Source organism: Pithys albifrons, chromosome 26 (assembly GCF_047495875.1).
Source record: "Pithys albifrons albifrons isolate INPA30051 chromosome 26, PitAlb_v1, whole genome shotgun sequence".
NCBI classification, from domain to species: domain Eukaryota; kingdom Metazoa; phylum Chordata; class Aves; order Passeriformes; family Thamnophilidae; genus Pithys; species Pithys albifrons.
Genome location: NC_092483.1, coordinates 1,754,113 through 1,898,291, shown reverse-complemented (window position 1 = coordinate 1,898,291; position 144,179 = coordinate 1,754,113). Strand labels below are relative to the sequence as shown.

Genomic DNA, 144,179 nt, shown 5'->3' with positions numbered 1-144,179 from the left:
CTAGTCAGGGGTGCATTTACAAACCCGATTCCCCCTTGGGCTCCTTGCATGGGGACTTCCCTTAAGGGATACAGTTCTGAGTCCTGTTCTCTCTCTCGTTCCTGTCTAGTTACACTCCGTGTTCTTGGGGGTCTTGGAGCTTTCTCCTCCAAATCCTGCCCCCCCTCCGCCCCAGGGTTATATGGTGGAGGATTAAACAAATTCCCATTCTCCATATATTCCACGGCCCTCCGGTATCCACCCACCGGCTCTGGGCAGTCTGACCAGTTGGGCTGTACCTATTTCTGAGGCGGGATCTAAGGGAGTGTATCGCCTCATTGCCAGTCTAAGCCTGTCTAAATAATCTGTAGGTGATTCCCCTGTTTCTTGTCTAATTTGATACAAGGCAGCCCAGTTTATTGCCTTAGGTATTGCATTCCTTAAACCTTCTGCAATTATTTCCCGATATTGCTTTAACATTGCATAGTCCCCTGGGTCATTCACGTCCCATCCTGGGTTTTCTCTGGAAAAGATGTCCTGCAGATGTCCTCGTAAGGACCTCGCATGTGTCCTGGCCGCATTTAACACCAAGTCCTTTTCAGTGGGAGTAAACGCATTCAACAGAAGGTCTATATCTTCCCAATCAATGTCCTGGTTCCTAGCTATTAATTCAAATCTCTGTGCTATACTTTCTGGCTCTTCTCTGAAGCTTTTTACAGCCTCTTTCCATCTATCTAAATCTCCTGATGAGAAGGGTACCTTTATCCTTCCTTGTTCTCCTTTAAGGTTTATTACTTGTCTGAGGGGTGCTACAGATACTACTCGGGACTGAGTGTCTGTCTTCTTTCTTGATTTTCCTTTACCTCTTTGTTTCGTTGACCTGGTTTGGTATGAGTGGCTGGTACCTCCTTCTGATTCTTCACTATCAGTACTGCTTCCAGATGAACTAGACACCATTACTCTTTTTGGAGTTCTATACTCTATACTATCCTGCCTTAGTATTATCTTCGGTGCTGCCGTGCCCTCTTCCGGATTCTCAGTTTCCTTCTTTCTTGTTTTCCTTTGAGTTTTGCCTTCTTTATTGTGTTTCTTCGGCTCTCTCGGGGCTACGGAACTTTCCATTATGCTTTCGGTTTCTGCTTTGTCTTGTGGTCTTTTCGTTTCTGGAGTTTTTGGTATTGCCCTGGTTTCTGCAGCTTTAGCAGTCTCTTTTCTATCCTTTCCCCGTGCCGTATCGCTCACTGTGTCACCCTCCCTGCTTTCTTGCTTTCTCACCGTCTCTGGCGTTGCGGGAGCACTCTTTGTTGTCCTTGTTTTTGTGGCAGCCTCAAATATTTGAAACCTTTCTATCAGGTCTGTTATGTCCATAAGGCTTTCCTTTTCACTATCACTGTCTTGTCTTTTTCTATACTTAAGACATTGTTTTCCGATACTGCAAGCATCGCAACAGCGTTCTTTGACCCTAGACTTTTTCTGGTCTTTTTCTAGTGCTAACACGAAAGGGTCTTGAGGTGGGATATTTATTCCACAATCTCTCTGCCATTCTGGTTTATCTCTCAATGTGAAAAACGTATCACAGTATGTAACCTCATCCCACTTTTCTAGTCTGCGGAGAAACAAAAGGAGCTGCAGCATTGTATTATAGTTCAGGGTACCTTCAGGGGGCCACTTTTCCCCTTCATCTAAGGTATACAATGGCCACCAGTCTTGACAATATTTTAACAGTTTCTTTTTACTCAAGTTCCCACCTGGGACCCCCCCCAATTCTTTCCAGTGTTTCAGAATGCACCCTAGGGGGGGGGTTAAGTTTATTTCTTTGCCTTCCTTACTTGGTTGGCTGCCCATTATTATTGCTTATACAACTCCACTTTCACCAGATCAATCGCTTCGTTCGTCTCTGGCCGGACCTCTCGCGAGGGACACAGAAACGCAGATCAGAACTCCGCACTCGCTTCGCAGTCAGACTGCGTCTCATTCACACACTTTTGCACTTCTCACTCATTTAATATAAAAACAAAACTTTAAGGCTGTTGAAGCAGGCGTGTTACCAGGAAAGGTCACAAGGTGCCGCTGTTGACCGCCGAACTTCCAGGTGGCTTCCCGAGGGTTTGTTCCTAAATCACAACAAATCTGGAAATATTTGCAAGAAAACTAAAAGTCGGGTTTGTTTACAGAAAAATTCCACCCACTTCACTGTTGGCAGAGCTTGCTCCGAGAAGCAATGCTCACACCGTATATATGATACTCCTGGTAAATGATTCTTGTCCAAGATCAAACCACTGCAGAAATTACATCTAGCAACTATGAAAAGGGAACAGTCACAAATTGGGCAAATCTTTATCAAAGGTTCAGAGGAGCAAACTCCTTCCACAGTCAGCTTTTCAGCACCTTTTCCCATATATAGACAGTTCACAGTTTCGTAAATGTGTTTCTGATCAGAAATTAGCAGCAAATTGGAGGTAGTTTGAAATGCATACAGTCAATAGCAACATACAATGACAAAACTTTACACACCTTGGCCACTATCCTGTTTTAGTTGGACTTTAACCCACATTCGTGAGGGGACTCTAACCCCTATGGGGGACTCTAACCCCCTTCAGGACTCAGATCCTGGGGACTCTAACCCCTAGGTCTGGGAGCGTCCTCCGCGTCCTGTTTTTAATTTAGACAATGTATATGCAATTGATAAATACCTTGTAATTCTTCAGGAGGTCCTTGTCCACCGGTGTATGAAGCCAAGGGGTCGGGGAGACTGCCGACTGAAATCTCGGTCGTGGGGCCCCTCAGCGTCCCGGGCCCCCCGGATTTCAGCACGGGTGGAGAAGTCTTCTCCTGGCTGGCTCACCAAATTATGATGCCAAAAGGCAGAATAAACTGTTTAGAGACAGAGTTTTAGTCCATAAACAGCAAGGTATTTATTGGTGCAACGTTGGGGAACTCTCCGATTAGCATCGGACAAAGAGCTCCAAAGTCAGTCGTGCAGGGCTACAGTATTTATACAGTTTCTGTGAGAGATTACAAAATTTTAACATAAATATTCATTACATTCCAATACTAAATTATAATATTGCAACACTTGATTATAATATTCATAGTAGGTGGAGAGTAGGTGGAGTTGCTCTTTTTGAGGAATATTATGGTGGGAGATCCTGTTACTTCATCTGGCAGGGGTCGTTTTATGCTCCTCTTCCTCGGTGAACTTTTCAACTTGGCTTGGTTTTTGCTGATTCTGGGGATGATTCTTGCCAAACATGGTACTTTGAGTTTCTTATCTTCTTTCTCCGGATTAGCTTGTTCTGTGATTTTTTTAGGTATGCATATTTTGCCCTATTTTGGATGGACCTTGAGCCTTATCTCCTTGGATATTCCCTTGAATGTTAGGTATTTTCTACAAACCCTTTAGTTCCCAGTTTTACTCTGCTTCAATGCGATGCACCTGCTTGTTTTCTGAGGCCTGTTCGACCAGGTCCTGGGCCTGACAAGCTTCTGGAGTCAGTTGCCATGGAGACAGCAAAGTAGAATCCCCCCACATTAATGGGCTAGCTGTGCAGTAAGGACATATCCAGTTAGCGTGAACATCCTTTTGCAATGATACAGCTTCAGTTTGCACAGTTTGGGTAAGCACTTTCATGCCCACGTATTTCCACAGGGTTTGCCACTGTACCTTCTCTGGGGCAATTTGTAATCCATAGCATGCAAGAGCAGACTGCAGTGCAGGCCACAAAATGTAAAACAGCTGCAGATCAGGACTACCAATCAAAATGTCATTCAGATTATGGTAGCAATACACTTGAGGATGTTAGTTCTGTACCAGTGTCCTGGGTTGAGCTGGCAAAACGCCAACTGTCCAGGACAGGGTGAAAAGTGTTCCTCCTCCCCCCAACCAGCTAAGGGGAAAAGAAGAGGGAGAGAGGGAAAAAAAACTTCCAAAACCAGGTTTATGCTGAAACTAACTACATGTATTTATACAGAGAAGAGAAAATTAAGAGGATACTACAATATAACACACACTTACACAAGTTATGTATAACAAGAAATAACTTCCCACTCCCCAATTAATACAAAGCAAAGTCTATTACACTAGATCTGTAAGTACTCTAAGAGACACATAGCAAGAAACAGAAAGAATAACAACAAAAATGTTCTACTTCCCTGAATGCAAACAAAATGCAAGCAGAGGCAACAGAAGCAGGGCCTAGCATAGTAGAGGAGCTGCTAGATGTCTTCCTCTTAATGCAACCATGATGGAACTAACCAAGCCACTCCCACACACCGGATTTTACCCCCTTTGAGATGATGTAGTATGGTATGGAATACAATATTATTGTCTGGAAGAAGTCAGCTGTTAGCTAGCTCAGCCCAGCTTAAATCAGCTGAGAATCCTAGGCCTAGCTGAACTTTAAAACCTAAATTTAGGCCCACCTGGCTAAACCCATAACAACCAGTGACAAGGCTTGAGCAATATACCACTGGCATTTCACTGGGCTGCTTTTCATGCCCTATGGTAACATTATCCATTGGTAACACTGTTATGGCATGGCATTGTTTGTTGAAAGCAGTGAAAAAGCAAAGTTACACCAATCATCTTCATGCAGAGGTGTCATGTGAAAGGGAGAAGGGAGACAGAAAGTCAAAGATTTCTAGTCTTAACTGTATTAATATAAAGTTAATAGCTATAAGCATCCTCGGGATAATCAAAACTTTATGAGCCCATTACTGCCTATCAAAACCAGCATAGAACACAGGCTGGAAAGATTTTTGACTCCCTATGAAGACCTCACTTAAGCCAAAGAGAACTCGTCAGCTACATAAGCACCTCCAGAAAAATTAGAGCCTTATGAAACCAACACTGCCTAACCACACGGTCAGCACACAGGTTGGAAGGACTTCTAACTTCTGCTATTGAGGCAACACTTAATAGCAAAAAAAAAGAAAAGAACTTTCCTCACGATAGCTCCCGAAATAACATTTATTAATACAGGTACGTGACAATGACTATATGGGTTACTTTGTCGGTGATAACATTTAGCTGCAGGATTGTACAAAATACCCCAAAAGACACCGGCACAACACACATTTTACAGGTCACCCCAGCAGTATACCACTCCCATGAGAAACTTAACTAACAGAGGATTACTAAACAGATACACAACAGTTTAACACCACATGTAAACACACTCAGTAACACAAAAGAAAAGCAACAGGAAAAATATAGCCGCTTCCCATTAATACACATACACCCAGTGAGCTATAGCAAATTATAATAAGTAAGCCCCTCCCCGCCCCCCCTCAAGCTTCTCCTCTTGGTCCCTGAGGGCTTAGCAGCACAGCATTGTCTGACAGAATGACTTGGCTTTTCACAGGGAAATACAAATTACAACTCTCGCAGCTGGAGGCAATGCCCTGGGTCTTTGTAGGCAAAACTTTTGCTGTTATCTGTCCCATGGTATGCACTGTGGTTCTGACTTTGAACAAGCCTCTACTAGCAACAAAGCTTGCAGATCAAGGTTTTTACTCTGTGCTAACACTGACTGATGAAAACAAGCTTATAATCGCAAAGACTGCATTGAATAATCCCAACAAGCCGAGGCACCCCCGCTCCAAAGCAGCGATCATCCTGAGGTAGTTCTAAATTAGTCAGAGTGCTTTCAGTAGCGAGATGCTGCCAAGTAGACTCAAACCACATTTGCATGGGCATTAAAACAGACCGTGCCAAGCGTCGGCAGTTTTAAGGAGTAAGATTGGTATTAAAACCCTAGGAATCAGAAAATGCACATACAGGAGACAAAAGTCTGTGTTGCATACAGACAACCCTTAGTTCTTTTACAATTCCCACTGGAAAAAAAATTTCCCTTTTGTCAACAATGTGATGCTTTCTCCCCGAAACCCGGGAAGGCTGGAAAACAGGCATATCTCCCCCAAACAGCAATTTAGGGCAGCTAAGTCACTCTGTGCCCTCGCTTGTTCTGTGAATTCCCTGCAGAGTTCACAAGGGTTAGAGGCTGTGATTGCATCAGGAACAGGCTGCAAAGAAAACAATTCCTGCGATGGAGGTTATAAAAGCCACTGTCCGTGAATGTCCAAATCATGCTCGCGTCATCAAAAAAGATCAAAGAAAGGAGGTTTTACTGAAGCAGTGGGGTCATCCTGCAGTGGTAACAAAAACAAGATCCAGTACCTGCCAATAGGCCTCAGAATCTGCCCGCAGTTCCAAAACCCTCTCTCAACTCAAAAATCCTTCTTTTCCTCCACAGAAAATGATTCCCCCAAAGGGCGAAGGATGGTATTGGCTATGTAATTATCAAGCATGCAAAATTTTGCCCTTTGATAAAGATCAGGCTTGTGCTCTCGGAGCTATAATCCCACATATAATGATATCTGATCAAACTGTAAAGCAAAATGAACGAATAGAAACCGATATAAAAAGAGTGAAGAGATTCATCAGCCCTCTTGTGGAAGGTTGTACAACTTTCCACAGTATAGTCAGGGCTCTTATTCATTCTCTAGGGGTATTTCAATTGGAAAAGGCAATCATTAATATTTCGGCTGTTGTTGAACATATTGAAAATAGAACCTTAGATGCAATCAGGGTCTTGCAAGAAGAAGTCCGTAGTTTGTTTCATGTGGTTTTACAAAACTGAATGGCTCTCAATATTTTACTGGCCTCACAAGGAGGCGTGTGCAAAATCATTAATGCCAGTTGTTGTTCTTACGTAGATCAAAGTGGAAGGATTAATAAGGACGTAACAGGGTGGGTTCTACAGTTGCTGGAAAAGTGAGGCTGAGCACCGTAGAGAGTTCAGAAAACAGTATCTTTATTAACAGGAGTGACCGAATAGCAGGAACCCAAAGAGAAGGGAGAGAGAAGGAGGGAGACTAAAGCACTAAGCCCAAACATGTAAGCACCCCAGTCACCAGAGTTACTCACATAAGGTTGTCTTACCAACTCAGAACACTCTCCCAAAGGCAGAGGCTACATCTTCTAAGCACTGGCAGACAGCAGGCATCCCTGCTGTCTTTTTGGGGAAAGAACCACCAACGTCAAGAGCACAAGCCCTCTCACCTGGAGACGTCTGCCTGGGGGGATGAGGCCACCACCCCCCAGGAAGAGGTCGCAGGCCCTGCTGCTCACTCTCGCTCTCTCTTTCTTTCTCTCACTCTCTTCCTCCTTGCTCCCCTCCCCCATCAGCTCTCCTCCCAAGGCTGTCCAACCAATAGGAGAGACTTAAGTAATTTTAGTTTATGCAAAGTCTTCAAGGGTGAAGCTTTCACTCTATCAGCTTTTGTTCCCAAGAACTTGGCAGGAAAAAGGAAAAATCTTTTCACAGGTAGCAATGGCAAAAACACAGACCAAAATGTCAACAGTTTTAATTCCCAACACAAAGGATTTAGATGAAATCTGGAAACAAACTCAGGTTTTACACAAGGTGACTCTTGATGATAAATCCTGGGACCTTGAAGGCATATTAAATACACTTACTTCATGGTTGCCAAACTGGATCTGATTAAAATGGCTGTTCATATTGATTCTAGTCATGAACAGTATCAGTATAATAGATCACTGTACTAATCAATGCTGACATCGCCATACACCTCTATGGTGTTGGGCTTGAATAAATTAAATTGTAGAGACTAGATAAGAGACAAGTTTTAGGTTATGTTAATTATGTTTATCAATAATATTATACATAATAGGTAGTTGTACGATTTGATTGCTGCGGGGGTCTGTAGTAAAAAACTTAATCCACTTGCTAGAAAATACTACTTTATTAACAACTAAATAAACTACAAGTAAACTCAGAGGCCTAAAAATTTCCAGAAGCCTCAGGGGCTCAGGCAGGCCAAGCCACAAGCAACAAGCAGCTTGCAGCCCACAACAAGCAACAGCAGCAACTCCCCTTAACGGAAGGCTTAACATTTTATAGTCTTTTTCTCTGTCCATGCTCACATATATCACTTTTAATTGGCTAAAAGTCTTTGTTCATGCGTCTTCAGTCAAGTCCTGATAGGTGGCTGATATCTCTCTCTTTGCTGGCAGTTTTCAAGCTTATACTGGCAATTCTCGAAGCACATCTTGTTATTTTTTGCAGGTGTTCTTCCTCCATTCTGGTTATCCATGCCATAATTGAATCCACTCAAGGCTAAAACTCAAGCTGCCTGCAGCCCAGGTTTCATTTTCAGATTGCTACATAATTTTTTATGATATAGAGTTAAATAAGTTAAGTAGTAGAGTGTTGGAAGAAATTTAAACTTAGAAGTTTTTGTGCACAACCCTGGCCATGAAGAGGGAAACGGGGCCCCTGTATCCTTGAGCCTGCTTCAAGAAGAGCAGTAAACAATAGAAAGAATGCAGGTAAACACATTGATACAGAAGGGCATAGTTTTGAGAAAAGTACCAATCCAGCTGGTAGCATGCCCTAGTCATTGACCAATGATATTCCTGTACTATTCGTGGACTCAGAGAATATGCGATATGTGTGTGTGTAATGTAAACAATAAATCAGAACACTGATCATATTTCTATGGAGGTTACATCGTGATTCTCGCGCCAGAACCTGGGGAGCTCAAAATATCGACATTTTTTACTTTAGTAGAGACTGGACAAAATAGAAGTTTTGTCAAGCCTCTAAATAGAGGAAATGATGCCTATGGATTTTAGTGTGTTTCTGTAGATTTTTAGAATCATATCAGTTACATGGATTCTCCTAGGCTGTTTACATCTTAAGTTAGTTACTAAAGCTCTTTCTCACAGATTCGTGAACTTTCTCATGCCATGCTAAGGCCATGGTGTTTGTGAGAAGCCACCTGTAGATAGCATGAAGACAAAACAAAAAGGCCTAGAGGTTCTGGAACTTCTCCAAGGGGCAGTTCTGAAGACCCGTATGGGTGGGGCACAGAGGGAAATGAGAATCATGGTTGGTTATAGATATCTCATATGTTAATTGCTAGAGAGGTTATAAAATTGTAACATCCCTGGTCACATGTGTGCAGACCTTGTGGTGTGCACCTAGCAGCTTCTAATAAAGGTAACCTATCTATCTTTCTCCATTAAACTGTTTTTGAGTGTCTATTTTCACAGGAATTTAGGCAATAAACCCATGAACAAACAAGGTTGGTAGTGTGTGATTATCAAATACCTTCATCTGGTCATCATCAGTAGGAATAGGTACCCTTTTTGGAAGAATTTGTAATGGGAAGCTAGAACTTGTTTTTTGCTTAGGAAGCCTTTCCTGCTGCAAAGTGTCTCTCTCAGGAGGGTTAGACAGGTTTTTTCCTTTGCCTTCTGCATTCCAGAGAAAGTTGCAGAGAAGGTTGTGAGTGAACACACTCTTTCTGGTATGCAGGACAGATAACATTTGCAGACATGTAGAAGGCCTCCTCTGCCAGAGAGGGCGGGGGAGGACAGAAAGAAGATAAAAGGCCCTGGAAGACAACAGGAACTGCCTTTTTGCTGGGGTCCGGTGCTGCCGTGCAGCACTGTGAAGATTTGTGAGTGTCCTAGTTGATGCCAAAAGGGTTTTTGTTCTGATTTTCACATTTTGTAGATTTTAGGAACACAGTAGTTGTAGATTTTTAGAGGGTTAATATTTCTAACAGTTTAAGTTTAATGCCTTTCTATCACTACCCCTGTCCCAGAACAGGGAGCTCAAATTCCTTTAGTTAATTAATCTTGTTTAGACTCCTTTCCAAGGTAAAGAGCTGAAGGATATCAGAAGGCCTACAGAATGAAACATAAACATAAGTCAGAGTGACCCAAAAGCCAAAACTGGATGAGCTCCAAGAGATCTTTGTGTGCCTGAGGAAGAAGAGCTGATGAAGACAGAGGGTCCTGACGACCCCAGACCCAATTCCAGGGGGTTGGACCAGGGGTGGGACTGGGGCTGGACTGAGAAATGTGTAAAGCAATGATTGGAGGGATCTTATTATAAAAGCCATAGAAATAAGAACTAAGACACATGCATGTCATCCTGTATTCCTGTGGGCTGCAGGCCTGTGATATTAAAGGACCTTTACTTTTTATCTTACCCTACACTAACGTGGCTCGAAGTCCTGTTTTTGGGGGGAAGGGTCATTCACGGCATCAGTTTGGCGAGCGAAAGGTGGAATCAGAGAATCCAGCACCCTGGCACCACGAGGGGCTCCAGAGCAAGAAGTTTCATCCTGCGGGAATTCTCTACTGCCGGCACATTTTGGAGGATTCCTTCAGTGACCTTTGAAACTCCTAACAACTGGGTGAGATAAAAGGAGCAGTTCCTTTGGGTATTTTTGCTAGCAAACTAAGGGAAAGTTTTTCCCTGGAACTGGGAATACGTTGGGCTGGGAGGTATAGCTGATCTGGCCAGTCAGTTTCTCAGCCTGGTGGGCAAAAGGGTGTTTTGCCTGGGTGAGGGACGGTTTGGTCCCTTGTTGCTTCGGGAAGGGCAAAGCAGAGTGCTCAGGGGTTTCATGTTAGCTGAATGCAGCTGGAAAGGAGAGGAATATCTCTCTGGGATTACATCACTCTGTCTTAGCCTGAAGCGGTAACATAGCACTTGGAGGAGTGAGCTTGCTTGGTATTCCTGAGGCCAGCAGTTCAAATCTGGGTGCTGAAAAGTTTTTTTCCCTTGCCTGTAACTTGTCAGCATGGGTTGTATGCAATCCATGGAAGAGGAGACTCCAGTGGAGTCCCCTCTAGCTTTGGTTTTGCAGAAATGGAAGCATCTAACAAGCCCTGAAACATCTTTGAGAAGGCAAGTGTTACGAAAAGAGAAACGGTGGGAAAAGATCAAATATACAGAGCAGGGAGGCACCGGTAGCTTTCCTGAGGTTGCTCTGGCAAGCATAGTTACTGATAAGGCAGCCCTGAAAAGGGGGGCCAAAAGGAATGTTGCAGAGAGCAGCGTGGGGCGGGAAGCAGCAGGCTCATTTCCCTCTTCCCATCAGTCGGCCCGAGCTGTACAGGGGGAGGCACCACCCTCCCTCCCCCCTTTCCCCACCTCTGGTGTTTCCAGCTATGCAGAGGCAGAGACAAGCGAGGGAAGAGCGGCAGACACTGCCGTTGCTCGGCAGCCAGCTTGTCCGGTACAGAAGAACAGGGAGACCAAAGCAGTGGATAACACCAGGATTGTAGAGAACAGTCTCCTTCCTGCCTTCCCTCCCCCTGTTCATAGCTGTGTGACAGAGCAGTCAGTTTCGTGTTTTAATGAAGCAGTAGTTTGCATCTTGTCTGTTGTTGAAAAAGAGGATTTGTATCAGCACCTCTGTAGTGAAGAAAGAAAAGCAAAGATAAGCTGGAGCCAGCCTGGTGAAAAGGCTAAGGCAAAGCTGAGTTTCTGGGATGGAGCGGCTGTCTCTGAGCTCAGGGAGCTGGGCTGGGAGAAGCCAAGACAAGCGTGGCTGTGGCACAGCTGCATAGATTCAAGGCTAGTCTTAGCCTGGGAGATTAACAAAAACAATAATCTCAACTTTCTAACTTACTTTTCTTTTAAAGACCATGAAAGGTCTGTGTTCCCAAAGGGAGAGAGAGGGAATGTTTCCGTTCCCTTGAGAAAGAAAGTACCTTTGCCACCTCCTGAGGAGGCAAAGAGGAAGGTGTTTTCTCTGGGTTCCCCTATCGGAGAGGGAGCAGGGAGAGTTGCCATAGAGACCCCCTGTAAACAAATGAGTAACCAGAAGTCCAGCAGCTCCTGGGAAGGAGAAAACTCCGGAAACGGGCCGGGACCCCCAGAGCCCCCCAGGAGGCTGTCCCGGCGGATACAGGGATGCACTGAGGTTGTCCCGCAGGTGCGGGGATACACTGAGGCTGCTCCCGGGGACGCTGAGACAAGCGCATATGCAGCGCAAGCAGAACCCCCTGGAGAAGCAAAGCTTGGCATAATAGTTGTCTCAGGACAGCCAGGAGCAGGTTCCACCAGAGCCGTGAAATTGACCTCTGCCAGCATCGCTCCACCTGGAGTGGCGAGCAGAGCCAGCAGAGAGGGGCCAGGCACAGCAGGGTTGGCCTTGGACATCGGCAGAGCCAGCAGCTGTGAGAGTGCCTGCAGAAGGGCGGTAGCCAAGCACGCAGATAGAGCGAGTGCGGGGAAGGCAGCACACACATTCCCGGGACCGGGAGATGAACAAGCAGGGCTTGCTGGCCAGGCAAACGCAGCTTTTCCTTGGACAGCTAGAGCAGCAAAAGGTCCTGAGGGTACCAGCGGAAAAAAGGTGCTTGTAACTGAGAGTCAGCTGCAGCAAGAGCGGGGTCAGTCTCGCTCGGCCATTGGCTGCAACTCCGTGCTGGGCTCTCCCGCTGCTGAGAACAGAGCGGGCACTGGCTTTGCTGACCCTTCAGCAGCTGCGGTGGCAGAAAGGAGGGCGAAGGGGGCTTTAGCAGAGACCGCAGGGAAAAGCGGGAAGGGGGAGCCAGCACCGTCCCTTCCTCTATCTCTCGCCGATGCCGTTCTTGACCATGCAAAGGCAGGGACAGGCGACTTGCCCAGCTCTGCCCCTCTCCGGCAGCCAGTGTGTGCTGTGCAGAGAGGCAGGGTGGAGAGAGCCGCTTCTGACACCAAGAATGCAAAAGGCACAGGAGCAGAGAGACATGGTCTCCTTCCTGCTTTCCCTTCCCTTGTTCATGGTGGAGAGAGAGAAAAATCAGTGCTAGTTTGCCTTTTGTCTGCGGTTGGAGAGGAGGCTTTGTGTCATCTTTATAATGGAGAGTTAAGAGCAAAGCTGAGCCAAAGTGGACCCGGAGGGAGGAAGGCATCTTCATCTTTGCCTCCTCCTGGGAAAGCAAGGAAAGGAAAGTTTTCCTTGTGCTCCCTCACTAGAGATAGAGCAGAGAATGTTGCTATTGAAACTCCTTGTAAACAAAGCATGAGTAGCTTTTGGGGAAGAAAAGGACTAGAACACTGTCCAGGACCCCCGATCCCGGGCAGTTCCACCCCCAGGGCCGTAGAACTAACTCCTGTCAGCGTTGCTTCCCTTGGAGCAGCGAGTGAAGCCGGCAAAGGGCCAGGTGGGCGGCACTGCACGGCAGACCCAGAGCCGGGGGCAACACCGGCAGCGGCTCCGGATGCCACGGTTTCCAATGCAACAGAGGCCAGCCCAAGGGCCATCAGGGACGGGACCGTTCCCTTAAGAGCCAGCATGGCCCCGACAAAAAGGACCAAAGAAGCTGTGCTCAAAGCCAGTGCTACAGCAATAGCAGAGGCCAGCATAGACCCAGGGTCAATACCTACAGCTGAGACCTTGCCCAGACTGACAGCAGGAGGGCCGTGGGCGACCCTTTCCTTTCTATCCCTGTCGCTAACAATCCCTACCTGCTTCGGCGAGCAAGCAGAGAATTTAAACACCTTGTCCTGGAATACAGGACTCCCCAGCAAGCAGGCAAGCAGCCTGATCATCTCAACTGCCTTGCCCAAGTGTGCAAAATTTCTAATTGCAGGAAAAGGGGGGGCGAGTTCCTCTACCCCCAAGAGCATTTCCAGCATTTTCCCTCTACCCCTGCCACCAAGACCGAAAAGGGGGGAGCAAAAGAGTGATAGTGTCACTGTGTTACAAGCTGCCTGAATAAACTCAGTTCTTTCCAACTGAGATGAATGTTAAAGCACCAATTTAAGTTTAAAGAATCTCTATCTTAAGCTTAAAGATTCTGTCTGTGTTTGCAATTTTCTCCTTTCCAATTTTAGAGAAGCTTCAACACCTGATACACCGAGACAGATTGGCAAAGCAAAACCACAGCTTTCTGGGGTAGTCTCTGTGTTCTGAGTTTGCTCTGAGCTGCTCCAGCTTGTAGCATGTCTGTCTCAGCATAGCTCTGAGGCTGCTAAAAACTAGGACCAGTATCATACTGGTGCAAAATCAATCAATAGTTGCCACCTATGTATTTTTGTCTTTATTGTGAACTAACCATCTGCTATTAGAATATGATTATTTGCAGACAACCAAGAAGTCTGTCACCACCAGACCTGAAGGACATGCCTCTCAAGAATCCAATCTGAGAGCAAAGTTGATGAAAACATCATTTTGCAAGCATTGTGTAGAACAACTGTGTCTTCTCTTTAATTGCTGTTACATGTAAGAAAAATTTCTCTAAACCTGGTTTGAAAGTTCTACACGAAGGTTGTATGGTTGTAACTTCAAATTTGTTTATTTTGAGTTTGTCTCTAACGTCTTATCATCTAGTGTCTGTTACAGTGTGTGAAGCACTGAGCCTCGCAAAAGAGAAGCGAAACAAGTTCTGTGTGTCCTGTGTTACAAGACAAGAAAGCAAGCAGCTAGTCACAACGGTGCAGCTGAAGAATTAAAAAAACTGATTTCGTAGACTGTCTCATGAACATTGAGTTACATCTATGCCTGCAATTTTTGAAATGAACTGGTAACATCCTAGCTGAATAGCTTGTTTAAGCCATCTAAGTGATGCTTGTACCCTATTTTAGCCTAATTAAATGAATTTCAATCTTGTTCTGAAAACTTTTTCATGCTCTTATGTCTCTTGGATTTCTTTCAGCAAAACGATCTTTTAGAAACCTGCATTATGGCTCACAATATGTGAAGATGCCATTGTTATTTAACATGATAACATAAACATATACAATTTAGCAGTGAAAATGCTTTTATACACGGAGGCAAGAAGCTCCTGCACAGCTACTCCGTGAGGTGGAGAGGACTGACTGTGGTCAAGGCAGGCTGTGGCAGGATGGTCTGACCTCGATAGGGCCTGAAATACACTCAGAGGATGCAAGCACTCTGTGAGGAGCAATTAGTAGTGCCAAGATGATGTTTGGTGTTGCAGAAACTCCAGACACAGCTTGGTAGTGGAAAGCTCCTGATGGGCCCATGCATTTGTGGCTAGCAGTCAACCCCTTCATGTTATAAAAGCTGAATCTGCTTTTTGTATTGTCAAAATGCAAGAATTCTGAAATTCGAGATTCCTTTAAAATTGCCTGGGATTTGCAAAATTGCACACTCCCAAAACTCAAATTAGCAAAATTTGTGAAGAGATACGAGAGACATAAGACATCTTACATACCCAAGCCTTGCCTATAGCTAAGGCAGAGAAACAACTGTTTCATTGATTCCTCATATTCACATAAGAAAAGTTAGTTTGCAAAATTATTAAATGGTCTAGATTTCCTTTTACTTTGCAGAAACTCCAGAAGCCCATGAAATTGGACATTCCTGTTCCAGACTGAGAACTGTTGAAAGATGGGACACTGACATCTGCATGCTGACTAGAGAGAGTCATCTCAAGTACTGTCAACTAATTACACCACAGTGAAAGACAGAACTGTACCCCTGTGATACAGACTCCAGGACCACTTCAAAGATTAACAACCTGATGTCATCCTAAAAGACAAAATAGACTGCTTTCTTTGCATAGCAAGTTTCCTGGACTTACTGCAGGACAGAAGTCCTCTGCCCCTAGAACAAGGGCAACAGAGACTATTACTTTTTTAAATTACTTTTTGCATGCATTGTATGCATTGCTACTAACCATGAATTAGGTTAAGAACTAAAATTTGTAATTGCATTTGGCTTTAGCCAAAACACCAAAAAATTGCTAAATTTGCATTATGAATTTAGCTGAAATTTAAAATCAAAAATTGCATGTGACCCTTGTCACATATCCAAAATCCTTCAAAAAACTGACTGCTGTATTTGTATTCAAATACCAGCAATTGAAGATAGAAAACAATTGGCCCTAATTGGCATTTTGATGAGTGAAACAAACTTTGGAAAGTCCTATGAAATTCCAGAGACCTGGAGATTCCATCTCTAAAAGTAAGTCAATAGAAAAACACTGTCATTGAAATTATCCAAAATGAGATCTCAGATGCTATTGCAACTTCAGAAAAGTCCAGAGTTTGTCTCATGTAGTACTACAAATCAAGTAACTCCTGCAAAGTTTCCACAAACCAACTTCATGGTTACTGAACCTAACCAACTCTTTAGTTATGTTTATCATTAGTGTTTTGCATTATAGCTAGCTGTAAGATTTAATACTATAATTTTTGTTTATCTTTTAGTGTAATGCTAAGTTTAAGTAGTAGAATCCAGACAAAATTTTTGAGTTTTGTCTGTTTCTAAAGGGGGGACTTGATGCCGAAAGGGTTTTTGTTCTGATTTTCACATTTTGTAGATTTTAGGAACACAGTAGTTGTAGATTTTTAGAGGGTTAATATTTCTAACAGTTTAAGTTTAATGCCTTTCTATCACTACCCCTGTCCCAGAACAGGGAGCTCAAATTCCTTTAGTTAATTAATCTTGTTTAGACTCCTTTCCAAGGTAAAGAGCTGAAGGATATCAGAAGGCCTACAGAATGAAACATAAACATAGGTCAGAGTGACCCAAAAGCCAGAATTGGATGAACTCCAAGAGACCTTTGTGTGCCTGAGGAAGAAGAGCTGATGAAGACAGAGGGTCCTGACGACCCCAGACCCAATTCCAGGGGGTTGGACCAGGGGTGGGACTGGGGCTGGACTGAGAAATGTGAAAAGCAATGATTGGAAGGATCTTATTATAAAAGCCATAGAAACAAGAACTAAGACACATGCATGTCATCCTGTATTCCTGTGGGCTGCAGGCCTGTGATATTAAAGGACCTTTACTTTTTATCTTACCCTACACTAACGTGGCTCGAAGTCCTGTTTTTTGGGGGGAAGGGTCATTCACGGCATCATAGTTCAGTAGCCGGGACCAGTTTATCATTGTATGGGTGTGACCAAAGCTGTGTATTCAAAACCCTTTATGTCATTTCTGATGAACTGTTAACAGTGGACCATTTGCAGCAGCTGCCAAGGGCACACCAGATCCCTCAGACTGCAAGCTGGGTGTTAAAGAAGCCTGTGAGATAAGAGCTGGGATAACTCCCCTCCAGGAAGTTGTTAGCACCTTCACACCCAGCCTGAGGGATCATGTCTGCTAATGGGCCATCAACGATTCCAAAAATACCCCATGACTCCCAGAGTCAGATCATACATTGTGGAACTCCCCGCCCTGGGGGAGGTACTGGGCATTTCCACCTGAACCAGAGTGTCGCAGGTTTGGCCTAGCTTCTTACCAAACCTGGACTGCCCTCTCCCTCCCCCTTGCGTCCCTGTAGCAAAGGAAAAAAAAACTGAAAAAAAGCTGAAAAGAGAAGAACTCAAAGAAACTGAACTGAATTAAAAAGGAATTATATTTTCCTGACATTTGCAAACACATATATACAATGTGTACACACCACGTGGGACCCCACCCCCAGGGAAAAGGGAAAAAGGGGAAAAAAACCAAACCAAGCAACTTGTTAACCAGAAAAGAGGAAGAAACAAAACCAAACCTAAATAAATGAAACAGACAAATGCAATTAAAGGGGAATAAGCATGAAATGATCTCACCCACGTCCCAGGCCAGGAACAGAACAGACCATCCAGGCTTCTCCCACACCCAGCTCCCCGGAAGAAAGAAAACTAAACTCCTCCTCTGTTACATGGAAAACACGTGTGGAATACTTGTGATGTCTGCTTCCTTAGTTACACCTAGTTACTGAGGAAGCCATGGGTCAAAACCATTACATTCTCCACCCCTTATTCCACACTGGTCTTTCCACGCAATCCTTGTATTCTTGCATTCGCTTATATCCCGCGCATATATACATATATATATAGTCCATATGCGGTCCTCTGAGGCAGATGTCTTGTCATCAAGGATCAACACCAGCATCAATTCAGCTTGGGTCCTCCGACTTTTGGTTAAAGTCACAGTTCCAAGTTCAGTACTGGTTCACAGATAGGGCTGCCTTATCGTTGGACATCATGGGATACCAGCATCAGCTTTGTCCGAGTCTATCTCATCCGGTGTCTGGTTTCCTCAAGGCACAACTCAAAGCACATAATTAGTTTTTCCCCAAGGCTAGATTGCCTTGGGGCACACACTGGATTTCGCCATCCTTTCTCATTACCCACCAGGTGTTTCCGAACCCTTGGGCAAAAACAATCCCACGAAAGGGTTTGTCTTGGCCAGAGGGAGGAGTAATCCAAACAGATTTCCCTAGCATGCCTCTTAGGTGAACTGCTGGAACTTTGTCTCCATATACCGTGTGGAGGGATTCTGCTTGGGCACGACCAGCTCAATTGATGGAGCCTCTAGTATTAACCAACCAGGTGGCCTTGGCTAAATGCTTATCCCAGTTTTTGAAAGTTCCTCCACCCAGTGCCTTCAGGGTTGTTTTTAATAGTCCATTGTGTAACCGTGGGAGACGGGTTTTTGGACTTGAGAGACGACTTCACGGAAGTTAGCAGCAACAGGCCACTTTATTCATACGCACACACACTAATATACATCTTTAAGACTGTAACCTTCTGCAGGTGCTGACACTTTGGCACTGATTATTGGCTAACAATGTTGTTTATATTACGAAGCTTCTCATAATTGGCTGACCATGCACATCTGCTGAGAAAGTCGGCAGCAGCCATTTCTGATTTCATTAATTAGTTCTTAAGGCTACAGCACTAATTTACATAGGCAGTTGAGCATATGGCTTGCTTTCTAGGTGAAATACCATATAAAATTCCAACACCATTGCACCTTTCAACTTTTCCAGCAGCAGGTGCATGATATGGAATGTGATATACCCATTCGATACCATGCTCCCGTGCCCAGGTGGCCACTAGATTGTTCTTGAAATGAGTCCCATTAGCTGACTCAATGCGATCTGGAGTGCCATGCCTCCACAGGACCTGCTTCTCAAGGCCCAAGATAGTATTGCGGGCCGTTGCATGTGGTACCGAATATGTCTCCAACCACCCAGTGGTTGCTTCAACCATGGTAAGCACATAGCGCTTACCTTGGCTAGTCTGTGGCAGTGTGATGTAGTCAGCCTGCCAGGCCTCTCCGTATTTATACTTGTCCCAACGTCCACCATACCAGAGGGGCTTCAACCTTTTTGCCTGCTTAATGGCAGCACAGGTTTCACAATCGTGGATAACCTGGGAAATAATGTCCATGGTTACATCCACCCCTCAGTCCCGTGCCCATTTATAGGTTGCATCTCGGCCTTGATGGCCTGAAGCATCATGGGTCCATCGAGCTAGGAACAATTCTCCTTTTTGCTGCCAATCTAGGTCTACTTGTGACATCTTGATCTGTGCAGCTCGGTCTGCCTGTCTGTTATTATCTTGTTCCTCATTAGCTTGACCTTTGGGCATGTGGGCATCCACATGGTGGACTCTCACATTCAATTTCTTTACTCTGGCAGAAATGTCTTGCCAGAGATCTGCCGCCCAGATGGGTTTCCCTCTATGCCTCCAATTCATTTTCTTCCACCGGTTTAGCCATCCCCATAGACCATTCGCTATCATCCATGAGTCGGTGTACAAGTAGAGCTTTGGCCATCCTTCTCTTTCTGCAATGTCTAGGGCCAATTGGACAGCTTTGAGTTCTGCAAATTGGCTCGATTCGCCTTTCCCCTCGGTGGCTTCTGCCACCCATCGGGTGGGACTCCACACAGCTGCTTTCCACTTACGGCTCCTCCCTACGATACGGCAAGAACCATCAGTGAAAAGGGCATAGCGCGTCTCTCTATCTGGCAGCTGCTTATATGGTGGAGCTTCTTCAGCTCGACTCACTGACTCTTCCTCTTCTTCATCTGCCAGGCCAATTGGTTATGATTTCTAGAATTCCAGGGCGATTCGAGCTCCCAAGTGGAACACGTTGTGTAATCAAAGCAATCCACTTGCTCCACGTGGCATCGGTGGCATGGTGTGTAGAGGGCACTTTCCCTTTAAACATCAGCTTAACACCATTAGTCGAGGTGCCAGGAAAAGCTGTGCTTCAGTACCAATTACCTCTGAGGCTGCTCATATGCCTTCATATGCCGCTAGGATTTCCTTCTCCATAGGGGTGTAATTGGCCTCAGAGCCTTTGTAGCTTTGGCTCCAGAAACCAAGTGGTTGCCCTCGTGTTTCGCCAGGCACCTTTTGCCAGAGGCTCCAGGAGGGACCTTTATCCCCAGCTGTAGAGTAAAGTACATTCTTTACATCTGGTCCTGTTCTGACAGGTCCCAGAGCCACGGCATGTGCAATTTCCTGCTTGATCTGCTTGAAAGCCTGTTGTTGTTCAGGACCCCATTGGAAACTGTTCTTTTTACGGGTCACAAAATAGAGAGGGCTCACGATCTGGCTGTACTCTGGGATGTGCATTCGCCAGAAGCCTATGGCTCCCAGAAAAGCTTGAGTCTCTTTCTTGTTAGTCGGTGGAGCCATTGCTACAATCTTATTGATGACGTCGGTTGGAATCTGGCGACGTCCATCTTGCCATTTTACCCCTAGGAACTGAATCTCTCTGGCAGGTCCTTTCACCTTGCTCTTTTTGATGGCAAAACCAGCTTTGAGGAGAATCTGTTGCCCTTTTTCAAAGACTTCTTCTGCTGTATTTCCCCATACAATGACATCATTGATATACTGGATGTGTTCTGGGGCCTCACCCTTCTCCAATGTGGCCTGGATCAGCCCATGACAAATGGTTGGACTGTGTTTCCACCCCTGGGGCAGTCGGTTCCAGGTGTACTGCACGCCCCTCCAGGTGAAAGCAAACTGCGGCCTGCACTCTGTTGCCAAGGGAATGGAGAAGAATGCATTAGTAATGTCAATAGTAGCATACCACTTTGCTGCTTTGGACTCCAGCTCATACTGGAGCTCCAACATATCTGGCACAGCAGCACTCAACGGTGGCGTAACTTCATTCAAGCCACGATAGTCCACAGTCAGTCTCCACTCTCCATCTGATTTACGTATAGGCCAGATAGGGCTATTGAAGGGTGAGTGTGTTCTGCTGACCACCCCTTGACTCTCCAGCTTCCTGATCATCTTGTGGATGGGAATCACAGCATCTCGGTTCGTACGATACTGTTGCCTATGTACAGTTGTAGTGGCCATCGGTACTTCTTGATCTTTGACTCACAGTAATCCCACAGCAGAAGGGTCTTCTGAGAGGCCAGGAAGAGCACACAACTGTTTGGACTTCTCTCCAATCACTGTGGCTACACCAAAAGCCCATTGGTACCCCTTTGGGTCCTTGAAGTATCCCCTTTTTAAATAGTCCATGCCAAGAATGCAAGGGGCTTCTGGCCCTGTCACAATGGAATGCTTTTCCCATTGGTCTCCTGTCAAACTCATGTCGGCCTCTACCACTGATAAGTCTTGAGACCCTCCGGTTACTCCAGAGATAGAAACAGTCTCTGTACTCTCATATTCCGATGGCATTAATGTACATTGGGCACCAGTATCTACCAAAGCTCGGTATTTCTGAGGATCCGATGTACCAGGCCATCGAACCCACACAGCCCAATAAACCCGATTGTCATCCTGGTCCTTCTCCTCCTCCTGGCAGGAGGCAGGGCCCCTCTATTGTTGCTCCTGGTCAGAGTATTCTCCATCTGTCTTGAGTGATGTTCTGTCAGAGGCTCCTCCATCGGAGTTGAGGGAGTTGCTTCTTTTTTGTCTCGGAGATCGATGTTTCTTTTCCGGGGTCTTTGCCTCAACTATGTGGACAGCTTTCTTACCAGCAAATTTCTGTTTTAATTCTTGCAATCGGGCTTCAAGTTTAGAGGTGGGTTCACCGTGCCATTTCTTCATGTTTTCCCCTAGTTTACGTAGAACAGTCCACAAGACACTACGCTCACTCTGTGTCTTACTCCTGGGGCTTCCACTTTTCCCACGTGCCGCATGAGGTGACCGAGAACGAGAACGGGAACGAGAACTAGAACGAGACCCTTCTTTGCGACCCTTATTATCGTTGCTTTTAGGGTCTTCTTCGTACTCAGAGCGTTCAGTACTTCTCTCTACCCCTTCCTCACTGTAGATGGGACAACGCCAGAGTTTGGAGAGGTCTCCCACGGTTTCCGATATTCTCCGTATCCATTGACACATTTTATCCACTTCTACCTCTTTCGCGCTTGGAGTATATCCGGATATCATACCAAACATGTAGGGTGTAGGGGCACCTTTCATCACCTTATCCCACATTGACCGTGTGCATATAACCTGCTCTGGGACGAAGATGTCATAATAATCTGGATCAGAATATATGATCTCCAGCATGGCCAATTCCCGGAGATACTGGATGCCTTCTTCTGGGGTGTTCCACTTTCTTGGAGCACTCATCAGATGCTCCTTCAGTGGGTATCTTTCCCTCACAGCACGGAGGATTCGGATCCAGAGACTGCATGCCGTCTCCTCCTTTCCCATTTCCTGTTCTATTTCACGATCTCGGGCCAGAGATCCCAATTGTTGTGCTTCGTGTCCCTCCAGGATATGACTTCTAGCCCCACTGTCCCAACATCGCACCAGCCAAGTGAGGATTCGTTCATCCGGCATCCGACTGTAATCCCTTCGTATATCCCGAATCTCCTTTGGGGTCAGTGATCGTGTAATTTCACTTTCCCTCATTATTTCCTGTCCATCTCTCCCACGTATAATTCTCTCCACCTGTGTTTTCACTCTTCCGCTCTTCCATGGAACATCTCTCACCTCCTTTCTGGCCCTCTCACTTGACGGTGGGGACTGTTCACGCCCTGAGGACGAGCTTCGATGCTGTCCACTCCGGGGAAGTGGGCTTCTAAGTCGTCCACGCCGCGGAGAGGGACTTCTACCTTGTTCAAGCCGTGGGGAGAGACTCCTAGCTCGTTCACGCCGTGGAGGGAGTGTATAATCTTTAAGATGCTGGGACAAGGGCCTTCCCCAATCATCTATTCCCACAAATGTGGCTCTGGTGTGGAGAGATGGACTCACACCTTCAAGGGAGGGTTGCGTCTGGAGAGGTGGAGATGGTTCTTCCTCAGGCTGATGGATACGTGTTGACCTCCTCGTTTCCTCTTCTGGGAACTTGCGTCTGTGTCCAGAGTACAACTCCTCGAGTGCCGCCTCTCTGCTCTCTTTTAGGCGCTCCGCCAGTCCCGTTGGGTGTGCCTCATCTCCTGTGACCACTCCTTCCTCTCTAGCAGTTGCTCCTTCATCTGCTTCTTCTTCTTCCTCTTCTTCTTCTTCACGTTCCACTTGCGGGGGTGGCTCTGTAAGTTTAATGGTCTCCTTCGTCCACGCCTTTTTCTTCTTTACTGGGGCAACAGTGATCCTCGGTGTTGTGGCTTGAGTTTGAGTTTCCACAGAGTGAACAAGAGCTGTGTCGGTTTCAGGTTGTGTCTGAGTCTCAGTAACAACAGTGGTCTCATGCTGCGTTTGGACTCCGTCTCCAGTGGATAGGACAGGAACATCACTAGTTGTAGTAAGGACAGCATCGTCTTCCTGGTTTGTAGTTTGAGTCCCAGTTTCAGAGGCAGCATTATCTTCCTGCTGTATTTGGGCTTCGTCTCCAGTGGATGGGACAGGGGCATCATGGGTCCTGGACGGTATATTTTCACTTCCTGTTTTGGCCTCAACCCTTTGGGAGTGGCCCATGGCCAATTGATAAGCACTAGCCAGGCCCCAACACAAAACGGTGACTCGCGTATACGGGTCCTCGTAGGCAAAACACCCTTCTAATAAATGGCGGGCCAGCTCACCAGGCTCACACACTTGTTCTGGCGTGAGCTTGCAATTAATGGGAAGTGCCAAACGCCTTAGCGCTATACCGAAATCCAGCCAGGCCCCATCCCACCCAGGGACTGGCCTGTCTGAAGCCCCTTCCAAAGTTCCAGCAAGTCCCCTCAAGGCATGGCCTTTCTTAGATCTCAAACAGGAAAAGCAACAAGACACCACCATTCCTCAGGTTCTAAACAACAGTTTCATTATTTCCATAAATACTAATGCTGTCACAACACAATTAAAATAATAACTGGAACTGATTGTCACAATAGGAATCCCCTTTAACAGGCTTTTAATGTCACATTTTAACAGGCCTTTAAGGTCACATTGTAACAGGCCTTTAATGTCACCATTTAGTAGAGATTCACATGCGTGACATTCAACATCTGGACCTGGACGCTTCCTTATTGGCATTCCCAAAACGGGAACCAGTATTGCCAGCATTAGTATGTCAAAGGGCAGAATGACTCTTAAGAGGAGGCCTTTCACCATAAGGGGCCATGGTGCTATGCCACCTTCGAGGTCATGGTTAGAGCGACCTCTTCTGGTACCTCTCAGGTAGTTGCTCAAATACGTGGACACCACTCTATTCATTATTTACTTTGTCCTGACTACTCTGTTCCCAAACAGAGACCTTATTTATATCAACAAGGAACTCTTGGCTGCCTTCCCGGTCTTTGTTTTGTAAACACGACTTCAGTTGGCAGTTCTCCTGGACACTGTTCTATAAACAATAGATTATTTACACAACAAACCAAGGTCGTATATCCCAGCGGTGCCTCCAATTAATGTCGCAGGTTTGGCCTAGCTTCTTACCAAACCTGGACTGCCCTCTCCCTCCCCCTTGCGTCCCCGTAGCAAAGGAAAAAAAAAAACTGAAAAAAAACTGAAAAGAGAAGAACTCAAAAGAAACTGAACTGAATTAAAAAGGAATTATATTTTCCTGACATTTGCAAACACATATATACAATGTGTACACACCACGTGGGACCCCACCCCCAGGGAAAAGGGAGAAGGGAAAAAGGGGAAAAAAACCAAACCAAGCAACTTGTTAACCAGAAAAGAGGAAGAAACAAAACCAAACCTAAATAAATGAAACAGACAAATGCAATTAAAGGGGAATAAGCATGAAATGATCTCACCCACGTCCCAGGCCAGGAACAGAACAGACCATCCAGGCTTCTCCCACACCCAGCTCCCCGGAAGAAAGAAAACTAAACTCTTCCTCTGTCATGTGGAAAACACGTGTGGAATACTTGTGATGTCTGCTTCCTTAGTTACACCTAGTTACTGAGGAAGCCATGGGTCAAAACCATTACACAGAGGGTATATAATCTTGGGGTTTGGGGACTTCTGGTATCATTCGTCAGATCCAGAGGAGGACCAGAACCTTGACAGGTCTGCGACCATTACTCTTGACCAGACTGTGACCATCATCTGCACCAACAGGTTTTACACTTCCTTTTACTTTGGACTCAGAGGAACCATGCTGGGGGGTGTCTCAGCACAGGGGCTAATGAACACCATTCTGTTTGTGGCCCAGGGTGCTGGGTTATACTTATGGGGTTTGTGTGTTAAAACCAATTTCTCTTTGTGTCATTGCATTTATTGTAATATTGTTATTTATTTGTAACTCCGACTTATAATCTCTTTTGTGTTGGATTCACTTATCCTGCCGGTTTACCTTTAAACCAGCACATCTTTTAGTGCCCAACATAGGGCACAAGAGAGAAGTCAGAATTACAATTTCATTTTAACAATTTGTGTATTTGGATACAGAAACTCCCTGATCACCATGTTGCTTGATCACGTGTATGTTGTATCAGAGCCTGTTCATATTTTGACATATGGGGAACTATTTTCCTATTTTGATGCTCTCTTTAAGACCAGGGAGAAGATCAAAATTGCTTTATTGATACACTATATTTATGTTGTCATAACATCATAAGCAGTGAGTTTCATTGTGAATGTATATTCAGTCTTGGTGCCTGTCCTGGTTTGGGTTGCTACCTCTGGGGCCTCATTAAAAATAGATCCCAGGCTGTGGAGGGAACAGGAGGGAATGGTTATTTCAACCCTTTCGCCTCCTTCTCCCCCTTCAGACCTGCTACAAGAGTCTTTAAGAATACTGAATTTCCTTTTCATGTTAAGAACAGCATAATCTTCTTGTTAGTGTTGCTTTGTATCCTTGTAATGTATACACCATGCTTAGGGTTACAGCAGGGCCTTCTAGGGAGATTGTCTGGAGGCCTGCCCTGGGAGTGGATAATTTTGAGTGGCACAGGAAGTAGGAGGACATGGGCCACTACTTTGAGAGTTTCTCTCCTCCAATGATGTGGAAATTCACCCCTGAACAATGGCATGACCCTGTTAGAATAATAAGCCATATGAAAGGGAAATTCTCTGGCAGCTCCAAAGATGTGCAGCTAAGAGCAACCTGCTGGGCCCTGGCCACTGCCTACTGAACACAGGTAAGGTACAGCACCTTCAGGAGGAGGAGAAAAGGAGCAAATCCACAGGCACCATGTCCACCCAAACCACAGCTGAGCCAGAGAGAAAGGGAAACAAATCAACCAGCACCGTGTCCACACAAACTGTTGAGGAGCCAGAAGGACAACCAAAACTGATAGCAGTTCCCCCCGTCCAGAAAAGAAAATCAAAGACTAAATCAGTTTGTATAGTGAATGACAAGGAAAAGGCAGGACCTTCACATCCAGTAGAAGAAACGGAGTCAAAAATAATCACCCGGTCCTCATCGCTGGGCAAGCTGCGTGAGCTCTGGAGAGAGTTCACAAGACAGGCAAATGAGTCCATCTTGACCTGGCTGCTCCGAATCTGAGACACCACAGCCAATGATACAATTCTAGATGGGAGTGAAGCAGGGCAGCTGGGATCCCTGTCTCGAGATGTGGTCATTGATCAGGGAATTGGAAAGAGGCAGGAAACTCAGCCTCTGGCGGTGACTATTGTCAAGCGTGAAGGAGACATATCTTTGTAAGGAGGACCTCCATGTACAGCAAGGACAGTGGAACACGATGGAACAAGGTATCTGGTGCTAAAGGGAATTAGCCATACTGGAGGTAACCTTTTCAGAGGACAAGAGATTCCCTAAAAGTCCGGATGGTGTACAGTGCACATCCCAGATGTGGTTAAAATTTGCACGGCTTGGGCCAGAAATGTATTCGCGCTATGTAGAAACATTGCAGTGGAGAGAGGGAAAGGACAAGGTGGGTGTGCTGGTCAGCAAACTCAGGATTTATGAAGACACTGTCACTGCCCCATTACGAGCCCATGTCTCATCTGTGGAAACAAAACTGGCTGAACATGTCCGAAGCCTGGAAGAAAACATTGAAGAGGGCCACCAGAAGCTAAGAGAGGAAATTAAGGAAGGAATCTTCCATATCTCGCCAAGACAAACAAGAGTCTGCCATCAGAAGCAGGCGTCCCCCAGCTAAGGAGAAAGGGTACACTCCACGTGACAATTTATGGTTTTACCTCCATGAGCAAGGAGAAGATATGAAGCAGTGGGATGGAAAACCCACCTCATCCTTAGCAGCATGGGGACATGAATTGAAAAGAGGCACAACTACCACAAGAAATTCTTCAAGGTTAAATGCTGCCCTGGTCTCTTGTGGGCGAGACTCCAGATGGCAAAGAGTGATGATGTCATGTCCGATCCTCTTGAAGGGACCTCCAGGTCATATTTAAAAGAAGAGTGCAGTGAGTACCATGAAAAGAACTAGGGGGGCTCTGCCTCTAGCCAGGTAGAGAAGAGGGACAATCGGGTTTATTGGACTGTGTGGATTCGGTGACCTGGCACATCAGACCCACAGAGATACAAGGCTTTAGTTGACACTGGCACACAATGTATTTTGATGTCATCGAGATACATAGGGGCTGAATCCATCTCTATTTCTGGGGTGACAGGGGGATCCCAACAGCTGACTGTACTGGAAGCTGAAGTCAGCTTGACTGGAAAGGAATGGCATCCCCCATCGTGACTGGTTGTCCTAGTTCAGCAGGAGGGACCAGTTAACACTGTGTGGGGGTGATCAAAGCTGTGTATTCTACCCCCTCTATTCATTCCCCAAGGACAATGGACCATTAGCAGTAGCTGCCCAGGGAGTCATTATCACCTTCACACCCAGCCTGAGGGGGCGTTGCTGCTAATGGGCCATCAACAGTTCAACAATACCCCTTGGCTCCCCAAGTTAATCACCCATTGTGTGAATCCCCGCCCAGGGGGAGGGACTGGGTGCTCCCTGAGGGTACATAAGTGGTAGGTAAGAAGACTTCGCAAACTTCTCGTCAGATCCAGAGAAGCAGCAGGACCTCGACAGGAGGAGATCACCGCTCTTGACCAGACTCCAGCCCTCGCCTGCACCAACAGGTGTTTTTTACTTCCTTTTGCTTTGGACTTGGGGAAACTACACGGGTCTCAGCACAAGGGCAAACAAACCCCCTTGGGTTTGTGCCCCAGGACACTGGGTTATACTGCTGGGTTTTGTGAGTTGAAAGCTATCTCCCTTTGTGTCAGTGTATTTACTGTAATATTATTAAATTTTAGCTCTGACTTATAATCTCTCTCGTGGTGAGTTCATTTCCCCTGCTGGTTCGCCTTTAAACCAGCACACTGGTCCAGAGGGCCCGTGTATCTTTGGCACAGATTACCTGAGGAGTGGGTATTTCAAAAACCCAAAAGGAATTTGTTGGGCTTTTGGCATAACCACTGTGGAGACAGAGGAAATCAGGCAGTTGAACACCTTGCCTGGCCTTTCAGAGATCCCTTCTGCTGTGGGACTGCTGAAGGTTGAAGAATATTAATACATTAGTAACAAAAGGAGGGGCAAGGAAAACCTCCATTCTATGCTGGACTTGGAGGGAAATATAGTTAACAAAGATGAGGAGAAGGCTGAGGTACTTAACACCTACTTTGCCTCAGTTTTTAGCAGTAAGACAGGTGGTCCTCAGGACAACTGGCCTCTGGAGCTGGTAGACAGAGAGAGGGAGCTGAATAGTCCCCCTGTATGCCAGGAGGATATAGTTACTGACTTACTGAGCCAGCTGGATCCTAACAAGTCTATTGGACCAGATGGGATCCATCCCAGGGTGATGAGGAAGCTGGCAGAAGAGCTTGCCAAACCACTCTCCATCATCTTCCAACAGTCCTGGCTCTCTGGGGAGGTCCCAGATGATTGGAAATTGGTGGATGTCACCCTAATCCACAGAAAGGGCTGCAAGGCTGTCCCTGGCAACTACAGGCCTGTCAGCCTGACCTTGGTGCCTGGCAGGGTTATGGAGCAGATCATCCTGAGTGCAATCACACAGCACCTTCAGGATGGACAAGGGATTAGACCCAGCAAGCATGGGTTTAGGAGGGGCAGGTCCTGTCTGACCAACCTGATCTCTTTTTACTATCAGGTGACCCACCTGGTGGATGAGGGGAAGGCTGTGGATGTGGTCTATCTAGACTTCAGCAAGGTCTTTGACACTGTCTCCCATATTATAATCCTGGAAAAGCTGGTAGACCATGGCTTGGACAAGTGTAACCTCTGCTGGGTTAGGAGCTGGCTGGAAAGCCGGGCCCAGAGAGTGCTGGTGAACGGAGCTGCATCCATCTGGCGGGCGGTCACTGGTGGTGTTCCCCAGGGGTCTGTGTTGGGTCCAGTCCTGTTTAACATCTTTATTGATGATTATGGATGAGGAGATTGATACCATCAGCAGCAAATTTGCTGATGACACCAAGTTGGGAGGGAGTGTCAACCTGCTGGAAGGTAGGAGGGCTCTGCAGAGGGATCTGGATAGACTTGAGAGATGGGCTGATTCCACTGGGATGAAGTTCAACAAGGCCAAGTGCCTGGTCCTATACTTTTGCCACAACAACCCTATGCAGTGCTACAGGCTGGGCACAGAGTGGCTGGAGAGCAGCCAGGCAGAAAGGGACCTTGGGGTACTAATTAACAGGAAGCTCAACATGGCTTGTATCAAAAATAGCGTGGCCAGCAGGACCAGGGAAGTGATCCTTCCCCTGTACTCTGCATTGGTGAGGCCACACCTTGAGTACTGTGTTCAGTTCTGGGCCCCTCAGTTCAGGAAAGATATTGAGGTGCTGGAGTGGGTCCAGAGAAGAGCAACAAGGCTGGCGAAGAGACTGGAGCATAAGTCCTATGGGGAAAGGCTGAGGGAGCTGGAGTTGTTTAGTCTGGAGAAGAGAAGGCTCAGAGGTGACCTCATCACTGTCTATAACTACCTGAAGGGAAGTTCTAGCCAGGTGGGGGTTGGTCTCTTCTCCCAGGCAGTCAGCAATAGGACAAGGGGACACGGGCTCAAGCTCTGCCAGGGGAAATTTAAGTTGGATATCATAAAAAAATTCTTTACAGAGAGAGTAATCAGGCATTGGAATGGCCTGCCCAGAGAGGGGGCCAATTCACCATCCCTGGAGGTTTTTAAACTTAGATTGGACATGGCACTGAGTGCCATGATCTAGTAAACGGACTGGAGTGGGATCAAGTGTTGGACTTGATGATCTCGGAGGTCTTTTCCAACCCAAAAGATTCTATGAAAAATTGGTACCAATGACCACAGAAACAGTACACTGTCAGCAATACCGCACTGACCAAGACTCTGTGACTCCCATACACAGGATGATTCGTGATTTGGAGAGCCAAGGCGTGGTCAGCAAGACTCACTCACCCTTTCATAGCCCCATTTGGCCAGTGCATAAGTCCAGTGGAGAGTGGAAGCTGATGGTGGATTACTGTGGCCTCAGTGAAGTCACAGCCTCACTGAGTGCTGTGCTAGACATGCTGGAGCTTCAGTATGATCTGGAGTCCAAGGCAGCCAAGTGGTATGCCGCCATCGACATTGCCAGTGCCTTTTTCCCTTTTCCTTTGGCAGCAGAATTCAGGCCACAGTTCGCTTTCACCTGGAGGGGTGTCCTGGTTGGAGGGGAAAAACCAAAATGTTTACCCACAAGCAGGGGAGGGGGCCTTCTCCACAATAATCACGCCACTCTTTAGCAAATTTAAGGAAAGGAATTTTAATACAAGAAGGATAACTATTCTTAACTGCTATAAATATACATATATATATATCTATATATGTAGGTATAGGTATAACTATAAACAGACCAGAGCAAACCACTTCCCCAACACCACAGAGGGAAAAACCAAACAAAACAACAACCCCCCAACAACAACAACCCCTCACAACAACAAGTTTCCTTCGGGAGAAGAGTTATACTTATGGCAGTATCAGTATCACAGCCCAGCTGGCTGTGGAGTGAGTTTCCAGTCCCTCTCCAGCGAGACAGACGAGTGGTGAGCTCTCAGATGAACTCTGTCTCTTCCCCCTGTGTTCCCTGTCCAAGCAGCAGAAACACAAGCGGCCAGAAGCAGTCCGGGGCAAGCAGCAGCGAGCGAGTGGCCAGAAGCAGTCCCGGGGCAGGCAGGCAGCAGCGAGCGGCCAGAAGCAGTCCCGGGGCAGGCAGCAGCAACGAATCGGCTTCTCCTCAACCCCGCACACACACCCAACTCGCAGCCGTGTGTAGTCCCCAAGAACAGAAAAGACAAAACCTACCCCCACCCAAGTGATCAGCAGTTAAATACATTTTTTGTTAACTACTGGCATGGGCAGTTAGTGGCAGGGGAGAGAATTTACATAATATTTCTAAACTACAACATTATCCACCCCTAAATTCTCTTCCATGCCAATACTCTACATCAAACTTAAATTTTCTTTCAAATATTTAAATGTTTACAAATACAGCAATATGAGTCGTTTACCCAGAGATAAGTTCCCCTTGAGGTACACATCATGTCTCTCCATCTTCCTGCATCACCCACCAGGTGGAACCAGATCCTTGAGCAAAGACAACCCCACAAATGGGTTTGCCTTTGCCTGAGGCAGGGTTAATCCAGACTGTTTTCCCTAGCATACCTCTCAGTTTTATTACAGGGACTTTATCTCCATCTACTGTGTGAAGGGGTTCTGATTGGGCAGGACCGGCTTGATTGACAGAGCCTCTAGCGTTGACTAGCCATTTAGCCTTTGCTAAGTGTTGATCCCAGTGTTTGAAAGTCCCTCCACCCAATGGCTTCAAAGTGGTTTTCAACAGTCCATTACACTGCTCAACTTTCCTGGCAGCTGGTGCATGGTAGGGTGTTGGAATTTCATATGGTATTTCACCTAAAAAGCAAGCCATATGCTGAACTGCCTATGTTAATTAGTGCTGTAGCCTTAAGAACTAATTAATGAAATCAGAAATGGCTGCTGCCGACTTTCTCAGCAGATGTGCATGGTCAGCCAATTATGAGGGGTTTTGTAATGTAAACAGCATTGTTAGCCAATAATCAGTGCCAAAGTGTCATCACCTGCGGAAGGTTACAGTCTTAAAGATGTATATAAGTGTGTGTACGTATGAATAAAGTGGCCTGTTGCTGCTAACTCCTGTGGAGTCGTCTCTCAGGTCCAAAAACCCGTCTCCCACGGTTACAACTGGCGCCCGAAACAGGATGAAAGCCGTTCGCAAAATCTGGCCGGACCAGATGTGCGATTCCAGTCCGCAAAATCTGAAGAATCCAGACGTGTGGACTCTGTCCCGCAGAATCTGGTTAGTTGGACGTGCAGGGCGCTGACCCACAGAATCCAGCCCCGGCTGGACGTGTGAGTGCCCTTGAAAGAGGAAGAAGTTTGGGAGAAAAGGTCGTCGCCGTCAAAGGGCTGGCCAGCACCCTGGACGTGCGGTAAGCTGTAAACTCGCATAATGGAGAACGAAGCAGCTCAAAAGTTATTTTTAGAATTCCTCGCTATGCGAGAACCTGCCGTGCCCGTAAATAAGCTCTTACTTCTGCTTATGTGGGCTGAAAAAGCAGGACTCTTTAAATTGCCCTCACAACTCTTTGATATAACGGAATGGCAAGAATTAGGCGTTAAGCTTTGGAACAAAGCCATTGACGGGGGCAAAGAACTGAAAATTTTAGGGCCAGCCTGGCGAGAAGTCTTAAACCACCTTAAGCAGTACCAGGCAAAACAGAAGATAGCCATGGTGGCTCAGCATGTGGTAGATAAAGATCAAGACTGCCGCGGGCAATCTACGCTTTTTCAGACGGTCCCTGTAGCTCCTGGCGTAGAAGTGCCAGTCCTTCAGAATGTCAGTGAGGTGCAGGAAGCTGCAACGGCTGCCGATACCTCGCATTCCGCTGCGTCTACTGCCGAGGCTAGGGAACCTGGCTGCCGTCCGAAAGCACCAAGGGCGACGCCGCTCCCGCCTGACGGCTCCAGCGACTCTGGCTCCGTTGATGACACCGACCGCGAACACCGAGATCGGGGCTCTCAAATTCCCTCTGCTCCGCGCCATCGCCCCCCGTCGTGGGCTCCACCACCCCCACTCTACGCCGATGCTACAGATAACATAGAAACCCGTAACTGGGGAAAAGACATGGTCGTAGAGTCAGGAGGGGGGTTACTACTGCATCCTAGGGATGGGGGGAATTGGTCTGGTATAATAAGAGATGCTTTGCTGGAGGGTGATTGGGCGGCAGTAAGAGCCCTAGAGTCTCATTGTGGCTTTCCTTTATTGCAAACTACCAACGCGCAGGGCCAGGCGGTAGGGACTCACAAACCGTTTGATTGGAAGCTGTTACAACAGCTCCGGTCTACGGTTTCTCAATACCAGCTGCATAGCGAACCGGTGAAGCAAATGCTGGGGTATGCCTTTAGCGCAGAGCTTTTGTGTCCAAATGACTGCATGGCCTTGGCGAAACTGCTATGCACACCATCTCAATATGTGCACTGGAGAAAGTTATGGGAGGAAGAGTGTAGAAAGGTGGTTAATACCCCAAGGCCGCAAGGGCATGCATTGCATGGGATACAGCTTGATATGCTAATGGGGCAAGGTTCTTACGCAGCAACTCTCAGGCAGCTCCAGTTTCCTACTGAATTCCATAGAGCTTCTGCAGAAGCTGCCAGTAGGGCATTGCTACGCGTCCCAACAGAGAAAAAAGGACCGAATTGGGGAAACGTGCATCAGAGTGATCGGGAGACTTGTGAGGATTTTATTGATCGCTTAGTAGGAGCGTTAGAAGCAGACGCTGATTTGCAAGAAAATGTGAGGGAAAAATTGTTAAAAACTTTAGCCTTTGAATATGCAAACAGCAAAACTAGATTGCTCTTAAGCACGTTGCCTAAAGAAGCCTCAGTACCGGATATGCTAGAACGAGTCTCCAGAGCCCAAGCGCAGCAGCAAAGTGTATTTTTAGCTGAAGCTGTGGGGGCAGCGGTAAAAGAGCAGAACAAGGCTATTGCTGACATTCTTGACCACAGCCGGCAACCGCGGGAAAAGAAGCAGTGCAGGGGAAACCTCCTCGCCTGCCCAGCACAGCTGGAGTGGCATGGACAGAGTGGCAGAGCTGCTTCCCTGAGCATGCTAGCTGCAGCGGGGGGGGGGGGGCGGCGAAGGTGCCACGAGGCGACACCAGCAGGACCAGAGCAGACAACAGGTACAGTGGGTGCCACCTCCCGTGCCCTTCGCAGCGCAGTCAGGAGGGGTGCAGGGCAGGCGGAGGCGCAGTGTGGCGAGCCCCTGCCAAAGCCAAGAAGCAAGGACTGGGTGCGGCGCGAGCCGACATGGAGCAGCGCAGGGTGAGCAGCGGTGGTGCTTTGTTCTGCCTACACAGATGCGTGGCGAGCTGCCATCGCGGGAACTGCATGGCCGCGGCCACGAGCAGTGGCGGAGCTCCAGGGTCACCCAGCCCGCAAAGCTCTGTGGGGCTGGAGCAGGCAGCAAGGGTGGCGCTGCCTTGCCCAGCAGCTCCCCTTCCGCTGAAGCCGCTGTGCCGTGGAGTGACCAGAACAGCAGTCGTGGGGAGCCCAAAACTTACTGGGACAGCATGACAGCTGCAGGAGTCACCGCTGAAGCATCCAGAGAGCAAAAATTCATCTATTGTGTCCCTCGCCCAATGGCTGCTGCTGGTTGATATGTGGGACTGTTTTTGTTTTTTCCCTGTTCTTCCCTTTTTATTCAAAAGACATCCCAAAGGTTACTAGCTTGAATTAAGAAAAAACGACACAATGTCACTAGAAGTTTTATTTCTTCATAAACTGTTCCTTCTGTGAGGACAGAAGTCAGATCCGGGCTATAAACTTACTGTGCTAAGTTTCAAGGTCTAATTTTCTTTCTAATAAGTGCAGGTACCATAAGAGTTATTACAAGGCATGTCTATGGGTTTAAATAGTTTTGGAATGTTTGAAATGTGATTTAAAATCCATCAATAACCCCTTTATAATTGTTTTCCCTGTTAGAAAGAGTTATTGTTAATTTGGAATGATCATACGATGTAAATTTTAACAACCCTACTTTCTATACACTTTTAAATTGTACAAGACTATTCCGAAATTAGTAGAAGCTGGACCAGTTGATAAAAGTGCAAAAACTTTTTCGTAAGGTTGTAAGCCTGAATGACACTAGTTTACAAAAGCTGCAAGAAAACTTTTTGAAGGTGCTGAAAAGCAAAATAAGTGAAAAACAGAGCTAAGTGTATCAAACCATCACCATAATGCCTTCTTTTATTTAAAAATTGGTGGTGGGGCTGCGTGGGACATATGAAAATGTAACTGCCCCCTACCACAGGGCTTAAAAGGACACGTGTAACCGTTAATAAATTATTTGCTTATGTCCTCTGACTGAGCGGGTCCGTGTAGGTCACTGTCACACCTTCACACCCAGCCTGAGTGGTCATGTCTGCTAATGGGCCATCAAGGATTCCAAAAATATCCCATGACTCACAGACTAAATCACCCATTGTGAAACTCCTCGCCCTGGAGAAGGTACTGGGCATTCCCACCTGAACCTAAGCATATATTATCTTGGGGTTTGGGGGCTTCTGGTACCATTTGTCAGATCCAGAGGAGGACCAGAACCTTGACAGTACTGCGACCACTACTTTTGACCAGACTGTGACCATCATCTGCACCAACAGGTTTGCCTTTCCTTTCACTTTGGACTCAGGGGGACCACATGGCACTCAGCACAGGGGCTAATGAACACCATTCTGTTCGTGCCCCAGGGTGCTGGGTTATACATTTTGGTTTTGTGGGTTAAAACCAATTTTTCCTGTATCATTGTATTTATTGTAGTCTTTTTATTAAATTGTAATTCTGACTTGTAATCTCTTTTGATCTGGGTTTATTTCTCCTGCCAATTTACCTTTAAACCAGCACATTTATTGTTTCCAAAATCCCTGGGCAATTGGGGTTTACTATCCAAGCTTGCTGTGTGACCGGCATGACCTACTTGCTCCAAGTAGCATCAGATGATGTGTAGAAGGGACCTTCCCTTTGAACATCCAGCCCAACACTGGCAGTCGAGGTTCCAGGAGAAGCTGTGCTTTGGTGCCAATCACTTCTGAAGCAGCTTAAACCCCTTCATAAGCTGCCACTATCTCCTTTTCAGTGTGGGCGTAACAGACCTCAGATCCTTTGTATGCCTGACTCCAGAACCCCAGGAGCCATCCTCGAGTCTCTCCGGGTACTTTGTGCCAGAGACTCCAGGAAGGACCATTCTCCCCAGCTGCGGTGTAGAGCACATTTTTCACATCTTGTCCTGTCCTGACTGGTCCAAGGACTACTGCATGAACAATCTCCTGTTTGATTTGTTCAATAGCATGTTGTTGTTCAGAACCCCACTTGAAATCATTCTTCTTCTGGGTCACATGATAGAGAGAGCTTACAATCTGACTGTAATCTGGAGTATGCATCCTCCAAAAGCCCATGGCACCTAGGAAAGTTTGTGCTTCCTTTTTGCTGGTTGGTGGTGACATAGCTGCTATTTTGTTGACAACATCCATCTTGCCGTTTTACTCCTAAAAACTGAATTTCCTGAGCAGGTCCCTTGACCTTGCTTTGTTTAATGGTAAACCAGTCTTCAGAAGGATTTGGATTATCTTCTCCCCTTTCTCAAAAACATTTGTCTGCTGCATTGCTCCACATGATGATGTCATCAACGTATTGCAAGTGTCCTTGAGCCTCACCCTTTTCCAGTGCAATCTGTATCAGTCCATGGCAAATGGTGGCAGTGTGTTTCCACCCCTGGGGCAGTCAGTTCCAGGTGTACTGGATGCCCCTCCAGGTGAAAGCAAACTGTGGCCTGCACTCTGCTGCTAAAGGAATAGAGGAAAATGCATTAGCAATGTTGATGGTGGCACCACTTTGCTGCCTGGGACTCCAGTTCATATTGAAGTTCCAGCATGTTCAGCAAAGCAGCACTCAGGGGTGATGTGACTTTGTTCAGGCCACAATAGTCTACTGTCAGTCTCTGCTCTCCATTGGACTTACACACTGGCCATATAGGACTATTAAAGGAAGAGCGAGTCTTGCTGACCACTCCTTGGCTCTCCAGTTCATGAATCATCTCATGGATGTGAGTCATGGAGTCTCAGTTGGTGCAGTATTGTTGACGGTGTACTGTTGTGGTAGTGATCAGTACCAATTGTTCTTCAATCCTCAGCAGTCCTGCAGCAGAAGGGTCCTCTGACAGACCAGTCAAGGTGTTCATGTGTCTAATTTCTTCTGTCTCCATAGCAGCTATCCCAAAAGCCCAGCAATGCCCTTCTGCGGCCTTGAAATACCCTCTCCTGAGGTAATCTATGCCAAGGATGCACGGGGCCCCAGGCCAGTCGCAATGGGGGTTTTTTGCGATTCGTTCCCGGTCAGGCTCACTTCAGTTTCCAGTACAGTGTAAATCAAAATATACACAGGTATCCCCCCAAAGAACAGTAAGCAGTGGAAAGAATTCAAAAGGTTTAGTTCAGAGGTGAGAATGCAGAAAATTCATTGATCCTAACGGCGCTTGTACAAGCAGCACTCGACCTCAGAGCAAAGGCAAAAAGGTGAGGCTTTTGTTTGTTCCTTGGCTTTATCATTGCTTCCCCTCCCTCTCGGCTCCCCACTGGCTGCTAAGGCCTTGCAGCACATCCATGAGTGTTTATCTCTCTTGTGCATGCAGAGAAACATCCCAAAACTGTGTCTGGGAAAGATGCCTCATTCCAGGCAGGAAAGCTTCCTTAGTAAAAACTAACTGCCTCCTGGGTAGCAATATCTTCCAGAAAACAGCTATTTACCCACACAACAGTCAGCCGTTGGGATCCCCCTGTCACTCCAGAAATAGAGATGGATTCTGCCCCTACATATCTTGATGGCATCAGGGTACATTGTGTGCCAGTGTCAACTAAAGCCTTATACTCTTGTGGGTCTGATGTGCCAGGCTATCGAATCCACACAGTCCAATAGATCTGATTGTCCCTTTCCTCCACCTGGCTGGAGGCAGGGCCCCTCTAGTTCTGGTCATGGTACTCATTGTTCACTTCTTGTAAATATGAACTGGAGGTCTGTTCAAGAGGATCAGAAGTAACATCAGCCCTTCTATTCTCTCTGAGGACTTGCCCACTGGAAACTGGAGTTGCATTTATCTTTGAAAAATTTTCTGTGGTGGTTGTCCTTCTCAGCTCATACCCATGCTTCTAGAGTAGAGGTGGGTTGTTCATCCCACTTCCTCATGTCCTCTCTATGGTCATTCAAGTAAAACCACGGGTTTCATTATGGTGTGTACCTTCTCTCTTGAGCAGAAGACGCTTGATCCCAATAGCAGAGACTCTGGTCCATACTGGCAGAGCATAGGACATTTCATTTCTAGTTCGCTCGAGTCTTTCAAATCTGTCCACAGTCTTGGACAGTGTTTCCACTGACAAGGTGCAGGTTGGTAGGGAGGAAAAAAGATGATTTCCATATTGCCAGAGTTCGGTGGTCACCTGAAGCACTGTTTGTTCTCCTTCTTTCATTGACATCAATGCCAATGAGCTGGCATACTATGATGGCATGCTCCGTACAAATTTCTGCCACATGGATTGTGTGCACCGGGCCTCATCTGGATCTACAGGGGGCTGCTTCTTATTTGAATCCCTATAGATTACCTCCAGCACATCTAATTCTCTCAGGTATTGGATACCTTTCTCCATGGAGTTCCACCTTCTTGGGCACACTATTAGGTCAACCTTGAGAGAATACCTTTCCCTCACATTTGACAGCAGTCACCTCCAGAGGCTGAGGATTTCTGTCTTCTTCCCAATGTCCTTGTCAATGCCCACATCCTGGGACAGGGATCACAGTTGCTTGGCTTCACTACCATCTAATTTCGTATCATGGGCCATGATATCCCAGCATCGGAGCAGCCAGGTCACCAAGGGCTAACCTGGATGACAGCTGAAATATTTTTGCATATCTCGCAGCTCACCCGGGGATAGGGATTAGGTGATTATAGAATCATAGAATTGATTGGGTTGGAAAAGACCTCCAAGATCATCGAGTCCAACCCTTGGTCCAACTCTAGTCCATTTACTAGATCATGGCACTCAGCGCCACGTCCAATCTGCGTTTAAAAATCTCTAGGGATGGTGAATCCACCACCTCTCTGGGCAGCCCATTCCAATGCCTGATTACTCTCTCTGTAAAAAATTTTTTTCTGATATCCAACTTAAATTTCCCCTGGCAGTGCTTAAGCCCGTGCCCCCTTGTCCTATTGCTGAGTGCCTGGGAGAAGAGACTAGCCCCCACCTGGCTATAACTTCCCTTCAGGTAGTTATAGACAGTGATGAGGTCACCTCTGAGCCTCCTCTTCTCCAGGCTAAACAACCCCAGCTCCCTCAGCCTCTCCCCATAGGGCTTGTGCTCCAGTCCCTTCACCAGCCTTGTTGCTCTTCTCTGGACTCGCTCCAGCACCTCAATATCCTTTCTGAACTGAGGGGCCCAGAACTGAACACAATACTCAAGGTGTGACCTCACCAACACAGAGTACAGGGGAAGGATTACTTCCCTGGTCCTGCTGGCCACGCTATTTTTGATACAGGACAGGATCCCATTGGCCTTCTTGGCCACCTGGGCACACTGTTGGCTCATGTTGCGCTTCCTGTCAATTAGTACCCCCAGGTCCCTTTCCGCCTGGCTGCTTTCCAGCCACTCTGTGCCCAGCCTGTAGCGCTGCAGGGGGTTGTTGTGGCCAAAGTGCAGGACCTGGCACTTGGCCTTAATGAAATTTATCCCATTGGAATGAGCCCATCTCTCAAGTCTATCCAGATCCTTCTGCAGAGCCCTCCTGCCTTGCAGCAGGTCGACACTCCCTCCCAACTTGGTGTCATCAGCAAATTTGCTGATGATGGACTCAATCCCCTCATCTAAATCATCAATAAAGATGTTAAACAGGACTGGACCCAACACAGACCCCTGGGGAACATCAGTAGTGACCGGCCGCCAGCTGGATGCAGCTCCATTCACCAGCACTATCTGGGCCCTACCCTCCAGCCAGCTCCTAATCCAGGAGAGGGTACACTTGTCCAGGTCATGGACTGCCAGCTTTTCCAGGAGTATATTATGGGAGACAGTGTCAAAGGCCTTGCTGAAGTCCAGATAGACCACATCCACAGCCTTCCCCTCATCCCCCAGGTGGGTCACCTGATCGTAAAAAGAGATCAGGTTGGTCAGACAGGACCTGCCCCTCCTAGACCCATGCTGTCTGGGTCTAATCCCTTGTCCACCCTGAAGGTGCTGTGTGATTGCACTCAGGATGAACTGCTCCATAACCCTGCCAGGCACAGAGGTCAGGCTGACAGGCCTGTAGTTGCCAGGGTCCTGCTTGCAGCCCTTTTTGTGGATTGGGGTGACATTGGCCAACCTCCAATCATCTGGGACCTCCCCAGAGAGCCAGGACTGTTGGAAGATGATGGAGAGTGGTTTGGCAAGCTCTTCTGCCAGCTTCCTCATCACCCTGGGATGGATCCCATCTGGTCCCATAGACTTGTTACGATCCAGCTGGCTCAGTAAGTCAGTAACTATATCCTCCTGGAATACAGGAGGGCTATTCAGGTCCCTCTCCCTTTCTACCAGCTCCAGAGGGCAGTTGTCTTGAGGGCCACCTGTCTTACTGGTGAAAACTGAGGCAAAGTAGGTGTTAAGTACCTCAGCCTTCTCCTCATCTTCCTTAACTATATTTCCCTCCAAGTCCAACGGAGAATGGAGGTTTTCCTTGCCCCTCCTTTTGTTATTAATGTATTTATAAAAGGACTTTTTGTTGTCCCTAACTGAAATAGCCAAATTTACTTCAAATTCCACTTTCCTTTCCCTAATTTTTTTCCTGCATGACCCAGCTCTATCTGTAAATTCTTCGTAAGTAGCCAGCCCTTTTTTCCATAGTCTGTAAACTTTCTTTTTATCCCTGATTTCTTGCAGAATCTCCCTATTTAACCAAGCTGGGTGTCTTCCCCTCCGGCTGGCCTTTCGGCACACTGGGACAGCCTGTTGCTGTGCATTCAAAATCTCCCTCTTAAAACATGTCCATCCCTCCTGGACCCCCTTGCCTTTAAGGGTTGTTTCCCAGGGTATGCTCTGAATCAGTTCTTTGAATAGGCCAAAATCTGCTCTCTGGAAGTCCAAGGTAGAGGTTTTAATGGTGGCTCTCCTTACATCCCTGAGGACTGAAAATTCTATTATTTCATGGTCACTATGCCCCAGGCGGCCTCCAACCACTACATCATCTACCAGCCCCTCTCTGTTTGTAAACAGTAGGTCTAGCAGGGCCTTCCCCCTGGTAGGCTCATTTACCAGTTGATGAAGGAAATTGTCCTCTATACACTCCAGGAACCTCCTTGACTGCCTCTTCTCTGCAGTATGAAGCTCCCAGCAGATATCTGGCAGGTTAAAGTCACCCACAAGAACAAGGGCTGGAGATTTTGAGACATCCGCCAGCTGCTTGTAGAATAATTCATCCCCTTCATCATCCTGGTTGGGCGGTCTGTAACAGACACCCACAAGGGTGTCAGCCTTGTTGGCCTTGCCCCTGATTCTGGCCCACAGGGACTCAACCTTGTCACTGCTGACCTCAACTTCAACAGAGTCAAGAGACTCTCTACCATATAAAGCCACCCCTCCACCTCTCCTTCCCTGCCTGTCCTTTCTGAAGAGCTTGTAGCCCCCCATAGCAGCACTCCAGTCATGTGATTCATCCCATCACGTTTCTGTGACAGCAACTATGTCATAGTTTTCCTGCTGCACTATGGCCTCCAGCTCCTCTTGTTTGTTTCCCATACTGCGTGCATTGGTGTACATGCACTTCAGCTGGGCCATTGATTTCATTCTCAACTCGGGCTCTATGCCCTTAGGCTTATCTCTGGAGAGCCCAGTTGCCGCCCCTTCCCCCTTCAAACCTAGTTTAAAGCCCTCCTAACTAACCCTGCCAACTTATGGGCTACGGTTCTTTTGCCCTTCCTAGATAAATGAAGCCCATCTGCTTTGACGAGACTGGGCAACACAGAGTTTGCGCCATGATCAAAAAACCCAAAATTTTGACGATAGCACCATCCCCTAAGCCACCTATTGGTAAGCTGGGCTTTCCTAAACCTCTCCTCATTCATCCCGGCTAGCACAGGAACTGAGGCAATTACTACCTGTGCTCCTGTCCCATGAAGTGATTGGGTCATTGCCTTGAAATCTTTTTTAATTACCCTGGTACTCCTTTTATTAATGTCATCACTTCCAACCTGGACAACCAACAGCGGGTAATAGTCTGAGGGTTGGATAAGCTTAGGAAGTCTTTTGGTAATATCCCTCACCCTGGCCCCAGGAAGGCAGTAAACTTCCCTGTGGGATGGGTCTGGCCGACATAGAGTGCCCTCAGTTCCCCTCACAAGGGAGTCACTGATTACAACAACCCTTCTCTTTTTCCTCTTACCTGTAGTTGTAACCTGTCCGGTAGACTGGGGCCCTGCCTCTTCCTCCTCTTGTGAGGTCTCTAATTCCTCTTTGTCCCTTAGTATGTGAACTGATGTGATCTTGGATTTCTTCTTCTGTATAGGGACAACTGCTACCGGCACAAGTTGTTCCTCTGGTCAGCTGCAGTTTGAGTTGCCACAGTGCCTGATAGTCTGCTTTCCTTCTCCTCCTCCCCCTTAGGGTGCTGTCTAGTGATGAGCAGTGTCTGGTAAATACTAGCCAGGGCCGAACACACTGCAATAAGTTGCTACTCTCTGGAGTTTCTACAGTATTCTCCTTGCTAATATTCTGTCACTTTATCAGGGTCCTCTAGTTATTATGGGGTGAATTTCCAAATCATTGGAGCAGAGAATTTCCCCAGAAACTGGCCCATTCTCTCCCACATTCCATGCCACTCTTGATTATCCACCCTCAGGGCAGATATCTGAAGACCTTCCTAGAAATCTGTCTTGACTCTAAACAGGGTGTAGATTGCACCGAGGAGACATAACAGACATAGCAACAAGAACATGCTTTCCTTAACATCCAAAGGGAATTAAAAATTCTCAAAAGGTGTTGTAACAAGCCTGAAGGGGGAAAAAGGGGTGAAAGGCTGGGGAAAATCATTCTCCTCTGTTCCCCCCATAGGCTGGGTATGATTATTATTGAATTCTCACAGGTAGTACCCAAGGCCAGGGCAGGAGAGCAATACTGAACACACATCCCAAATGACCCTCATTGCCCTTGATGTTATCATGTCATAAACTGATATCACACAGTACAGGAACAAAGCAATTCTGATCCCTCTCCCTGCTCTGAAAATGATCCCTGTGAGGAGTACATAAGGGAATATACACAGGGGTAGGTACCACACTCACATGAACAGACTAAGCAACATTTTGACCAGTGGCTTTGTACCTAAAACAGCAAATGCTTATGTGAGAAAAATTCTCTATTTATTAAATTTTTACAATGATAACAGAGTTTGTGAAACAAAAAAAGACAATCAGAAAGGTTTACTTACAACACATGTTGTGGTGCCCTGGCTAAAATCCAATCCCCAAAGCACACCCAAAAATTCAATTTTCCCCCTCTTAAAGGCTACCAAATCTCACTCCGTTCACGTCACCAAAAGGGTGTTCCCTCGCCTCCGATTGGTTTTGTTATGTCAAGAGGTGGGGTTTAGATTAAAATGGAAGCCTCTATGGCTGCCACGTGGTGGTGGGGTTTACTTCATTTACATTTATTTCGCAATACCTAGTTCCCATTCCCATGTTTCCCTAGTACCTGCCCAGACATGTACAGGAACCTTACAACTTCATGGTATGCCTACAGATTAGTAAATAAAAAGAGAAAAACCTTTAAAAATGCATGCATTTCCCTGTTTTTGTTAGTAACTTTTGATTAATTCTTCTGCTTGGAAAAAAACCCCGTTTATTTATTTCTCACAATCCCCCCTTTTTCTTTTTATTAATGGTGTTTTTACGAGCATGACACATTAAATTTTTTTTCATTCTTCTGGGCTTGTTCCCATTTAGCTAATAGTTCAGTATGTTGTCTATGTTTTCTATCTTCTTGGAGCATTCCTGTAGAGAGAGGTTTGGCCCTGACCCTCCATTTGCACAACACACTGTCTAAGAGCTGACAGGCTGGCAAGGTCACTGTGTCGTTGAGACAGCCTGAGAGCCAGGTAAACAACTTCAGACCCAAGGTAAAGATAGACTAGGTGACGCCAAGGGAGAGCTGCTTGGTGCGTGATCGCTGGCTCCCAGCCAATGAGAGCAGACCACCGCTGCGTGACCAGAGACCTTCAGCCTATCCAAAGTTGTTGTTGTGCTTGTGTTCACTCCAAAACCCTATATAAGTTGTTTACCCCCGAATAAAGTGGGAACGTTCCTGATGTTAACCTTAGCGTACGGCTCTGATCTCTATGAGAATACGCAGGTGTGACTGGAAGTCCAAAACCCGGTGTTCCGTGCAGGGTGGGCCGGCAAAGGCTCAAAGACCTCTCTCACAACGCACCTTCCCCAACAAATGGTGGAGAATCACGGGGCAGGTCCCGGCAGAGCATGAGGGTCGGAAGTCACTTGCAGCATCCCAGAGGAGACTGACCCAGAACGGGAGCTGAGTTTTGGTAACGCTGGGCGCGAAACGGGACCGCGAGCGGGCGTGAGACGGGACCGCGCCGGAGCGGAGACGTAACAGCTGGAGGGGCAAGATAGGGGACCGAAGACAGAGTGTCTTGAGTCTGGAAAGAGGAGTCGTGACCCTCTCCCTGTCGCCGGGCCGAAGGGGCCCTTTTAATCAGAAAGATGGACAGAGGAAAAAGGACCAGGACTAAAAACTCCTGAGTCGGGTAGGAAAAGTTTCAATTTTCCCCTCTGTCCTGGCCGGTCGCTAGAGAAAACGACCGGGAGATCACTGGTTCGTCGTGAGCGACTGGACCCGGTATCATTAATATGCGCAAAAATGGAGCTTGGATATGCTACAGCACAGAGCCTCTTAATTAATATTACTGCGAAACGAGGCGAAATGGCAAATGAAAAATCCCTCCACAGCCCGATAGCTTGGGCTCGGGAGCAGGGCTTTTTTACGACTCCATCTGTGCTGTTTGACTGGGTTAAGTGGCATGAGTTAGGAGAACTTATGTGGAAAAATCATATACAGGGCAAGGACAAAGAAACATCTCCATTATGTGGTACCTGGAAAAGGTTCATGACGCTTTAAAAGAACTCAGGGCAGAAGCCAGGTTTGCCGCCGCAGTGGTGGGACTGCTTGGACAAGGAGCAGGGTCAGTTTCTCCCTCCGCACTGCCGCTTGAGCTAGTCCCATCGGGGGATGAGCCCCGCTCTCCGAGAAATGTCTGCATGGGGTTTGCAGAGGGTAGTTTCGCTGTGGGAGGCATGGCAGCACGGCCACGGCTAGCCGTGAGTGATCTTTTGTTAAGTTCTGAGCCTGGAAAAGCAGGGAAGGCGCCGCCGTCCCCCGGGACCGTGCCGCCGCTGTGCGAGCCGCCACCGCCGCCGTGCGGGATTGTGCTGCCGCCGCCGCTCCCCAGGATCGTGCCGCTGCCGCCAGGGACCGGGAGCATGCCACCGGGGACTGGAGCTGGGCCGTCGCTGATCGGGGCCGCGCCGCCAAGCGGAGCCGTGCGCGTGTTTTGCCACGGGACCGGAGCGAACCGTGCCGCGCCAGAACAAAGCCTGCACACGCCGCCGGGGACCGCGCTGCCGCTGCTACTGCCGCTGCCGCCGAGCAGAACCGCGTGCGTTGCGGAGTCGAACCATGCCGCGCCAGAACAAAGAGATTCCCTGCTGCCGGCCGGAAGCAGACTGCTGGAAAACCCGGAAGCGGCGAACAGTTTTCCTGCAAAAGGGAGCGGACCCGGGTGTCACTCAGATGTGGTTCTCACGCCTCCTCCAGTTCCCACGGTGTTTTCCATGCCCACTGCAGCGTCTCTAGCTGAAACACAAACAAACGCCACGGCTTGCAGAGACGGAATGCTGCTTCTTAAAGGGATAGACGACTTAACATCAGACCAGTGGATTAACATGGGAAGAAATGCCATTCTCGGTAGTAAATGGCCCGATACAAGGTCTCTAGTATGCCCAATAATCAGAGACATCAACAGAGCTCGCCAGTATGAACCCCAACAGTGGAAAGTAATGCAACAAGCTAAAAAGACCCTACAGGAAGAAGGGTTAAAAATGGAAACAGGCAGAGCGATCCTTGACTGGCTTCATACAGCATAGACCAACTGCCCAAATGACTGTAAAGGTATTGCAAGGTATTTGCTATCTCCTTCTCAGTTGATCATATGGGAAAAAGAGTGGAAAAGGCTTGCGCAGGTGGAGGCTGCCAGACCTCGTCTGGCCAATGACCCCCTCCATGGGCTAACACCAGAAATCCTGGTAGGAGATCATGCATTTGCAGATGTGCAAATGCAGGTGCAATACCCAATGGAAGTTCATTACATCACGGCACGATTAGCTAGACAAGCCTATTATGCAGTGCGTGAGGCCATCCCGTCACCCTCCTTTACTGCAGTGAAGCAAGAAGAATCAGAACCGTACCAACAGTTTGTGGACAGGCTGTACCAGGCCATAGCTTCACATGCCGGACTAGGAGTTCACAAGAAGAGGTCCATGTTCCACCTGTTAGCATTTGAGAACGCTAACCAGAGGACCAGGTCCGTGTTGGCCACACTTCCAAGATCAGCTGACATCTTGGAAATGCTTGAGGTGGCAGCCAGAGTAAACCAGCACAGCCACACTCAGGCTGTAGCAAGAGCTTTTGCTGCCATTGTCAGGCCAGCTCGAAAGCGCCTTGCTGCTATGGCACATCAGGTGGTCAAATCCAGGACTTGTCTCAGTGTATTCCTTGCTTGTATGTTTTGCCTTGTTGCTGTTGTTACTGGATGGTGTGTAGATCAAAAAATGTGGGTGGTGTCTGCCCGGCAGGCAAATCCGGAAAGGTTTTGCTCAGGTAACATCGCCAATGAATCCAACAGAGTATGCCTTATAGGAATGCCTTACTATAACAGCAAAGATTTCATTCCTTATGGTATTGAGGAGGCAAAGATGTCTATTAGTTCAGTTCAGTTCTGGGCCCCTCAGTTCAGAAAGGATATTGAGATGCTGGAGCGGGTCCAGAGAAGAGCAACAAGGCTGGTGAAGGGACTGGAGCACAAGCCCTATGGGGAGAGGCTGAGGGAGCTGGGGTTGTTTAGCCTGGAGAAGAGGAGGCTCAGAGGTGACCTCATCACTGTCTATAACTACCTGAAGGGAAGTTATAGCCAGGTGGGGGCTGGTCTCTTCTCCCAGGCACTCAGCAATAGAACAAGAGGGCACGGGCTTAAGCTCTGCCAGGGGAAATTTAAGTTGGATATCAGAAAAAAATTTTTTACAGAGAGAGTAATCAGGCATTGGAATGGGCTGCCCGGAGAGGTGGTGGATTCACCATCCCTAGAGATTTTTAAACACAGATTGGACGTGGCGCTGGGTGCCATGATCTAGTAAATGAACTAGAGTTGGACCAAGGGTTGGACTCGATGATCTTGGAGGTCTTTTCCAACCCAATCGATTCTATGATTCTATGATTCTATGATTAAGGCAATATGAGGTAAAGATCAATTAAAGTGTGCGGGAACAGGTAGAAACCATCCCTGCTGTGCTAACCACACAAGTGCTTGTATAGGGGAAGCCACTGCAAGGGTCATGTGGCAGTTAAATACCTCAACAGAGAGGGAACCCCAGGAGCTAATGTTAGTGGGGTCACTCCCCGGAAATGAGTCATGTGTTGAGTTTCACCCTGTCCATTCTAGTGTGACAGAATGGTCAAAGGAACACTGGTCACAGCAATATTTCCCTGTAGGAAGCACAGATGTTACTCCTCTCACAATAAGAGTTACACTAATAACAGCTGGTGTTGGAATGTTGTTGGGTCAAAGGTTACAGGCTACCCAGAAACAAGATTGGTTCACACGAAAGGCAACCAAAGAAGAGCATTACCCCCTGAATATTTTCTGATTTGTGGTGACCGAGCTTGGCGTGGTATACCTGCCCAGGTGAGAGGTGGACCATGCTATTTAGGTAAGCTGACCAAGTACACACAATCAATGCAAGGTCATGTTTGGTGGCATAAAGATTTTAACCCTCAGCTAAAAAGCTCAGATCAGCAGCTTTCAAAGGCTTGCCGTAATCAGGCTGACAATAACGCAATAATACATTGGAGCGCTACAGCTAACTTGCTCACATCGGGTTTTGCCCCAGTTGGCGTAGACAGAGCATTACGCTTGGTGCAGAAACTGAATTGCTGGGTACAAGAACAACTGAATATCATTACGAGAACGCTTGCTGACACTTTGGCAAATGCTAACAGTATGCAGCAAGCAGTGCTTCAAAACTGAGCAGCACTCAATTTCTTGTTAATGATTCATGGTTACAGCTGTGATGAATTTGAGGGACTATGTCACACAGAATTGACCAAGCATTCCAAGAATATCCGTGATAAGATCCAAATGTTGAAAAACAATCCTGACAGAGTGATTACTAACATTTTTCCTCTAGAAGAGTGGGTTTCTCCCTTGAGCCTAACCAGTTGGCAAAATGCCTTGTTGGAACAGGGAGCCCTAATTCTGACTGTTACTATAATTTGTTTAATTGCTCTTGTTAGTACAAGTTTGCTGATATGATCTTTTTATTAGCTGTCTTTAGCTCCAACCAAATGGGAACAGTTTAATTTGCCGGTACCTTTAGCCTGGTAATGACTTTCTTTCACACCTTAAAGAGCATTGAGAGAGTGCTCTCCAGGCCGTGATTCCTTTCATTAGGTCAACCAAGTTGCAAAACAGATCCAGAGGCACAAGAGTGTCTGGACATCTGTCAGGAAACACTGGTACTTTCAGCTGGGTGGTGACAAAGGGTTTGAGCAGTCTTAGGTTCATTGCACTGTCAAGCTGCCCAGTGGGGGTGCAGAGGTGTATGGACACTTGCTCTCCCTACATGCAGTGTTAGCCATGTTTAGCCTCCGTGGATTTCCTTTGTAAATTAAAACTCAGTTTCCAGACAGCATTACAATTTTGCTGTTATTTGCAGCAACAGAGATTTTAACGTTCCGTGAAAGTGACTGAACTGTCGCAGACCTCCGGTGGGACCCCACACGCACCAATATGATGAACCCAGGCAGAAATCCAATTTTATTCAAATTTCCAACACATTTATACTCGAATAACCACGCCCTGTGCGCAACTCATAGGTTAAGGCTGCTGTTATTATTCTGACTCCAATCCTGATAGGGGAAAGGGCAAAAGCCCTCCCAGGGGGCTGTGCCAGGTCTGGTTGTTGTTTTTCTCTAAGTTTGTTCTTGTTCTGGGTGAGTCCCTCGTCACGTGGTCTTTCAGCACAGCCCGGCCCCGGCATCTCCCCCTCTCCTTTCTAAAACAAAGTAGGCACAAATAACATAATACACAAAACACAAAACAACACAGTAATAACTTGTTTTAACAATAAAATCAACCAAGGTCTAAGGCCTGGGCTCAAATCTTATGAATTGATTATGGATGATTATCCACTGAAAATTTGAAAAATGGGAAAAATTTTGAAAGATCTTAGATTTAGCCAATTCAAGACATAACGGGGCATTCTGCGGGTTACACATTCCTACCTCCCCCTCTCTTTTCAAAACAGACCTTTGGAAGAGGGTACAGTAACCTTTGTAAACTGACACAAACCAATACATGACCAAGACATGTAGGCTTGGGATTTACAAACATACAACCAGTGCAAAACAAGAAACTTTTCTCTCATGCGTGAGGTTGTGGTCTTTTCTTTGTGCAGTGGTCACCACACAGACCACTGTAAACAAAGCACAGACTCCTTGACAATGTCCATTTTGTGCAAAGCGTCCATGAATCCAGAGTGACTTCACTTAGCAAAGAAGCAGGTTCAGTCCAGCTGAGCTAATTCTCCTTATGCAATATTTCAAGGTCAATTCTCAAAACTTCCGTGTGGCCATCACAGAGTTTATTGAGAGTAGCCTTGAGTCTCAGTCACTTTAGACACTCCTGGTACTGCAGTAGTGCTGTCTGGAAACAAGTGTTAATTCACAGAGATAATTCACAGAGGCTAAACATAACTAACACTGAAAGAGAGTAAGTACTGATGATCTTACGCTCTCCAGAAAATGTTCTGCAGCTGAGGGGGGCAGGTGTCCTTACCCCTGCAGCCTGCTGGGCAACTTGGCAGTGCAATAAGCTTAAAACTGCTCAAACCCATTTCTTATCACTTAGCTGAAAATTAACAGGATTTACCTGACAAACTTTCAGACACCTTCGTGCCTTTAGGATTTGTTTGCAACTTGGAGATACAGACTAAACAACATGCCAACTTGATCTGGACTGTTCTCGTCTGATTGGACAGTCAACAACAAGTCCTAAAAACAAGAGCAATCATAATAACAACCAGAATAAATACTCCCTGTACCAGCACAGCCTCTTGCCAACTAATTAGGCTCAGGGAATGAACCCATTTTTCTAAAGGAGAAATGTTAACAGTTAGCTTGTCAAAATTATTTTTCACCACTTGTATTTTATCATGGACTTCTTTGGAGTGTGTGATTAATTCTGTGTAACATATCCCTTCAAACTTATCACATCTGTAACCATGAATCATTAGCAAGAATTTTAGGGTCTCTCTATTTTGCAATACTGCTTGTTGTATACTATAAGCATCTATTGAGAGATTAATAAGCACCTTTATAATGATGTTAAATTGTTCTTGCACCCAGCAATTCAGCATCCGTACCAAATGTAATGCTCTGTTTACACCAATTGGAGCAAAACCTGCTGCTATCAAGTTACCTGTATCACCCCAGTGTTCTATGTCGTTTTCGTTAGCTTGAGGACCAAAAGCTTTATACTACCAAACATGCTTTTGCATTGACTGTGTAAATTTGGTCAGCTTACCCAAATAGCATGGGCCACCTCTCACTTAGGTAGGTATTCCAGGCCACGCTCTATTACCACAGATCAAGAAATATCCAAAAGGCAATGCTCTTCTCTGGTTGCCTTTGGTGTGAACCAGTCTCGTTTCTGGGTAACCTGTATCCTGTGAACCAACAACACTCCAGCACCAGCTGCCATTCGTGTAACTCTTATTATGAGGAGTGACATCTGTTTTTCCTATAGGGAAATATTGCTGTGACCAATGATTTTTTGACCATTCTGATACACTAGAATAGGCAGGTTGAAACTCAACACAAGATTCATTTCCGGGGAGTGATTCCACCAACCTTAGCTCCTGGGGATCCCTCTCTAAGGAGGTATTCAATTGCCATATGATATTTGCCATGGTTTCCCCAATACCAGAGCAGGAATGTTTTTTGACTGTTTTTGCACACTTCAATTGATTTTTAATAGACACTTTTGCTTCCTCAATACCAAAAGAAATAAAATCTTTGATGTTATAATAAGGCACTCCTATAAGGCACACTCTGTTTGGTTCTCCTGCTCTAACGATGTTACCTGAGCAGAAACTTTCTAAATCTGCCTGTTGAGAGAACATTATCCACACATTTTGGTTAGCAACAGCAACAAGATAAGACACAAAGGCAAGAAATATACTTAGACACCTTCTGGATTTAACCACCTTTTCTACCATGGTGGCAAGATGCTTTCCAGCGGGCTTGACAATAGCTGTGAAAGCTTCTGCCACAGCCTGAGTTTGGCTGCGCTGGTTGACTCTGCCAGCCATCTCAAGCATTTCTGAAATGGTCCTTTGGTTGGCATTCTCAAATGCCAACAGGTGGAACATGAACTTCTCGTGGTTTTCCAGTCCTGCATGTGAGGTTATAGCTTGATGCAGCCTGTCCACAAAGTGTTGATATGGTTCTGTCTCTCCTTGCTTCAGTGCGGTGAAAGAAGGTAACGGAGTAGCCTCAGGCACTGCATCTTGCCTGGCCGATTGTGCCGTGATGTAATGTACTTCTGATGTTAAGCTGCCTGTCCCTTTAAGAAGCAGCACTTCCTCGCTGCAAACTGCCGTTGGAGTGGCTGGAGTGGGTGTGGAGATCACCGTGGGAACCACGTTTGAGTGACAGCTGGGTCCGCCCCCGGCTCGAGCTGCAGCTTCCGGTCTTGTCGGCTCGGTCGGCGCGGGGGGGGGGGGGGGGGCCGTCTCGGCCGATGGTGAGGGCTCCGGGTACCACGCATGCGCTTCAGCTCCCTCTTGCGGCGCAGTACTAGATGCGCGCACAAGTTCTTTGTTTGGGAGCCGGGTCTTGGCCGCGTGGCTTCCCGACCACGTGGTCTCTTTGTTCTCCCGGCCATGCGGCTCACTCCGAAAAAACGGCAAACAATTCTCCCACCGCTTTTTCGGTCCCAATCGGCTTCAGTCCTGCCGGGTTGTTTCCCGCGGCAGTTTCTAGCGGTAACGGAGCGGCTCCTGTCCTGCGGGGCGGCGGGGAGCGCGGCGGCGCTGCCTCAGCCCCGAGGTACTCGCAGGGCAGCAGCGGCGCCAAGGGGAGACGCACAGGGGGAAAACCGCTCCACGGGGGAAGATCTTGTCCCCCTTCCCTCATCTCTCTCTTGGCTGGGGGCTTTCGATCCTCACAAGCTGCCAGAGCTGCTCTGACTCCCGTGTCCCCGTGATATCGAGACAGCATCCCTCTAACAGTTCTATACACTGGAGCAAGCGTCTTGCCTCGCTGGATGCATTTTGCACAAAGTCCTAAATGTCCATGCCAATTTTGTCCCATATTTCCATGCAATATGCATGACTGGCATCTCTCAAATGCCCCCAGCGGACGCACCATTGCAGAAGGTGTTCTAATTCCGCTTGATTTATTTCCAGCTCTGTAATATAAGCTAACCTTCTAAGGCTATTCAGCATAGTCTGCTTTTCACTGATACAGTGTTTCTCCATCCTGTTTGACTTTTTATCCTCTGACTCACCTGGGTCATATTCCGTGGCCACGTACACGCTTTTTGGCGTCCAGCTTTTCTGCTGCCAAACAGGACCTGGTTTACCCGCAACTGGCTTCTATGTCCCCAAACATCACGTTAGGGGTCACGAATTGTCGCTGACCTCCAGTGGGACCCCATACGCACCAATATGATGAACCCAGGCAGAAATCCAATTTTATTCAAATTTCCAACACATTTATACCCGAATAACCACGCCCCGTGCGCAACTCATAGGTTAAGGCTGCTGTTATTATTCTGACTCCAATCCTGATAGGGGAAAGGGCAAAAGACCTCCCAGGTGGCTGTGCCAGGTCTGGTTGTTGCTTTTCTCTAAGTTTGTTCTTGTTCTGGGTGAGTCCCTCGTCACGTGGTCTTTCAGCACAGCCCGGCTCCGGCACTGAACTACCAAGAGTGACTGAAGTGACTGAGACTCAAGGCTTCTCTCAGTAAACTCTACGATGGCCAGGTAGAGTTTGAGAATTGAACTTGAAAAGTTGCAAGGGGAATTAGCTCAAATGGACTGGAGCTGCCTCTTTGCTAAGTGAAGTTACTCTGCACGCATTATGGACATTGCCAGAGAGCCTCTGCTTAGCTTGGTCTCCCCGGCACAAGGACAGTGGTTTGTGCGGTGATGACTGTATGAAAGACCATAAACTCACGCGTGAAAAAAGTTTCTTGTTCATGTGCACAAAAAGTTGCAACTGTTGTAACTGTAAGTTGTCGTTGATAGGCAAGCCTTACATGCCTCAGTTTGTGTGTTGATAACATTAGCAATCTCACTTACTCCACCTGGTTAAAGAGGTACTGTACTATGAGGCTTTAGTGATGCCTTCAGTTTGTGATGTTTGTACTTGTTACTTAACAAATGTTACTGTACCTTGTTCAAAAGATTTTGTACCTTGAGGGCTTAGTAAGGCGATAACGTTACCAACAGTGGTTTGTGAGGTGTGTTGTGCACAAGAAAAGCAGGGGATTTGTAGGGAGAGGTTTGGCCCTGACCCTCCATTTGCACAACACACTGTCTAAGAGCTGACAGGCTGGCAAGGTCACTGTGTCGTTGAGACAGCCTGAGAGCCAGGTAAACAACTTCAGACCCGAGGTAAAGATAGACTAGGTGACGCCAAGGGAGAGCTGCTTGGTGCGTGATCGCTGGCTTCCAGCCAATGAGAGCAGACCACCGCTGCGTGACCAGAGACCTTCAGCCTATCCAAAGTTGTTGTTGTGCTCGTGTTCACTCCAAAACCCTATATAAGTTGTTTACCCCCAAATAAAGTGGGAATGTTCCTGATGTTAACCTTAGCGTATGGCTCTGATCTCTATGAGAATACACACGTGCGACTGGAAGTCCAAAACCCGGGGTCGCGTCAGGGGTGAGCTGGCAAGGACACGGAAAATCCTCTCGCAACAATGCAGCTTGTTTTCCCCAACACATTCCCATTCGAGTAACAGTTTTTTCCTTTTTTATGTTCTTTGTTTTCTTTGGAGCAGAATGCAGGACCACGATCTTTTGAGCTCTTGGGTTTCCTGTTGTGACAGCCTTTAGATCCATGGGCATGGCAGCTAGTTGCATTCCTTGTACAACACTGGAAATTAATCTTATTAGACAAGGTAAAAATAAAAGCTCGATGATGACCCACAAAAGGATTGGCACATGGGTTACTTTTTTGATGTTAGAGGCTATATTTTTAATGGCTTTTTTGTTATTGTTTACTTGTAAGCAGCAATCTGAAGTGTTAAAATCCTTATAAACCCCTCCTTCCTCAGCTAAGAGATAGTTTAAGGCTAATCTGTTTTGATATATGGCTGCTTGGCTTTGTGATTGCTGTTGGGCTATTAATTCTAGCCCTCATGCAGTGTGATTGGTGATTATTTCAATTATGGCTTGTAGCCGTATTATCTGGTTTAACAGGTAAATAGGTGTGAGATAGTCCCAACTCTCATTTTGTGCCCATGTTGCTGGACTATAAGTTTCAATGATTCTCTCAGGGGGCCACTCATCTTCTCTCCACTTTTGGGTTTCCTCAATTTGGACATGGCTCTTTTTTCTCTTAAGATTGTTGCTTAAAGGTGATAGTGTCTTTGTATTGGACCGAATTTTTATTTTTAAAGGAGGATTCTTTTTCTGACTGTTTGGTTTGAGTTGGGATGCCATCTCATCAGAACAAATTCTCTTTGGCCCGTGTCGGGCAGGGTAATATGTATGGCATTCCTCGACCGTGAAGGTCACTAGCTGCAGTACGATTAAGGCAAATAGAGGTCCAGCATAGCATAAACTTCCACTCCCCATGCCTATTGGGTTGCGGCCAACAGCAGGGTTAGTAGCTCCTCTTTGCGGCAAGTTTAGAGGCTAACCTGGTCTTGCCCTCTATTCCTCTGTACTGTCTAGATCAAGGAACTGGCTGATTTTTCCTTTACTATGAGTAATTTTTTCTGCTAGTCGGATATACCACCAACATTTACCACACATTCATTACCTCAGTTTCTGAATATAAGGTTAGCAGTTACGAAGACACGATTTACACTTCGCTTTTTCAGCTGCGGCTCCATCCAAGCACTGAGATTTCAGCTTCTTTTGCAAGGAGGTTCTTCTCAACAGCTATTCTTCTCCCATGACTGTAAAAGAATTTTACTTTTCAGTTAATTTAAGCTTTGGATATTATCTTTGGCATTTCTACTTAAGAGCTATATGAGAGGGTTTTACTTTGATTTTGTGGGTCCACCCTTATAGGGCTCTTTTTATTTTGGTTTTAGAGGCTTTTTTTAAATTAAAACCCAATACTTGGAATAACTATTGCGTATTTTTATCTTTAGACTTACTATTGGGGGAACAATTCCTGCTGTTTAAGATTTTTAACTACTGTTGTAGTATACCCTCTGAGGTACTTGTTAATTAATTCTAGAGTTGGAGATGGTGCATTTCCGAGGCACATGAGATATGACAGTTCTCAATAGCATCTCATAGGGCGATATACTTAGGTCCTTTCTGGGGGCTATCCTAATCTGGAAAGGTGCTAGAAGCAAGCACCTTGTCCAATGTTTATTTCCCCTTCTTCTGAGGGTTGTTCTCTCTCATGGTTGCCTGCTTCTTTTATTGCTGTCCACAGTATTTTCTCTTTTTATTTTTACTTTTCTTCATTTCTTCGTACATACACTTTTTGAGCTTCTTTTAACAATACATTCAATTCCTTTTCATACCATTCCTCTATTTTCTCTAATTTCTTTTTAATATCGGGCCAAGAATGTGTTACCAAACAGACTTTTATTAATTGCTGCCCTGCGGGATCATCTAACTGAACTCCCGAGTACTGCTGCATGTTCTTTTTCAATCTTTTTAACCACTCGGTTGGGGATTCATCTTTGGTCTGCCTCTCATCAAAAGCTTTAGTAGCATTTTGTCCCCGAGGCGCTGCATCTCTAATTCCTTTAATAATGCAGCTACGGTAATCTATCATATTTTGCCTTCCTACATCTGTATTTTGATTCCAGTCTGGGTGGGCTACTGGCATTTTTTGTTCACCATGTTGCCCATTTACCCCTTGTGGATGTTCTCCGTCCCAGACACAAATCCCAGCAGTTCTAATCATTTCCCATTCTTCTGTTGAGAATAAGTTTTTTATTATGGATTGCATTTCATCCCATGTAAATATTTCAGCCCCTAGAAATCGATCAAATTGTTCTGCTAACCCTAATGGGTCTTCTAGTAATTTTTTCATTTCTTTTTGATATTTGCGTACCTCGGCGCTAGTCAGAGGAGCATTTACGTACCCTACGCCTCCTTGCATTGGAACTTCCCTGAGGGGGTAGATCTTATCAGGCATTTCTTCTTCTTTTGCTTTCCTTGTCCTTCCCTGTGTTTCAGGAGGACTTGATGGGAGGGTTGCAGCCAGAGCTTGTGCCCCTGCTTCTCCATTCTCCCCAGGGTTATAGGGAGGAGGGTTCTCTGAGAGAACTTATGATGGATTTCATCTTGGAACTTTCTTTTTCTTTTTATTATTTCCTTCACTGTTTGTTATGGATACTGGAAATAATTTTATAGCTCCTACCCAGCAAGCAGCATATTCATTTTCTTCTGGGTTAAATGGTTCTTTTTTATACACATACTCTTGTAATGCTTGACACTTCCAACTTTCAAATGTTCCAAATTTAGGCCAAAAAATTTAATTTAGTTTTATTGGTTTTTTATCCACTCATACACACAATATTGAAGTATTTTAGCTTTATTTTTAGTCCATTTTGTTTTTTCCCAATTACTCAACATTTCTCCTCAGGGGCTGTCAAGAGGTATATTGGGGATTTTCTCTGCTTTTCTTTTCTGCTTCTTGTCTTTAGTTTCTTTACTTGTTCTCCCACCCATTATGGCAATGGTCAATTATACTTTTTATAAGCGGTATTTATGCAAGAAATAGGAGGTCTTGTTACAGCCCCCTGTCTGGGGACCAAAGGTGTCCTTTGTTACCGCCCCCCTGGCTGGGGACCAAAGGTGTTACCGCCCTCCTGCCTGGGGACCAAAGGTATCCTTTGTTACCGCCCCCCTGCCTGGGGACCAAATGTGTCCTTTGTTACCGCCCCTCCTGCCTGGGGACCAAAGACTCGCCCCTGTTGCCACCCCCAACTGGGAAGCAGAGACTCGCCCCTGTTGCTGCCCCCAACCGGGAACCAAGGACCCGCCCCTGTTGCCGCCCCCAACCAGGAACCAGAGACTTGACCCTGTTGCCGCCCCCAACCGTGAACCAGAGACTCGCCCCTGTTGCCACTGTTCGGGGGAGAAGGGGAGAATCTAGGAAGGAAATAAAAAGAAAAGAGAGGAAAAAGAGAAAGAAAAATTAAAAAGGAAAGAAAAAAAGACCAAAACAAACAAACAAACAAAAAAAAAGAAAACCGGCGGGTGGGGGACAAAGTGGGGAGGGAAAAGTATCTGTCCCTACAAAGGGGTCAAGAGGTTTTGTAGGGAAGTAGGGGGAAGTTTGGAGGGAGGTGGGAGAAAATCGGGGGTTGGAGGAAGGCGGGGAGGAGTTTGGAAGGAGGCAGGAAGGAGGCGGGCAAAAGGCGAGGGTTGGAGGAAGGCGGGGAGGAGTTTGGAGCAGGGGAGGAATGCCTAATTCTGTGTTGCGCAACACTCAGATCACACACCCTGCATCTCTGGGCATGCAGCCGGTCCGACCCGTTTCGGAAAACTCAAACCTAACTTGCGCTACGTGCTCTGAAACCCCGTGTCGCTGCTCCCCTAGTCACCAAACTGCCGGGGCAGCCGCTGTTGGCTGTCCCTTCTCGCCACGTGTTTGGCTACGTGCGCAATTGCAAATTTAAACTGGGAGCCACTGTGAATTCAACCCCCTCGCCCCGCGCAGGCACCGCCGCCGTGCCGCCGCTGCCTAGCACGACCACACGCACCGCGCTAATTTAAACCGGCACTGCCGCCCTAATTTAAACCGGCACTGACACCGCGCTGTCGCGGGAAGGCTCAAAACCAAAGCGCAACACACGCCCCGGCACCGCGCCGCCGGAAGGCTCAACCCACCACGTGGGGAACCACGTGTGCATCTCCCCCCCACACACACTGTGCCACGGTTGGAAGGCTCAAAACCAAAGCGCAACACGCGCCCCGGCGCCGCGCTGGCAGAAGGCTCAACCCGTTTCCCCCCGCTAAAATCCTTTAAAAATAGCACCTTTTTCTTACTGATTTTGTGCACAGCACTGATTGTTGCCGTGGTTCCTTTCTTTTTGCAGCTCTTTCTTCTAGCTATTTTTAATTGCTCACACTCTGTTCCCAAATTCTGAGGGAGAACCACCCCTCTGGGCCGCCAAAACAGAGGCGGACTGTGCCTTCCAGGGGCAGCGGAGCCCCCTCACATGGTCAGTGGACAGTTATCCCGGACAAGCCGCCAAAATTGTGAGAAAAATTCTCTATTTATTAAATTTTTACAATGGTAACAGAGTTCGTGGCACAAAAAATAGACAGTCAGAAAGGTTTACTTACAACACGTGTTGTGGTGCCCTGGCTAAAATCCAGTCCCCAAAGCACACCCAAAAATTCAATTTTCCCCCTCTTAAAGGCTACCAAATCCCACCCCATTCACGTCACCGAGAGGGTGTTCCCTCGCCTCCAATTGGTTATGTTATTTCAAGAGGTGGGGTTTAGATTAAAATGGAAGACTCAGTGGCTGCCACATGGTGGGGGGTTTTACTTCATTTACATTTGTTTCGCAATACCTTGTTCCCGTTCGCATGTTTCCCTGGTACCTGCCCAGACACGTACAGGAACCTTACAACTTCACGGTACGCCTACAGATTAGTAAATAAAAAGAGAAAAACCTTGAAAAATGCATGCATTTCCCTGTTTTTGTTAGTAACTTTTGATTAATTCTTCTGCTTTGAAAGAACCTGTTTATTTATTTCTCACACTTAGATCAAATTTGTTTCCAACCTGCTGTGTGCAGGTCTGTTATCTCAACCCTTTGTGCCCCACATTGGACACCAATTAAGGCTGCTGTGGTTTAGGAATGGCACTCCTCAATTTAGTGCCCTCCGTATTGCGGACGGGTCCAATGGAGATCGCAACACACCAATGTGGTGTTCAGGCAAATCCCAACTTTATTCAAATTAGACAACATTTATAACCTGAGATGACCACGCCCTGGGTATAGCACATCTGACTCCAATAGGCTAAGGTTAGGAACACGTACTTTTAAGGTAAAGTCTGAGCCTTCTTCCGGGTGAGGCGAGGGCTTGTTGTTGTTTGCCTCTGAGGGAGGTGTCACGTGGTTCCTCTGGACCCACCGGAGTTAAGTGGTCGGCAACATCTCCCCCTCTTGTTTCTGATGCCGAAAGGGTTTTTGTAATTTTTCAATTTTCATATTTTGTAGATTTTAGGAACACAGTAGATGTAATGCTGTAGATTTTAGTGAATTAATATTTAGCAGCTTTCAGCATAAAGTCCTTCTATCTCTACCCCTGCTCCAGAACAGGCAGCTAAGATCTGCCAGCTATTTAGTCTCTTCCTCAAGGTACCAGATTAAAGCATATCAGAAGAGAACATAAACATGAAGCAGTGTGACCCGAAGCCCTGGAGAGCGTCCAAAGAACCTTTGTGTGCTGAAGAAGAGGAGGTGGAGGAAGACAGAGGGTCCCAACAACCCCAGCCCCAATTCAACAGGGGTGGGAACTGGGAGGGGACAGAGGTGGAACTGGACATGTGGACAGTAGTGATTAGATAGGTTATATTATAAAAACTATAGAACTTAAAGCTTGCTGGCACGCGCGTCTATGTATTCCTGGATGAGCGGGGTTGCTCATTAAAGTGCCTGCCCATTATCTTATCTCCTACAAAACTTGGCTCGGAGTCTTTTTTACAGACTTTTACGGCAACATTTCAAAGAACAAAACAAAAATACAAACAACATAATACACATAAAAATTTTAAGTCTTAGCTCCTTAGCTACTTATCCAATGGTGAAATTGCTACCATTAGGAAACTCAAAGGCTGAAAAATTGCTCAGATTTTCTGAAAAATGAGAAAACATTTTGAAAGATCTTAGATTGTGCCAATTCAAAACTTAACAGGACAACAGGCTTTCATACACATGCCTGTTTCCCCCTCTCTTTTCAAAACAGACCTTTGGAAGAGGGTACAGTAACCTTTGTAAACTGACACAAACCAATGCATGATCAAGACATAGGCTTGGGATTTACAAACTTACAACCAGTACAAAACAAGAAAGCTTTTTCTCACATGTGAGGTTGCGGTCTTTTTGTGCAGTCATCACCACACAAACCACTGTAAACAAAACGCAAACTCCTTAACAATGTCTATTTTGTGCAAAGTGTCCAAGAGTGCGGAGTGACTTCACTTAGCAAAGAAGCAAGTTCAGTCCAGCTGAACTAAGTCTTCTTATGCAATATTTCAAGGTCAATTCTCAAAACTTCTGTGTGGCCATCACAGAGTCTGAGAGAGACGCTTTGATTCTCAGTAACTTTAAACACTCATGGTACTGCAGTAAACAAATGTGAATTCACAGAGAAAATTCAGAGAGGCTAAACATCACCAACACTGAAAGAGATCTTACCCTCTCCAGAAAATGTTCTGCAGCTGAGGGGGGCAGGTGTCCTTACCCCTGTAGCTCTGCTGTGCAGCTTGGCAGTGCAATAAGAAACTTTCAGAAACTTTTGTGCTTTTAGGATTTGTTTGTAACTTGGAGATACAGGCTAAACAACATGCTCTTGAACTGGACTATTCTTGTTTGATTGGACAGTCAACAACTAGTTCTACAAATAAGAGCAATCAAACAAATCATGATAACAATCAGAATTAATACTCCTTGTATCAGCACTGCTTCTTGCCAACTGATTAGACTCAGGGAATGAACCCATTTCTCTAAAGAAGAAATGTTTCACTTAGCTTGTCAAGATTTTTTTTCACCACTTGTATTTTATCATGGACTTCTTTGGAGTGTTTGCTTAATTCTGTGTAACATATCCCTTCAAACTCATCACATTGGTAACCATGAATCATTAGCAAGAATTTTAGGGCTTCTCTATTTTGTAATACTGCTTGTTGTATTTTATCAGCATCTGTTGAAAAAATCATCAAGCATTTTGGCAATGATGTTTAGTTGTTCTTGTATCCAGTAGTTTAGCATTCGTACCAAACATAATGCTATGTTTACACCAACTGGGGCAAACACTGATGCTGGCAAATTACTTGTATCACTTCAATGTTCTATGGTGTTTTCATTAGCTTGAGGACTAAAATCTTTAGACCACCAGACATGCTCTTGCATTGACTGTGTAAATTTGGTCAGCTTGCCTAAATAGCACGGGCCACCTCTCACTTGAGTAGGTATCCCAGGCCATGCTCTATTACCACAAATCAAGAAATATCCAGGAGGCAATGCTCTTCTTTGGTTGCCTTTGGTGTGAACCAATCTCGTTTCTGGGTAACCTGTATTTTGTGAACCAATATACCAACAACAACTGCTATTGGTATAACTCTTATTATGAGGAGTGACAGCTGTACTTTCTACAGGAAAATATTGCTGTGACCAGTGTTTCTTTGACCATTCTGATACACTAGAATGCACAGGTTGAAATTCAACACATGACTCATTTCCAGGGAGTGATCCCACTAACTTTAGCTCTTGGGGATCCCTCTCCAAGGAAGTATTCAATTGCCATGCGATATCTGCTATGGTTTCTCCAATACCACAGCAGGACACTTTTGCTTCCTCAATACCAAAAGGAATGAAATCTTTGATGTTATAATAAGGTATTCCTATAAGGCACACTCTGTTTGGTTCTCCTGTAACCATGTTACCTGAGCAGAAATTTTCTAAATTTTCCTGTTGAGAAAACATTATCCATACATTTTGATTAGTAACAGCAACAAGACACAAAGGCAAGAAATATACTTAGACACTTTCTGGATTTAACCACCTTTTCTACCATGGTGGCAAGATGCTTTCCATCTGGCTTGACAATAGCTGTGAAAGCTTCTGCCAGAGCCTGAGTTTGACTGCGCTGGTTAACTCTGTCAGTCATCTCAAGCATTTCTGAAATGGTCTTTTGTTTGGCATTCTCAAGTGCCATCAGGTGGGACATGAATTTCTTCTCGTGGTTTTCCAGTCCTGCAGTTTGATGCAGCTTGTCTACTAAGTGTTGATTTGGTTCTGTCTTTTCTTGCTTCACTGCGGTGAAAGGTGTAGCTTCAGGCACTGCATCTTGCCTGGCTGATTGTGCTGTGATGGAATGTGCTTGTGATGTGAAGCTGCCTGTCTCTTTAAGAAATGGCACTTCGCTGCAAGCTGCTGTTACAGTAGCTGGAGTGGCTCTATTGGCAGCATCTTCTGGCACCTGTAGGGGATACAACTCAAAAAAAGCATTATTTTCAGATCGGGGGGTTACCTCACTCCCCAAAACTTTTGGTTCCCCTTTAATTACACTTTGAACTCCTTCTCCCCCCACACTGACTCTCACAGCCAGCATGTCCTCTGCTGTCTGCGGTCGGTACTCGGCGCAGGCAGTGGGCGTTGCTACCAGCATGAGAGCTGGTGGGTGTTGCGTGGGAACTGCGTTTGATTGACAGCTGGATCTGCCCCCGGCTTGAATCTCGTCCCGCCGGTCCCTGTTTTGGTCGGCTGTGGGGGTCACGCGGCCGACGCATGCGCCTTGATAGACGTGCAATAGGGAGAGGGGTTGGGAAGTCCTGGAGCCACGCCACTGAATGTGCACGCAGCTTCTTTGTTTGGCTCAGCCGCGTGGTGACTTTTCGCCGGCTTTGCGATCACGTGGTCTCTTTGTTTTCCTGGCTACGCGGCAGTTTCCAGCCGCAATGGAGCGGCTCCGGTGTACCCACGGGGCAGCAGGGAGCATGGCGGCACGGTTCCAGCCCCGAGGTACGTGCAGGGCATTGCCGGCGGCGGTGGCGGCGGCGCTGAGGGATGTACAGGAGGAAAGCCATTCCACGGGGCTTGTCCCCTTTCCCTCATCTCTCTTTCGGCTGAGGGCACCCCCCCTCACGTTTTCTCGGACCCAGGATATAATAAAAAGTCACTCACGCTTTGGGATGGCTGGATGTTTTCTGTGGCGTGTCTCGTGGATATGCTCTGGTTCCAAGGTGACTGCTGTGGTCCTACAGCGGCCGGTGGCACAGGCAGGTAAAAAGTCGGCTTTGGGCTCATTTGCTGTGCATAGGCTGTTTCTTGGTAGTTATAGGGTGATGGTGTGTTCATCAGCGAAGCATAGGGGAACGGTGGATACTGCGGGGAGTATCCGCTCTACGGATGAAAACTTTCTCCCCATATTTGTGTTGGCTGGAGGCTTTTGTAAGCTCCAGTGGCTTCTATACTACTGTGAAGCTGATACAGCATCATTCTGACTGCTTTATATATTGGGGCTACTTCTAAGGCATCTATTGAAGCATTTTGGATTGCTTCCCACAGATTTGCTCCTATCTTTTCCTACGTGTCCATACGATATGCATAGCTTGCATCAGTTAAGTGTCTATTATTCTGACACCAAAATAAAAGCTTTTCCAGCGCTGGCTTATCTATTTTATGTCCTGTAATATGGGCTATATTCTCGAAGCTGTCGAGCAGCTTGGGTTTCTTTACTGATTCTGAATTTCTCATGCTTTTTTTTTTCTTTTCCCCTAACTCACCGGTCAGGGTCTCGAAGCTTTCATCCAGTGGTACGTTGTCTTCAATGCTGTAGCTTTTTAAGCTGCCACCAACTCTTGGTCAGTTTACCGCGATGCTCACTTCTTCCGTGGTCCATGTTTCGTGGCCACGCTTCCAGCAGCTCTCGGCTGCTTACAAAAAAGCTCAAAGGCAAAAAAGGGAGCTCAAGGCTCAGCAACTCTCTCAGGAGTTGCTGCTCACAAGTGCGTGAAATTCGGCACACTGGCAACTCTCAGGGGTCGCCTCTAAGTTTCTGGATCTGTCCACAGCTAGCTTCTATGTCCCCAAACATCACATCAGGGGTCACCAAATATTGCGGATGGGTCCAATGGAGATCGCAACACACCAATGTGGTGTTCAGGCAAATCCCAACTTTATTCAAATTAGACAACATTTATAACCTGAGATGACCACGCCCTGGGTATAGCACATCTTACTCCAATAGGCTAAGGTTAGGAACATGTACTTTTAAGGTAAAGTCCGAGCCTTCTTCCGGGTGAGGTGAGGGCTTGTTGTTGTTTACCTCTGAGGGAGGTGTCACGTGGTTCCTCTGGACCCACCCGAAGTAAGGTGGTCAGCAACACCTCCCCTCACTGAGACTCTCCGAAACCAGATGCCACCTGCTTGCTCCATCCCCCTTCCCCTCCCCCTTTCTCTCTGGAGATGGAGTTGAGAATTGGAGGCACAAAAAGGTGAAAATTATGGGTTGAGATAAGAACAACTTACTGGAAACATCAATGAAATAAGAAAACAAACAGTAGCAGCAACAATGTTAATTAAAAAAGGTATAGGGCAAAGAAACAATTTACATGGAAAACCTGCAACAAATACCGACTGGCTCTGTTCTACCACACCATGGTTTCTCCCAATAAGTGAGAGAAAGAGTCCTTTTCCCCCACCCCTGGCAATAATGTAAGATGGTATAGAACAACATTAGGGTCTTGGCCACACCCACTCAGCACAATGCACTGCAGCCCAGAACTCCTGGGTTCAAGGAATCTGGTGGGCTCAGCCTCCCCAACATCTGGGACTATAGGTGTGCACCACCATGCCTGGATACTGTAAAAAAATTAACTCTGTCCTGGCTGGAACTCGGACATATGACCACTTCTCTGCCTGCCAATGTGTCTCAGAGTGCTTAGTGTAGTGCTGTTGCAATAATAGATAGGATTGCTTTTGTGTTTAGGTGGCTGACATCCCACTCAGGGACATTGCCATAGGGACCAGTGCTCCAGTTCAACTGAAGCCAAAGATATAAGGAAGTGCTGGCTTGTTTGGAAAGATATTCTCTCTTGGGGACAGCTTGATCAAATGCCTCTTATTGAACTAAATTACTTCTGACTACCATTGGCACCTGCTTTCTCAGTTTAGAAATATTGGCCTATTTTTAAAAAATCATCCCAAAATGGTGTAGGGTCCTCTGGAGGTCTTGTCTCTCTCCCCTGCTCAAATAGGATGAAGCAGAGCAGGTTGCTCAGACTAGCAGGTCTCCAGGATCCATAGTCCAAGTGCTGGTCAAAGGTCTTGGACAGGCCTGCCATGGTGCTTTGAGGCATATGGATGTCTACTGGAGTCTCTTTTTGGAGGGCCCAATGTGCAGAGACAGCAGCACCATCATGCTGATGCAGAGTACAGGTGTCATGGCTGGGCACTCCCCTGTGGCCTGCTGGGCAGAGGTATTAGAGGGTCCCAGTGCTGCGTCACCCTGCAGTGCTTGGTCCCTCTCCGCAAGTCCTCTTCTCCCAGTGGCAGGGCCAGTGTTGGTGGGCCTCCAGCATAGGTGATAGCGCTGCTGCAGGGATCTGCTGCACTCCCGCTCTTTGGCTGCAGATCTCTGCTGGCAGGTGGATGAGTCAATCCCATACTCCTGGTAGTCATCATCCACCTTCACTGTGTGTAGGATGCAGTCGAAAGGCCACTGTCAGAGCAGACATGCAGCTCTCATGGCGGCCCACTGCTGGATGCAGCTGAAGCTTAAGCAGTGGCAGCAGGTGTTGATATCCACATTGCCCAGGAAACTAAAAAGTTGTTAATCAAACCATTACAATTGGCTTGTTTGGGTTGCAGAAAAAACTTATGTTCAAAAGGCACCTAGGACAAGGACTCTCAGCTGGGGAGGCCACCTTCTTTTGTTTTCATTACTTCAGACTTGGTCTATGCATGGTGCAATACTTGATGGCTCCTAGACTACTTGCCAGGTGATCACTTTTCTTCTACTTGTCTGCCATGGTTCAATGCATCTGTGGCTCACACTTTCTAGCATAGTCCTTAAGGTCAAGGGAAGATGAGTATCTGGGACATGCAAAAGTTCTCTGTTAGGTCTTTCTTGGTCACTGAAGTTAACATTAAATATAGCTCTTCTGTTCTAGTGTAAATGGTTGTGGGGGATCAAGGGTTTAGATAGCAGCCATGAGATACATATGTATGGATTCAAGCAAGGCAGGCATAGTGCAGGCAAATCAAAACAAGCTATTCCTCCATATAAACTAATTGACAGGAAGCTCAACATGAGCCAACAGTGTGCCCAGGTGGCCAAGAAGGCCAATGGGATCCTGTCCTGTATCAAAAATAGCGTGGCCATCAGGACCAGGGAAGTGATCCTTCCCCTGTACTCTGCATTGGTGAGGCCACACCTTGAGTACTGTGTTCAGTTCTGGGCCCCTCAGTTCAGAAAGGATATTGAGGTGCTGGAGCGAGTCCAGAGAAGAGCAACAAGGCTGGTGAAGGGACTGGAGCACAAGCCCTATGGGGAGAGGCTGAGGGAGCTGGGATTGTTTAGCCTGGAGAAGAGGAGGCTCAGAGGTGACCTCATCACTGTCTATAACTACCTGAAGGGAAGTTCTAGCCAGGTGGGGGCTGGTCTCTTCTCCCAGGCACTCAGCAATAGGACAAGGGGGCACAGGCTTAAGCTCTGCCAGGGGAAATTTAAGTTGGATATCAGAAAAAAATTCTTTCCAGAGAGAGTAATCAGGCATTGGAATGGGCTGCCCAGAGAGGTGGTGGATTCACCATCCCTAGAGATTTTTAAACGCAGATTGGACATGGCGCTGAGTGCCATGATCTAGTAAATGGACTAGGGTTTGACCAAGGGTTGGACTCGATGATCTTGGAGGTCTTTTCCAACCCAATCAATTCTATGATTCTATTCTATGATTCTATGATTACTGCTTCTTATACATGTTCAGTTTTTAGCTCACTGCAAATAATTGCATTATTCCAACTGATTCTGAAAGGAGTTTTTGAGTAAGCTTTTTAGGAACTGTGGTGAAAAAATAGTGTGTTGTAGTTTTGAATGATAATGTAAATTCTCTCCCTCCCACTACAGAACAAAGGAATAGCCCCACCACTCTGAATTCCGAGTTGATGACCTGAGTTAACGCTTGGGGGCAGGGGAGGGAGAAAGGGGGACTTTTTCGCGGGACTGGGGACGAGGCCATCAGTGGAGCTGAGCTGCTCTGGTTTTTCTTTTTTTTTCTTTTTTCCTGTTTTATTTTTTGGCCATCTTCGACCTTCGCTCAGCTCTGCGATCCCAGGGAAGAAGCCATTCTCCTGCTCCTCGCTGCTCCTGTGGAGTAAGCTATATTTTTTCTTGCCACTGCTGTTCTCCTGGTTCGGCATTGGAGCCTCGGTCGCTGCCCGGGCTTCACTGTCGCCCGCAGTGTCGCAGCCGCCCACCCCCCTCCGGCAGTGACCCGAGAGAGAGAGAGAGAGAGAGAGAGAGAGAGAAGTCACAGCTGCTCTCCTGGGAACTATCACCATCCCTCCACTCTCAGCTTTTCCTTCTTTGTTTGGGACAAAGGACAAAGAGAGAGAGAGAAAGTTCATGTGAGTGCTCACCCCTTGTCTCTGCCTCGCTGAGAAAAGACTGAGAACTCACCTCGCAGCTAGCCAAGGTGTGACACTGACACTGTCCATAAATATAACTGCTCCAGGAGGAACCTACCATTTGGGTGTGTGTGTGTGTGTGTTCTCTTTTGTTTTTACTTTTGGTGCTGGGGAAGTAGTTTGCTCTGGTCTGTTTAGTTATATCTATATCTACATATATATGTATATATATAGTAGTGAAGAACAGTTATCCTTCTTATATCCATTTTCTAATTAAAGTTCCTTTTTCTTAAATTTAATAAAGAGTGACGTGATTATTGTGGAGGAATCCTCTCCTCTGCTTTTTGGTAAACATTTTGGTTTTTTCCCTCAAACTAAGACATAGTGTTACTTTTTTTCTGTTGTTTCCTTTTTATATTTGTGCTTTCCTTCAGTGGTGCTACCTGTTAACCATAAAAGCCTTGGTCAGCCTAAGGCTACACTGAGTGCGCTGTTCTCTATTTCTCTTACAGAAGAGTATAAGCACGTATGTATAGAACAATGCTTTTTTTGACATAGCCTCCCAGTGTCTTGGGTTGAGCTGGCAAAGCGCCATGTGTCCAAGACAGGGAGAAAGGGTTCCTCCTTCCCCCAACCAGCCAAGGGAAAAGAAGAGGGAGAGGAAAAAAAACCCACTTCAAACCAAGTTTACGCTGAAAATAACTACATGTATTTATACAGAAAAGAGAAAATTAAGAGAAAACTAAAATATAACACACACACAAGTTATGTATAGTATAACAAGAAATAACTTCCCACTCCCCAGTTAATACAAAGTGTATTACTCTAAATCTATAAGTACTCTAAAAGACACCCTGCAAGAAAGAGAAAGTATAACAACAAAATATTTCTACTTCCCTGAATTCAAACAAAATGCAAGCAGAGGCAGCAAGAGCAAGAGCAAGGCCTACTCCAAGACAGAAGCTGGATCACGTCCGGCTTGTACCTCGGCCATAGCAGAACTGACCAAACACCTCCCACTGCTGCACACAATCTTAAGTTTGCGTCATCTGGTATGAAATACTTCCTTGGTTACCCAGTCAGATGATAGCTGTCTCCCAATCCACATAGATTCTCTGAGCCTGCCAATTTGAGGCCTAACTAAAACCACTACACCCAGCTTCTGGAATGGTGGCATGCATTGTAAATTAAACTAGTGGTTTGAATTCCAAATATCTGCTTTGTTTTAGGTTCATTCTAGAAATGCTCAAAGAATGAAAATAGCAAATTAATAGATTTTTCCAATTCTAGATATTAAAACAGTCTCCATCCCTTGAAAAGTATTGTTGTTTTGCAGACACTATGAGGAAGTCCTTTAAATGTTGTGAATATTCTTTCACTTAAAAGTGTGTTTCAGTAAACTGAATGTAGGATTTTCCAATAAAAATGAAAAACAAATATGAATATTTTTTCTATAAAGTTTGAATGATGTTAAGTGGTTCGTGGGTTGCAGAATAACTCTTCCCAGGTGCTTCATGTGATTAATGTTTGAAATGCAATATGAGCAGAGGTCCTTATTTCTGCTGGATGAAACCAATTTGCTATACTAATTAAAATATGGATTTTCATGCTGCTTATTATTTAGTACCTGAGCTTATGCTACTTTTTAGTGCTTGTATTTAGAATAGAGAGTTAGATATGAGTTGTAGTGGTTGTCCCGACCCACGGGGTGGAATGTGAGAGACCGGATTTGTATCTCACTGGGTTGTTTGATTGTTGGGTCGAATCAACCATCTTATCTGAGGGGAGGAGGCAGGCCTGTCCACATGGTAAAGCCTGCAGACAACATGGCAGAGTGCATGGAGAGCACGTGGTCTGGGAACCATGTGGCTGGCATGTCAATCAAATAAAGCCTGCCTGGTAGCCCACTCACACCATGTCCCCTGGAACCTCTGATTGGCTACAGCATCCCTCACTTCAGCTAGGAGGGCAGTAAGTGGTCAGTGAACCAGATGTCCTGTCTGGGAGGGGTGGTCACAGTTGCCAGGGCATATAAAGAGATGTGCACAGGGCCTCTGTCTTGTCCTGCCTGCAATCCTGGAACCTGCCATCATGTGACCTTTGGTGGTAGCTATATCAAAACTCTTTCTAACCTCTTTCTCTCTTTCTTCTCTTCATCCTTATTTCTTTCTTTACTCTTTTTTTCCTCTTGTGGGTAACTTGAAACTGATGGGTTGTATTTCACTAAGTTGTATGGGGTTGGTGCTTGCTGGGTACTCTAGTGTAATGCTTCTTCTTGGTTGTTTGTTGGTCCTGTAAACCCTTTTGCCAAAACGCTTATTTTCTCACTAAATTAAAAGAGGACTCTTGATGAAAAGTGCATAGCTTTTTCTCTTTATGCGATTCAAGGTATCAAAGAGCTTAAAGACATTGAAAGAGTTTGTGTGGGCGAAACTCTTGGAGTCCTAAATATAAGTAAACTGCCCAGGCAAGCATTGGCTTTTGGATCTGGTGCTTTACACCCTCCCTGGAGGATGTTTATGGAGGGAGACTGTGGTGCCTTCATGCTACTTCACTCTCCAATGCATCCCTCACAGCAGGTGCTTATCATTGTTAGGGAACCTTTGTGGGGCGTGTTGACCATGTTCCATCCAGGGACTGGCAGCTGCATTTTACCCTTTAATTCTTAGTCTTCTCTAATTTTTAACCCTATCCATTTGTAATGGTTTTACCCATGGCTTCCTCAGTAACCATTGTATCTAAGGAAGTTACAAGTATTCCACACGTGTCTTCCACGTAGCAGGGAGGGGGAGTGGTTTTTGGTTTTCTTCTCTCTTGGCCGAGGAGCTGGTGGGAGGTGGTTGGAGTCTGGTCCCTCGGGTTGTTGCTGGTTCTCCTGTCCTGGGTGAGATTGTTTCATTCTTGTTCCCCTTCCTTGAGGTTTTTAGTTGTGTTTGTTTTGATTCATTCGGTTTCTTTAGGTTAGGTTGGTGTCTTCCCTATCTTCTGACTAATCAGTCCCCTTTTTCCCTTCCCCTTCCCCTGGGGGTGGGATCCTTTGTACTGTGTATACAGTGTGGTTTGTGAATGTTAGAAAATATAATTTATTCTTTTTATTCAGTTCAGTTTCTCTAGAGTGCGTTTCTTTTCAGTGTTTTTTTTCCCTTTCCTTTGCTGGGAAAGTTCTGGGAGAGGAAAGGGGGGCCAGTCCAGGGTGGGCAACAGCTAGGCCAAACCTGCAACACCATTGTTCCACATAATCCACCCCATGACTATAGTGACTCAAGATTACAGTATCCGATTTGAAGTTTCAAAATACTGTACGCCTTTATACTGCGGGGATCCTCTAGTTTTGGTGGGGGCAACCGGTGAGCTAATTGTTTCATAATCACCCAAACTTTAACATACAATACAATTATTAGAACAAAAAGCTAAGGGGTTAATATCAACAAGATGACAACAGTGTGAAGCACTCAGTTGAAGATGCTGGTAAGCTGTTGGCGATCATCCAGAAGGGTGTCCCACCATCTGTGTTCTCCATCTTTCTTCACCCATTCCATCACGTGATGTAGCTTTTCTGTGTCATGATGGGCAGTAATGAGTCTTTTGTCCATTTTCTTGGGCTTGTTTCAGCAAGCATTTGAAGTGATCATGTTGCAATAGTTTCTTTACCAGTGTGAGATTCATAACAGTGGGGGTAGGCTGCAAATCTTGAATCAGAGTATAATTAATTCCAAAATTTGATAAGATATGGCAGGAGCTGAATAATTAAAATCACATCCTATGTCAACAAAATTGCAAACACAAACATTAGAGTGATTACTTGTATCTACAGCAACATTATCTACAAGCACAAAATCACAAGAGGTTCTCATGCAAGCCCATCCTTTACCAACATACACAAGCACTGTTTCCAGTTTTTCCTTTGCACAGATCTTAAAATAAAAAACATTCTGCTGCCTAAAATCAAGGAAAAAACTTTCGAGATAATATTAGTATAGATAGAGCAGAGAGTAGTTCTTTAATGAAAGCTTTCAGGTGCACAAAGTATATAGGTGCGCGCACAGTATAAGGTTCTTACAAATTTATAACACTACTTAATTATCATATCTAATGGGTACATCCAACCTGGAAACCTTTTGCCCCTGGTACCATCCTCAGAACTGCCCCACTGGAGCACCTCCAAGGGTTCTGGGCCTTGTATCTTGTTTTGCCCTGTTATTCTGGTTCAGGTACATGTGTCCCAAACACGATGTCCTTGCTGCTATCTTGTCTGTTGAAAAGACTGTTAAACAGAAATTCAGGAATGTAGCACAAACTGTTAGAAACTGTTAGCTGCTGCCTCGAGTGTGAGAAACTATACAGGTATATAAAAATCAACAAATATACAAAATATTAAAATCTACAAATATATAAAAATTCTAAGGCATCAACAGGATCTGAGGGAATGGCATGAAGGTGAGTCAGGGGAGTTTTAGGTTGGATATCAGGAAAAGGTTTTTCACCCAGAGAGTGGTTGAGCACTGGAACAGACTCCCCAGACAAGTGGTCACAGCACCAAACCTATCTGAGTTCTAGAAGTGTTTGGACAATGCTCTCAGGCACATGGTGTGATTCTTGGGGTGTCCTGTGTGGGGCCAGGAGTTTGACTCAATGATCCTGATGGATCACTTCTAACACAACATATTCTATTATTCTAACTGACATTATCTAACTTGTGCAAAGCATTTGACACTGTCCTGCACTACATCCTTGTCTCTAAACTGGAGAGACATGGATTTGTGTTGTGAGATTGCTTGCAAAAAGTTAATTTCTGAGCAATCCAAACTGCTTCAGCTCCGTGAGAATCATGCTGATACTTCAGCCTGCAAGGACACACACCTGCTGTTTGTCCGTTAGGCGATGGTCACTCCTTGCAAGTGTTTTCATGAGAACGTCTCAACTGCCTTCCTGATCTCCGGACATGGACCTCAAAACATCGGGATGAGATAATACAAACACCGGACTTGTGAGATATAGGCTTTTAACCAATTAGAAGTTCTAGGGTGTTGGGGTGAGACCCTTTTAGCCAATAAGATGTACCTCTAACCCCATATAAACCGTGTGCTGTGTGAAATAAAAGGTCTTCACTATAAACTTCATAAGCTTGTTGGTGAAGTCCTTTCTCTCCACGAAAGTTTGTTTACTTTAGATTTGATGGGTGGACCACTCGGTGTATAAGGACTTGGCTTGCTGGTTGCACTCAAAGGGTTAGTCAACAGCTTAGTGTCCAAGTGGAGACCAGTGACAAGTGGCATTCCACATTGGGACCGGAGCTGTTTAACATCTTTGTTGACAACAGGGGAAGTGGGAATGAGTGCACCCTCAGCAAGTTTGCAGATGACACCAAGCTGTGTGGTGTGGTCAACATACTAAAGAGAAGGGATACTATCCTGAGGACCCTTGACAGGCTTGAGAGACAGGCCTGTGCAAACCTCACTAAGTTCAATAAGGCTGTGTCAGGTTGGCCTATTTTTTTTACCAACCCTGGACTGCCTCCTCCCTTCCTCCAGAGTCTTCCCGGCAAGGGAAAAAGAAAAAAAAAACTGAAAAGAAAAGAACTTAAAGGAAACTGAACTGAATTAAAAAGAAATTATATTTTCTAACATTTGCAAGCACATATGCAATTTGTACACACTACGTGCGGTCCCACCCCCAAGGAAAAAGGGAAAAAAAGAGGACTGGTCAACCAGAACTAGGAAGAAACCAAACCAAACCAAACCAAATGAAACAGACAAATACAATTAAAGACTTCAGGAAAGGAAAACAAGCATGAAATAATTTCACCACGTCCCGGGCTAGGAAAACCAACAGAGACAGAACAGATCGTCCAGGCTTCTCCTACTCCCAGCTCCCGGAAGAAGGAAGGCCACCACCCCTTCCTCCCTCCCCTCCTCCTCTGTTACGTGGAAAACACGTGTGGAATACTTTGTAATGTCCACTTCCTTAGTTACACTGGTTACTGAGGAAGCCATGGATCAAACCCATCACATTCTCCACCCCTTATTCCACACTAGTCTTTCCACGCAATCCTTGTATTCTCGCGTTCGCTTATATCTTGCACATATATACATATATATATATATAGTCCATATGCATTCCTTCAAGGCAGATGTCTTGTCATCAAGGATCAGCACCAGCATCACTTCAGCTTGGGTCCTTCGCCTTTTGGTTAAGGTCACAGTTCCAAGTTCAGGACTAGTTCACAGATTAGGGCTGCCTTATCGTTGGACATCATGGGATACCAGTATCAGCTTTGTTTGGGTCTTTCTCATCTGGTGTCTGGTTTCCTGCAAAACACAACTCAAAGCACATAATTAGTTCTTCCCCAAGGCTAGGTTGCCTTGGAGCACACAGTGGATCTCACCATCTTTCCTCATTACCCACCAGGTGTTTCTGAATGCTTGAGCAAAAACAATCCCACAAATGGGTTTGTCTTGGCCCGAGGGAGGAGTAATCCAAACAGATTTCCCTAGCATGCCTCTCAAGTGAATCACTGGAACTTTGTCTCCATCTACTGTGTGGAAGGATTCTGCTTGGGCAGGACCAGCTCGACTGACAGAGCCTCTGGTGTTAACCAACCAGGTGGCCTTGGCTAAATGCTTATCCCAGTTCTTGAAGGTTCCTTCACCTAGTGCTTTCAGGGTTGTTTTTAACAGTCCATTGCACCTTTCAACCTTTCCAGCAGCAGGTGCATGATATGGAATGTGATATACCCATTCAATACCATGCTCCCGTGCCCAAGTGGCCACTAGATTGTTCTTGAAATGAGTCCCATTATCTGACTCAATGCGATCTGGAGTACCGTTCTTCCACAGGACCTGTTTCTCGAGGCCCAGGATAATATTCTGGGCCGTTGCATGTGGTACTGAATATGTCTCTAACCATCCAGTGGTCGCTTCTACCATGGTAAGCACATAGCGCTTACCTTGGCTAGTCTGTGGCAGTGTGATGTAGTCAACCTGTGTTGTAGTTTGGAATTATTATGTAAATTTTGTCCCCTGCCACTAACTGCCCATGCCAGCAGTTAACAAAAAAAGTAGTTAACTGCTGATCACTTGGGTGGGGGCAGGTTTGTCTCTTTTGTTCTTGGGGACTACACACGGCTGGGAGTTGGGTGTGTGTGCGGGGTTGAGGAGAAGCCGGCTCGCTGCTGCTGCCTGCCCCGGACTGCTTCTGGCTGCTCGTGTTTCTGCTTCTTGGACAAGGAACACAGGGGGAAGAGACAGAGTTCATCTGAGAGCTCACCACTCGCCTGTCTCGCTGGAGAGGGACTGGAAACTCACTCCGCAGCCAGCCGGGCTGTGACACTGCCACTGCCTAAGTATAACTTTCCTCCCGGAGGAAAACCTGCTGAGATTTGTTGTTGTTTTGTTTGGTTTTCCTCTGTGGTGTTGGGCAAGTGGTTTGGTCTGGTCTGTTTATATATATATATATATATATATATATTTATAGCAGACAGGGACAGTTATCCTTCTTGTATTAAAATTCCTTTTTCTTAAATTTGATAAAGATTGGCGTGATTATTGTGGAGAAAGCCCTCTCCCCCGGCTTGTGGGTAAACATTTTGGTTTTTTTCCCTTCAAACCAAGACAACCTGCCAGGCCTCTCCGTATTTATACTTGTCCCAGCATCCACCATACCAGAGGGGCTTCAACCTTTTTGCCTTCTTAATGGCAGCACAGGTTTCACAATCACAGATAACCTGGGAAATAGTGTCCATGGTTAAATCCACCCCTCGGTCTCGTGCCCATTTATAGGTTGCGTCCCGGCCTTGATGGCCTGAAGCATCATGGGCCCATTGAGCTAGGAACAATTCTCCCTTTTGCTGCCAGTCGAGGTCTACTTGTGACACCTCGATCTGTGCAGCTCGGTCTGCCTGTCTGTTATTATCATGTTCCTCGTTAGCTTCTTCTGCGGTGTCTCCCCATACAATGACGTCATTGATGTATTGGATGTGTTCTGGGGCCTCACCCTTCTCTAATGAGGCCTGGATCAGCCCATGACAAATGGTAGGGCTGTGTTTCCACCCCTGGGGCAGTCGATTCCAGGTGTAGTGCACGCCCCTCCAGGTGAAGGCAAACTGTGGCCTGCACTCTGCTGCCAAGGGAATGGAGAAGAATGCATTAGCAATGTCAATAGTGGCGTACCACTTTGCTGCTTTGGACTCCAGCTCATACTGGAGCTCCAACATATCTGGCACAGCAGCACTCAACGGTGGAGTGACTTCATTCAAGCCACGATAGTCCACAGTCAGTCTCCATTCTCCATCTGATTTACATACAGGCCAGATAGGGCTGTTGAAGCGTGAGTGTGTTCTACTAACCATCCCTTGGCTCTCCCACTTCCTGATCATCTTATGGATGGGAATCACAGCATCTCGGTTTATACAATACTCTCGCCTATGTACAGTTGCAGTGGCCATCGGTACTTCTTGATCTTTGACTCGGACTAATCCCACAGCAGAAGGGTCTTCTGAGAGGCCAGGGAGGGTAGACAACTATTTGGACTCTCCTTCAATCACTGTGGCTACACCAAAAGCCCACCGATACCCCTTCGGGTCCTTGAAGTGTCCTCTTTTCAAGTAGTCCATACCAAGGATGCTAGGGGCTTCTGGCCCTGTCACAATGGAATGCTTTTTACATTGGTCTCATGTTAAGCTCATGTCGGCCTCTACCGATAGGTCTTGAGACTCTCCGGTTACTCCAGAAATAGAAACAGTCTCTGTACTCTCATGTTCCGACGGCATTAATGTACACTGGGCACCAGTATCTACCAAAGCTTGGTATCTCTGAGGATCCGATGTGCCACGCCATCAAAGCCACACAGCCCAGTAAACCCGATTATCATCCTGGTCCCTCTCCTCCTCCTGGCAGAAGGCAGGGCCCCTCTGTTGTTGTTCCTGGTCAGAGTATTCTCCATCTGACTTGAGCGATGCTCTGTCAGAGGCTCCTTCATCAGAATTGAGGGAGTTGCTTCTTTAGCGTCTCGGAGATCAATGTTTCTTTTCCGGGGTCTTTGCTTCAACTATGTGGACAGCTTTCTTGCCAGTTACTTTCCATTTTAATTCTTGCAGTCGTGCTTTAAGTTTGGAGGTGGGTTCACTGTGCCATTTTTTCATGTTTTCCCCTAGTTTACGCAGAACAGTCCACAAGACACTATGCTCACTCTGTGTCTTACTCCTGGGGCTTCCAGTTTTCCCACGTGCAGCATGAGGTGACCGAGAACGAGAACGGGAATGAGAACTAGAACGAGAATGAGAACAAGACCCTTCTTTGTGACCATTAGAGTCCTTGACTTTAGGTTCTTCTTCATACACAGAGCATTTAGTATTTCTCTCTACCCCTTCTCCACTGTAGAGGGAAGAATGCCAGAGTTTGGAGGGGACCCTCATGGTTTCCAATATTCTCCGTATCCATTGACACATTCTGTCCACATCTATCTTGTCCATACTTAGAGGGTATGCGGATATCAGACAAGGCATGTAAAGCGTAGGGGCACCTTCCATTACCTTATCCCACATTGGCCGTGTGCATGCAATCTTCTCTGGGACCATGATGTCATAGTAACCTGGATCGGAGTATATAATCTCCAGCATGGCCAATTCCCGCAGATACTGGATGCCTTGTTCTGCGGTATTCCACTCTCTCGGAACACTCACCAAATACTCTTTAAATGGGTATCTTGCCCTCATGGCACCGAGGATTCGGATCCAGAGACTGGATGCCATCTCCCCCTGTCCTATTTCCTGTTCTATTTCACGGTCTCGGGCAAGAGATCCCAATTGTTGTGCCTCATGACCCTCTAGCACATGACTACTAGCCCCGTTGTCCCAACATCGCACCAGTCAGGTGAGGATTCGTTCATCGGGCAACCAACTGTAATCCCTTCGTATATCCCGAATCTCTTTTGGGGTCAGTGATCGTGTAATTTCACTTTCCCTCATTATTTCCCATCCATCTCTCCCACGTACTATTCTCTCCTCCTGTGTTTTTACTCTTCCGCTCTTTTGTGGAACCTCTCTCAGCTCCTTTCTGACCCTCTCACACGAAGGTGGGGATTGTTCATGCCGTGAGGATGAGCTTCTATGCTGTTCACTCCAGGGGGATGGGCTCCTACGTCGCCCACGCCGTGGAGAGAGACTTCTACCTCGTTCAAGCCGTGGGGAAAGACTCCTAGCTCGTCCACCCCGTGGAAGGGGACTCCTGCGTTGTTCATCAGATCCGATGAATGAAGGTAGCACATAGTCCATGGAAGGCCGGAGTAAGGGCCTTCCCCAGTCATCTATTCTCTCAAATTAACAGTATTATCACTAGAGGACCCGCAATGGTAGATATTAAAGTGGTCAGCCAGGGGAACTGGTTAAACCACTTTCCTTGTTGTGTTTCTCTTTCTTATTTTCTTTTCTCAATCCCTTCTCTTACTTTGGCTAAAGAATCTCTAACTACTCCAGTATGATCAGCATAAAAGCAGCATTCTTCTGCTAAGGCCGCACATAACCCACCTTGCTGTAGGAATAATAAATCTAGCCCTCTTCTGTTCTGTAGAACTACTTCAGACAGTGAAGTCAGGGATTTCTCTAAATATGAAATTGACTTTTCTATTCTTTCTAGATCTTCATCTACTACGGCTCTAAGAGATGTAAATCCTTGGTTTTGCTGTGCGAGGGATGCTATACCTGTTCCTGCCCCTATAGCTCCTAATCCCAGAAGGGTGGCTATTGTTAGGCCGTGATGGGTTCTTGTTTGATAATATTATGGTTTTCTTTTACCCAATAATCATACATTCTATTTTCCGGATGGTACAACACTCAGGGAATTATCCTTACTTGGATACAGTAATCCTTGGATGCATTAAATACCTTAAGAGACAAACATGGGGTTAAACCTGTCTTTGAACAAATCCACCATTCCCCTTCTGGAGGAATGGCCCAATTTCTATTAACTTTATCTAGTCTCTTTTCATGAATGCTACAAAGCTCCTATTTTGGTGTAGGTACTCTCCCTATACAGCGTCCTTTCCCTTTCACATATTGCATTGTGATTTTTGCTCATTTTTCTTCCCATTTACACTGCTTAGGGGCTACTCCATTATCCAGGCGGTAGTCAAGGTCCAATCCGATAGCCTCATAAAAAGGGGGTTTATCATCATAACAGAGGCAACAGGCTGAGGTCATATTGGGGTTTGTATAACTTAGGGCCTGATAGGAGGCCTGTATTACTTTCCATAGTGGATTTGTTTTATCTTCTGTGATGGTTTTCTCTGATGTCTTAAGAACTCGTTTAGTACCGTTCAATAGGATTGGTTTAGTTGTTTGATCAGGACTTACTGTAGGTGTCTTTGGCTTGTTAAATATTTGTTTAGGACCTACTGCCTTTGCAACTACCACGTCTTCTTTTTTATTATTATTATTCCTCCTAGATCATTACCAGGTTCCCAGTATCTCACCCCCCAAGTTTTTCCTAATTTCCACCCAAAATCTTCTGGAGAAGCAACATTAAGATATAAGTATTTACAGTTACCAAGGGTATTTATTCTCCGCCTTTCCAAGACCATGTTGAAAGCAGGAGGTTTACAACCAGCTGGCCCCCATCCAACCTTTAGGAATTTATCTTTAGCTGGGGGTTCCCAGGCTGCAGCTATAGTAACACAATCCCAATGAGCACAATAATATTCCTTAGGAAAATTGCAGTATCCTTTCCCAGGGTTGGAATTTGGGCAGAAGTAATAAGGTTTTTTCTTCATACATTGGTCTGTAGGTATTAGATCACAAAGTGGGGCAGTGAAACTTGGGGATCCTGGTGTAATCACTTGTTGGATAACATAAAAGTCTTTCCCTCTGACTAAGGTCCAATTATAAGGTTGATGAGGACTTTCTCCACTCACTAGATTTATCCCCGCAAAATTTAATGGCCATTTCACTCCACTTATTTTTACCATTGCTAACAGAATCATCGCTATCACCCATGGTCTAAGAGATGATGGTGGAGTTATAAGGTCATTTTGAGCATAACTAATATCACAACGCATGCCTATACCACAAAACTCCGGTTCATATTTTTCTAAGTGGGGGAAAGACTGTTCTGGACTCAAAAGGCATTCTATTTCGTATTGTGTTTGGTGGCACAGGTCATTTGTTGGATTTCCAACAAGGCTAGCCATCAACAGTCCCCACAGTAGTACACCTCTGCCTCCTCCGTCTACTCGGTTGCCTCAAGCAATGGGGTTTCTCATCTTCTCGGCAGCAAGTGTATTCTTCAGGGGATCTTTTGGCCTAGCTTAGCTTGTGTTGCTTGGTATGTGCCCTGGTTTTTTATCTCTCGCCCCCCTCGAATCACAGCTTATCCTCACCACTTTATAGTAATATTTTTTGGAGTTTATGTTTTTAGTAAAAACTTCCCACTATTTATCAGATTCAAATTTTTATCCTTCCCTCTGTTACCCCTAATTTTAAGGTTTGGTCGTTAGCTCTCTTTCCTGATTATAGTACTCCCAGTAAACTCCTCTGGGAGTATACCCGTAATGACAGTGCATCCACCACCTCTCTTGACTCTACACTTATAGCATACAAACAGATAACAGTTACAATTTGTGTTTATACAATGTACAATTATAGATCAGCTTATTTGTTCTTTTTTCGTAAGGTTAGCTTTAAGTCCCTTGGGTTATTCACTACCTCCCATTGCTGATCATGGATTGGTCCCTTGATTCTACTGGCATGAGTCCATCCTCATTCTGCTGTCCAGACTGCAGTGTCTGTAGTAAGTAGAACAAGAAAGGGTCCCTCCCAGCGAGGGGTTAAAGATGCTTCTTTCCAGGTTTTTATCAGCACTTTATCTCCCGGATGTATCTTATGTATAGATACATCCAAGGGTGGTCTCTGGACCACTAACCCTTTTTTCTTTAACTTTTTCCTTCTTTTCATCAATTCTACTATATATATATATTCTTGCAACAGTTTTTCTTCCACTTTTCGGTGCTCGACTGGGACCCCAAAGTCATATGGCATTCCATACAACATCTCAAAGGGGGAAATTCCTATATCTGTACAGGGTTGAGTTCTTATATTTAACAGGGCTAAAGGCAAACATTTTATCCAATTCATTTTGGTATCTATCATTAGTTTGGTCAAATGTTTTTTAATTTCTCCATTCATTCTTTCTACCCTCCCAGAACTTTGAGGATGCCAAGGAGTATGATATTCCCACTTAGTTCCAAAAGGTTCCAACGCTTCCTTAATGATTTTGGAGGTAAAATGTGGCCCTCTGTCTGAGTGTATCACTGTTATGGCCCCATAATGGGGAATAATTTCTTCCAATAATATTTTAACCACTGTCTTGGCAGTTGCCCTAGCCACAGGGAAAGCTTCCCTAAAGTGGATGAGGTGATCAACCAAGACCAAAAGATAACGATATTTTCCCACTTTAGGTAGTTCAGTAAAATCTGCTTGTAGCTTTTCAAATGGTCTCTTAGCTAATTCCCTCCCACCTTGTATTCTTTCTCTTAATTGTTGTCTATTTACCTTTTAGCAGGTTAAACATTCCCCAACTATTTGCTTGGCAATGTTATAAGTTCCTATACTCATATATTTGGTTTCAAACTGATCGACTAATGCTTGTACTCCCCAATGAGTTTGTCTATGGAATTCCCTCATAATCCTTTGAGTTAACCCTTTGGGGAGGATTTACCTCCCATCTGGTAGCAGCCACTTGTTATCTTTTTCTATTGCTCCTACATGCTGCAATTTTTCTTTTTCCTGATGTCCTGGGTTGAGCTGGCAACGCTCTAACTGTCCAGGACAGAGTGAAAAGGGTTCCTCCTCCCCCCAACCCGCCAAGGGGAAAAGAAGAGGGACAGGAAAGAAAAACCTTCAAAACAGGTTTATGCTGAAACTAACAATGTGTATTTATACAGAAAAGAGAAAATTAAGAGGAAACTACAATATAACACACACTTACACAAGTTATGTATAACAAGAAATAATTTCCCACTTCCCAGTAAACACAAATTTTACCATTTTAACTACAAATCATTTTAGTGAAGTCAATTCTTCAGAGACAGACTTAAGCAGAGAGAAAAGCTAAGAACAAACATTTTACTTCCCTAAGATAACATGATAGTAAGCTGGTGTTCCGGGCTTGGGCCTCCCCATCCCTCCTGGGACAGCAGAGTGTCTTGCTGGCACCACAGCTGTGAAGCAACTGAACAAGCCACACTCACACACTGGGTTTTACACCCTTTGAGATGATGTAGTATGGTATGGAATACAATATTATTGGCTGGAAGAAGTCAGCTGTTAGCTAGCTCAGCCCAGCTTAAATCAGCTGACAATCCTAGGCCTAGCTGAACTTTAAAACCTAAGTTTAGGCCCATTTGGCTAAACCTATAACATATTCCACCCTTTATTCCATACCATATTACGTCACTCATATCTTAGATCTATCTATTCTCACGCTTAAACAGTCTTTGTTCTTTCCAGGGCCGTCTTCCACCCCTCCATATTGTAGGCAATAGTCCATTAGGATGGGGTAGATACTTTAGGCAGGAAAAAACAGTTCATCATTGGACACTAACACCAGTTCAGCTCATCTCTTCTTCATCTGATGGTCTATGTCCTGCAACACAGAACTCGAAATGCAAGTTACCTTTTTTTCTCAAGGTTAAATGCCCTTGAGGCACACATTGGGATCATCCCATCCCCTTACTTAGGGGTTACCATACCTTCATTAGGGTCACCATCCCCACACTGGGGGCACTATTCCCTTTTCAGGGGTCACTATCCCCACATTGGGGTCACTATCCCCTTCTCAGGGGTTTCACAATAGTGGATAACCTGGGAAATAATGTCCATGGTTAAATCCACCCCTCGGCCTTGTCCACCTGCAGGTGGCCTGAGGTATCCTGGGCCCATTGAGCCAGGAACAACTCTCTCTTATGCCAGTCCAGGTGTGCTGTTCCTTATTAGCTCAGCCTTTGGGCACATGAGCATCCACATGATGAATCTCTACAGATTCTACTCAAGCAGCAGTGTCCTGCCACACACCAACAGCCCACATGGGCCTCTCTGTGATTCAATTAATCTTCTTTTATCGGTCCAGCCACCCTCAGGGGAACTGGCTGTCATTTGCTAGTCACTGTAGAGGTACACTCTTGGCTAGTTTTCTGGTTCAGCAATGTCCAGTAGACTTGGTCGTTCTCCTCCTCCTCTCGGCTGGAGGCAGGGCGGCTTAATTGCTGTTTTTGGCTCTGTTCTGGGATCTCTGCTTCAACATGTGGACAGCATTTTACCGGCTTTCTTACGTTTTGATTTCCATACTTGGACTTCAAGCCCAGAAGTAGATGCACTGTCCCATCTCCTCATGTCTTTCCCCTGGTCACACAGGAAGGACGACAGTTCACCATGTGACTCACGCTTGGGGCTTGCTCTCTGTTGAGGTGAGGCAGGAGAGACAGACAGCTTGCTGTGGCTGTAAGGCTTCTCCTTGCAGTGGCTACATTCACAGCAGGTACGAGTTGAGCTGTCTGAACTCACAGAAACAGTCAGTACAAGGAATAAAACGAGGATCCAGTAGCAGGAGAACATTGTTTATATTATATGTACTCAAGCAATGCAGATATCAAGGAATGTTTCTATAACAATGCTCCCGGGAACCCTGCTAACCTTCTGGGACACTTATTAGTGTCCTTCGTTTCCCAGCCAATGCACCATTTATCTGTCCTGGGTTGAGCTGGCAAAATGCCAACTGTCTAGGACAGGGTGAAAAGGGTTCCTCCTCCCCCCAACCAGCTAAGGGGAAAAGAAGAGGGAGAGAGGAAAAAAACTTCCAAAGCCAGGTCTATGCTGAAACTAACTACATGTATTTATACAGAAAAGAGAATATTAAGAGGATATTACAATATAACACACACTTACACAAGTTATGTATAACAAGAAATAACTTCCCACTCCCCAATGAATACAAAGCCCATTACTCTAAATTCATAAGCACTCCAAAAGACACTCAGCAAGAAAGAGAAAGTATAAGAACAAAATATTTCTACTTCCCTGAATGCAAACAAAATGCAAGCAGAGACAACAGAAGCAGGGCCTAGCATAGTAGAGGAGCTGCTAGATGTCTTCCTCTTAGTGCAGCCATGATGGAACTGACCAAGCCACACCCACACACTGGATTTTACCTCCTTTGAGATGATGTAGTACGGTATGGAATACAATATTATTGGCTGGAAGAAGTCAGCTGTTAGCTAGCTCAGCCCAGCTTAAATCAGCTGGCAATCCTAGGCCTAGCTGAACTTTAAAACCTTAATTTAGGCCCGCCTGGCTAAACCCCTAACACCTGATTAGTGAAGCTTTTAGTTACTTTAACTTTGCTGTTATCCATTTCTTGTTCTTTTATCATTAGTAATGCAGGCCACTTTGCTTCTTCATCAACTAAATTGTTTCCCCTTATTCTAAGGGACATTCCCTTTTGGTGCCCTCGTACGTGTACTACAGCTATTTGATTGGGCTTCCTCAAGACCTTTAAGGTTTCTTTAATTAGGGTTTCATGTACCAGGCCTTTTCCCTGAGTATTTATTAATCCTCGCTCTTCCCATTTTTTCCCAAATGTGTGCACAATCCCATATGCATATTTTGAATCAGTAAAAATTGTCCCAGTTTTGTTTTTCAACAATTGAAGAGCTCTTAAAAGAGCATTGTCCTAGTTCAGCAGGAGGGACCAGCTAACCCTGTGTGGGGGCGATCAAAGCTGTGTATTCTACCCCCTCTATTCATTCCCCAAGGTCAATGGGCCATTAGCAGCAGCTGCCCAGGGAGCCATTATCACTTCACACCCAGCCTGAGGGGGCGGAGCTGCTAATGGGCCATCAACAGCTCAACACCCCCTGGCTCCCAGAGTTAATCACCCATTGTGTGAGTCCCCGCCCAGGGGGAGGGACTGGATGCTCCCTGAGGGTACATAAGTGGTGGGTAAGAAGACCTCGGGAACCTCTCGTCGGATCCAGAGCAGCAGCAGGACCTTGACAGGAGGAGATTACCGCTCTCGCCCAGACCACAGCCCTCGCCTGCACCAACAGGTTTTTCTTTTCCTTTTGCTCTGGACTTGGGGGAACCAGAGGGGTCTCAGCACAAGGGCAAACAAACCCCCTTGGGTTTGTGCCCCAGGACACTGGGTTATACTGCTGGGGTTTTGTGAGTTGAAAGCAATTTCCCTTGTGTGTCAGTGTTGTTATTGTAATATTATTATTAAATTTTAGGTCTGACTTATAATCTCTCTCGTGGTGAGTTCATTTCCCCTGCTGGTTCACCTTTAAACCAGCACAAGCATATAGCTCACAAGATTGGGCAGACCAGGTCTTATCCAAAGACCCAGATTCCCTGATCTCAAATGTTTTCCCATCAATTATAGCATATCCTGATTTGTGTTGCCTGTTTACTACTCTAGAGGACTCATCTGTGTATAATTTTTCTCCTTCAGGCAATTCTTCTTCCTCTAGGTCCTCCCTAATTTTAGTTTGAGACTCTATTACTTGAATACAATAATGTGACAATTCCTCCAAGGGTTCCCCATATAGAAATTGAGCTGGGTTCTGAAGGCTGGTTACTTCCAGTTCTAGTTTAGGAGAATGGATCAAAATACCTTCATATTTTAACAACCTACTATCTGTCAGCCATTTTTCGGCTTTCTGTTGTAATATTCCGCATATATTATGAGGGGTATATATTTTTAATTCTGCACCAAAAGTTATCTTTCTGGCTTCCTCTACTAGAAGCGCCGTGGCCACAATGTCCTGTAGGCAAGTGGGCCACCCCCTACTGACAGGATCTAGTATTTTGGAAAAATATCCCACTGGCTTTTTCTTTCCTGCCCACTCTTGGGTTAAAACTCCATACGCGGTCCCCACTTCTGTATTTACAAATAGGAAAAAAGGTCTTCTTATATCTGGTAGGCTTAATACGGGTGCATTCACTAGATCTGTTTTTAATTCCTCTAATCGACTTTCATCCTCTGGACTCCACTTCAATAGTCCGTTAAGAGTCAGTTTCTCATAAAAAAACTTTACTTTGCTACTGTAGTTTTCAATCCATTGCCTATAATATCCCAATAATCCTAAAAGTTGCCTAACTTCTTTTTGGTCCTGGGGGCTTGCAGGGATAGGATCCCGTTAACTCCTTCGGGGTCCAGCCTTTTATGTCCCTTGCTAAGCCAGTGTCCTAAATATTTTACCTCTTCTTTGGTGAATTGTAGTTTAGATCTGGAAACCTTTAATCCCTTAGAACGCAGAAAACTGAGTAACCTAATAGTCTCTCCGCGAACTTCATCTTGGTCTTTTCTTGTTAGCAAGATATCATCTACATATTGTACTAAGGTGACACCTTGGCTTACAGAAAAAGACTCTAATAAGCATTCTGGAGCCTGCCCAAATAAATTGGGAGATTCGGTAAACCCTTGGGGTAACACCATCCACCTTAACTGCTGTATGGCTAATTCCCTTAAGCACCGGATACCTTGTTCCATCGTGTTCCACTGTCCTTGCTGTACGTGGAGGTCCTCCTTACAAAGATATCTCTCTCTCACACTTGACAACAGTTGCCGCCAGAGGCTGAGAGTTTCCTGTCTCTTTCCAATGCCCTGATCAATGACCACATCTCGAGACAGGGATCCCAGCTGCCTTGCCTCACTCCTGTCTAGAATTGTATCACTGGCCGCAGCACCCCAGATTCGAAGCAGCCAGGTGATGCCGAAAGGGGTTTTTTTAACTTTTCAATTTTCATATTTTGTAGATTTTAGAGACACAGTAGATGCAATGCTGTAGATTTTAGTGAATTAATATTTAGCAGCTTGTAGCACAAAGTCCTTCTATCTCTACCCCTGCTCCAGAACAGGCAGCTAAGATCTGCCAGCTGTTTAGTCTCTTCCTCAAGGTACCTGATTAAGGCATATCAGAAGAGAACATAAACATGGAGCAGTGTGACCCAAAGCCCTGGAGAGCGTCCAAGAGACCTTTGTGTACTGAAGAAGAGGAGGTGGATGAAGACAGAGGGTCCCAACGACCCCAGCCCCAATTCAACGGGGGTGGGAACTGGGAGGGGACAGAGGTGGAACTGGACATGTGGACAGTAGTGATTGGATAGGTTATATTATAAAAGCTATAGAACTTAGAGCTTGCGGGCGCGCGCGCGTCGATGTATTCCTGGATGAGCGGGGTTGCTCATTAAAGTGCCTGCCCATTATCTTATCTCCTACAAAACTTGGCTCGGAGTCTTTTTTACAGAATTCTACGGCAACACAGGTAAGGATGGACTCATTTGCCTGTCGTGTGAACTCTCTCCGGAGCTCACGCAGCTCTCGCAGGAATAGGGACCGGGTGATTATTTCTGGCTCCATTTCTTCTGCTTGAGGTGAAGGTCCTGACTCTTCCTCGTCATTCACTATACGAACTGATTTGGTCTTTGATTTTCTTTTCTGGACAGGGGCATCTGCTATCGGTTTCTGTTGTCCTTCCGGCTCCTCCATGGTTTGTGTGGACATGGTGCTGGTTGATTTGTTTCCCTTTCTCTCTAGCTCAGCTGTGGTTTGTGTGGGCATGGAGCTAGTTGATGTATCTCTTTTCCTCTCTGGCTCAGCCGTGGTTTGGGTGGACATGGTGCCTGTGGATTTGCTCCTTTTCTCCTCCTCCTGTCAATGCTGTACCACACCAAGCAGTGTGCGGTAGGCAGTGGCCGGGGCCCAGTACATTGCTGTGAGCTGCACATCTCTGGGACTGCCAGAGCATCTTCCTTTCACATAGCTTAGCATTTTGGCAGGGTCCTGCAGTTGTTCCGGGGTGAATTTCCAGATCATTTGAGGAGAGAAGGTCTCCAAATACTGGCCCATATCTTCCCACTTCCCGTGCCACTCAACATCATCCGCTCCCAGGGCAGGCCTCCAGCAAGTCTCCTTAGAAAGCCCAGTTCTGACCCTGAACATGGTGTATACAGTACAGAGGAGACAAAGCAACACTAACAGCACTAACAGTAAGATTATGCTGTCCCTAACATCAAAAGGAAGCTCAATATTTTCAATGATTGTTGTAGCAGAGGTGAAAAGGTGGAAGTAACCATCTCCGCCTGTTTTCCCCACAGTCTGGGTGCTATTTTTAATGAGACCCCAGAGGTAACAACCCAAACCAGGACAGGCAAACCAGACTGAATATACATTCACAATGAAATTCACTGCTTCTGATGTTATGACAACATAAACATAGTATATTAATAAAGCAATTTTGATCCTTCTCCCTGGTATTAAAGAGAGCATCAAAATAGGCAAATGGTTCCCCATGTGTCGAAATATGAACAGGCCCAGATGCACCATCCACATGAATACATCAAGCAACATGGTAGTGAGCGAGTTTCTGTATCCAAATACAGAAAATGAAATTGTAATTCTGACTTCTCTCTCGTGGCCCCACGTTGGGCGCCAAAAGATGTGCTGGTTTAAAGGCGAACCAGCAGGGGAAATGAACTCACCACGAGAGAGATTATAAGTCAGAGCTAAAATTTATTAATAATATTATAATAAATACACTGACACACAAGGGAAACTGCTTTCAACTCACAAAACCCCAGCAGTATAACCCAGTGTCCTGGGGCACAAACCCAAGGGGGTTTGTTTGCCCTTGTGCTGAGACCCCTGTGGCTCCCCCAAGTCTAGAGCAAAAGGAAATGAAAAACCTGTTGGTGCAGGCAAGGGCTGTGGTCTGGGCGAGAGCGGTGATCTCCTCCTGTCGAGGTCCTGCTGCTCCTCTGGATCCGACAATAAGTTCCTGAGGTCTTACCCACCACTTATGTACCCTCAGGGAGCATCCAGTCCCTCCCCCTGGGCGGGGACTCACACAATGGGTGATTAACTCTGGGAGCCAGGGGGTATTGTTGAACTGTTGATGGCCCATTAGCAGCTCCGCCCCCCCTCAGGCTGAGTGTGAAGCTGATAATGGCTCCCTGGGCAGCTGCTGCTAATGGTCCATTGTCCTTGGGGAATGAATAGAGGGGGTAGAATACACAGCTTTGATCACCCCACACACAGTGTTAACTGGTTCCTCCTGCTGAACTAGGACAACTGGCTACGATTATTAATGGACTCCCAAGGGTAGCACCCAAAGACAGGGTAGGAGAGCAACACTGAATACACATCCCAAATTACCCTCATTGCCCTTGATGTTATCATGTCATAAACTGATATCACACAGTATAGGAACAAAGCAATCCTGATCTGTCTCCCTGCTCTGTGAAAGAACACCGCAAGGAATACATATGAGAATATATACAGGGGTAGGTACCACACTGTCTTGGTTTAGGGGAAAAAGCCAAAATGTTTACCCACAAGCAGGGGAGGGGGCCTTCTCCACAATAATCACACCACTCTTTATCAAATTTAAGAAGAGGAACTTTTAATACAAGAAGGATAACTGTTCTTAACTGATATATATGTAAACAGACTAGTGCAAACCTCTTCCCCAACACCACAAGAGAGAGAAAAATAAACAACAACAAAACCCAGCAGGTTTTCCTCCGGGAGGAAAGTTATACTTAGGCATTGTCAGTGTCACAGCCCAGCTGGCTGCAGAGTGAGTTTCCAGTCCCTTTCCAGCGAGACAGACAAGTGGTGAGCTCTCAGATGAACTCTGTTTCTTCCCTTTTTGTTCCTTGTCCAAGAAGCAGAAACACGAGCATCCAGAAGCAGTCCGGGGCAGGCAGCAGCAGCAGCGAGCGGCCAGAAGCAGTCTGGGACAGGCAGCAGCAGCAGCGAGCGAGCTGGCTCCTCCTCAACCCCGCACACAGACACAACTCACAGCCATTTGTAGTCCCCAAGGACAAAAGAGACAAACCTGCCCCCACCCAAGTGATCAGCAGTTAACTACTTTTTTTGTTAACTACTGACATGGGCAGTTAGTGGCAGGGGATAGAATTTACATAATAATTACAAATTACAACCCACACCCACATGAACAGACCAAACAACATTGTGACCAGTGGCTCCATACCTAAAACACAAAGTTTAGATCAAATTTGTTTCCAACCTGCTCTGGGCAGATCTGTTGTTATCTCAACCCTTTGTGCTCAACATTGGGTGCCAAATAAGGCTGTCATGGTTTAGGAATGGTATTCTCCAATTCAGTAGTCCTGCTAAAACCATGCCTGTTGCTCTCTTCCCTCTTCCAATGGGAGGCACAAAAGGCAGAGATCATGGGTTGAGATGAGAACAATTTACTGGAAACAGTAATGAGATAAGAAAGCAAACAGGAACAGGAACAATATCAATAACAAAAGGTAGAGACAAAGAAAAGGTTTACAGGAAAAAACTCTCAAGAATAAACAAATAACAGACTGTTCCATATCTCACATTTTCTCTCACTGGAAGGAACACTCTTCTCCCTGGAAGCAAGAGTCCCTTTCCCCCTGCCCCTGGCAATGATGTGAGGTGGATTAGAAAATATTAGGGTCTGGTTGCATCCCCTCAGCCACACTCCCTCTCAGCTATTGTAAAAAATTAACCCTGTCTTTGACCAAAATCAGAACACTCAGCATCAACAATGTAATAGCAGACACTCAGCAGTTAATATACAGTTTCCAAATTCTTGCTTTCTCTAATTTCAGACAGCTAATGACATAATTGGGATTTGTACAGTTCCTCTTTATTAACAGGCAGAAAATATATGCCTGCATGGATGTCTGCACTAAAACCTTTTTCTTTAATAACAAATTGATAAAATGTCAAAAATACGATAACTAATTTTTTTCCCAGAAGATATGCACCTGTTAACCATAGTATATACACTTCAACAGTGCCCCATCATTTACCTACAGTAAGAAGCAAATCTGGTCCCCAAACTCCTTTGAACAAAGTATATTTCTGTGCTACCGAATTCTGCAATGAAAACCCTAAGGTCTCCATTTCCCTTTCTCAGAGAAGTGACCCCTAGACAGCATGTTGAGGGGTTTCTTTCAGAAAATGGGCTTATGAACGATCCAGCCTGCATCAACTCCCTGAGATTGGAGCAGATATCAGCTAACAGGCAGCAAGGACACACACACCTGCTGTTGATCATTAGGCAAGAAACACTCCCTAGGAGCTCTCAACGACTCCCCAGAAGTTTCTCATGAGAACACCTCGACTTTCACACAGGACTCTGGAGGTGCACCTGAAAACATTGAGGATGAGATAATATAAACATTGGACTTGTGAGATATGGTTTTTAACCAGTTAAAGGTTGTGGCCTGATGATGTGAGGCTCAATTTAGCCAATAGAATGTAGCTTTAACCATATATAAACTGTGTGCTGTGTGTAATAAAAGGTCTTCACTGTAAACCTCAAAGGCTTGTCGGGTGAAGTCCTTTCTCTCCACAGAAGATTGTTTACTTTAGACAGGGGGCATGTATTCTCCATGACAAGTTTATTCCTTAGATGAAAGAACATCTTGAAGAATCAAGGTTGGTGCCCTCCAGCAGTGATGTAAGTCTTGCTAGTGAAGCCACTATGATGCTAGTAATTTCTGACTTTGAACTGTTTGTGGTCTCAAAATTGCAGGGTGTCTACTGAGTGGAGGGAGAATTAGAAAGAAAGCCAAGATGAAATAGATGAAAATTAAAACAAAATCCCTATCAGCATCTCCTTCCTGAGTCACAGAGCATGAACTTCCTTTGTGCAACAGCTATGACATGTCTACTTTCTTCTACTTGAAAACTGATTAGACATTTCTGCACATCAGGCTTAAAAATAGAGAGAAACTGAGATTACAGCAAATTCGTGGGCATGGTAAGGGGAATGAGGGATGAAGAGATAGACTGGTAACACAACACCCCACCCCTCACCCCCAAGAACTATTTTATTGGCTGGAATTATCCCAAAAGAAATATCACTACTCATGAAAAACAAGTAGAATCACAGAATCATAAAATATGTTGAGTTGGAAGGGACCAATCAGGATCATTAAGTCTGACTCCCAGCCCTACACAGGACACGCCAAGAATCACACTATGGGCCTGCAAGTATTGTCCAAATGCTTCTTAATCTCAGACAAGCTTGGTGCTGTGACCACTTCCCTGGGGAGACTGTTCCAGTACCCAACCACCCTCTGGGTGAAAAACCCTTTCCTGGTATCTAACATAAACCTCCTCTGACTCAGCTTCATGCCATTTCCTCAAGTCCTGTCACTGGTCACGAGAGTGAAGAGATTGGTACTTGCCGCTCCACTTCCCCTCATGAGAATGTTGAAGACTGCAATGAGGTCTCCCCTCAGTGTCCTCTTCTCTGGGCTGAACAAACCAAGGGACCTCAGCTGCTTTTCATAAGGCTTCCCCTCCAGACTCTTCACCATCCTCGTGGCCCTCCTTTGGATGGTCTCCAAGAGCTTAATATCTTTTTTATATTGTGGTGCCCAAAGCTGCACACAGTACTCAAGGTGAGACTGCACCAGCACAGAGTAGAGCAGAACAATCCCCTTCATTGAGCAGCTGGCGATGCTGTACTTAACGCACATCAGGACTTGGTTGACCCTCCTGGCTGCCAGACCACACTTTTGACTCATATTCAACTTGCCATCGACCAGGACCCACAGGTCCTTTTCTGCAGAGCTGCTCTCCAGCCTCTTGTTCCCTAATCTAGACACACAACCAGGGTTGCCCTGTCCAAGGTGCAGAATCTGGTACTTGCCTGTTGCTGCCCCTGATTTTGGTGGGTCTGAAGGACCACCTTACAAGTTTCATTTTCACCTTAAAAGGACATGTTTCCAGCCTCAGCCTATGGAGTCAGACCATTGTACCTGGGGTGGGGTCACTTAAGGTGATATATACCTGTGTTTTTGAATAAACTTTGGATCTTGCTTGTACATCATATTGGTGTGTGCGGTCTCACTAGAGCCTGGTCTGCAACACTTGCCTTTGTTGAACTTCATAGGATTGGTGATTGCCCATCTCTCTAATTTTTTGAGGTCTCTCTGCAGGGTGTCTCTGCCTTCAAGGCAGTTGACAGCTCCTCCCAATTTAGTGTCATAAGCAAACTTACTTAGTATTCCTTTAAGTCCTGCATCCAAGTCATTAATGAAGATGTCAAAGAACACAGGGCCTAAGATGGAGCCCTGCAGAACCCCATTGGTGACTAGAGGCCAGCCTGATGTAACCCCATTCACTATTACCCGCTGTGATCCAGTTGCTTGCCCATCACATAACATGGTTATTCAGCTGTTTGCAGTACATTTTGTCCAGAAGGATACTGTGAGAGACAGTATCAAAAGCTTTGCTGAAGTCCAAAAAGATTACATCTACTGCCTTTCCTAGATCAACTAGGTGGGTTACCCTATCATAGAAGGGGATCGGGACTGACAAGCAGGACTTTCCCCCCATGAAGCCATGCTGGCTGTGACTGCATTGTCCTCCAGGTGTTTTTCAATACCTCACAGAATAATATTTTCCATTATTTTACTGGAAACTGAAGTAAGACTGACAGTCCTGTAGTTTCCAGGGTCTTCCTTCTTGCCCTTCTTGAAAATCAGGACAACGTTTACCAGCTTCCAGTCATCTGGGACCTCTCTGAATTCCCAACACGGCTCAAAAATCCTCTAAAGAGACTTTGCAATGGCACCAGCTAGGTCTTTGAGGGTTCTTGAATGAATTCCATCAGGCCCCATTGATTTATAGGGATCCAGCTAGAGCAGCAGATCCCACTGTCCTGGGTTGAGCTGGCAAAATGCCAACTGTCCAGGACAGAGTGAAAGGGTTCCTCCTCCCCCCAACCAGCCAAGGGAAAAAGAAGAGAGAGAGAAAAGAAAAACCTTCAAAAACCAGGTTTATGCTGGAACTAACTACATGTATTTATACAGAAAAGAGAATATTAAGAGGAAACTACAATATAACACACACTTACACAAGTTACATATATATAACAAGGAATAACTCCCCACTCCCCAATTAATACAAAGCCCATTACTCCAAATTCATAAGCACTCCAAAAGACACTCAGCAAGAAAGAGAAAGTATAACAACAAAATATCTCTACTTCCCTGAATGCAAACAAAATGCAAGCAGAGGCAACAGGAGCAGGGCTTAGCATAGTAGAGGAGCTGCTAGGTGTCCTCCTCTTAGTGCAGCCATGATGGAACTAACTAAGCCACTCCCACACACTGGATTTTACCCCCTTTGAGATGATGTAGTGTGGTATGGAATACAATATTATTGGCTGGAAAAGTCAGCTGTGAGCTAGCTCAGCCTAGCTTAAATCAGCTGACAATCCTAGGCCTAGCTGAACTTTAAAACCTAAATTTAGGCCCACCTGGCCAAACCCATAACACCCACACAAGTTCAGGGTCGACTGGGAGGAAAGAGAAAAGGGTCCAAAAGACCCTAGTTTTGTGAAATTTCTAATTCTACCTTGCAAAGTGTTGCTTGCATAGCAAGACTGCTTAGCTGATGTTACTAAAGAAACATAGCATGAAGTGATGAAGTAATTTTGTTCTGGTTTAGAGTACCTAGGCCTAAGCAATTATTAGAGACCAATGTACCATGTATTAGAAGTCATAAATTAAAGTAAGCTAGACACTTCAATAGGATGAAATGGTAAGAAGCCAAGGTTTTTTTACTAGATTCTGGCAAGGACACTCATGAAAGAAAGTTGAGAAGGTCAAACTGAGGAAGAGTATGGACTGAGGCCGAAAACTAGGGGGAGCACCCCAAAACATCCCAAGAATCAATGCCAAGAGAAGAATCTAGAAACCTCCTTTAACTATGCCTATGTACCACCCAAGCATGAATATTTTAATCACATATTGTAATAAATTAATATGCATTGTAACTAAGTACTGTATTTGTATAAATATACCTGTTTTGGCACCAGTACTTGGAAGTGGGTTTGTGCAGTGCGAATTGGCTCACTTCCCTGCGCAGAAATAAATACCTTGCTGCTAATTGACCAAAAAGTTCTCTTAGCAGTTTATTCCGAGCTTTTTTGGCTTCAAGGAATTGATCATTCTCGCAGTCATGGTTCTCCAGCTCAGGGCACCAAGACCCTCTTGGTCCATCATCTGTGTTGAAGACAGAGGCAAAAAATGCATTAAATACGTCTGCCTTGCCTCTGTCTCTGTTTATGAAGTGACCATCCTCATCCTGTATCAGGTTGATGTAATTTTTAGCCAGCCCATTGCCATTAATGTATTTGAAAAATCTTTTTATTGTCGCCCCCATTTCTGGCCAGCTTCCACTCCAACTGAGCTTTGGCAGAAAGAATTTTCTTCCTACAGCAGCAAGCAGCATCTCTGAATTCTTCCCATGTCACTTGGCCTTGCTTCCACTGGGCATACACCTTCCTTTTTTGCTGTATATCGAAGGAGATCCTTGTTCAGCCAAGATGGCCTTCTGCCTCACCTGCTTGACTTCTGACATTTGGGAATTGCCTGCTCCTGTGCCCTTAGGAGGTGATGTTTAAAAAGTGACAGGTACTGATGGACTCCAGCACCTGCAAAAACATTTTCCCAGCATTTCTGCATAATGTTTGGTACAGCATGAATCAAGCATGAGAACAAGAAAGAAGAAAAACAGAAGGCCTGGGAATCATCTAACTGTGTGCTATTTTATCTAAAGCTTTGAGTTACTGAACAAGGACAGAGCCGGTATTTGGGCAGCAGCCTGAGAGAATGGTACGTGTGAGAGTGGTGCACAGATAGCAACAGCCTGTGCCATAAATCACAGATGAGATAAACACCCTGGAACACCAGAGTCTGTGTATGTGCAGCTGAGTGCTTACGTGGCGTTTTATTGCTCTGTTTAGCTCCTCTTGGCTGTGAGCTATCCTATATAACCCTGGACAATTAGCATTAAAGTGATTCTTGTCAATCACAGCAGAAGTCCATGCCTCATTCTGCCACAAATGGTACCCGAACAGGGACAAATCATCACATAAAGTGCTCTGTGGTGGAAGCTGTAGTTGAACATGGTTGGTCATTGCACGCATCATCCTGTTACAGGATCATCACCTGTCTTTGTGAAAGATGTGAGCGATTGCAGTACGTTATGAGACAGTCTGCTACAAACGAACATCAACTGCATGTAGAAATTTTACAATGCTCTTTAAAGGAACAGGGATATAATGTTAAGACATACAAGTAGAAAAATTGCTCATATGGATTAGAGATCTTTGTAAGATCTTTCCTAAGCATGGTTCTTATGAAAGTGCAACATGGGCGAAAGTAGGGGAGGAGGATTATTATAACTTGGAAGGCTGTGTATAATGCTTTAAAGGTCTTGGAACCAGCAGAGGTTATTTTACAAGCTGCAGCCAGACCTCTGCCTTATAAGGATGAATTGCCCAGAGGTGCTAAAGTGATTGAAAACCTGCCAAGAGTGACAGATGCGCCTGATGATCCCTTTGATCCATGTTCTGTTACTCCTGAGAAAGAAACAGACTTATATCCTCCTTTAACTCCAGTAAAAACTTTAGCGGTGTCTGAGCCTACCATGGAGGATGTATTGCAAACACAACATAAGCAATCTATGTCTTTGTTATCATTGGCGCTGCCAACTGCACCGACAGACAGCAGAGAAAAATTGTCTCTTTTAGAGCATGTGCTGGTTTAAAGGTAAACCGGCAGGAGAAATGAACCCAACACAAAAAAATTATAAGTCAGAGTTACAATTTAATAACAATTTTACAATAAATGCAATGGCACAAAGGGAAATTGGTTTTAACCCAAAAAACCCAGAAGTATGACCCAGCACCCTGGGACACAAACACAAAGGGGTTTGTTAGCCCCTGTGCTGAACCCCACGTGGTTCCCCCCAAGTCCAAAGTAAAAGGAAGTGAAAAACCTGTTGGTGCAGCTGACGGTTGCAGTCTGGTGAAGAGTGGTGGTCGCAGTCTGGTTGAAAGTGGTGGTCTCCTCCTGTCAGAGTTCTGGGATCTGACAAGTGGTTCCCCAAGTCCCCAAACCCCCAAGATTATATCCCCTCAGGTCCAGGTGGGACTGCCCAGTACCTCCCTCAGGACGGGGAGTTACACAATGAGTAATCTCACTCTGTGTCATAGGGTATTTGGAATCATTGATGGCCCATTAGCAGACATGACACCTCAGGCTGGGTGTGAAGGTGCTAACGACTTGCTGGAAGGGAGTTATCATAGCTCTTATTTCACAGGTGTCTTTCACACCTAGCTCACACCCTGAGGGGTCAGGTGTACCCTGGGCAGCCACTGTTAACAGTTTATGGAAAATGAATAAAGGGTGTAGAATACATATCTTTAGTCACACCCACACAGTGATAAACTGGTGTCATCTGCTGAACTAGGACAGAGCACTGTAAATTGAGCGCTTCAAAGTTTGGGGATGGTGAATTGTTAAATGCTATGCCGATAATTTACAAAACACATCGCCCCCCTGAATTTGAGCATCTTCCTTATGAAGTTGCAAAAGATGTAAGTCAATAAAAGATTATGGACTCCAATCATCATATACAATGGATTTGATATCAGCTATCGGAGACTCGTATGCTATGACTCTGGTTGATAGGAAATCTCTTTTATGTCTGATTTTGTGTGTCACAGTTTACTGTGTTAACTGCTGAATATTGAGAAATGGTTACGGTTTCTGATAACCCTGAATTTAATAGTCTGGGGAATATAGAAGCAGATGATCCTTATGGTCTTGGTTTGACCACTCCAGAAAAACAACCAGATTTATGTCCCCCTTTAATTTTTTAAAAGGCTTTCTCAGAAATGAACCTTTTTTCTTTTTAGTGACCCCAAACCTGAGACAACTGCTTCCCCAGTCCTGGAATGAGAACAAGAGTTTAAGACCTTGCCTTGTTCCCCCTGCTCCCCACCCCGCCCCTGACGGCTTTGTTTTATCTGCTGATGAGACGGAGATGATTACCTTTGGCTTTTGCATATGTGTGGCAGGCACCACACTCAATCTGTAACTGGAAATGACCCCTCTGTACTGTTTCTGCCGCTGACTGCCGCAGACTTCAAAGGGTTTTTTTATTCACAATTTGTTTCATTTCAAATTGCCCTGGCTGATTTTGTTGGAGAGGTGCATTTTGGCACCCCAAAACATAAACTATATAAAGCTTTAGCAGTATTGGGCTCACCCTTTATTGGGGTAATGTAGATTATCTTAGCGGCGGTCAGAGGAGGCAGAGACACTCAGGCTGCAGCATGATCAGAAGGCTCACCAAAGAGAAAGGACTTTATTTTTAGTAACAGCTTCACTTTTATCTACTTCTACATATAACATGCCAGTACACTATTGGTCTGTAGTTCACCTAACATACATGGAAAGATTCTACTGGTTACAAGGCATCCACATTCTACAGGTGCCTCTCTGGTCCTTAAAGATGCATTCATCAATCACCTCAGACCTTAAGAGATCCACACACACTGTCACTCCCCACATAGCAGATTTCAATCTCTCTCAGAAAAACATCTATTCACACACTCTGATCACAGACACCCACGCTCAAACTATTTTTGTTGATGGTTCTGGTTGCACAGGCAAAGCTACTGTTGTGTGGTTTGAAAATAATGAGTGTCAGTTTCTTGTTAATATTATTTCTGGCTCCACACAAGTTGTTGAACTTTTTGCAGTTCTTTGTGGTCTGTGCCAGTTTTCTTAGCTTTTCCTGTCTTTTCCATGTACTTTATGGGGGAGAGACATGCTAAACCAGTGGAATTTACATATAATCACACACGTGAGTTCAAAACAGGATTTTTTTTAGAGGCCACTGTGCAGTAGTCGCAGCTCAAGTTGGCCTGGAAAACAGTTTGGGCAGATAATAGACCTTTAAAAGGAGAGTGGCTAGAATGGGCACAGAAATTAGTACAAGAACAATTAGAAGCAGGACATATTGCCAAATCCACCAGTCCCTGGAACACACCTATATTTGTAAATCCAAAAAAGTCAGGAAAATGGAGATTATTACAGGACTTAAGAGCAGTAAATGCTGTCCTTCAACCCATGGTAGCCTTGCAGCTAGGGGTTCCTAATGCAATGTTTATCCCTGACTCCTAGGACATGATTGTTCTTGACCTAAAAGGTTGGTTTTTCACCATCTTGCTGCATGAGAAAGATAGTGAAAGATTTGCTTTTTCTGGCCCTAGTGTTAATCACAGTGGTCCTATGCGACGATACCAGTGGGTTGTTTTACCTCAAGGCATGATGAGTAGCCCCACAATTTTTCAAATGGTGGTTGATTCTGCCTTACAACCAGCAAAACGGCAATTCTCAAAAGCTCACATATATCATTACATGGATGATATCTTAATAGCAGCATCCAATTCAGTAACAGTTGAGCAGATTTTTACGGTGGTAAAGCAACCACTGCAAATTTATGGGTTACAGAGTGTGCCTGAAAAGGTACAAAGGGAAGCCCCATGGAAATATTTAAGCTGGAAAGTTTTTGAAACTACAGTATTCCCCTCCTCTATAAAATTACAGGCTGATGTCCAAACTCTCAGTGATTTGCAGAAACTGTTAGGGACCATTAATTGGATTCAGCCAATGCTCGGTATCACTACAGAAGAATTATCCCCTTTTTGGTCTGCTGAAGGGTGATCCTGATTTATCATCTCCTCATCAACTCACTGAAGTAAGCCAGCAGTCACTGCAACTGGTCATCCATAAAATACATACTGCCTTTGCAGGACACTGTCGCCTGAATGTGCCGGTTGCCTTGTTTGTGATTCATAGTTCTTTTCAACCCTATGCTCCAATAGGACAGTGGATTACAGAAAACAAACAAGTCATAATTCTAGAATGGGTCTTTTTTGTCACACATATTTCCTCAAACTTTAACTACAACTGTGGATACGTGTGGCAGTTTTAGTTAGGCCTTTTGGTAGGCCTCAGTTTAGCAGATAGTCTTACATAGATTAGGAGGGACAGGTGTCACCTGACTTAAGCAACCAAAGAAATATTTCACACCAGATGACGCAAACTCGGATATAAATAGAGTAGAGTAGGAGAAGTTCTCTCAGTTCCTCATGGCTGCTCATCTAGGAAAGACATATTGTGTTGTTCTCCTGGACCAGGCCCTACTGCTGCTTGCTGCTATGGTATCTTAGGAGAGTAAAATGTTTGTTCTTAGCCTTCTCTCTGCTTGGGTCTGTCCCTGAGGGAATTGAGTTCTCTTGGGTGATTTGTAGCTAGAATGGTGGGATTTGTGTTTGATGGGGAGTTATTTTTTATTTCTAACTTGTGTAGGTGTGTGTTATATTGTAGTCTTCTTTTAATTTTCTCTTTTCTGTATAAATATAAAACCCTGTTTTAAGGGTTTTTCCCCCCTTTCCCTTTTCTCGGGGCGGGGGGGGGGGTGGGGGGGAGGAAGGCTCTGACTGTATTGGGCAGTTGGCATTTTACCAGCTCAACCCAACAAAATATGCTAACTTCTTTAGTGCATAAAGCTCGCCAGCGGTGCCAGATTTAATTGTCTTGGATCCAGATGTAATTTATTTGCCTTTCAAGAAGGATATTTTTCATGGCTTTCTTTTGCAATCTCTATCTTTGCAGACTGCTTTTGTGGATTTTTTTAGGAGACCTTGTTTTTCTGCTATCAAGACACTGATTTTTGCAATTACTGTCTGATTTACCTTTTCAACCACAAGTCCTCTGTTCCAGGACTCCAATACCCAATGCCATCACTGGTATTGGCAGTTCAGGTAAAACTGGAAAAGGTGCTGTAGTGTGGAAACCTAACAATTACCCTTCTTGGCAGTCAGCAGTAATTCCGATTTACACCTCAACTCAGGTTGTTGAGCTTTCTGCTGCCAGCAAAGCATTTGAGCTATTTAGTGACCAAGATTTAAATATTGTTTGTGACTCTCAATATGTAGTAGGTATCATTGCCCGAATTGGAGATTCCTTTATCAAAGAATCCTCTAACATGTTGCTGTTTGATTGTTTTATGTGCCTGTCTTATTTGGTATGTTCTTGTCAACATGCTTATTTTGTTTGTCATATTTGCTCTTATACCAGCTTGCCAGGACCAATTGTAGAAGGTAATTCAGTTGCTGACCAGTTAACCATGTGTGATAGTTTGAGCCAAGCTTTTACCTGGTAACCAGATGTAACTAGGGAGGGGCTTGTCTCCTAGGTATTCCTCACCCATTTTTTCCCCCTCCCACAGGACAAGGGAAGATATGAGACAGGAGATAGAAAGTTTAGTCTCTCTTGGGTTTCTGGCGAGGGTGGAGCACAGTGAGTTTTTTGCTGCTCTTGGTCCCTTTATCGGAGCCACGCAGGAGATCGGAGGAAAGACCTGAGTGAGAGAAGGCTAACTTTCTTCTGAGTGGTTGGCGAGATTGCATTGTACTGGTTTACTTGGAGGGTGGGTGGGGGTGTTTTTGTACCCATTGTTTTTTGTTTTGTCTCTTTGTTGCCCCTGTTTTTCCCCTTCCCTTTTTTTCCCTTCCTTTTCCCATTCCCTACTGTGGGTGCAAATTGTATACATATAATTGTGGACATTTAGAGAATATACATATATATATATATATATATATATATATATATATATATATACTGACTTGGCTCAGTTTCTTTCAGGTTTTTTTTCCCCTTTCCTTTTCCCTGCTTTGAAGAGCAGGAGGAGAAGGTGGGGTGGGGGGGGGGGGGGGCGCTCGAGCTGAGAAGCCAGGACAAAACCAAGACACCATGCCAGCTGTGGTACTAAATCTTTTTGAACAGGCATGTCTGTCTCATTCCTTTTATCATCAAAATGCTCTGTCTTTACAGAAATCCTTTCGTTTATCAAAAACGCAGGCACAAGATATTGTTCATGTCCTGCCCTGACTGTCAGCTATTTACCTCATTACCCACAGCAGGTGGAGTTAATCCACAAGGCATTTCGAGCAATGAATTGTGGTAAACTGATGTCACACATGTACCTTCCTTTGGTACTCTTAAATATTTACATATTACAGTTGACACTTTTTCTGGTTACATTCATCCATCTGCAAGGACAGGCGAAAAGGCTAAGGACACTCAGAGCCCCTGGCTTGATGTTTTTGCAGTCATGGGTGTGCCAAAGTCCATCAAAACAAATAATGGCCCTGCTTACACTGCCGCTTCGGCGCCGCATTTTTTAGAAGACTGAGGAGTCACTCATGTTACTGGTACCCCTCATGTTCCCACGGGCCAAGCCATTGTGGAATGCACTCATCGCACTCTGAAAGCCATGCTGGAAAAACAAAAAAGGAGGAATACCCTAACGTCGGTGCATGATCGAGTACAAAAGTGCTGTATGTTTTAATTTTTTTGATTATGCAGGATGATCATTCTCCAACTACTGCAAGACAGCGACATTTTTCAGCAAAACCTATTTCAGCATCTAAACCAAAAGTCTGGTACAAAGATCCTGAAACACATCAGTGGGAAGGACTTGTTGAGCTAATTACTTTGGGAAGAGGGGTATGCGTGTGTTCTTCTTACTGTAGGACCTAGGTGGTTGCCAGCTAAAAATATATGGTTTTATCATGAGTTGGAACAATGGACTGCAGAACCCCCTTCCAGGAATCCAAAAGCTGCAAGTGACCCTTCGGAACAACAGAGCCAAGAAAAGAAAACAGATGACCAGTTGTGTCGGGAATTAAAAACTGTTGACATTTTAGTCTGTGTTTTTCCTAATGCCACCCGTGAAAAGATTTATCCTTTTCCTGCCAAGTTCTAGGGAACAAAAGCTGATAGAGTGAAGGCTTCGTCCTTGAAGATAGAGTTTGCATAAACTAAAGTTACTTGAGTCTCTCCTATTGGTTGGACAGCCTTTGGAGGAGAGCTGAGGGGGAGAGCAAGGAAGAAGAAAGAGAGCAGAACCTGAGACCTCTATCAGGGGGTGCTGGCCACACCTCCCTAGGTAGATGTCTCTAGCAGGCTCAATAAGTCCTGGAATTAATCTCCATTTTCCTGACTTTTTTGGATTTACAAATATAGGTGTGTTCCAGGGACAGGTGGATTTGACAATATGTCCTGCTTTTAATTGTTCTGGTACTAATTTCTGTGTTGACTTGCTGGAAGGCATGAGAGCTCTGCAGAGGGATCTGGATAGACTTGAGACATGGGCTGATTCCAATGGGATAAAGTTCAACAAGGCCAAGTGCTGGGTCCTGCACTTTGGCCACAACAACCCCATGCAGCGCTACAGGATGGGGACAGAGTGGCTGGAGAGCAGCCAGGCAGAAAGGGACCTGGGGGTACTAATTGACAGGAAGCGCAACATGAGCCAACAGTGTGCCCAGGTGGCCAAGAAGGCCAATGGGATCCTGTCCTGTATCAAAAATAGCGTGGCCAGCAGGACCAGGGAAGTGATCCTTCCCCTGTACTCTGCATTGGTGAGGCCACACCTTGAGTATTGTGTTCAGTTCTGGGCCTCTCAGTTCAGGAAAGATATTGAGGTGCTGGAGCAGGTCCAGAGAAGAGCAACAAGGCTGGTGAAGGGACTGGAGCATAAGTCCTATGGGGAGAGGCTGAGGGAGCTGGGGTTGTTTAGTCTGGAGAAGAGGAGGCTCAGAGGTGACCTCATCACTGTCTATAACTACCTGAAGGGAATTTATATCCAGGTGGGGGTTGGTCTATTCTCCCAGGCACTCAGCAATAGGACAAGGGGGCATGGGTTCAAGCTCTGCCAGGGGAAATTTAAGTTGGATATCAGAAAGAAATTCTTTAGAGAGAGTAATCAGGCATTGGAATGGGCTGCCCAGAGAGGTGGTGGATTCACCATCCCTGGAAGTTTTTAAACTGAGATTGGACATGGCACTGAGTGCCATGATCTAGTAAATGGACTGGAGTTGGACCAAGGGTTGGACTTGATGATCTCAGAGGTCTTTGCCAACCAAATCGATTCTATGATTCTATGATTCTATTGTTGCCGTAAAAGTCTGTAAAAAAGACTCCAAGCCAAGTTTTGTAGGAGATAAGATAATGGGCAGGCACTTTAATGAGCAACCCCGCTCATCCAGGAATACATAGACGCGCGTGCCAGCAAGCTTTAAGTTCTATAGTTTTTATAATATAACCTATCTAATCACTACTGTCCACATGTCCAGTTCCACCTCTGTCCCCTCCCAGTTCCCACCCCTGTTGAATTGGGGCTGGGGTTGTTGGGACCCTCTGTCTTCCTCCACGTCCTCTTCTTCAGCACACAAAGGTTCTTTAAACGCTCTCAGGGGTTCGGGTCACACTGCTCCATGTTTATGTTCTCTCTGATATTCTTTAATCTGGTACCTTGAGAAAGAGACTAAATAGCTGGCAGATCTTAGCTGCCTGTTCTGGAGCAGGGGTAGAGATAGAAGTACTTTATACTATAAGCTGCTAAATATTAATTCACTAAAATCTACAGCATTACATTTACTGTGTTGCTAAAATCTATAGAATATGAAAATTGAAAAGTCAAAAAACCCCTTTGGCACCATGTCCCCCCTTTTAGAAACGGACAAAACTCAAAATTTTGTTCGCTTCTACTTTCCATACTTGAAATTGTACCAAAGAGATGAACAGCATTTGCAACATTTGATCATGCAATAAGCAATTATGCAAACACTAATTATATATATCACTACCAAAAACAGCTGTTTCATCCAGGTCCAGTTCGGCAACCATGATGTGAGCTTGTGGAAAACATCATCCAGGCCTAATGAGACATTATCAAGGGTTACCTGATGCAGAATTTTGGTTTGCTTCCGAATTGCAGCCAGATCTTTCTCAATTCTTCCACTTTGGTCTATGTAGGAACAACAACTAGTGTTAATGACTTTACACACATCTCCCTGTGAGGCTAGTATCAAATTCAGGGCCATTCTATTTTGCAGAACTACACGAGACAAACTGTGGACCTCTTCTTTCAAAGCTGTAATAGCATCTGTGGTTTTATCTAGGAGGTTTTCGAGGATAGCTGAGATGTTGACAACTGCTTTTTCTAATTCACTTACTCCCAAGGATGGAATTGCAGCCCTGACTATGCTGTGGAAAAGTGTGGGACGATCTATAAGGGGATTATTGGTTCTCTTTACCCTTCTGGGATAGATTCTTCCCCACTCTTCCTGTTCATCAATTTGGTCAAGGATTGTTATGTTTGGTATCACAGCTCCTAAAGTGCAGACCCTGTCTTTATTGAGGGGTAAAACTTTCCAGGCTTCATTTTCACAGATCCAGTAACACCCTGAGCCCTGTTTAGGGACTATTCTCCAGGGTCGTGTTGTCTTTTTTATCACCATCTTTGGGGTTAACCCTTTGGTAGCTGTGCTGGTGTCACAGTAGGTAGGAAGGGTGACATTTCCTGTAACATTAATAAACAGACAGGGAACAGTTTGATCGTGTTGACCGAGAATTACATTGCTCAGGGGTATTGAATAATAGGCTCTCTCAACTAGTTTCCATGTCCCCGGGACTCCGAAAGTCTCACCAAAGTTTGTCTCGTTCATTAGAATACCAATCAGGGGCCAATCACTCTCTTTATCATCAATCGCTGGCGTTTGTGTACAAATCCAGCAGTCAGTTTTGTGAAGGATTTTAGACACATTTTGCACTAGGGTCACATGTAAATTTTGATTCGACACTCGCATCATAGTTACCGACTGTACAGACCACATGTACAGAAGAAGCAGTCTAAGGCACATCATCGTCATCAGTTTCCAGTTCTGCTTTGTCAGTTGTCCCAGGAATCGATGCTTTCTTCACTCTGGAGTAATGGAACCAGGGCCCTTTCCCAGCAACTTTAACTGCAGTAAAAGAAGTCAGCAGGACTTGGAAGGGTCCTTTCCACTTAGCTTGCAGCGGATCGTTGTCCCACCATTTGACGTAGACCCAGTCTCCGGGCTGGAACTGATGAGCAGGTGTGTCTAGTCCGATCGGTCTGGATAGCTCAACAAATTTCTGGAGTTTCTGTAAAGTAGAGCTTAAAGCCATTAAATACTTTTGTAAATCAACTTTCCCTTTTATGTGAATGTTCCCCGGGAGGTGCGGAGCTTGGTATGGTCTCCCATACAGTATTTCATAAGGGCTTAAGTTATCCCTCCGCCTCGGTTGAATACGAATTCTCAGGAGAGCCAGAGGCAGGGCTTGAATCCATGACATGGATGTTTCTTGACAAATTTTACTGATTTGCATTTTGAGGGTACCATTCATGCGTTCAACTTTGCCACTCGCTTGAGGCCTGTAGGGGGTATGCAAGTCCCAAACAATTCCGAGGGTGCGACACACCTCCTTAACTATGGTTGCAATGAAATGTGTCCCTCTGTCTGATGACATTCCCAGAGGAACTCCAAATCTTGGAATTATGTGGTTAAGTAGAGCTTTTACCACTTCCCTTGCTGTGTTTGTGCGACAGGGGTATGCCTCAGGTCATCCACTGAATGTGTCAACTAGTACCAGTATGTATTTATACTCTTCTCTGGGTGGTAACTCAGCAAAATCTATTTGCCAGTAATCTCCAGGAAAGTCTCCAGCCTTTGTTACCCCTAGCACCACTCTCTTAGTTGTGTCAGGATTATTTTGTCTGCAAATTTCACATTTGCTAACAGTGGATTGCACGACCTTGGTCATGCCTGTCCCTATGATTACCTTTTTTAGGTGCTTTAGAAGGTTTTCACTTCCCCACTGTGTAGCTTCATGTTCCTGCAGAGCTATTTCTCTAAGGATTGGGGCTGTAACTACGACCTGTCCTGTGGGTGTAACCGCCCATCCACTTTCTTTAATTTCTGCGTTAAGGGACTTAATTAACTGCTGGTCTTTTTCATGGTATTTTGGGGTGAATCCTGTCAAGTCAATTTCTTTTTGTGGTATTACTGGCAGGAGGCTTTTTTCTGCAGCCCTTTTTGCTGCCTGATCAGCAAAATGATTTCCCAATTCAGGGGCTGTTTTCCCCTTCTGGTGAGCTCTGCAATGAATGATAGACACCTTTTCTGGTTTCCAAATGCTTTGCAGAAGTGCATTAATTTGGTCTGCGTGCTTGATTCCACTGCCCTGAGCAGTTAACAGGCCTCTCTCCTTCCAGATTGCTCCATGGGCATGAACCACGCTGAAAGCATATTTAGAATCTGTCCAGATATTTACCTTCTTTCCTTCACTTAGTTCCAGGGCTCTCGTTAATGCAATTAGTTCTGCTTTCTGGGATGATACATCTGCTGGTAAGGCATTTGCTTCAATCACCTCATCTTTCGTATTGACGGCATATCCTGTCAAATGCTTACCATCCTGCATGAAGCTGCTCCCATCTGTGTACAGCTCCCAGTCTGGATCCTCAAGGGGTGTGTCCTTCAGGTCTGGTCTGCTGGCGTAGACCTCCTCTAGTGTCTGTAAGCAATCATGCTCAGGCACACTGTCAGTTAGTGTTGAGGACAGAAACATGGCAGGATTAACACTGGATGTTGTTTTCAGGGTAACATCATCCTGTTCCAACAACACAGCTTGGTACTTGAGCATTCTGCTAGGGGACAACCAGTGACCCCCCTTTCGCTCAAGCACTGCCTGAACTGCATGGGGTACATACACGACAATGCACTGCCCCAGGGTGAGTTTTCGAGATTCTTGGATTAGGAAAACAGTCGCAGCCACAGCTCGCAAACATCCCGGCCACCCCTGGCTGACATTGTCTAGCTGTTTGGAGAAGTAAGCCACAGCCCTGCGCTGGCATCCTAGGGTCTGTGACAGTACCCCCAGGGCAACACCCTGTTGCTCATGTGTGAACAGTTCAAAAGGTTTGGTTAAGTCTGGCAGTCCCAGTGCTGGAGCTGACATCAAGGATTGTTTCAGCTGTTTAAATGCAGCTCTAGTTTCATCTGTCCATTCCACGACTCCTCCCCGGGCCGCTTTCAGTGCTCCATATAGGGGTTTGACTAATAGTCCATAATTAGCCACCCAAAGTCTGCACCATCCTGCCATGCCCAGGAAAGCCTGCATCTCTCGGACGGTGTGGGGCTCTGGGAGACGGCAGATGGCTTCTTTCCTGTCTGCACTGAGCCGTCGATGTCCCTTGTATATTTCCAGCCCCAGGTAGATGACTAGTTCCTTTGCAATTTGTGCTTTCCCTTTTGAGACTTTATATCCATTTAAACCCCAAAAATTTAAAAGACTTACAGTAAATCTGATGCATTCATCTCGGCTTCTCGTGCCGAGCATAAGATCATCGACATACTGTAGGAGGATTCCCTCTGGCTCCTGTCTTCTCCATTCCTCCAGCTCCTTAGCTAGTTGGTTCCCGAATAGCGTTGGGCTGTTCTTATAGCCTTGGGGTAGAACTGTCCAGGTGAGTTGGGTCTTTCTTCCTGTTTCAGGGTTCTGCCATTCAAAAGCAAAGAGCTCTTGGCTGTCTTTATGCACAGGAATACAGAAGAAGGCATCCTTGATATCAAGCACAGTAAACCACCCTAAATCATCAGTTAATGTGGTGAGCAGGTGTCCTAGTTCAGCAGGAGGGACCAGCTAACCCTGTGTGGGGGTGATCAAAGCTGTGTATTCTACCCCCTCTATTCATTCCCCAAGGACAATGGGCCATTAGCAGCAGCTGCCCAGGGAGCCATTATCACCTTCACACCCAGCCTGAGGGGGGCGGAGCTGCTAATGGGCCATCAACAGCTCAACACCCCCTGGCTCCCAGAGTCAATCACCCATTGTGTGAGTCCCCGCCCAGGGGGAGGGACTGAGTGCTCCCTGAGGGTACATAAGGGGTGGGTAAGAAGACCTCGGGTACTTCTCGTCGGATCCAGAGCAGCAGCAGGACCTCGACAGCAGGAGATCACCGCTCTCGCCCAGACCACAGCCCTCGCCTGCACCAACAGGTCTTTCTTTTCCTTTTGCTCTGGACTTGGGGGAGCCACAGGGGTCTCAGCACAAGGGCAAACAAACCCCCTTGGGTTTGTGCCCCAGGACACTGGGTTATACTGCTGGGGTATTGTGAGTTGAAAGCAATTTCCCTTGTGTGTCAGTGTTGCTATAATAATATTATTATTAAATTTTAGCTCTGACTTATAATCTCTCTTGTGGTGAGTTCATTCTCCCTTGCTGGTTCACCTTCAAACCAGCACAGCAGGGTATATGGATTAGCCACTACAGGGTGTATGTCCTCTGTTATTCTGTTAATTGCCCTTAGATCCTGCACTAAACGATAGCTCTTGCCATCGGCCTTTTTCACAGGCAGGATAGGGGTATTATATTTGGATTCACATTCTACCAATAGCTTGAATTTGAGAAACTTTTCAATTAGGGGTGCTAATCCTTTCAAGCTCTCTAGGCTCAAAGGGTATTGTTTTTGTCTTACCGGTGTTGCTCCTGGCTTGAGAGTGATGCTTACTGGTTCTGCTTGCCTGGATCTTCCAGGGTAATCACTGGCCCATACTAAGGGGATGACAGCATCCTCTACCTCTGCTGGGATCTCCTCGTGGCTTTCCTGTATGAAAAAGGTAGCTGCTTCGATATATTGAGTATCAGGAATTATGACTTTTATTTTCCCCCCTTTGCAGAATTTAATCTCAGCCTCCAACTTCTCTAACAAATCTCTGCCTAGTAAAGGCTTGGGAGAGTTTGGCATATAAAGAAATTGATGAGTTACCCAGTGCTTGCCTAATTTAAACTTCAGAGGCTTAAAGAAAGGCCTGGTTTCACTTACCCTGGTAGCACCAACCACAGTTATAGAATCATGACTCAGTTTCCCTTCCAAGGTGTTTAACACAGAATAAAGCTGCACCTGTATCAACCAAGAATTCAACTTCTTCTTCCCCCAGCTTAGCTATAACCAGAGGTTCTGCTGGGGTAGTAACCTCTGGTCTACTTCATGCATTCTGACTCACAGTCAGCTGGGGGGCTGGAGGGGAAAGAGGAGGGTTTTCATCCTTTCTCAGCTCTGGGCAATCCTTTCTCCAGTGCCCCTTCTTTTTACAGTAGGAACACCTATCATATTGGTAATGATGCTTACACCCTTTATTCTGGGTATTGTGTTTACGACGCTCTTGGCAGTTACAGTGTCCATGACCGTCATCTTCCTCCTCCAATTCCAACACCTTTGTTTTGCCCTTTTGTTCTCTATTCCGGTATACCACCCAAGCTATATCGAGCAACTCACTAATATCCTTTTTGTCCTTTGCTTTCTGCAGTTTCCTCCTTATGTCATCTGCAGACTGGCCTATAAACAAATTAACCAAATGCTTTTTCCCTGTGTCTGATTCTGTATCTATGTCTGTGTATTTTCTTATGACATCTTTCAGCTTATTCAGGAAATCAGTAGGAGATTCATTTTTGTCCTGTTTTACCTCATACATCTTAGCCCAATTCACTGCTTTTGGGATAGCATGTCTTAACTCATAAACCACATACTCCTGGTATCGTGTCAGTGCTTCCCTCTGTGCTGGCACATTAGGATCCCATTTTGGATCCATTGGGGGAAATATCTGCAGAACTTCCCCCGAAATCTGCCCAGCTACCCTCAGCAGCTGAATTCCAGCTTTTGCTGCTCTCTTAACTATTTCTTTCTCTGTGCTATCCAATAGGGTGTCCATCATTACTTCCAGGTCGAAACAATCCGGGTCCTGAGTCTTTATTGCCCTTTCTACATAATTAGCAACTTTATCGGGATTGTCTCTATATGACCCCACTGAAGCCTTCCACTGCTGCAGCTCTACCAGTGAAAAAGGAGTCTTTATATACATAGGACCTTGGTTTCCCATAGCCTGCCTTAAAGGAGCTTCTAGCACAAGCTTTTCCTTCCCTTTTCTTGTTCTCCTAGCTATGGGATCAGGATCTGATAAGGCAGTCAGCAATCTCTTCCCTACTTTCCTAGTGGGCGCTGCAGAAGCTTTCACTTTTGGTTTTACCACGGGAGCTTCCTCCTCCTCTGAGCTATCCGATTCATCACCTGAAGGCTCCACGTCTGATTCCTTATTCCTGGGGAACAAAAGTGGGGGGAGGCTTCCCCTCCTCTGTTCCCTTGCTCCCTGTTGCTGTGAGCTCGAAGCAGGAAATTCCCCCGCTGCCCCCCCCGCCTCTGTTCCGCGGCTCTGTATGCCAAGGCGGAGCAGTGGGGACAACCCCGCCTCCACTGTACCTCCCTGAGTACAGATATAATCCATACGGGTAAGGAATGGGAGGTGTTAAGGGGAAGGAGGCATGCCTGGCCCTGCCCTCAAAGGCAGGATTGAAAGCTCCTATGTTGTATGGGGAGGGTCTCTCCATTTTGGGTACCACCTCAACCCCTCCTGCGGCTCCTGCCACCACACCATCGCTCGCACTGAAATCTATAAGATCAGCTGGTCCTGCTGGCTTTGCCGTCCCTGGGGGGTCGAGCACAGCCCCTCCAGGTCCATGATCTCCCCTTCCCACAGGCTGATCTGTTCTAGCCGTGAGATCTGTTCCAGCCTGAGCCCCTGCCCCGGCTCCAGCCACTCCTATGGGCCCTGTTGCTATGGTAACCGCGCCTGGCTGATCGAATGCCCACCGTGCCTGGCCGCAAAGCCGCAGCCTCATCAATCGCTTGCAGAGCGTCAGCTCCGCTTCCACCAGCCTGCCCGCTCTGTGCCGCCAGCTCCGGCTTCGGTAAGGGGACAAGCAACTCCCCGTCTCCAGCAGCCACCTCGGCTGCTGCTCCACCAGGTCCCGCCGGCAGCCCTGGGCTGGGAACTGCTGCTCCAGCAGCCCCTGCCCCCACGCTAGGACCAGATCCAGCAGCCACCACTGCCCCCGCCCCGGGACCACATCCAGCAGCCCCTCCGGCTGCTCCAGCCCTCAAATTTGGAGCAATTAAGAGATCCCAATCCTATTCCTTAGGAATATAAACCTGGCTAATATCCTCTTTCTTGGTTTTTCCATGCCGTTTCCCCTTTGCCTTTCTCAGAACAAACACAGGCTCTCCTGAGTCCCCAGCTGGGGAGCCAGCCTTGGAAATATCCTTCTGTGCTGGTTTAAAGGTGAACCAGCAGGGGAAATGAACTCACCACGAGAGAGATTATAAGTCAGACCGAAAATTTAATAATAATATTACAATAACAACACTGACACACAAGGGAGATTGCTTTCAACTCACAAAACCCCAGCAGTATAACCCAGTGTCCTGGGGCACAAACCCAAGGGGGTTTGTTTGCCCTTGTGCTGAGACCCCTGTGGTTCCCCCAAGTCCAGAGCAAAAGGAAAAGAAAAACCTGTTGGTGCAGGCGAGGGCTGTGGTCTGGGCGAGAGCGGTAATCTCCTCCTGTCAAGGTCCTGCTGCTGCTCTGGATCTGACGAGAGGTTCCCAAGGTCTTCTTACCCACCACTTATGTACCCTCAGGGAGCTCTCAGTCCCTCCCCCTGGGCCGGGACTCACACAATGGGTGATTAACTCTGGGAGCCAGGGGGTGTTGAGCTGTTGATGGCCCATTAGCAGCTCCGCCCCCTCAGGCTGGGTGTGAAGTGATAATGGCTCCCTGGGTAGCTTCTGCTAATGGCCCATTGACCTTGGGGAATGAATAGAGGGGGTAGAATACACAGCTTTGATCACCCCCACACAGGGTTAGCTGGTCCCTCCTGCTGAACTAGGACACCTTCTCATACCCTTTCATCCATTCTGGATGGGACAAAAAGGCCAAAAACAACTCAGCATACTTCACTTCATTCCATCTTTCCTCTGTATGCAAGATTGAAATTAGCTGCAACACATCCTCTAGCACCAAAGACCCGGTTTTGGGCCAAACCTTTCCCCTGCGCCTACAATGAAGTGGCCAGATATTAAGACAGAGCCTACACAGTTCCTGTTTCTTCAAAGATGTTTCAGAACCAGTAAGAGGACACCAGTGATCTAAAACCAAGCCTAAAGGGGAATCTTTTGGTATCTCGTCTTCTGAACTTTGGACACAGCCCATAGTGATTCTTTTAGCAACACCACCACCAATGCCTCAGGCTAAACCAGACAGCTTTGACTCCGGAGTTCACAAGAGGCGTCCCCCTTGCAGCCGGCCTCCCAGCCTGCTACCCTCCTGCAAATGCTGCATGGTCTGCCCTTCCCGAGGCTCAAGGGACAATCCCGTCCCTTCCAGGCGAAAACCCTTGCCCTCCCAGGCCAGGAAACTGGCTAGGCCTAAGACCAGGTCTCCCTCCCGGCCCTTCCGTATTCCTACCAGGGGCAAAAATCCCCCCTTTCCGTAGCCAAATGCCACAGAAACCCAAAGTAACTGCCCGTTATCTCACCTCTGTGGTCCGGACCAGGAATTTGAAGCGAATCAGGTCCTGCTTCCACCTTTCGTGCAGCCAAACTGTTGCCATAAAAGTCTGTAAAAAAGACTCCGAGCCAAGTTTTGTAGGAGATAAGATAATGGGCAGGCACTTTAATGAGCAACTCCGCTCATCCAGGAATACATAGACGTGCGTGCCAGCAAGCTCTAAGTTTTATAGTTTTTATAATATAACCTATCCAATCACTACTGTCCACATGTCCAGTTCCACCTCTGTCCCCTCCCAGTTCCCACCCCTGTTGAATTGGGTCTGGGGTCGTTGGGACCCTCTGTCTTCATCCACCTCCTCTTCTTCAGCACACAAAGGTCTCTTGGACGCTCTCCAGGGCTTTGGGTCACACTGCTCCATGTTTATGTTCTCTTCTGATATGCTTTAATCAGGTACCTTGAGGAAGAGACTAAATAGCTGGCAGATCTTAGCTGCCTGTTCTGGAGCAGGGGTAGAGATAGAAGGACTTTATGTTACAAGCTGCTAAATATTAATTCACTAAAATCTACAACATTACATCTACTGTGTTCCTAAAATCTACAAAATATGAAAACTGAAAAATTAAAAAAACCCTTTTCGGCATCATCCAGGTAAGGACAATAATCTGAAAGGGCTTTTTAGTGACTATTTAATGAGCTAACTGTCTAGTGTATGGCCATTATTATACCTAAATGCATACTTCAGTGCAAAATATGTCAGCTGAAACAAGATAACAAGGCAACTTGTTCTGGCAGAGCCTAGAACTTCTCAATAGAGGTCATTGAAGAGTTTTCTGGAAATTTTGATCTAGGATACACAGCCTATAAATAGAGGAGGATTCCACGCAGAAGTTTTCATTGTAGCAGACAGCTAGCACACACTGGGCTGCTGGGAAGACTGGGAGAGGGAGGCTTTGGGCCAATAAGTTACAAACTTGATGTGAGCTTAAGACAGTGACTGCTCAAAGCTTCAGAAGACTGAAGAATCTCTTAAAGAAAACAAATCAAAATGAAAGCACAAAGAAACAAGGGAGAAGATTGCACCAAATCTCAACATAGACAAGTGCTTCATGAATGAACACTTTGGTTAGACAGAGGCAAAGAAGTAGGAATGACAGAAATATTTAGAGTGGCAACCCCCCCCGAGTGATTATTGATGGAATGAATCTGAACTATGTTTGCTGCAGGTTGATTCATTTTTTCAAACCGCTTTCTTGAGATAAATTTGTACACTTCTGATCTCAAACGACAACAATAATTTTTATTCAGCATTTTAAATTCAGTGCCAGCAGATCATGAAATTCCTTCTAAACTCCATACAGAAATTACTTCATCTGCTACAGAAATGCAAAGAAAGGCAAAAGAGAACATATATTCAGTGTAGCTGTAGCCTATTTTATAGATATACCTGACACTATAAACTTGTTGTTTTCTAAAGTTATTTTTATCCATTATATTTAGTGTGGAATGCAATATCCAAGGTCTACTAGCCCTGACTACAGTGAAGATTAGGCAAAGTGCTCACATGCAAGACTGAATTTATGTATTTTTAGCCAGTTGAGTTACACCCCTAAATGGATAATAACTGTGACTGTGATATTATTCCATCATTAATTCAAGATGAAACTCTTACAAAGAAGAAAAGAGACCTCTGCTTTCCACAGTGAGAAGAGAAATGATGTTGCATGGGTTGAGCTGGCAAAACACCAACTGTCCGGGACAGAGTGAAAAGGGTTCCTCCTCCCCCCAACCAGCTAAGGTAAAAAGAAGAGGGAGAGGGAAAAAGAAGAGGGAGAGGGAAAAAGAAGAGGGAGAGGGAAAAAAACCCCTCAAACCAGGTTTATGCTGAAACTAACTACACGTATTTAAACAGAAAAGAGAAAATTAAGAGAAAACTGCAATATAACAGACACTTACACAAGTTATGTATAGTATAACAAGCAATAACTTCCCACTCCCAAATTAACACAAAGTCCATTACACTAGATTCATAAGCACTTTATAAGACACTCTACAAGAAAGAGAAAGTATAACAACAAAATATTTCTACTTCCCTGAACTCAAACAAAATACGATGTAGCAGCAGCAGGAGCAGGGCCTAACAGAGGAGAAAAACTGCAGCAGTCTTCTCTGTACTCCAGCCATAGTGGAACTGACCAAACACCTCCCACTGCTGTACACATATCTTAAGTTTGCGTCATCTGGTATGAAATACTTCCTTGGTTACCCAGTCAGGTGATAGCTGTCTCCCAATCCACATAGATTCTCTGAGCCTGCTAATTTCAGGCTTAGCTAAAACCACTACACTCAGAAAAACTGGGAATGACTGCATAAAGTTTCACATAATTTATGCAGAGGCTGCTCAGTTCTTCGTGGTGGACAGGAAGATGCAAGTCAGTATGCAAACAAGTGGATCATAAAAATAATTCTAGCATAGCTTTCAGGAAGTAAAACTTTGGAAAGATTTTTGGTGTTAAGCAATGTGAAAATGCAGAAAACAAGGAAAATTGCTTTTCAAGGTTGCTGTTGAAAGAACAAAAAGCACACCATAGTATTATTCATATACATCACTTCTGACAGCAAATTAATTATTGTCATTTTTCAAGATTTACCCATAGATGAAATGATAATATAGGGACAGGAGGAGTTCTGTGCATAACCAACAATATAGCACTTTGCTCAACTGAGAAAACAAAGATTTGTTGAAAAGAACACATTTTTCTCTGTGAGCACTGATACCTCAAGTCATGGAAATTATGCCTTATCTCGCGTATCCCTGTGAATAGAGAGACACACTGAAGACAAGTTAATGGAGAAAGATAATAGGGTTTTATTATGTAGAAGCTTCCATGATCAAACCCAGGGGGTCTGACCCTCAGGTCAGGAAGTTACAGGGTTTATATACCTGCTTTTAACATCCAATCAAAATTCTCATTTCTCTGTAATGCCCACCCAAAAGTTCTGCCAATCTACCCCCTTCGTCATGGGGGGGCATTTGGGCCTTCTCCTGTTGTTTGTCTTCTGTTATCTTGCAGGTGTCCATTCAAAACAGCTCGGCCTTGACAAGGCCTGAAAGTAGCTCCCAGATCGTGAGAAAGCCACTTAATATTCAGACTTAAGATCAGAGCAACTCAGCAGAGACTATATGATTCTAAAACTTTCTAAAATTACATTAAATTCTTAGGCATCAGAAATATCAAAGTGTTTTCCACAGTTATTCATTCCGACAGAGATGAAAGACAAATAATTAATCACCTGCTTGATTTTTGTGAGGAAAGTAACAAAACTGCAGTAGATATATTTGAAAACATAAGTGTATTGAAATCAATATTTTGAGTTTTATCCATACATTATTTCCAACTGATAATGCTAATACTAACTTCAGTTGAAATCCCATTCTCTGCAACCTAATTAGCAAATGTGTCTGGGCTGTCAGTCAAAGAAGGCTTGCCTAGTAGTCTACCCACACCACACCCCCTGGAGCCTCTAATTGGCTGTGGCACCCCTCACTTTGGCTAAGGGAATGGTGAGTGGTTGGTGAACCAGGGGTTACACCTAGAGGGGGTGGCCACAGTGACTAGAACAGATAAGGAAGCACACACAAGGTCCCCATTGGGGGTTTTGGTCTGTTGTCTTTGAGGCTGTCAATGTGTGACTTTCTGAGTGGTAACTATGATCTTTTTTCCCCTCTTTTTTTTCTCTTTATTCTTTCTTCTCTTAATCTCTCTTCCTTTATTATTTTCTTCCTCTTGTGAGTAACCTAAACACCTGTTTTCTGTACCTAACTTAAGTTGCATGGAGTTTGTGTTTGCTGGGTATAAAAAAGGTTCCTTACTATAGCAATGCTTGTTAGTCCTGGTAATCTGTTGTAATGCTTTTGAGAAGTTGCATGTTATCTCTGTAAAACCCTTTTTGCCAAAACACCTATTTTCTCACCAAGTTAAAAGAAATCTCTTAGAGAAAAATGTGTAGTTATTCTCTGGATGTTAACTCAAAGTACCAAAGAACCAATGGCTTTAAAAGGGTTCATGTAAGCAAAATCTCTTGGAACCTGAAATTAAGATGTACGCCTGGTAAAGTTGGACCGGGGTGTAACAGGTTCCCGGAGAGGAGTTATCACAGATAAGTAATTTGTATAAGAACAAAGAAACAACACCCAGCTAGTAGCCTGAGGTGGCAGGTGAGCGTGCCCTCAACGTGGATCATCTGAATCATCAGCATTCTAGTCTTTCACACTTGTGGATGCATTCTTCTCCTAGGATAATAGTACCACCCTTATTTAAGTTCTCTTCCCCTGCTCCCATGCCTAAATTAGTAGGCATATTTGGGGAAAAGAGAAAAGAAAAGGTGGATACCAGAATCTTTGCATAACCCAGGACACACTTTTGTATCACCTCACATTCAGTGAAAATGAATTCCCAGGAAAAAAAAAACCTAATGAAATTGTCTTGCCTCCTTGTATCTGGGATTATTTAGATGCTAATACTTTTGGTCTGTGCTGTGACTAGCCACCTGTTGGGAGTTTATTCTTTTCCTGCCAAGTTATGGGAAAGCAGGTGTTGATAAATGAAAGCTTTGTCCTTGGAGACAACATTTTGTATAAACTAAACCTAATGGGGCTTCCACCATTGGCTGAGAGCCCTTGGAGGGCATTTGAATGAGAAAGTGAGGAGGAGAGGGATGAAGTAAGCCCCCTGACCTATTTACTAAAGACCATCTGGGTGATAACACGCAAGTGCAGAGAAATTCCAATGCCCACACATATGTGCAGAAGTAGTATCACTTACATAATGGGGGAGAGACTGAAGGCCTCTAGCTGGGCAGTGATGGCCACACCTGCTCAGGTAGACATCATTTGGCAAATTAGATAAAGAGCAGATGACTTGTGCTCTGGGCTGCTTTGTTCATATGAAGGACAACGTTGCCTTTTGGTGGGGTCACCTGCTATTCCTGTAAGCCAGCTGACGCCTAGAGAATGCAGCCTCTGCTTTTGGGGAGTCTAAGCGTTCTGGGTTGGTAAGACAACCTCATGAGTAACCTCTGGGTGAGTGGGGTTGTTACACGTAGGGCTTATTTTCCCTCCTCTCTCTGTCTCGAGTTCCATCTCTGGTAATAAAATACTGTTTTGTTAGGCTCTCAACAGTGTTTTAGTCTCACTTTCAGCATCCTTCTGAACCCTCCCTGAAACAGTCCTAAATGCAAACCTGCTCTAAGAGCAAATCGAGGCAAATAGAAAAAGACAAAAAGGGCTCTCAGTTCACCATCGAGAAATTCCCATTTTGATTTGAGAAAACAAAACTACCATAACCTGATTCACCTGCTCTGCCTGAAAAGAGGCTGTCCTTTTAGTAAACTGTAAGTATTACGTGACAGTTGAATCTTGATAAAGGCTAGATGTAGATTATTTATATTAGGAATCATGCATAGAAAGGGAGCTGAGAGTACATGCTGGATTTCAAAAATCCTGTTCTAGGAAATGCTCTGATATGCTAATGTCAAGACTGACAACATATACCATTTAAAAATTAATATGGAACTTAATAGCTGAAATGGATATTGGAGGATCAAAAATGTACATCTCAGAAAAATATATATCCTCTGAAATAAAATTATTATATTTTTTCCTTTGGTATCCCCTAATTCCACGCAAAGAAGGTAGTTAGCCTCTGCAATGGCTTCACTTCTCAAGGATTTTTAAAATATTACCCTGGATTTCTTTTTATTAGAAATAAGTTCCACTGTAAGAAGGATGAGACCTTATGCAGATAATTATAGCCTACTCTAAAACATAAACTCTTTTTTAAGACAGGATTATAATTTGAAAAATAAAAAACAAAGTTGCTATCTTCCCACATCTTCTAAAAACTCGACTGTTACAGTTAGAACACTTAGCCTTTCCAAATCTTACCATATTGTAGATGTCCTGGGTTGAGTGGCAAAACACCAACTCTCCAGGACAGAGAAAAAGTGTTCCTCCCCCCCCAACCAGCCAAGGGAAAAAGAAGAGAGAGAGAAAAGAAAAACCTTCAAAAACCAGGTTTATGCTGGAACTAACTACATGTATTTATACAGAGAAGAGAAAATTAAGAGGATATTACAATATAACACACACTTACACAAGTTACATATATATAACAAGGCATAACTTCCCACTCCCCAGTTAATACAAAGCAAAGTCTATTACAGTAGATCTGTAAGTACTCTAAGAGACACATAGCAAGAAATAGAAAGAGTAACAACAGAAATGTTTCTACTTCCCTGAATTCAAACAAAATGCAAGCAGAGGCAGCAAGTGTAGGAGCAAGGCCTGCTCCAAGACAAAAGCTGGATCACGTCCGGCTTGTACCTCGGCCATGGCAGAACTGACTAAGCTACTCCCACACACTGGATTTTACACCCTTTGAGATGATGTAGTATGGTATGGAATAAAATATTATTGGCTGGAAGAAATCAGCTGTTAGCTAGCTCAGCCCAGCTCAAGTCATCTGACAATTTCAGGCCTAATTTGAACTTTAAAGCCTAACTTCTTGGCCTACTTGGCTAAACCCATAACAGTAGAAAACCCTAATACTCCCCAGAACATGTCTCTTCACATTTGGCCAGTATTTAACATTATGACCTCATTTGGGCAAGAACTTCCTTTTTTAATTTTGCCTTCTCAGGAGTTTCTAGCACAATGAGAATTTATTTGCAATTCCAGATGAAAGAATGGCATAAGTAAAAACATGGATTTAATTGTCCATTTTTTGTGCACTCAGGATTGGTCCATTGGCATGCACATTAGTTTCAATTAAATGCATAGACAAATGCAAGCAAAATTGTAATCTTACTGTTAAGATTAAATTCTCAAACTAACCATATCTACCACGCAAAATACTCATGTTTTCTCTATTAAACAAATGGTACCAAGTTACTATCTAGACACATGCTAATTACAATATTTTAAAAAGGAAGTTTTACTTGGATAATTTTTTTCTTTAATCAATCAAACCAAATTTAAACAAAAGTTTAGATTGTTCAGTGGGGGTAGGAGGGACACAGCCTTTAAGGGAGGATGACAAGAGATAGGCATCAAATAAAAAAGGTGTATTGGCAATAAATTTTTGATCAAGAGTCCATTCATAAATTTCTTTTACCAAATTTTCTGTTACCTTACTTCATGATTCGACTTTTAGAAAATATCCTTCCTCGGTCATATAAAACCAAACAGTTATTCACAAAATTCTCACAGTGCTGCTAATAAGTTTTTCAATAAGCACTGATGACTGAGCAAGTAAGAAGCCCACAATATGGGCTCTGATTCAGCAAGCAACTTTATCACGTCTGCGTGTTCAAAATTGAGTTTTGATTATTCAATTATTAATGCAGCTAGTGGAAATGTGGAAGTGACTGTTAAGGGATCTGCAAAGATTTTCTATGGATTTTTTTATAATCTATGATATTATATTTTATATATTCTTGGTAATAAAATGATCATGGTTTTATTTCTGTATGTTACTGCATTTGTTTTTAAATATCCACTTCAAAGTTTATTTTAACGGGAGTGAAATTAGGGTCTATTTTTTGTCAGGTGGTTTTGATGACTAGATAAGATGTCCTCATACTTATTTAATTAATTGAATGAAAGAACCAGAACATAATAAAGTAATTTTGACTTATTTCCCAGGAACTCCTGGTAAAATAACGAGCTAGAATTCAAGAGTTTACCTCTCTGTTCTTTCAGGAATACCCAAGAGCTTGATCACTTCACAGCACCAAACCTGACAGAATTCAAGAGGCGTTCGGACAATACTCTCAGGCACATGGTGTGACTCTTGGGGATGGTCCTCTGCAAGAATAAGAGCTGGACTCAATGATACTTGTGGGTCCCCTCCAATTTAGCATATTCTGTGATCTCTTTCTATCTCAGGTTTCTTTTCCTGCAGATGAATGATCTTCAAGGGCTGCAGCTCTTTTATTATGCACTGGTGTTTTATTACTCTGTATTATTGCCCAGTGTCATAGGATGATTTAGTTTAGCAGTTAGCATGCAAGAAAAAAAAATCATTTTTTACATGAAAAAGATGAAACTTTGGATTACTTTCCATAATTCATATCACTGTACAGTCATTTCCTTTCTATAATATCAGGATTAATGTTAGTAACAATGCTATTCTATTTGTCTAAAGTAGCTTGCTTCAGGGTTTTTCTTTCTGTTACTGAGCTGTTCTAAATTCATCAACCCTTTTTGACTTTGAAAAGCTATGCAAGGTGTGTTGGAGTGCTTGAGGAGATGAGAGAAGATTGGGAGCTCTAAATTACACTCTTGACTGGGCATCACATCTTCCCATAATTATTATCTCTTTATATTTTAGAGAGAAAAATCCATACACTCATTTAATAAAATTTTGAAAAATAAAATGTCTGACAAAAAATAGAAGTACAGTATTTCTAACTTAAGCTTGCAATACATTAGAAGGGAGCACAAGACTAATTTGTTGAGAACTTTGCGCTCAGCCAAACTGAATGTGTATTCTTTCTTCTCAGCTCTAGGCATTATTAATGCAGAGAACAAATAGGAAGATAAAGGTCTCAGAAAAAGCAAATAAATGTAGGTTAATATGAAAAACTGAACTGATAGATGAGGAAATCCTAATCAGAAATGAAAAATAATAAATGAAAGTATTTTTAAAAATACAATCAAAACCAGAGGGGCATTTTAGCTAGGTTTCTGTATCATAAAAAGTGTAAACAATGTGATACACAGAAAAACTGTTTCAGTCAAATTTGAAAACAAGTATAGAATAAAAAGTGTTTTCTTTAAAATAATTTACAACTAATTAAAAAGCAAGAAATACAGCACAAGATGAAAGACTTGATTTATGCTGAATGAGAAAAATGGAAAACAGAAGGATGAGTGTATTGGGTTTGCATGGCCAGGTTTTGGTAGCGGGGGGGCTACAGGGATACCTTCTTTGAGAAGCTGCTAAAAGCTTCCACTATGTCCAAGACAGACCTGCCACTGGCCAAAGCCAAGCCAATCAGAGATGGTAGTAACACCTCTGTGATAACATATTGAAGAAGGAAAAAAAAATATTGTGCAGAACTAATTGCTCTCAGAGAAGAGTGAGAACATGTGAGAGAAACAACTCTGCAGACACCAAGGTCATTAAAGAAAGAGAGGGATGAGGTGCTTCAGGCACCAGAGCTGAGCTTCCCCTGCAGTCCCTGGTGATGACCATGCTGAAACAGGGTGTCCCCCTGCAGCCTGTGGAGCTTCACAGGGGAGCAGAGATCTACCTGCAGCTCATGGAGGATGTCCACGGCAGAGCAGGTGGATGCCAGAAAGAAGGCTGTGACCCTGTGAGAAGCCCGAGCTGGAGCAGGGTCCTGGCAGGGACCTGCAGACCCATGGAGAGAGGAGCCCACACTGCAGCAGGTTTACTGGCAGGACTTGTGTCCCATGGGGGACCCACACTGGAGCAGGCTGTTCTGGAAGGACTGCACCTTGTGGAATGGGACCCACTGTGGAGCAGTTCATGAGGAACTGTAGCCTGTAGGAAGGACTCGCATTGGAGAATTCATGAAGAACTGTCTCCCATGGGAGGTACCCCTCACTGGAGCAGGGGAAGGACTCCTCTACTTGAGGAAGCAGCAGCAGAAACAGCCTTTGATGAACTGACTGTAACCCCCATTCCCTGTCTCCACTGCTGGGGGGAGGAGGTAGAGCCCAGAAAGGAGGGAAGGTGGAATGAAGGTGTTTTTAGGATTTGTTTTACTTCTCATTATCCTGCTCTGATTTTGATTGGTAATAAATTCGGCTAATTTTGCTAGTCAAGTCTGTTTTGCCAGTGATGGTAATTGGTGAGTGATCTCTTTCTGTCCTTATCTCAACTCATGAACCTTTCACTATATTTTCTCTCCCCTGTTCAGTTGCAGAGGGGAGTGATAGAGCAACTTTGATGGGCACCTGGCATCCAACCAGGGTCAACCCACCACAATGAGATATATAAAATCAACACATATTTATAAATAAAATATGACAAAGTTCAAATTGTGAAAAAAGTTATTATAAGAATTCAACTGATAAGAAAGTATTAGCAATGAAAAAATATTTTTATTTTAAGAGGAAACTATGTGAATAAGTTTTGGAATGAAGGGGTTAAAAGCAGAAGACTGGCAAGGAGGATTGTATATCAACAAAATGACCTTGCAGCTGGGAATAACACTTCTTAAAAAAAAGGAAGTCGTTCTTGTTCTGTTTCCGGCGAGGGTGGGGAGCAAGAAGTTTTTGCTGCTCTCGGTCCCTTTATCAGAGCCATGCAGAACCAAGACAGGTTTCGTTCTGGCCTCCCAGCCCCGAGCCACCCCCCCTTCTCCCCCTGCGCTCCTCAAAGCAGGGAAAAGGAAAGGGGAAAAAAAAAACTTGAAAGAAACTGAGTTAGGTCAGGAGATACATATATATATATGTATATTTCTAAACGTTCACAATTATATGTATACAATCTGCACCCACAATAGGAAAAGGGAAGGGGGAAACAGGGGCAACAAAGAGACAAAACAAAAGCAATGGGTACCAAAACACCCCCACCCACCCTCCAAGTAAACCAGGACAATACAATCCCACCAACCACTCTCAGAAGAAAAGTAGCCCCCTCTCTCACGCCCTCTCACTCACATCTTTTCTCTGATCTTCTGCATGGCTCTGATAAAGGGCCCGAGAGCAGCAAAAACTTCTTGCTCCCCACCCTCGCCAGAAACAAAACGACTTCCTATCTCTCTGTCTCATATCCTTCCTTGTCCCGTGGGAGGGGAAAGAACAGGTGAGAAATACTTGGGAGACAAGCTCCTCCCTAGTTACATCTGGTTAATTGGGAAAGCCTGGATCAAACCATCACAGGTGGTTGCTACCTCCCAGACGACTGAGATGACTGCGTACAGATTGCCATGGAAAGCAGCACCAAAGTATTCTCGAAAGTGAGCAGAGAGCTTGGTCTGGCTATTAGCTACTGGTCTCAGAGCTTTTGACCATGAAGTTTCTAAGGATGGAAAGGTGATTGCACAAGAAGTAATTATGGTAGGGGAAGGATTAATTTGGTAAAGGGATTGCCAGGCGTCTCCGTCACAGTTGGGGGCAGAAAGGGAACACAGAGACTACATTTCCCAGACAGAAGTGAAACTGCTGCAGAAGAATGACCAACCACACATGCTCCCCAGATAAATTTGAACTGACTGGTGGGGGACTGCACGCGACATACGGAAATGTAACCGCCTCCCGGGAGGGGTATAAATACTGTTAATAAACTGATTCTGCGTTGTGCCTGAACAGCTCAGGGTCCATGTATTCATCTGCCACAATTACCACTCAAGCAGAGAGGTGTTATAAGCAGAAATCCACTTTAGAATGGCTGGTGGCTCGTATTGCTAACAAAGGAAGGCATAAATATGGGAAAAGTAAGGTTTTGATTTCCCAAGTTCGTGCTCTCACTATGAAATCTTCATGGGTTGCCGAGGAATGGGATGGAAATATCTGGAGTGAGTCCTAGGACTCTGAGATTGAGCTTGAGCCAGGTTTAGCAGATAGGCAAGTGGTAGAAGCACAACTCCTCATATGATTGAAAGGGCAGAGGGATCTGCCGGACGGAGGGGTGCAGGTGACATGTACTTATACCCTGAAAGACTTAAGGGATTTTTAAAGATCTATCAGTAGAAGAGCAAGGAAGGCATACTGGCATGGATTTTGCAAGCTTGGGATACTGGCGCTGCATCCATCCACTTATTAATGGGTGAAAAAAGATCTATTAAGCTCTATAGCTAGTGATGATCAGATACAACAGAGGCATGCTCAATTAAAAATATATGTGGTCCTGATGGGCAGGATGTTGTTGCACCTATGCTATATCAGTGGTTGTGTGTAGCAGTTTTAACAGCATATGCAGATACTGTCGAATTAGTGCCATCCATTGGAAACTGGTGTACAATGGAAGAAGGTATTAGTTTCCTGTGGCAGATAGGGATGGCTCATGCACTAATTACAGGATCTAGTCTGGATGGGGCAGCAGTAACAAAAAATATCATAATGCAACTTTTGAGGGGAGTGCCTGTTTCACTGAAACACTTGATTATAGCAGCAGTCATGAGTGCTACTGGTAATACAGGTGCCCTAGCAAATACACTAAGGGAAATTTAGGCTAGAAGTTCAGAACCAGCTGTGTGGGTGGTGAATGAAAATAAGGTGGCAAAACTGAAAAGAGTTACTTCACAGGTGACAAGGAAAAAAATGTGGAAGGATCTTGTGCAAGCTGGTTGTCCTAGTTACAGTGGCCAGGAACAGTTTATCACTGTGTGGGTGTAACCAAGACTGTGTATTCTACACCCTCTATATAATTTCTCATTGACTGTTAATGGACCATTTGCAGCAGCTGCTCAGGACACACCTGACACCTCAGGCTACAAGCTGGGTGTTAGAGAATTCTGTGAGATAGGAAACACTCCTGTCTTCACACCAATGACTCAGCCATAATAACTCCCCTCCGGGGAGGCATTAGCACCTTCACACCCATCCTGAGAGGTCATATGTGCTAATGGGCCATCAAGGACTCCAAAAGTATCCCATGACTCACAGAGATAAATCACTCATTGTGAAACTCCTCGTCCTGGGGAAGGTACTGGACATTCCCATCTGAACCCGAGCATATATAATCTTGGGGTTTTGGGACTTCAGGTACCACTCATTGGATCCAGAGAAGGACCAGAACCTCAACAGGACTTTGACTGTCACTCTCAATCAGACTGCAATCATCATCTACACCAACAGGTTTTTCATTTCCTTTTACTTTGGACTCAGGGGGATCACGTGGCACTCAGCACAGGAGCTTATGAACACCATTCTGTTCATGCCCCAGGGTGCTGGGGTATACATCTGGGTTTTATGGGTTAAAACAAATTTTTTCTCTGTATCATTGTTTTTATTGTAATCTTTTTATTAAATTGTAACTCTGACTGTCTCGGTTTGAGGGGAAAAACCAAAATGTTTTACCCACAAGCAGGGGAGGGGCCTCCTCCACAATAATCACACCACTCTTTATCAAATTTAAGAAAAGGAATTTTAATACAAGAAGGATAACTGCTATATATATATATATATATATATAAACAGACTAGTGCAACCCACTTCCCCAACACCATAAGAGAAAAAAAAAACAACAACAAAACCCAGCAGGTTTTCCTCCGGGAGAAAAGGTTATACTTAAGTGTCCTTGTCACAGCCTGGCTGGCTGCAGAGTGAGTTTCAGTCCCTCTCCAGCGAAACAGACGAGCAGTGGGCTTTCAGATGGACTCAGTCTCTTCCCCCTGTGTTCCCCATCCAAGAAGCAGAAAGGTACGAGCAACCAGCAGCAAATCCAAGGCAGGCAGCAGCACGGCAGGAAAAGGTGGTCCGAAGTAGGCAGCGGCAAGAGAGCCAGGGAAAAACCCCAGCAGTAACCAGCAGGGCAGCCTGCCTCCTTGGAGCCCCCACTCCCCCGTTCCACCGAGCCAAGACTGAGGAGAATATCCAAAAAAAAAAACCAAAAGAGACAAACCTGCCCCCACCCCAGCGATCACAGTTAACTGCTTCTTTTGTTAACCGCTGGCCTGGGCAGTTAAGTGGCAGGGGAGAGAATTTACATAATAATCCCAAACTACAACATTATCCACCCCTAAATTCTCTTCCATGCCAATACTCCACATTAAACTTAAATTTTCTTTCAAATAATTAAGTGTTTACAAATACAGTAATATGAGTCGTTTACCCAGAGATAAGTTCCCCTTGAGGTACACATCGTGTCTCTCCATCTTCCTGCATCACCCACCAGGTGGAACCAGATCCTTGAGCAAAGACAACCCCACAAATGGGTTTGCCTTTGCCTGAGGCAGGGTTGATCCAGACTGTTTTCCCTAGCATACCTCTCAGGTGTATTACAGGGACTTTGTCTCCATCTACAGTGTGAAGGGGTTCTGATTGGGCAGGGCCGGCTCGATTGACAGAGCCTCTAGTGTTGACTAGCCATGTAGCCTTTGCTAAGTGTTGATCCCAGTGTTTGAAAGTCCCTCCACCCAACGGCTTCAAAGTGGTTTTCAACAGTCCATTACACCGCTCAACTTTCCCGGCAGCTGGTGCATGGTAGGGGATATGATACACCCACTCAATGCCATGTTCTCTCGCCCAGGTAGCAACTAAGCTGTTTTTGAAATGAGTTCCATTATCTGACTCAATTCGTTCTGGGGTGCCATGTCGCCACAGCACTTGTTTTTCCAGGCCTAGGATGGTGTTCCGAGCAGTGGCGTGAGGCACTGGGTGTGTCTCCAGCCACCCTGTGGTTGCTTCCACCATGGTGAGCACATAGCGCTTGCCTTGGCGGGCCTGTGGCAGTGTGATGTAGTCAACCTGCCAGGCCTCCCCGTACTTATACTTATCCCAGCGTCCACCATACCACAGGGGCTTCACTCTCTTAGCCTGCTTAATGGCAGCACATGTCTCGCAGTCGTGGATAACCTGAGAGATAATGTCCATGGTTAAATCCACCCCTCGGTCTCGTGCCCATTTATAAGTGGCATCTCTGCCCTGATGGCCCGAGGCATCATGGGCCCATCGAGCCAAGAACAGCTCTCCCTTGTGCTGCCAGTCCAGATCTGTCTGTGATACTTTCACTTGCGCAGCTCGGTCTGCCTGTTGGTTGTTGAGATGTTCCTCATTGGCCCGATTTTTGGGCACGTGTGCGTCTACGTGGCGGACTCTCACAATCAGCTTCTCTACTCGGGTGGCAATATCTTGCCATATATCGGCAGCCCAGATGGGTTTCCCTCTGCGTTTCCAATTGGTTTTCTTCCATCGGTCTAACCATCCCCAGAGAGCATTGGCCACCATCCATGAGTCGGTGTAGAGGTAAAGCTTTGGCCATTTCTCTCGTTCAGCAATGTCCAGGGCCAACTGCACGGCTTTAAGCTCTGCAAACTGACTCGACCCACCTTCTCCTTCAGTAGCTTCTGCAACTTGTCGTGTGGGACTCCATACAGCTGCTTTCCATTTGCGATTAGTCCCTACAATGCGACAGGAGCCATCGGTGAAGAGGGCGTAGCGTATTTCCTCTTTTGGCAATTGATTGTATGGTGGAGCTTCTTCCGCACGTGTCACCTGCTCTTCCTCTTCATCTGCTAGACCAAAATTTTCACCTTCAGGCCAGTTTGTGATGATTTCCAGGATCCCAGGGCGATTTGATTTTCCTATACGGGCGCGCTGCGTAATCAGGGCAATCCACTTGCTCCAGGTAGCATCAGTGGCGTGATGTGTAGAGGCAGCCTGTCCTGACAACATCCACTTCAGCACTGGTAGTCGAGGTGCCAGAAACAGCTGTGCTTCTGTGCCAATCACCTCTGAGGCGGCTTGAACTCCTTCATAGGCGGCTAGGATCTCTTTCTCTGTGGGGGTATAGTTGGCTTCAGATCCTCTGTAGCCTCGGCTCCAGAATCCAAGTGGTCGGCCTCGAGTCTCACCAGGCACCTTCTGCCAAAGGCTCCAAGACAGGCCATTATTCCCGGCGGCGGAGTAGAGCATGTTCTGTATGTCTGGTCCTGTCCTGACTGGTCCAAGGGCTACAGCCTGAGCAATCTCATGCTTGATCTGGTCAAAGGCTTGTTGCTGCTCAGGGCCCCAGTGGAAATCATTCTTCTTACGGGTTACCAAGTAGAGAGGGCTTACGATCTGACTGTATGCTGGGATATGCATCCTCCAGAACCCTATGGCACCCAGGAAGGCTTGTGTTTCCTTTTTGCTGGTAGGTGGAGACATTGCTGTGATCTTATTGATGACTTCTGTTGGAATCTGACGGCGTCCATCCTGCCACTTCACTCCCAGGAACTGGATCTCTTGGGCTGGTCCCTTAACCTTACTCCGTTTGATGGCAAAGCCAGCTCCCAAAAAGATCTGGATGATTTTCTCTCCTTTCTGAAAAACCTCTTCTGCTGTGTCCCCCCACACAATGATGTCATCAATGTATTGCAGGTATTCTGGAGCCTCACCCTTCTCCAGTGCAGTCTGGATCAGTCCATGACAGATGGTGGGACTGTGTTTCCACCCCTGGGGTAGTCGGTTCCAGGTGTACTGCACGCCCCTCCAGGTAAAAGCAAACTGTGGCCTGCACTCTGGTGCCAGAGGAATGGAGAAGAACGCATTAGCAATGTCAATAGTGGCATACCACTTTGCTGCCCTGGACTCCAGTTCATACTGGAGCTCCAGCATGTCCGGCACAGCGGCACTCAGCGGTGGGGTAACTTCATTCAAGCCACGATAGTCCACAGTCAATCTCCATTCTCCATCAGACTTATGCACAGGCCAGATGGGGCTGTTGAAGGGTGAGTGGGTTTTGCTGACCACCCCTTGGCTCTCCAGTTCACGGATCATCTTATGGATGGGGATCACAGCATCACGGTTCGTTCGGTATTGCCGACGGTGCACTGTCGTGGTGGCAATTGGCACTTGCTGTTCCTCAACTTTCAACAGTCCAACAGCAGAAGGACTTTCTGAGAGACCTGGCAATGAGTTCAATTGTTCAATCCCTTCTGTCTGTACAGTGGCTATTCCAAAAGCCCATCTATGCCCCTTTGGGTCCTTAAAATATCCATTCCTGAGGTAGTCAATGCCCAGGATACATGGGGCGGCTGGACCAGTCACAATGGGGTGTTTCTGCCAATCTCTCCCTGTCAAGCTCACTTCAGCTTCTAGCACAGTCAACTCTTGAGATCCCCCTGTCACCCCAGAAATAGAAATAGTTTCTGAGCCCACATGTCCTGATGGCATTAATGTGCATTGAGCGCCAGTATCAACCAAAGCCTTATACTTTTGTGGGTCTGATGTACCAGGCCATCGAATCCACACAGTCCAATAGACACGGTTGTCCCGTGCCTCTACCTGGCTAGAGGCAGGGCCCCTCTAACACTGATCCTGGTCATAGCGGTCAGAACCTTTTCTCGATGAGTACACCTGGGAGGTGCCCTCCTGTGGGTCAGATTCTTGCCCATGGGAAACTGGGACTGCACTTACTCTCACTGACCTTCTTCCATTCTCCTTCAGTTCTTGTACTCGGGCTGCAAGGGCACGGGTGGGTTTCCCATCCCACCGTCCCATGTCTTCTCCATGTTTGGCCAGGAAGTACCACATCTCAGTTCGTGAGGTCTGTCCACTTCCTCTGGCTGGGGGGCGTCTGGCTCTGACTTCAGAGGTTCTCATTCGCACTGGTGCCACTTGGAGACTTTCCCTAATTTCCTCTCTGATCGCTTTTACCTCTGCAGGCAGCGTCTTGAGACTCTCAACCAATGTCTCTACAGCAGAAATACGGGCCTGCATTGGGCTGTGGGTCATGCCTTCATATATCCGGAGCTTATTTGCTATAGCGCCCACTGTTTCTTGGTTCTCTTCCCTATACATGGATGCCAGGAAATCGGTGTATTCAGCTGGCCCCGAGCGTGAAAGGTTCCACCACATATGTGGTGTGCATCTGACCTTGTCAGGGTCATTATTGGCTTGCCCACCTCTTCCAAAAAGCACGTCCATCATTGCCATCTCCCTCAGACGTAAAATTCCTTCTTCCATCGTCTTCCAAGTCTTCCTAATATGATGTTCCTGCAGGATTTCTCTATAAACAAACTTCTCTCTTACACTCGTTAGAAGTCGTGCCCAGAGTGAAAGGGGCTTTGATTCCCTCACGAACACCTGTTCAATAGCCACATCCTGGGCCAGAGCCCCCAAAAACCTGGCTTCAGCACCATCCAGTTGTAAGGTTTCACCCATAAGGTCCCAAACTCGGATCAACCAAGTCAGGATGGGCTCACCCGGGTGTCGAGCAATGTCTTTCCGCAAACTACGGAGATTATCAAATGACAATGACTCAGTGATGATCTCAGGCTCTGGGTCTGCTTGCTGTGGAGGTGCAGCAGCCCCCTCATCGTCTGCTGGATGGTCTAATTTGGTCTTATATTTCCTTTTCTGAATAGGGGCAACTTCCATAGGCTTGGCCTGTCCTCCTGGTTTAGCCTCATCCTTTTCTCCCTTCACTGTGGCATCAGGGGTTTTATTCTCTCGCTTTTCCCCCTTCACTGGGCTAGGTTTCTGAATGCATTCTGGAAAAACCCTGGCCCTACCTTCAAACATTCTGTAAGCTGCAGGGATACAACCCTGCAGAAAAACCATAAAGAGCAAGATATCTCTGGCATCCAGGGAGAATTTAAACATCTCAAAAGCTGTTGTAGCAGACTTGAATGGGGAATGGACAAAGGGTTGGGAGAAGAGATTCCCCTTTGTTCCTTCCCAAGGGTCCGTACTATTATCACTGAATCCCCAGAGGTAGCAGCTTAGGTTGCGGCAGGAAAACAGCCTGGAGAGCACCACCCACATGACATCCAAAGGCATCGAATTCATGGCACCATAAATCCAGAGTAAGAACTCACTAATAATTGCGGCTATTTGAGTTTTGCTCATTGATTTGTTGATAAGACTTAAACCTGCCGCTCCTTTTGGCATGAATTTGTACCAACAAAAAGCCAATATATTATACAGGATGGTCCTGATGAACCCTAAGCTCAAGACCCACATGGTGCCACAAAATAGCAGTTATCCTTCTTTGTTTACAAGCCCCACGTTGGGCGCCAAGAAATGTCTCGGTTTGAGGGGAAAAACCAAAATGTTTTACCCACAAGCAGGGGAGGGGCCTCCTCCACAATAATCACACCACTCTTTATCAAATTTAAGAAAAGGAATTTTAATACAAGAAGGATAACTGCTATATATATATATATATATATATAAACAGACTAGTGCAACCCACTTCCCCAACACCATAAGAGAAAAAAAAAAACAACAACAAAACCCAGCAGGTTTTCCTCCGGGAGAAAAGGTTATACTTAAGTGTCCTTGTCACAGCCTGGCTGGCTGCAGAGTGAGTTTCAGTCCCTCTCCAGCGAAACAGACGAGCAGTGGGCTTTCAGATGGACTCAGTCTCTTCCCCCTGTGTTCCCCATCCAAGAAGCAGAAAGGTACGAGCAACCAGCAGCAAATCCAAGGCAGGCAGCAGCACGGCAGGAAAAGGTGGTCCGAAGTAGGCAGCGGCAAGAGAGCCAGGGAAAAACCACAGCAGTAACCAGCAGGGCAGCCTGCCTCCTTGGAGCCCCCACTCCCCCGTTCCACCGAGCCAAGACTGAGGAGAATATCCAAAAAAAAAAACCAAAAGAGACAAACCTGCCCCCACCCCAGCGATCACAGTTAACTGCTTCTTTTGTTAACCGCTGGCCTGGGCAGTTAAGTGGCACGGGAGAGAATTTACATAATAATCCCAAACTACAACACTGACTTGTAATCTCTTTTGAGTTGGGTTCATTTCTCCTGTCAGTTTACCTTTAAACCAGCACATTGGTGTCACCCAACAAGAAATAAATGGGATCACAGCATCAGAAACTGTTATGGGTTTAGCCAGGTGGGCCTAAATTTAGGTTTTAAAGTTCAGCTAGGCCTAGGATTGTCAGCTGATTTGAGCTGGGCTGAGCTAGCTAACAGCTGACTTCTTCCAGCCAATAATATTGTATTCCATACCATACTACATCATCTCAAAGGGTGTAAAATCCAGTGTGTGGTAGTGGCTTAGTTAGTTCCATCATGGCTGCACTAAGAGGAGGACATCTAGCAGCTCCTCTACTATGCTAGGCCCTGCTCCTGTTCCTGTGCTTGCATTTTGTTTGCATTCAGGGAAGTAGAAACATTTTGCTGTTATACTTTCTCTTTTTTGCTGAGTGTCTTTTGGAGCGCTTATGAATTTGGAGTAATGGGCTTTGTATTAATTGGGGAAAAACTAATTATGTGCTTTGAGTTGTGCCTTGCAGGAAACCAGACACCGGATGAGAGAGACTCGGACAAAGCTGATGCTGGTATCCCATGATGTCCAACGATAAGGCAGCCCTATCTGTGAACCAGTACTGAACTTGGAACGGTGACTTTAACCAAAAGTCGGAGGACCCAAGCTGAATTGATGCTGGTGTTGATCCTTGATGACAAGACATCTGCCTCAGAGGACCGCATATGGACTATATATATATGTATATATGCGCGGGATATAAGCGAATGCAAGAATATAAGGATTGCGTGGAAATACCAGTGTGGAATAAGGGGTGGAGAATGTAATGGTTTTGACCCATGGCTTCCTCAGTAACTAGGTGTAACTAAGGAAGCAGACATCACAAGTATTCCACATGTGTTTTCCATGTAACAGAGGAGGAGTTTAGTTTTCCTTCTTCCGGGGAGCTGGGTGTGGGAGAAGCCTGGATGGTCTGTTCTGTTCTTGTGGTGTTCCTGGCCTGGGATGTGGGTGAGATCATTTCATGCTTGTTTCCTTTAATTGCATTTGTCTGTTTCATTTATTTAGGTTTGGTTTTGTTTCTTCCTCTTTTCTGGTTAACAAGTTGTTTGGTTTGTTTTTTCCCTTTTTCCCCTTTTTCCCTTTTCCCTGGGGGTGGGGTCCCACGTGGTGTGTACACATTGTATATATGTGTTTGCAAATGTCAGGAAAATATAATTCCTTTTTAATTCAGTTCAGTTTCTTTTGAGTTCTTCTCTTTTCAGTTTTTTTTCAGTTTTTTTTTTCCTTTGCTACGGGGACTCAAGGGGGAGGGAGAGGGCAGTCCAGGTTTGGTAAGAAGCTAGGCCAAACCTGCGACAGAAACATTTTGTCATTGGCAATATTTAGTGCCTACACAAGAAAATTCTTCCCCCTCTACCCCACCTGTCATGTCCCAGCAAGGCACTACCTGGCTGTTATGGTTTTAAAGTTCCTGCTTGAATTTTCCCATTACCACCGTGCAAGGGAACTCACCGACAATTAAAAGGCACAAAGCATCCAGCACATACCCACCCCCTCCAACCTCCCAGGTGGAGAAGCAGGAGGAGAGTGGTATATCATGTGAAAAGGCGTGAGAGTTTAGGGGGTATAAGAACCACTAGCATCACATGAACTCCCTCTGTTCCCTACTCAGCTCTCAACGAGGAGCTGCTTCCTCCCTATTCCTGGCAGCTGCCCCCTACACTGCACCACTGGAGCCAATTCCACCTGCTGAGAGGTGAGGACCATTGCTGTGCCTGCCACGGCCACCATTTTGTTGCCACTATCGTGTGGTGGCTGCCATTACCTCTACTGCTGCTGGAGTGCCTGCTGCCACGAAGAAAAGCCCACTATCGCCACCTTCTGGCTGCAGCTGTAACTGCACCAAAGGAAACTGCAGTTACTGGTTCAGTAACACAGCAGTCTGGCAGTCCCATGGTGTAATGGAGAGCATTCCGAACTCCGGATCCCAAGGTCGTGAGTTCGAGTCTCAGTAGGGACTGTCCCCTGGCAGTTAAATGCCTCCCTGACATCCAATCCCATCAGATCTCAGATGCTAAGCAGGGTCAGCCCCAGTTAGTACCGGTTGCTGTAGACAGTCCCACGGACTTCACTGTCACCGTCCAAGCTTGCTCGGCCATGGCAGATGGACCTTAGAACTTAAATGGTGGGGCCAGTTCTGCACACACTGTGCCTCACCTAAAAAATCCACTGCGCAGGCTTGAAGGGCACACCCACGTGGGGAGAGCCCTTCCCAAATCTTCGTTTGCGAAGTTTGGACATAGATACATACATACACATACAACACAGCAGTGGACAAAGAGACTTTTTCTGGGTGATATTGTCTCTCTGTTATTGTGTGTTTGTAATTTATTTTTTGTTTTTGCCTTTTAGTTTTCAGTAAAAATTGTTACTTTGTTCCTACTTCATTCTTTGTGAATCTCAAATTTATTTTCTAAATTTGCATTGAATCCGGGAAAGAGGATTCTCTACTCCATCTAAGGTCCCATTTCCCTGAAAACATTGTCTTAAAACCAAGACACTGTAAAATGCCAAAAGAGCAGAAATTGACTAGGAAGAAAGTTGTTTGGCAATGGACCAAACAGAAACAAGAAGCCTCTGATGCCTGCAAAAATATTTTAATTGAGCATGCCCAATTATACACTCCCAGGCAAGGAAATCCTTTTGAATTAGAAGCAACAATTCTAGATGCTATAGTCTTGTGAGGATTATGGCAGAAGCCTGGACTGAAAAGTCAAAAAATATCTATATGATTTTGGTCTAAGGCATTACAAGGCTCCTCTATACATCATACCCCAAGAGAAAAATAAATTCAAGCTGTAGTTTGGGCATTGCAAGAAACTGAAAGAATCACAGGCCCAAAAAAGCATGACTGTACAACTCCAGTACAAAATATTGTGGGGATTAAAATCTTCCAGATGGCATCTCTCCCAAATTATTAGTCACAGGGGAAATGGAATTGTTTACACCAATGGATTGCATAGTGGGACCACAGCCTATTAATGTAGATGTGAACATTCACATAATAACCCCTGACAATGTAGTATGGTTCCATGCTCTAACTCATCCCCTTATTGTACATCTCTGTTAATATCACATTCTCAGGTTCTTGTATTTCAGTTATCTTCGATGATTTCCCATGCCTTATCTAGGGAGAATAGAATCGGAACTATGTTATTGGTGTCACAAACCCAACATCAAATTGAAGTTCAGTCTGAAAAAGCACAAGCCACAGCTCTTCAATCTGTGTGGGCCATTATCCCATCTCAGGTTACTAAGTCTGGAGTAATATTAGCTGAAGGAGTTGGAGCAACAGCTTATGTATTACTGGAAGGAGATGGCACTCCTATTTTCCTTCCTTATCACAGGTTGGCTCATTGGGCTTTGTAGGCTTGTACTACAAGCACATACCTTTGTGTAGTGGTCACTTCATGGGACAGGAGCACAGGTAGTAATTGCCTCAGTTCCTGTGCTAGCCGGGATGAATGAGGAGATAAATGAGGAGAGGTCTAGGAAAGCCCAACTTACCAATAGGTGGCTTAGGGACTGGTGCTATCGTCAAAATTTTGGGGGTTTTGATCATGGGGCAAACTCAATGTTGCCTAGTCTCCTCAAACCAGATGGGCTTCATCTATCTAGGAAGGGCAAAAGAACTGTAGCCCATAAGTTGGCAGGGCTGGTTAGGAGGGCTTTAAACTAGGTTTGAAGGGGGAAGGGACTGAAACTGGGCTCTCCAGAGATAAGCCTAAGGGTGTAGAGCCTGAGTTGAGAGTAAAATTAATGGCCCAGCTGAAGTGCATGTACACTAATGCATGGAGTATGGGAAACAAACTAGAGGAGCTGGAAGCCATAGTGCAGCAGGAAAACTATGATGTAGTTGCTGTCACAGAAACATGGTGGGATGACTCGTGTTGGAATTTCATATGGTATTTCACCTAAAAAGCAAGCTATATGCTGAACTGCCTATGTAAATTAGTGTAATGTAGCTTTAAGAACTAATTAAACACATCAGAAATGGCTGCTGCCGACTTTCTCAGCAGATGCACATATTTAGCCAATTACAAGAAGTTTCGTAATGTAAACAGCATTGTTAGCCAATAATCAGTGCCAAAGTGTCAAGCAGCCGCGAAGAATACAGTTTTAAAGGTGTATATAAGTGTATGCGCGTATGAATAAAGTTGCCTGTTGCTATTAATTCCTGTGGAGTCTCTCTTCAGGACAAAAACCCGTCTCCCCTGGTTACAGACTGGCATGACTGGAGTGCTGCTATGGGGGGCTACAAGCTCTTCAGAAAGGACAGGCAGGGTAGGAGAGGTGGAGGGGTGGCTCTATATGTTAGAGAGTCTCTTGATTCTGTAGAACTTGAGGTCATTAACAATAAAGTTGAATGCTTGTGGACCAGAATCAGGGGAAGGCCAACAAGGCTGACATCCTGGTGGGTGTCTGTTATAGGCCACCCAACCAGGATGATGAAGGGGATGAATTATTCTACAAGCAGCTGGCAGATATCTCAAGATTGGCTGCCCTTGTTCTTGTGGGTGACTTTAACCTGCCAGATATCTGCTGGGAGCTCAACACAGCAGAGAAGAGGCAATCTAGGAGATTCCTGGAGTGTATAGAGGATAATTTCCTGCTTCAGCTGGTAAATGAACCTACCAGGGGTGGGGCCCCGCTAGATCTGCTGTTTACAGAGAGGGGCTGGTGGGAAATGTTGTAGTCGGAGGCTGTCTGGGGCACAGTGACCATGAAATAATAGAGTTTTCAATACTCAGGGATGCGACGAGGGCCATCAATAAAACTTGTATGCTGGACTTGCGGAGGGCAGATTTTGGCCTATTCAGAAGACTGGTTCGGAGCATACACTGGAAAATAACCCTCGAAAATAAGGGGGTACAGGAGGGATGGATGTACTTGAGTCTTGAGTGCACAGAAACAGGCTGTCCCACTGTGCCAAAAGGCAAGCCAGCGGGGAAGATGACTGGCTTGGTTGAACAGGGAGATTCTGAAGGAAATCAAGGAAAAAAGGAGAGCTTACCAACTGCTGAAGAAAGGGCTGGTTACTCATGAAGAGTTTAGGGACTTAGGTCTTGTAGGAAGAAAATTAGAGAGACAAAAGTGCAATTTGAAATCAATTTGGCTACTTCTGTTAGGGACAACAAAAAGCGCTTCTATAAATATATCAGTAACAAAAGAAGGAGCAAGGAAAACTTCCATTCTTTGCTGGACTCAAGGGGGAACACAGTTAATCAGGAGGAGGAGAAGGCTGAGGTACTTAACACCTACTTTGCCTCAGTTTTCACCAGCAAGACAGGTGGCCCTCAGGACAACTGGCCTTTGGAGCTGATAGACAATGACAGGAAGCTGAATAACCCCCCTAAATTCCAGGAAGATACAGTTAGAGATTTACTAAAACACTTGGATTCTCAGAAGTCTATGGGACCAGATGGGATCCACCCTAGGGTGATGAAGGAGCTGGTGGAAGAGGTTACCAAGCCGCTCTCCATCTACCAACAGTCCTGGCTCTCTGGGGAGGTCCCAGATGATTGGAAGTTGCCAAATGTCACCCCAATCCACAAAAAGGGGGCTGCAAGGAGGACCCTGGTAACTATAGGCCTGTCAGCCTGACCTCAGTGCCTGGCAGAGTTATGGAGCAGATCATCCTGAGTGCAATCACATACCACCTACAGGATGGGCAAGGCTCAGACCCAGCCAGCACGAATTTAGGAAGGGCAGGTCCTGCCTGACCAACCTGATCTCCTTTTATGATCAGGTGACTCGCCTGGTGGATGAGGGAAAGGCTGTGGCTGTGGTCTATTTGGACCTCAGCAAAGCCTTTGACACTGTCTCCCACAGCATTCTGCTGGAAAAGCTGGCAGCCCGTGGCTTGGACAGGGGCACTCTCTGCTGGGTTAGGAGCTGGCTGGCTGGCCGGGCCCAGAGAGTGTTGGTGAACGGAGCTGCATCCAGCTGGCAGCCGGTCACCAGTGGTGTCCCTCAGGGATCAGTGTTGGGCCAGCTTTGTTTAACATCGTTACTGATGATTTAGATGTGGGAATTGAGTCCATCATTAGCAAGTTTGGAGATGAAACCAAGTTGGGAGGGTGTGTTGACCTGCTGGAAGGCAGGAGGGCTCTATAGAGGGACCTTGATAGGCTGGAGAGATGGGCTGATTCCAATGGGATGAGGTTTAACAAGGCCAAGTGCCGGGTCCTGCACTTTGGCCACAATAACCCCATGCAGCTCTACAGGATGGGGACAGAGTTGCTGGAAAGTTGTTGGAAAGGGACCTGGGGGTTTGGATTGACAGGAGGCTGATCATAAGCCAGCAATGTGCCCAGGTGGCCAAGAAGGCCAATGGGATCCTGTCCTGTATCAAAAATAGCGTGGCCAGCAGGACCAGGAAGTGATTCTTCCCCTCTACTCAGCGCTGGTGAGGCCACACCTTGAGTATTGTGTTCATTTCTGGGCCTCTCAGTTCAGGAAAGATATTGAGGTGCTGGAGCGGGTCCAGAGAAGAGCAACAAGGCTGGTGAAGGGACTGGAGCACAAGTCCAATGGGGAGAGGCTGAGGGAGCTGGGGTTGTTTAGCCTGGAGAAGAGGAGTCTCAGGGGAGACCTTATCACTCTCTACAACCACCTGAAAAGATGTTGTAGCCAGGTGGGGGTTGGTCTCTTCTCCCAGGCACTCAGCAATAGGGCAAGGGGGCATGGGCTTAAGCTCTGCCAGGGGAGGTTTAGGTTGGATATCAGGAAGAAGTTCTTTACAAAGAGAGTAATCAGGCATTGGAACGGCCTGCCCAGGGAGGTGGTGAACTCTCCGACCCTGGAGGTTTTTAAGGTGAGACTGGATGTGGCACTGAGTGCCATGATCTAGTAATCACAGTGGGGCTGGATTAATGGTTGGACTTGATGATCTCAGAGGTCTCTTCCAACCCATCTGATTCTATGATTCTATGACCCTGGCTGGAGGGCAGGTGCCCACCAATGCTGCTCTACTATCACTCTTGTCTGGAAGTGGACAGGGGAGAGAAAATAGAATGAAAGGTTCATGAGTTAAGGACAGGGAAAGATCACTCACCAATTACTGTCACAGGCAAAACAGACCCAGCTTGGGGAAAAATATTCAAATTTATTACCAATCAAAACCAGAATAGGATAATAAGTAAAACAAATCTTAAAGACATCTTCTCCCCACCCCACCCTCCTTCTTGGACTTAACTTTATTTCTGATTCTCTACCTCCTTCCTTCAAGAGATGCAGGGAGAAGAGGAATAGGGGTTATGGTCCATTCATTACAGGTTGTTTCGTCCACTGCTTTCTCCTCAGGGAGGAGTCCTTCCCTTGCTCGAGCGTGGGGTCCCTGCCATGTGAATCAGTCCTCCACCAATTTCTCCAATGTGAGTTCTTCCCAATGGGCTACAGTTCTTCATTAACTAATCCAGTGTGGGTCCCTTCCACAGGGTACAGTCCTTCAGGAACAGTCCTACCAGCAAACCTGCTCCAGTGTGAGCTTCTCTCTCCACAGGTCCAGAGGTCCAACCAGGACCCTGCTCCAGCATGGGCTTCTTTTGAGCATCCACCTTCTCCGGCGTGGGGGTCCTCCACAGGCTGCAGATGGATCTCTGCTCCCCTGTGGACCTCCACGGGCTGCAGGGGGACATCCTGCTTCAGCATGATCTTCACCAGAGACTTCAGGGGAATCTCAGCTCCAGCACCCGAAGCACCTCTTCCCTCTCCTTCTTCAATGATGTTGGTGTCTGCAGAGTTGTTTCTCTCACATATTCTCAATCCTCTCTTTTCTGAGAGCAATTTTTCCCCTTCTTCAATATGTTATCACAGAGGTGTTACTACCGTCTCTGACTGGCTTGGCTTTGGCCAGCAGCTGGTCCATCTTGGAGCCAGCTGGCATTGGTTCTGTCAGACATGTTGGAAACTTCTAGCAGCTTCTCAAAGAAGCCACCCTTGTAGCCCCTTTGCTACTAAAACTTTGCCACGTAAACCCAGTACACTTGGATATATTTCTGCAAGATCAATCTGTAAACACATGTGTGTGGTTGGTTTTTAGTGTAACTAACTTCTTAGTCTTTCTGAATAGTAAATAAAGAGCACTTGGTGTGTGCCCTCATGCAAGGTTTAAATGGGACATCCAAGGAAAATGTTAAATTTAATTTCAAAGTAACTCCTGTACAACAAGTAACCTTACAATATCAATAACTGATGAACTACCTACCTCCCTCTTAAACATCATAAACGCAGGCTTAGAAGGCATATGCTACTTCAACCTGATTGCTTAATCAGCTGGCATGGAGGACAATATTCAAAATCTTTAGAACTTAATACATTGAATAACACAACCTATCAGTGATGCCTGGTTAACTGAGTGGTTTAATTTCCTTAAACTATTATATGTCTATATATGGAGATCAGGAGAGGTGCCTGAGGACTGAAAGATATCAAGTGTCGCCCTGATCTTCAAAAAGAATATCCTAGTTACAGTGGCCGGGATCAGTTTCTCACTATGTGGGTGTAACCAAAACTGTGTATTCTACACCCTCTACATCATTGCTGATGATCTGGTAATAATGGATCCTTTGCAGCAGCTGACCATGGCACACCTGACCTCTCAGGGTACAAGCTGTGTGTTAAAGAACCCTGGGAGGCACGGAAATGTTTCTGTGTTCACACCAATGACTCAGCTGTGATAACTCCCCTCTGAGGAGGCATTCATCATCATCATGGCTAGGCTTTGCAAACGAAGATTTGGGAAGGGCACTACCCATGCTTGCTGCAAGCGTGCTTGTGGCTAAAAAGCCCGATATGGGATAGGCAGGTCCAGTCACAAAAGGCACTGTGGAAAGTCCCCTTAGGCGATATTGGTGAGGAATGGTTCTTTCTGCGTTGTCTTTTCTCCTCGAGACTGACTCTGCATGTGTTCTCAAAGGAAGCAGCAGTGTCGGGAATGGTGTGTCTCCATGAATCCCGATTGGAGGCCAGAGTGGACCATTGGTGGCAGTCAATATGGTCAAGGCTGAGGTGTTGTTTCAGGGAGTCCTTGTATCTCTTCTTCGAAGCTCCTCTCTTGCAGCAGCCGGTGGTGAATTTTCCATAGAGCACAATCTTTGGGAGGCGGTGATCCTCCATCCTGGAGACGTGCCCTGCCCAGCACAGCTGCGTTCTCAGCAGCATGGCCTCGATACTGGTGACCCCTGTCTGTTCAAGAACAAACACATTGGTCACATAATCAGACCAGTGGATGTTTAGGATTGAATGGAGGCAGCACTGATGGAAGCGTTCGAGAAGCCACGGGTGGTGGCGATAGATGACCCATGATTCAGACCCATATAAAAGAGTAGACAGTACAATGGCTCTGTAAACACTGATCTTTGTACTTTTCTTCAGGTGTTTATTGGACCAGACTGTTTTATGGAGTTTTCCGAAGGCTCTGTATGCCTTTGCTAGCCTGTTGTCTATCTCTTTGTCGATCTTACCATCTGAGGAAATGATTCTTCCCAGATAGGTGAACTGCTGGACTGGCTTAAGCTCTGAAATGCCTATGGTGATGTGGGGATAATGGAAGACTTCCTGAGGTGCAGGTTGGTAGAGAACTTCTGTCTTCTTCAAGCTGACTTCCAGCCCAAAAAGCTCAGCAGCCTCTGCAAAGCAGGATGTTAAGCGCTGCAGAGCTGCTTCTGTGTGAGCAACGAGGGCGGCATCATCAGCAAAAAGCAGCTCACGGACAAGGTGATTTAAGGTCTTGGTGTGGGCGTTCAGTCGCCTTAGGTTGAACAGGCTTCCATCAGTAAGATATCGGATGTAGATGCCGTTTTCTTCATTGAGGTCTACCGTGGGTCTTTGGAGCATCATGCTGAAGAAGATTGTGAATAGAGTTGGTGCAAGAACGCAACCTTGTTTCGCACCATTGGTTATTGGAAAGGGCTCAGAGAGTGCATCACCATATCTGACTTGTCCACGCTGATCCTCATGTAGCAGGATGATCATTTTGAGGAACTTGGGGGGACATCCTAAATGTTCCAAGAACTGCCACAGGCCTTTTCTGCTCACACTGTCAAAAGCTTTGGTGAGGTCAACGAAGGTTACATAGAGACCTTTGTTCTGTTCCCTACAGTTCTCTTGCAGTTGTCTGAGAACAAATACCATGTCTGTGATGCTCCTATTGGCTCTGAAACCACACTGTCTTTCAGGTAGAAGTTCTTCTGCAATAGCGGGAACTAATCTGTTCAGAAGTATTCTTGCAAGGGTTTTTTTCCTCTCCCTCTTCTTTTTCCCTTGGCTGGTTGGGGGGAGGAGGAACCCTTTTCACTCTGTCCTGGACAGTTGGCATTTTGCCAGCTCAACCCAAGACACACACACAAGGGATCCCCACAGAGGGTTTAAAACAGATCCAAAGACAATGAATTACCAGACTTATAATAATCGCGATCCTGAATCCAAGTCCAAAATCCAGCCAAAAAGGTAAATACAAGAAGGATAACTGTTCTTAACTGATATATATATATATATATATATATATGCAAACAGACTAGTGCAAACCGCTTCCCCAACACCACAAGAGAAAGAAAAAATAACAACAACAAAACCCAGTAGGTTTTCCTCCGGGAGGAAAGTTATACTTAGGCAGTTTCAATGTCACAGCCCGGCTGGCTGCGGAGTGAGTTTCCAGTCCCTCTCTGTTGTGAGATTGCTTGCAAAAAGTGAATTTCTGAGCAATCCAAACTGCTTCAGCTCCGTGAGAATCATGCAGATACTTCAGCCTGCAAGGACACACACCTGCTGTTTGTCCGGTAGGTGGCGGTCACTCCTTGCAAATGTTTTCATGAGAACGTCTCAACTGCCTTCCTGATCTCCGGACATGGACCTCAAAACATCGGGATGAGATAATACAAACACCGGACTTGTGAGATATAGGCTTTTAACCAATTAGAAGTTCTAGGGTGTTGGGGTGAGACCCTTTTAGCCAATAAGATGTACCTCTAACCCTATATAAACCGTGTGCTGTGTGAAATAAAAGGTCTTCACTTTGAATCTCATAGATTTGTACTGTGAAGTCCTTTTTCTCCGTGAAAGTTTGTTCACTTTATTTGGCGCCCTGAATGCTGACTGATACCCTCGGACTAAGAGGACGAAATTCCCGTGATGGCTGCTTAACCCGATCCCCGCTCCCTGAAGAAGAGGCAGTATTAACATGGAAGGGCGGTGGAGAAGGCCCGGCCGACAGTAACCACTGCCCCGGTGGTCTGGCAGGACCGCGACGAGCCCGCGGAAGCCAGGAGGAAAGAGGTGCGCACCTCGGGACTAACTACGAGTCGCCTACGGATCCTGCTTCATTTTTAAGGCGAGCGGGCGGCTGGGGGAAGACATGGGGTCTGCGCTGTCGTCGGAAGAGGCAGCAGTAGTTAAGGTGGCACTATCGCCTGGTGGGTCTGGTGAATGAAAGTGTGAACATCCTTAGGACGGGACAGGTATTAGTGCTTAGCTCTCAGTGTTTTAGTTCATAGTCAGCATAGACAGATACAGCGCTTGATGATTCTGTGATTCTGCGACCTGTAATTACTTTTTCCAGATTTGTACTCTAACAAGATCCTGGAGATGTTTTCTCAGTTGGGTCTCTCAGTGGGACCCATTAGCACTACAAGCAACTTTACAGTTTGAATCTGACTTTGGTTTCTCAAGAGGTCCCTGCAACTTTCCTCAGGGTCTGAGGTTCAGGGACTCAACACCAAAGCCCCTCAGAGGGTCATTAAATTCCTTTGGCTGTTGCTGTGCTGCTGAGCTGGGCCAGGCTCCTGGCACACAGGGAGCTCCTGGCAAGCGGGCAGCGCTGCAAAGA

The 144,179-nt window shown here is 45.6% G+C and overlaps 1 protein-coding gene across 7 annotated transcripts; it reads left to right on the top strand.

The window, feature by feature from the left end:
• Positions 1-44,191: 44,191 nt before the first annotated feature.
• Positions 44,192-133,572, top strand: LOC139683040 (uncharacterized). 7 transcript variants are annotated; one of them, XM_071577761.1, is made up of 2 exons: positions 44,192-46,070; positions 132,806-133,572. In XM_071577761.1, exon 1 carries the CDS (start codon positions 44,987-44,989, stop codon positions 46,043-46,045), a length of 1,059 nt encoding a protein of 352 aa, XP_071433862.1. In that variant the 5' UTR covers positions 44,192-44,986; the 3' UTR covers positions 46,046-46,070; positions 132,806-133,572. The 7 variants fall into 7 exon arrangements, with proteins under 7 accessions (XP_071433862.1, XP_071433860.1, XP_071433857.1 ...); XM_071577759.1 differs by lacking the exon at positions 132,806-133,572 and adding an exon at positions 120,655-122,880; XM_071577756.1 differs by lacking the exon at positions 132,806-133,572 and adding an exon at positions 120,655-122,880 and having other exon boundaries at positions 44,192-46,080.
• Positions 133,573-144,179: the final 10,607 nt, after the last annotated feature.

Coding starts and splice junctions, on each gene's coding strand:
- LOC139683040 (XM_071577761.1), top strand. CDS start 44,987: ATGTGGTACCTGGAAAAGGTTCATGACGCTTTAAAAGAACTCAGGGCA.